Source organism: Citrus clementina, unplaced genomic scaffold (assembly GCF_000493195.1).
Source record: "Citrus clementina cultivar Clemenules unplaced genomic scaffold, Citrus_clementina_v1.0 scaffold_3, whole genome shotgun sequence".
Classification (NCBI taxonomy): Eukaryota; Viridiplantae; Streptophyta; class Magnoliopsida; order Sapindales; family Rutaceae; genus Citrus; species Citrus x clementina.
This window is the reverse complement of record NW_006262339.1, coordinates 7,259,725-7,399,525: the sequence shown is the minus strand read 5'-3', so window position 1 is coordinate 7,399,525 and position 139,801 is coordinate 7,259,725. Positions and strand designations below refer to the sequence as shown.

The 139,801-nt window shown below is 35.1% G+C and overlaps 19 protein-coding genes, 4 non-coding genes and 1 pseudogene across 27 annotated transcripts; 11 read left to right on the top strand and 13 right to left on the bottom strand.

The window, feature by feature from the left end:
• Positions 1–6,692: 6,692 nt before the first annotated feature.
• Positions 6,693–8,554, bottom strand: LOC18048446 (transcription factor MYB106). Its single transcript, XM_006440563.1, has 3 exons — positions 8,422–8,554; positions 8,170–8,299; positions 6,693–7,458 (listed from the first exon to the last, which is right to left on the bottom strand). The coding sequence occupies exons 1-3, from the start codon at positions 8,552–8,554 to the stop codon at positions 6,693–6,695; spliced, it is 1,029 nt and encodes a 342-aa protein (XP_006440626.1).
• Positions 8,555–18,581: 10,027 nt separating this feature from the next.
• On the bottom strand, positions 18,582–20,552 carry LOC18048445 (NAC domain-containing protein 100). Its single transcript, XM_006440561.2, has 3 exons — positions 20,029–20,552; positions 19,634–19,911; positions 18,582–19,534 (listed from the first exon to the last, which is right to left on the bottom strand). The coding sequence occupies exons 1-3, from the start codon at positions 20,213–20,215 to the stop codon at positions 18,902–18,904; spliced, it is 1,098 nt and encodes a 365-aa protein (XP_006440624.1). The 5' UTR covers positions 20,216–20,552; the 3' UTR covers positions 18,582–18,901.
• A 9,599-nt stretch (positions 20,553–30,151) lies between these two features.
• LOC18048444 (pentatricopeptide repeat-containing protein At4g21065) lies at positions 30,152–31,847 on the top strand. Its single transcript, XM_006440560.2, has one exon. It carries the CDS (start codon positions 30,269–30,271, stop codon positions 31,826–31,828), a length of 1,560 nt encoding a protein of 519 aa, XP_006440623.2. The 5' UTR covers positions 30,152–30,268; the 3' UTR covers positions 31,829–31,847.
• Positions 31,848–31,926: 79 nt separating this feature from the next.
• Positions 31,927–35,341, bottom strand: LOC18048443 (uncharacterized endoplasmic reticulum membrane protein YGL010W). The gene is made up of 4 exons (XM_006440559.2): positions 34,746–35,341; positions 32,450–32,512; positions 32,288–32,359; positions 31,927–32,195 (listed from the first exon to the last, which is right to left on the bottom strand). Exons 1-4 carry the CDS (start codon positions 35,106–35,108, stop codon positions 32,082–32,084), a joined length of 612 nt encoding a protein of 203 aa, XP_006440622.1. The 5' UTR covers positions 35,109–35,341; the 3' UTR covers positions 31,927–32,081.
• Positions 35,342–36,046: 705 nt separating this feature from the next.
• On the bottom strand, positions 36,047–36,120 carry TRNAI-AAU. The gene has a single exon. It is a non-coding gene; the product is annotated as a tRNA-Ile (tRNA).
• Positions 36,121–36,479: 359 nt separating this feature from the next.
• LOC18048442 (photosynthetic NDH subunit of subcomplex B 4, chloroplastic) lies at positions 36,480–38,141 on the top strand. 2 transcript variants are annotated; one of them, XM_024189090.1, is made up of 6 exons: positions 36,480–36,734; positions 36,820–36,864; positions 36,980–37,139; positions 37,239–37,294; positions 37,560–37,638; positions 37,795–38,141. In XM_024189090.1, exons 1-6 carry the CDS (start codon positions 36,654–36,656, stop codon positions 37,848–37,850), a joined length of 477 nt encoding a protein of 158 aa, XP_024044858.1. In that variant the 5' UTR covers positions 36,480–36,653; the 3' UTR covers positions 37,851–38,141. The 2 variants fall into 2 exon arrangements, with proteins under 2 accessions (XP_024044858.1, XP_024044859.1); XM_024189091.1 differs by having other exon boundaries at positions 37,239–37,312; positions 37,580–37,640; positions 37,803–38,141.
• A 4,808-nt stretch (positions 38,142–42,949) lies between these two features.
• On the top strand, positions 42,950–44,573 carry LOC18048441 (thioredoxin-like 1-2, chloroplastic). The gene is made up of 4 exons (XM_006440556.2): positions 42,950–43,316; positions 43,418–43,600; positions 43,739–43,903; positions 44,005–44,573. Exons 1-4 carry the CDS (start codon positions 43,056–43,058, stop codon positions 44,257–44,259), a joined length of 864 nt encoding a protein of 287 aa, XP_006440619.1. The 5' UTR covers positions 42,950–43,055; the 3' UTR covers positions 44,260–44,573.
• A 5,979-nt stretch (positions 44,574–50,552) lies between these two features.
• LOC112100606 lies at positions 50,553–50,630 on the bottom strand. Its single transcript, XR_002906974.1, has one exon. It is a non-coding gene; the product is annotated as a small nucleolar RNA snoR122 (small nucleolar RNA).
• A 647-nt stretch (positions 50,631–51,277) lies between these two features.
• LOC112100596 lies at positions 51,278–51,366 on the bottom strand. The gene has a single exon (XR_002906964.1). It is a non-coding gene; the product is annotated as a small nucleolar RNA R44/J54/Z268 family (small nucleolar RNA).
• Positions 51,367–51,496: 130 nt separating this feature from the next.
• Positions 51,497–51,568, bottom strand: LOC112100595. Its single transcript, XR_002906963.1, has one exon. It is a non-coding gene; the product is annotated as a small nucleolar RNA Z267 (small nucleolar RNA).
• Positions 51,569–60,527: 8,959 nt separating this feature from the next.
• On the top strand, positions 60,528–62,210 carry LOC18045786 (expansin-A1). The gene is made up of 3 exons (XM_006440554.2): positions 60,528–60,740; positions 60,832–61,144; positions 61,620–62,210. The coding sequence occupies exons 1-3, from the start codon at positions 60,620–60,622 to the stop codon at positions 61,924–61,926; spliced, it is 741 nt and encodes a 246-aa protein (XP_006440617.1). The 5' UTR covers positions 60,528–60,619; the 3' UTR covers positions 61,927–62,210.
• A 1,851-nt stretch (positions 62,211–64,061) lies between these two features.
• On the top strand, positions 64,062–71,046 carry LOC18048439 (agamous-like MADS-box protein AGL65). 4 transcript variants are annotated; one of them, XM_024188338.1, is made up of 14 exons: positions 64,062–64,226; positions 64,490–64,555; positions 64,686–64,747; positions 64,895–65,080; positions 66,286–66,345; positions 66,439–66,457; positions 66,591–66,655; positions 66,740–66,755; positions 66,857–66,918; positions 68,098–68,194; positions 68,919–68,966; positions 69,083–69,204; positions 69,450–69,837; positions 70,514–71,046. In XM_024188338.1, the coding sequence occupies exons 4-14, from the start codon at positions 64,896–64,898 to the stop codon at positions 70,532–70,534; spliced, it is 1,083 nt and encodes a 360-aa protein (XP_024044106.1). In that variant the 5' UTR covers positions 64,062–64,226; positions 64,490–64,555; positions 64,686–64,747; position 64,895; the 3' UTR covers positions 70,535–71,046. The 4 variants fall into 4 exon arrangements, with proteins under 4 accessions (XP_024044106.1, XP_006440615.1, XP_024044107.1 ...); XM_006440552.2 differs by lacking the exon at positions 64,490–64,555; XM_024188339.1 differs by lacking the exon at positions 64,490–64,555 and having other exon boundaries at positions 64,671–64,747.
• On the bottom strand, positions 71,004–72,289 carry LOC18045785 (chlorophyll a-b binding protein P4, chloroplastic). Its single transcript, XM_006440553.2, has 3 exons — positions 72,013–72,289; positions 71,383–71,798; positions 71,004–71,291 (listed from the first exon to the last, which is right to left on the bottom strand). The coding sequence occupies exons 1-3, from the start codon at positions 72,207–72,209 to the stop codon at positions 71,155–71,157; spliced, it is 750 nt and encodes a 249-aa protein (XP_006440616.1). The 5' UTR covers positions 72,210–72,289; the 3' UTR covers positions 71,004–71,154.
• An 8,430-nt stretch (positions 72,290–80,719) lies between these two features.
• LOC18045784 (probable calcium-binding protein CML47) lies at positions 80,720–81,286 on the bottom strand. Its single transcript, XM_006440550.2, has one exon. The coding sequence runs from the start codon at positions 81,284–81,286 to the stop codon at positions 80,720–80,722; it is 567 nt and encodes a 188-aa protein (XP_006440613.1).
• Positions 81,287–85,048: 3,762 nt separating this feature from the next.
• LOC18045782 lies at positions 85,049–88,140 on the top strand. The gene is made up of 4 exons (XM_006440548.2): positions 85,049–85,490; positions 87,062–87,100; positions 87,637–87,721; positions 87,819–88,140. Exons 1-4 carry the CDS (start codon positions 85,122–85,124, stop codon positions 87,899–87,901), a joined length of 576 nt encoding a protein of 191 aa, XP_006440611.1. The 5' UTR covers positions 85,049–85,121; the 3' UTR covers positions 87,902–88,140.
• Positions 88,141–88,579: 439 nt separating this feature from the next.
• On the top strand, positions 88,580–91,058 carry LOC18045781 (annotated as a pseudogene).
• A 1,558-nt stretch (positions 91,059–92,616) lies between these two features.
• Positions 92,617–93,804, top strand: LOC112099540. Its single transcript, XM_024186942.1, has 2 exons — positions 92,617–93,196; positions 93,551–93,804. The coding sequence occupies exons 1-2, from the start codon at positions 92,617–92,619 to the stop codon at positions 93,802–93,804; spliced, it is 834 nt and encodes a 277-aa protein (XP_024042710.1).
• Positions 93,805–109,551: 15,747 nt separating this feature from the next.
• LOC18045780 (cyclic dof factor 3) lies at positions 109,552–113,073 on the bottom strand. The gene is made up of 2 exons (XM_006440546.2): positions 112,713–113,073; positions 109,552–111,162 (listed from the first exon to the last, which is right to left on the bottom strand). Exons 1-2 carry the CDS (start codon positions 112,869–112,871, stop codon positions 109,885–109,887), a joined length of 1,437 nt encoding a protein of 478 aa, XP_006440609.1. The 5' UTR covers positions 112,872–113,073; the 3' UTR covers positions 109,552–109,884.
• Positions 113,074–121,452: 8,379 nt separating this feature from the next.
• Positions 121,453–122,069, top strand: LOC18045779. The gene is made up of 2 exons (XM_006440545.2): positions 121,453–121,636; positions 121,714–122,069. The coding sequence occupies exons 1-2, from the start codon at positions 121,471–121,473 to the stop codon at positions 121,917–121,919; spliced, it is 372 nt and encodes a 123-aa protein (XP_006440608.2). The 5' UTR covers positions 121,453–121,470; the 3' UTR covers positions 121,920–122,069.
• Positions 122,070–125,281: 3,212 nt separating this feature from the next.
• LOC18045778 (GDSL esterase/lipase At1g74460) lies at positions 125,282–127,046 on the bottom strand. Its single transcript, XM_006440544.2, has 5 exons — positions 126,800–127,046; positions 126,588–126,718; positions 126,244–126,483; positions 125,898–126,147; positions 125,282–125,797 (listed from the first exon to the last, which is right to left on the bottom strand). Exons 1-5 carry the CDS (start codon positions 127,035–127,037, stop codon positions 125,547–125,549), a joined length of 1,110 nt encoding a protein of 369 aa, XP_006440607.1. The 5' UTR covers positions 127,038–127,046; the 3' UTR covers positions 125,282–125,546.
• Positions 127,047–129,176: 2,130 nt separating this feature from the next.
• On the top strand, positions 129,177–131,187 carry LOC18045777 (geranylgeranyl diphosphate reductase, chloroplastic). The gene is made up of 2 exons (XM_006440543.2): positions 129,177–129,956; positions 130,322–131,187. The coding sequence occupies exons 1-2, from the start codon at positions 129,270–129,272 to the stop codon at positions 131,021–131,023; spliced, it is 1,389 nt and encodes a 462-aa protein (XP_006440606.1). The 5' UTR covers positions 129,177–129,269; the 3' UTR covers positions 131,024–131,187.
• A 626-nt stretch (positions 131,188–131,813) lies between these two features.
• On the top strand, positions 131,814–134,489 carry LOC18045776 (malate dehydrogenase, chloroplastic). The gene is made up of 2 exons (XM_006440542.2): positions 131,814–132,155; positions 133,010–134,489. The coding sequence occupies exon 2, from the start codon at positions 133,024–133,026 to the stop codon at positions 134,260–134,262; it is 1,239 nt and encodes a 412-aa protein (XP_006440605.1). The 5' UTR covers positions 131,814–132,155; positions 133,010–133,023; the 3' UTR covers positions 134,263–134,489.
• Positions 134,490–135,068: 579 nt separating this feature from the next.
• LOC18045775 (pentatricopeptide repeat-containing protein At3g47530) lies at positions 135,069–137,385 on the bottom strand. Its single transcript, XM_024187817.1, has one exon. The coding sequence runs from the start codon at positions 137,199–137,201 to the stop codon at positions 135,459–135,461; it is 1,743 nt and encodes a 580-aa protein (XP_024043585.1). The 5' UTR covers positions 137,202–137,385; the 3' UTR covers positions 135,069–135,458.
• Positions 137,386–138,362: 977 nt separating this feature from the next.
• LOC112099539 (protein RKD1-like) lies at positions 138,363–139,600 on the bottom strand. Its single transcript, XM_024186941.1, has 4 exons — positions 139,521–139,600; positions 139,267–139,412; positions 138,806–139,176; positions 138,363–138,710 (listed from the first exon to the last, which is right to left on the bottom strand). The coding sequence occupies exons 1-4, from the start codon at positions 139,598–139,600 to the stop codon at positions 138,363–138,365; spliced, it is 945 nt and encodes a 314-aa protein (XP_024042709.1).
• Between the last annotated feature and the right edge of the window lie 201 nt (positions 139,601–139,801).

The following is a 139,801-nucleotide window of genomic DNA, read 5'->3' as shown; positions in this document are numbered from 1 at the left end:
AGCTTGGGCGTGAGTAGGGGTGGGCATATTTTAACCGAACCGATTCAAATCGATTCAAACCGACTATTTGGATCGGTTTCATTGGTAAAAAAATTAGTTTCGGTTTATTAGATTGCAAACTGACATCACTCGGTTTGGATTTCCTTCCAAACCGATTCAAATCGATCCAATCCAGAAATATTATATAATTATATTATATTCTAAGTTAAGCAATCTAACTAATTATATTTATCATTTTATTCAGATTTTGACAAATCAAAAGTAATTGGGGCATAAATTTTGACGGACAAGATGCACAATATTTTAATTGTCAAATGTTGTTCAAGTTTATTTTAATTTTGTGAGTTTGTTTTGAATGAACATGTTAAGAACTTGTTTATTAGGATGTATTATGCTGTAAACTTGTATGGATGTATCTTTGAATTGTTATGTAGATATCAAAGTAGATATGAATAATATAAAAGAGGTATCAATTTGGATTACAGACACAAAAAAATAACAAATAATTTAGGTAAAATAATATAAAAGAAGTGAAATTTTAGCTAATAAGTTCAAACCGGATCCAAACCGATCCAGTCGGTTTGAATCGGTTCGGTTTGAAAAAATTTTAGGTTGATATCAGTTTGGAAATATTTCAAACTGATTAGTTTTGATCAGTTTGAGAATATGTCCCAAACCGATCCAAACCGAATTTGTCCACCCCTAGGCGTGAGGCTCCCGACATGAGCCAAAAATTTTTAAAACGGTTAAGGTTTATGGAAAAAGTTCGATTTTATCATTTATAAATTAAAAAAAAAATCAGATTAAAGCTAGGGAAGAAAACAAAATACTAAATTTCACAAATTGTACAACAATCCAGACATAAAATTAATGGAAATTTGGATTTGACCTCGGCCCAGTCCATCTGAGCTTGGACATACTTTTGGAAGGCCTAAACTTGTTACCAATAACATGGGGTTTGAACTTAGAACTCAAAAAAAAATTCCGCCTAAGTCTGCAATTTATTATTCTTGAAAAAACTTTCTTTGACACTGAGAAATTGAGATTTGATGGCACTGATAGAAGGTTTTGGTATTTATTACGCATTATTGGCTTTTATTTGTAATTACCGTTTTTTTAACATTAAATTTTGACTTAAAAACAATATTTACTTAAAATTTGTTTGTTACTAACTAGTAATAGTTTGTACTCGACTAGATAAGATAGTTTTGAAGTACCCCTAGTGTAATCTCTTTACAATGGCGAAGAGAGTCGGCAAGAGAGTTGCAAGATTCGTCATTGACCATGTAGCTGGCCCAGCAACTTCTTGTACAACAAACAGCCCATGAATTGGAGTCATGAAGAATTGGGCCCGTCATGTCTTTACTTTGGTTGACCAGATGACAACGCATTTGAAACAATTAAGTGATTAACTCGGCGTCGGTTAATTTTGTCCATAAGTTTTATTGTTAAAATAACATATTTAGGCTTGGAATTTCATCTACGAACAATCACAAAAAAGAAGACTTTTAAAATTTTTATTATTTTATATGATATGTGAATGAGAAATATGAAATATTTAGCTTTATAATTTGCATACTGTCTAATTTCTTCATTTTATATCGAAATTTTGTTTGAACTTATACTGAATCGAATTTGCCTTGCTGGGTAGCATTGTATTATAAAGCAATTAATCCAGTGTTTAAGGCCATATTTTCCTTAGAAATCTGTAAAATGAAAAAATATATTATCCATGCGGGGAAGGTGAACTTTGCCACATGTTTAATAACAAAACTTATTTATTAATTTACTAATACTTAGTACTTTATTTAATGTATAGCAACCGCTCCTTTTCTTTTCTTTTCTTTTTTTTTTTATTACATGAAACTATTATTTAAGATACAACATATTGCATATTACTATAACTAGTATTTACAATTACGGAAACTAATTTACATCAACTCTTATATAATATTGCCCAAATTCTAATATTCGAGAGACTTCAATTTTTACTCAAGAAATAAGAAAGGAAATTTAAATTAAACATCCACAATACTCCTGTAGGGGTTCGAACCACTTCCCTCACACTCGTAAAAAAGTGGCTCTAGTCACTGGGTTAAAGCCCAATGGTTTAGCAACCGCTTCTTTAGTGTATACAACTCGAGCCAATTATTTATTTAATACTTATATCACTCACAACATGTGAAAATGAAAATAAATAAATTTTAACAAAAATAGATATATAATAGAAACTTCTCCATGAAATGAATAATGATTAAATGAATAAGTAGAAATACTTCAGTAACACCAAACACTTTTTCTTTTATAAAATATATAGATTAATTAGATAATTATTTTAAACCATAAACAACTATCCGTTATAGTTATTAGGATTAAGTTAGGTTGATGTTGCTGTATATTTTCAACTGTCCCCTAAGCATACGGTGTATGGTACAAATGCTATAAATGCGTCCAATTAATCCTTACTCTTTACTTTGCAAAAAAATGCCAGAGAATTTTCTTCTCCACAATCCACATAATTCCGTTGCTTCTTATACTTTTCATGGCCAATTAATTAACTCCGTTGTCTGTATCATCATCATTATTTCGAACCATTATCAGGAAACCCTAGTTACTAAGAAACGACACATGCAGCCATCGTCACTTCGTTTGCTCTTCCTTCCTGCTCATTGAGAATAAAAGCTAAAGATGTGATTGTATTTATGATGCACTTATCAGTTGGATATCCATCATTGATTATAGAAAATTTATACTCAGCTTACGCATAAGAGAATGACTCTTTAACATTACACACACGTACACATGTATATAAATTTCAGTTTACCTAGTTATATTTATCCATATATTATATTATATGTACGCATTTAGAAATGTCCATTACACATAAATAATTGATATTTGATTTGTTGGATTATGATTCTTTCATGACATGAGTTTCTCTCTTGTAAAATTTTAAGCTGGTGATTGGTGCAAGGTTAATAGATAAAAATAATAAAGTAGTTAAATTTGGGAAAAATTCTCAGGTGTTTCTACAACACTACTCATTTTTTATTAAGGGCTATTTTTAGAAATCTCCCCTAAGGTTTGATATAATTTCACTTAGATGGCGAGATTGATTGTATTCTTACTTACCTCTCCTGTCGTTAGTATACATACATGTATATCATTAGTATTTGAGGGCAAAAATGTAAAAGATAAGCTGAAATTCTAAAAAAAATAAATAACAATAAAAAAATGGTTTAAAATTTATTGGATAATTGTATTATCCGACTACACACAATATCCATTTTGTAAAAGAGTGCATTTCTCTTTTCCCACCACAAAAAATTAGTGGAGATAAATACCATTTCCACTCACAATTTTCACTCCACTCCCCTACTCTCATTTGCTGAAACAAAAAGAAATAAACACCAAGAGCATATATAACCCATGAAGAAGAAAAACATGGGTGGTTAGAGAAGGCCACCGACCGGTAACGATCGACGGCGGGGGGAATATGCCACTAGTATTGGAGTTTGTAAGAGATTTGTTACTTTATCAAAGTCTAAAATTTTAAAATATCTTTGATTTTCTTGCTTTTGAAGATTTTACAAATGGTTGTTGGTTGTGTTTAATTTGTCTTGTTCATGGGTTGGTGGTGGAAAAATTGATTAAAAGGAGAATGGGTTCAGTCATATGTGGCCATGAGTTGAAAAAAATTAATTATTGATTATTTTATTTTTGTGATTTACACCATACATAGTATAATACGACATATAAAGCCAATAATTTGTTATTTTTATACAAATGGGTGTGTAAAATAGAAGCAGTCTTAGCTGTAATTTTTATTTTTTTGGCCAAAGTTTACTAAAGTTGATATGTTTATAAATTTGCATTGTTTGTGTGCACCTGTCGCACAAACATAGTTCCTTCATTTTTGGGCGACCAAGTTTGTCTCCCGTGTGACAAGCCATCGTCGCACGAACACAGTTTCTGTGTTTTTGAGTGACATTATTGTCGCACGTGCGACGAGCTTATGTTGCCCGAATTCAATTTCTTTTTTTTTAGGCAACAAAATTTTTTGTACGGGCGACAACTCATGTCGCCTAAAAACATTGTTTTTGTGTTTTGGGCGGCGACATGCTCTTGTCGCATATACAGACATTCTGTGTTTTTGGGCGACAAGTGTTGTCTCTCGTGCGACAGTTTTTGTCGCACTAACGTAGTTTCTTTTTTTTTAAGCGACATGCATGTCACATGAAAAACATTAAAATGTATTACTATTATTATTATTTTTCTTTGTTATTATAACTGTTGTTGTTGTTGTTTAGTAATGTCATTATTATTATTATTCATAGTTATTACTTTGCTTTCACTTATTAACGTGTGTTTATTGACATATGATAGGGACAAAAGGATAGTTGAATCGTCTGCTACTGTTCTACTGGAACCTGCTGCAAAAATGGACAATGTCATGTATAAAGTATAACTTAGCTATCATGCCACACTGTTAGTGTAGTTGTTCTTTTTGTTCTTTTTGTGTATATGAGTGACTGCTGGATGTATAGGCTAATGAAATTTAGTCAAATTGTGATTGTCATCAACTATAAGCTGAAATGCTCCTCTCACCACAAAATAAAATGTTTTTTATTTTTTATTTGTGTTGCCGGTTTGGTGACATACAACTTGATGGTTTCGAATTTAATTATTTCTTTAAACAAGTAAAATATCGGTGGTTTATTTGGTGGAGACTGGTATAGTCTAGTGCTAAGAGAACTAAATTATGTTTTAGTGGTTTTTTATTTCACCCTCCAACCCTACAAGCATTCTATAATTTTGGGAGACATGCACTTGTCGCTCGGGAGACGGCATTCGTCGCTTGAAATTATAGAAACAAGCATTCTGTAATTTGGGGAGACGCCAAAAAGTGGGGTTTGTTTAATTGGTTTGGATATTTTAGTCATTTCGCAAGTCAACTAACAGTCAACCCGTATATATACTAACGGCAGGGGAGGTAAGTGAGAATACAATCAATCCCGTCATCTAAGTGAAATTATATCAAACCTCAAGGGAGGTTTCTAAAAATAGCCCTTTCTATTAACTCTTTGTCATATGTTTGTTTCAGTCAATTCTGATGATATCCACACATGTGCCAAATAGTGAATAGATAAGGAACAATACTTCAGCAGCAATAAAAATATTACCCTACCATACCATGCATGTGGCACAAAATATTTTAAAGTGCAGAATAAGGGTAAATGCTCGTGTTGGTCCATATATTTTGACTTAAGTGTCAATTTGATTTCTGCATGTGGCACAAAATATTTTAAAGTGCAGAATAAGGGTAAATGCTCATTTTAGTCCATATATTTTGACTTAAGTGTCAATTTGATTTCTATATTTGAAAAAATACCTCAAAACACTCTTGTTGTTAAATATACTATACTTGTATAAACTTGCTTTTTCCTCTTCTTTTAGAATAATATCATTGAATAGTATTCTTGCTTTTTTGAGGATATTAATGAAAAGAAAAAAAAATTAATTTGTCAAATTAGCCTTAAAAATAACATAAACATTTCCACAAAAAATTATGTTATTTTAGTATTAATTTTATAAATTAAAACATAAAATAACTATTAATAAAATTATTGTAAGGATATTAAACATTGCCATAGGTCAATGGATATTAATTAATTTATAAATAAATTAGAGCAAGATTGTTGTACGGATATATATATATATATATATATATATATATATATATATAATTAAATTTTTACAGATAAATTAATTAATGTTAAAAATATTATTGTAAGGGGAAAAATATAATATATTTAATTATAATAATATTTTGAAAATATAAGAATTAAACGAGCATTTAAGTTAAAATATAATAACTAAATGATCATTTAGCCCTTGTAATAATTCAAAACAAGAAGATTCCAATTCTTTTTTGTTGTTGCATGAATGAGAGGAACGATGCAAATTTGGATCCCGAAGAATTATATATTGGAGAACGAAACTTAAGTGGGATGAACCTACTACAGTATGTATTCGCTTCTAACATAAACTTAATACACCTAACATGCACTCATTAGATACACAGTCTCATTGTGATTGCCTTAAATAAGTTTTTTACGCATACATTATCAATATTAACGAACATGAACTTGAAAATTTTTAAAATTTCTTAATAATTCGGCCAAAATAGAGAATTGAGGCATGTTCAATGGGACTGTATTATTTTAAATTTGATGCCAATTTTTTTTAATAACTTTTGCATAAATTCTTACTTTCTTTTTAGTGCTTGAAACTTTAATTTTTAAACATCTTATGTTTAGAAGAAATATATATTAAAAGAAAATATTCCCACGGAATGTAAGCCAAATGAAAAGTATATATATATATTATAAGTGACAACTCAATATCAGTCATGGCATGGGACAGCTTAATTTACTGCAATTTTTAGAAACCCCACTTCATTCATTAGTCATTACTGATTCAACTTACCAAGGTACAGATACACAACACTTGGGTGCAACAAGAAATATAGAGATACAAGGCATAAATATCTTGCCTTTTTTAGGAAGCAACATTATTATTATTATTACTATTTTTGTTCTTGTGGTAGCAGAGTACACAACCTGAACCCCATTTATTCATGTGTTAACTTTTCAATATTCACGTGGGGCATGCATTTGGAATCAGCCTAGCTAGCAGCCGCTAGTGTAAAACGGTGTCGTATTTGGCTGTCTACATTCTACAACACTGATAAGCTCATTCCAACAATAATTGTTGCTGCTCTCTTGATCACCGCCAATATTATTATTATTATTATTATTGTTCATATGATGATCACAAGAGAATCCTTCAATGAAATTCTCATCTCCTGCGTTATTAACACTGGAGCTTCCGACGATATTCCATGCGTCGCCGGCGCTGCCCCCGGCATCATAAACAAAGTCCAAATTCTTGTTCATGTTTTCCAAAGACGACATTGCAGCAGCTTGCTGTCTGTCCTCGGAAAATTGCAATATCGACGGGGGTGATTCAAGATAGCTACCATCGCCAAAACTAATGATGCTACCATTAATATTGCATATGGTACTTTCCCAGGCTTTAAGTATGTCCAGGCATCGTGGTCTAGTACTAGTATACGTAGTAGCCATTCTGTTGAGTTGCTTATTAGCTGATGCTGAAACAGGCCCTTCAGAGTTTTGTTGATCATTTTGCTTGGGCTTAGACTCTCTCACCAACCTAGCCTCGGCTTCGAGTCTAGCATTCTCCCACTGAGCCATGTGACTGAGGTTTGATGCTTTCTTGGGGTCACCATCGGCCGAGGCAAGACTGGGAATCTTCGGCCTGTGAGTCATCGGATCAATGCCCATCCGGGCTAGCCGTTTTTTAATGTGTGTGTTCCAATAATTCTTGATCTCGTTGTCCGTTCTCTTTGGTAAATGAGCAGCTATAGCAGACCACCTGACAATTTTTTTTACTTTTTTATTATTAAAATCACATAAAACAATGCACCCAATAATACGAGTGAAAAGACAAACGTCTCTTCATTTAGTCATGCTATGCTAAGGAACAAAATTTTTAGATATTCAAAATCTTGGGACAAAGACAAATATATATATATATACAGCGCTATTATATAGAGAAACAACTATGTATCACATATTTAAATCCAAATTTTATGCAACACTATATAGGATCCATATTTGAATCATTTAGACTACATGATAACCTAATAATCATCTGGTGAGATAATCAAGAAATTGAGGATATCATTACTTCCTAATAGAGTTCTTAATTTCGGGCAACTTGTGAACTTAAGAAGACAATAAGAGGAAGTTGATCAATATTGCAAATTGTGAACCGTTTCAAAAACCCATTTTGATTTTTCTTTGAAGCAGTTGATGGAGGCTTTGTTTGGGATTGTGGAGTGCTTCTGTAAAATTAGAAAGTGCTAGTGTTAAATGAAAGCGAAAAATTGTTTAGTAGTAATAGCTTACAGAGATGACTAAGTGTAATACAAGTGTTTCATCAACAAGTTCGATAAAATCAACTTAACTTTCTATGCAAAACTGAAAGTGGTATACTAAATGCTACTTTAACAGTTTTGTCTAAAATCCCAGCTGCTAGATAGCTGTAGAGCCTGAGTATTATACAAAAATAAAAAATCTTCACCTGTTGCCCAAAAGAGCGTGAAGCTGAATGATGGTTTGTTCTTCGTGAAGGCTGAACTTCCCTCTCTTGATATCAGGCCTCAGATAATTAGTCCATCTCAATCTGCAGCTCTTCCCACATCTCTGAAGATCTGTAAACACAAAGAAACTCAAGTCTTTTAAGAACGAAAGCTCCATCTTCCATTAATTGTTCAAAAGCTTGAAAATAGAGAAACCCTAAATTAGAGGAAATGTAGGGGCATTAGAACTTGACCAGCTTTCTCAGGCAAAGAACGCCAGCTTCCATGGCCATGTTTTTTAATATAATCCAAGAGTTTCTGATCCTCTTCAGGTGTCCAGGGACCTCTCTTCAAACCATTTGTGTCACTGCAAGGAGACCTCCCCATATTGATGCTAAATAAGGTAATGAATATTAACGATATGTTTTTGAAGCAATGGACGGGTGGGAGTGATAAAATAAGAAAAACACAGATACTGCAAAGCTCGTTAGTGAAACGCAAGTGCTATTTTCCTATTTATGGGGCAGCGAATTGGATCTTGCATTAAATTTGTGAAATTTGAAAAAGACCTCAACACCCTTTCATATTATATATATAACACAAATTTAGTAATATTCAGATTAATTATGCAATTTCGTATCTGTGGTTGTATGGTGTTGCAGCTTTTGATTAACTATATTTATTGTGGAATGAAAGCCATAATGAGTTAACTTAGTAATCAATTTTAAGGGTGCGTTTGGGATTGAGGTTGGGCGGTTGTAACTTAAAAGTTACAGTAAGTATTTGATAAACAGTAGCTGCTGTAACTTGTAAGTTATATTGATATGATTTTTCAATTGTATAATGAAAAATCTATTCTATATTTAATAATTTTGTTAAAATTATTATTTAAAATTTCTAGTTACTACATATTAATAACTTTTATTTGATAGTTACAACTTTTTTTCCACAATAGTTGTAGCTTAAAAGATATAACACCTCAATCCCAAACGGGACCTTTAGTTTCGATCAATTTAATTTATAAATTAAAATCTTATTTGTTTACCGAACAATCTAATAGCTTAGTTTTCATAGTTCAAATATCATACAATATAAAAAAGAATCATAATCACATAGTAGATATAATTAAAACAGTAAAATAATGGTGCATAGTAATAATAATCTATAATAATTTGGGAACCACTCAAAAGTCTAGTGGTAAATCATTTTGTTGATGAGAGACAAGGTTAGACTTTTTCCATGTAGATTAATTTAACTTAAAAATATATACGAATTATGTCATAACATCTACGATCTAGGATTTGGTAAGTAATTAAGGTAATTAATAAATTGAAGTTATCATGAGTTCGATTGACAAAGTCACTTGTGAATGAGGCTCTCCTGCTTGGTGATACTACGACATTTTAATTTTTAGATACGACGCTACTATGAGATAAATACATTTTTAACTTCTAAACTATATGGTGTATACAGTGATGCTGTAGCATATAAAATGTAAAAAATGACATGATATGATTTATGTATGTAAGCACGTATGGGATCAGAATAATAATACCAATCGATCAACAAAATCTCATCGTGATCTTGGCGATGATTGCAAATTAAATTAAGTACGAAAACTCAGCTCTACTGCTCATTGTGTCATCCTAATTCATTAACTTGAAGTAGTGGGTTTTTGTTGGGAACAGCGTAGAATTAATTATTCTCCATCTTATTGTATGGTTAAGGTAAGTAAGATTCACCAACTATGCTTTCATAAAGTTAAGGTCTGAATTTATGACATGAAATTTTAGAATATATTAAAAGTAATACGGTAATTATACAATAAGTAAATAATATTATGTTATGTGTTTATTTATAGTAAAAATATTAAATTTATCAATTTCATAGTTACTTAATTCTTAATACTCATTTTTGGATAGTGGGTTTGTTCCTATAAATTGAAGAAAGAGTAGTTATTATTATTAAGCTCCTGGTGGGATAGCTTTTGAATAAAATCAGTGAACCAAATGGTTTGCCGAGTTTGGTAATTCAGGCTCTAAAATTTCTAAGTGAAGCATGTAATCCCTTTGGTCTCGAGGGCCTTAGTCTTGAAGCAGTGAGGTACTAAGCGTTGATCTGATAATATTGCTTGCAGCCTATATGAAAATTACTTTCGATTTAACATTCATTTATAGACAAGAAAATCAAAAGAATTGGTCAGAGCTTATCAAGAATTGTGTGAAGGCAACATTCTCTCTCTCGAAATGAGAGTGGAATACACATCTCTCGAATATTTGAGAGGGTTAAAATATGAGCTCTTATCACAGTAATTGTTTGATTGTAAATATATCAGTAAATATTCTCATGTAATATGAGTTGTAATCATGGGTATTAGTCCCTTATAATAATAATAAAAAAAAAGAATAAAGAGAGGGAGAGGAAATAGAGTTAATTAGGTAATTTTATTAAAATTAATTTGATAATAAATATTTTAATTAAAAAATAAAGATGTACGTAGAGAGAAAATTAGTAGGTTCAAATTAATAGCTACACCCATATTTTATTTATGATTTAAGAAATTTTACATTTTCGACGAAGGACATCCACAAAAACCGCATTAATTTTCAGTCTGTTTATACTTACCCGAGATTTTGTGTCCCGCCGCTATTACTCTCCTCTGCAGAGTTAGCACAGAGTATTTATATAAGTTCACTGTACACGAATAGTCTACAGACGTAAGAGGATCAAGGTTATGAAAATGTGGCAATCTTTTGATCATTTGAGTGCAGCATTTGTTGTACTTCACTGGATCGATGGGAACTTTATCATAAAATTATTCTCACGATCTTCTTAATTAATTTGAAGGGTGGGTTTTTGCTCATGAGTTTGTAAGAAACGGTACTATTTCGATTGCAGGAGGAGCACTATCAGTAAAGGATGAATCTATGAAATCACTCCAAGTGGAAATGATGGCAGTCGTAGACACCTATTACTGAGCATGCTCGAAAATTTGCATTTACCAATAATATTGGAGAGAAATCCATTCTTATTTCAAAGTTTTAGTTTTTTTTTAAAAAAAAATCCATGAGGATTCGAATTAGTGCCCTCAATAATATGTATAATTTTACCATGTGTGCATATATAGAGAGAGAGAGAGAGAGAGAGAGAAAGCAATAAGGTATGGTGCTTGTTAATCGATTTTTATGCTAAGTTTAATTTATCTTTTATTTTTTTATGTATATTATGGTGACAACGAGACGGACGGCAATCTTGTCAAGAATTTATGTGGGAAAGAAATGCATGCGGAGGGGGGGGTTGTCCATAATTTATCACTCTCCTTTTATTCATCAATGGAGGATTGAAAGTACAGCAGCAGAGATTTAAAAGCCAGGAACCGGCGAACTTCAATGTTTGTGCAATAATCGAAACTTGTTAATTAATTTCTGCCAGCTAAAATCTTAAATTGCGTCATTAATTACACCCCGCAGCAGTTGCCAAAAAAAAAAAAAGGGATTATAATTTCGGTTGATCATGGGCCGGAGACTCTGTTGGCTTCGTTGAACAATCTCTCTTTGGGCTTTGAAGCAGTTTGAAATGATCCCATTCTCATTGATAAAAACGCTGAATCTTGAATATACCATGTCCATGTAAGGAGATTCGTTAAAAATGAGTTGGCAGCTTGCATTCTCTTTGACATGGACCAGGCAGAGTCAGAGACAACACAGATGCTTTTCAAAGGTGGAAGTTTTAAAAAATAAAACTCCCTTTTCGGATATTTTTATTTTATTTCTGAAAATATCCTCTCTCTCTCTCTTTTTTTTTAAATAAATTCTTTTTGTCTTTAATTTTATTTTTTTTTTTGGTTAAAACTCAAAAAAAATTTTGTTAATTTTCTTTTCTTTTGTAATTTTGTTGTTGCCCTATACACAACAAAAAACTTTTTTTCGGTGATGAATTTTTGAATGTCAATCATAGACTTAAATTAAAACATATTTTGAATTATAATTTGAAAGTTATCTTAAGCACCAAAATATTTAATGAAAAAGAAATAGGAAAAGAAGAGTATATTGTTTTAAATTTGTATAGTTTATTTAGTTATCGGAGGTGACTCGTAGAAAACCAAAAAAAAAAAAAAGGATTGGTTATAAATGCAAGTAATTTATTTGAAAAAAAAAGAGATCTAAGTGTTTACGATTCTTATTTGTCCTTAAATATAATTTTATGTAAAGTGAAATTTTATAAAGATAACGAAGGAGTGCCGGCCGATAGCTTCACTCTTAAAAAAGTATGGAAGGATAATCCAGTTGATCTAGAGATGATTTAGTTTAAATAGGGAGGACCGGAGGAGTGGGGTGCATTGTAATTAAAAAAAATTACTTTCGTATATGCATTTGACTTAAAAATAAAAGTGGTAAAATTAATGGACAACCTTTATATGGATGACCTTTATGAATCACATGGGAAATTGTTACACATTGTAAATTCAAAATGCACACGCAGGTGCATGTTACTTAGTTTAACTGTTGAAATCTCTTTGGTGGAATAAGAGATATGAGATCAAACACAACTCATAAAATTGAGTGAGATTTTAGTTTCCATTGAGGCTACGTTTTGAAAAAAAAATAAAATAAAAAATAAAAATAAATATCTACATGCACACATTGAGAAAGTATTGGATACGCTAAATACGCATCACCAAAATTACAAAACAATTATCACTAAATTTAAAAACCAAGATAAATAAAGTGTGTGAATGTGACAACACATGATGATATATATATATATAATTCTATACTAAACTACATTCGTGTTTGGTTCACCCGTATAAGGATGAACTCCTTTTCTTTTTCTTTTTCTTTTTCTTTATATTAATTAAGGTAAAAAGTGCAATCATATGAAATTGAAGTCAACTTTCATTAGTGATTCGTTGTTTCGAGTGGAAGTACAGGCTATGTTTCTGACACGATGAGAATCATATAGAGTATGGAACCTGCGTACTTGGTGGTGGGGCTTCGGAAAACGAACATCTCTCCAGCATTCGCAGGATCGAAAAGCCAGATCCATGCCATTTGCCAATACGTTCACAGCAGTCAAAAAGATTTAATAATTGAAAGGTAGATGAAAGGCTTTGGGATCAATCAATCGAGGATCCATACACCTCTCATATTGACAATATATGAACCCCACACATACATTATTTATGTGAGAAAAATGTATCTTATATTAATTGTAAGATGGAGATTGCCATCGATAGAGAATCGTAAGAATAAAAGCAATCGTAAAAATCTCAACACGTGTTCGTACAATTGCATCGTATTCGTCCAATCAATTCAACTAAAGCGACGAAGCAGACATCCGCAGATTATCCATTACTGGAAGAATTTGATTTGATAGGTACAAAAAAAATTTGTCTTCTCAATTTATGCCATGATTTTTTCGTTAATGACCTTCAAAATCAGCGTGCATGCTACGTGGCCGGTTTATGCATGCAGTCATATTTTCATATCTGGGGGTGATTGTCAACTCTGCTCTTACATCAATTCTTTTGATAGATACTGACGATGGCTATGCTTCATCTTTTCACTGTTTTTGTTTTCATTTTCATTTTCATTTTTTGAGTGGGAAGGCAAGAGAGTAAAACCTTCGGTTCTTGTTATTATTGCTTGGCTGCGGTCAAAGTTGTTTTGGGTTGACAGTTGACACCATCTGGTAAAAACCAAGGGCTATTCTGAAGGACCTGTCGGAGCTGGCTAAGTTACAGATTCTGTAACATACAGATCCAACTTAGCCAGCTCCTGATTGGTTAGCTAGCTACCAAACAAAAACAATTGCATTCTTTTTCTCCATATGCAGGACAGGTGTGGTGCATGCATTGGGTGTGTTTGTTACAGAATCTGAATTCTGACTTTCATATCCTGGGTTTCTTTTTTGATTTCGCCTTAATTGACTCGGGTAATTTTTAAAAATCTCCCATGAGATTTGGACTTATTGTAAATAGATGGCGAGAATTCGTTTATTTATAAAAAATCCTCTACCGTCAGTTAATTTTAACATTAACCATTAATTGACTGTGCAAAGACAATATTACCCTTAACAATAGTTTGTAAACTGACATAACTAAAAAAAAAAAAACTAAAATTACTGGCGCAAAAAGCACAAACCCTATTTTTTGACAATGTTATCCTTGTCAATTCCAAAGATTTACAATATCATAGTAAAGATTATGACTATTTCATTTTCAAGTTTTTAATTTTATCTTTCTTGTAGGAACTTTAAGGAAATATCAATAAATTTACAAGGGACATAAAATGTCATATAACCAAGTTTTAAGATATTTTTTTATTATAAAAACAAACAAGATGCCACTTCTATTCAGATATTTAAAAAAAAACATGTTATTCAAATTTTCGTATTCAGGCCCATTCAAACTTTAAAAAAATTCAAACTCATTTAAATTTCAGACAAAAAAACAAACAATACCTAAGTATCTAAACTCACAAAACTTCATCTCTACTTTCAAGTGTTTAAAAACTTGAGAAGTTGATACATATGACAAAAATAACTTGCCACGGTGGTTGAGTACCTTAATATAATAAAACTGAAGGAAGTTAAAATGACGTTTTATATGTGTGTGTGTGTGTATATATATATATATATATATATATATGATGACAATATCAAATATTGATTAGTTTAAAAAATAGGGATCCTTCTTATAAATAATTGTGTGGAGAAATTTAGAAATTCTCATTCACACCAAGGTCATAAATTGAGAATAAACAGAAAAAAAAATCAATTTTAAAAAAAGAAATGTAATTGACCTGCAATTGCTTCCCTAAACATTTTGGCTTAAAACACATTCCTTATTTCGAGTACTTCTTACTTAAATAACTTCAGTCATAAAAGCCACAAATTCTTTTACAAGACCCTTAATTGACTGCTTCATTTATGCCGAAGTGCGCAAGCAATGAGGTAAGACGACTGATATGGAAAAAAAAAAAAAATTATATATATGTATGTATGTATTGTTTTTTATATTTTAAAAAGGGGCAATTATGACCATCCAAATTGATCCTTGGAAGGAAAATTTTATGTAAAGTGGTAAGAATAATTATTCATAATCAATCTAACTAGGGAAACAGAATTAATGGCAAGTCTCTATCCTCTCTATGTACTCTTTCACGTAGGGTTGCAGAAAAAAAATATAGACTTTATATAATTAGAAACTAAAGATAAGCTTAATTCTCACACACCTTATCTTAACGAAATTAAGCGACAATAATTTCCAAATTCATTCATATTATTTACTTTACGAATTACCAGTCCATTTCCTAAGTACATAATAGACAATTTTACTATTTTAGGGCTGAGATTTTGGATTTTTTGATCATCAATGGCTGTTCACTGTCTATAATATCAATGCTATTCCTAATATCCTAAAGTTTTTCAAGTTTGAAATTGACAATGATTGACCCATCTAGCCATAATTTGTTTCTTCTTTAACCTGCCATCTCTTTCAGTTTCTTCTTTTGAAAATTCTGCTTTGTCAAAAAAAAAAAAAAATTCTTCACATACATCCGAAAATATCACACTCATATATACCTCCACATTCCCCATAATTTTATAAAATTCAAATAAAAACAAATAGTTGCTTCTTCCAATTAAAATTCAAAAAAAAAAAAAAAGTATCTTTAATTTAAGCGAAGATGTGAAATATCAAAACAAATATCGTTAGTGGGATTTTGCCCAACAAAAAGACACTGCTCTTGTCTTTTTCCACGTGGGCATGCCAGGCTGGTAACCGCGGTGCTTCCACGCGGCATCATCTGCGGCCAATCTCCTGGTGTTCGTTTTTGTCACGGTGGTGACGCAAGCCTAAACCTGCACCGCGTTTCTCATTGCAGCGCGACAATCGCCGTGGGGTCCATTTGCCGCCGTGTCGACCGTTAGAAAGGCCTAACTCTCTCTGACCTCACCATTGGGTGGGGACGCCCGACGAAACTTCGTTAACTTCCAACTTTATGGTGGGCCCCCCGCACGCTCGTAGGTTTCAGAAAAGGAAAATGATTATCTCCTTACTTAAATTTTTTATGAGTTTTTAAAAAAATTTTATTATTTATTTTTTAGTAATAGTGTATTAATAAAATTTAATTTAATTTATTTATTAATTATCAATCAGTAATTACATTATTTACTCACAATATGATCAAGAGAAAATTTTGATCCTTTAGAAAAATACGCTCACAATCACACAAATATCCTTCATGTATTTCATTTTGTTATTTTTCAATGTAATTACACAATAATGACCGATATTTTTTTCCTCTTTTTCAAGCAAAAAAGAGGGAAAGAAATAAAGATAGATAGTGAAAATCAAATGTTTTATCAAATGTAATTCAATAAGGCAAAGAGATGAGTCGAAATAAGTATAAATAAAATTTATACGCGTAACTCGTTTATCTGTCTATCAAATTAATACATAATTGCGAATTATTTTTTTTATATGAATAAAAACTTATACGTAAGCCTTACGACATATATGTTATACAGTTTTGTTTTGATTGTCAAATGTCAATGATTAGTTGATTATGTATAATGTAAATGCAAGCTGTGATCATATTGAGTTTATATATATATATATATGCTGTTCTTTTAGCTCTTTTTTTTTTATATCAGTAATGCTAAATTGCTAACTTTGAAAAAAAGAATATTATAAATTGTAATATTCATAGAAGTCATGGGAGCCTCTAAGTTACAATAATTGTAACATACATCCCTCATGTGAACCAAACAAAATTGTAGGACCCACAATTTGTGTGGTTCATATAAAGAATGTATGTTACAATTATTGTAACTTAGCATTTGCCTTCATAGAAAGCACTGGTTGAAACGAATAGAGCTATTTGATTGGTCGGTGACTTGGCTCAATACTGAAGGTCGGAGAAAAAATAAGAACAGTGGATGTAAAGAATTAATATTTTTGAAGGACAAAAATATTTATGATTAGGATATGGTTAAGGAACATTTCGTGGAGGACTGAGGTTGTTGCTGGAGTTGTAGATTGGGTTTTGATCACGTGCCAAAAACCAAAAGAGCACATGGTATTAACCAAAACATACGGAAAAATATATAACAACCTTAAAGAACATTCTTGCATCACAAGTTACACTTTCAAAACGGAATGCATGCATCATGAAATGAATGAGAGGGATAAAGTAGCGAATGGAAGAGTGAATGAATGAATGAGAGAAAAAGAAGAGATGATTTTGGCTTAATGTGACTCGAACAGAATAAGGGGAAAAGTTATATGATTTCACACTAAATAGTTAATGCATAAGCTAATTATCAACTTAAATAGCATATCTAGGTCATACTTATTTTCTGCCACACGAGTCATTCTCTCGGACAAACGTTCACACAAAATTATACTTAGATTAAACTATTTTGTCTTTAATTCATATTTTAAAATTTGTGCATGTCGGTGCTAAATATATATATATATATATATATTGTTTATAATGCTTCTATTTTGTGCTTTAAAGAAAAATTGAAGACTGAAGTGTAAAAATCGTAAGTCGATTTTTTTCCAATTACACACGTCATAGTGACTGGTAGGCATGTTAGAGATTGTGCAAAAGATAAAGAAACAGTGCAAAGATAGCGAAATTTTGATTTTGGACATTGGTTTCTACATGTGTTAAGAAAAATGCCATGGATTGATAAAGTCAATAGCACTTTAATAAGTCTTAAATTCAAAATATAAAATTAGGATTCGTTTCTGATTTAATTTACCTAAGTTTTAAAAGAACTTATGACACCTGAACATCATAATCCATGTATGGTATAGACTTTTTTTTTTTAAAAAAAAAAAAAAACGAATGTATAGTATAGACTTAAATATATAAATTTTTTTATATATATTTCGTCAAGTGCCCATCAAAAGTGCAGTATTTACTAAGATAAAAGTCAATATCAAGAATGAAATCTTGATCCAAAGATACAGAGAAAAGACTTTGTAAGAAAGGGTTAAAAGGAATTGGTGAATAATACAAAATACAAAAGCTATAAAATAATGCATCTTATTCTCAGTTCTTGTAATCTCCATCCAACACACATGAATTTGGTGTATTAAGAGAGAAGAGAGAGATATAGAGTTAGTTTACATTTTGGCTTATAATGTTTGGACTTTATTACATACGGTTACATTAGAGAATGTGTGAGTGATGAGAGAGAGATAGATTTATGAATAACATATTCAATTTGAGTCCCCACAACCTGAAATTATATCACTAAGCATGCAGAGTCCCCACAAGCTGATATTCAAAATCCAAATCTGAAGATTTAAGAATTCACAAGAATAAATCTCATGCTTTCAATGATGTAAGCAGTAGCATGCCACAGGCTAAAATGCAATAATTTTTTGAGAGAGATACAAAATAAGATCAGTTAGCCACCAACTGAATCTCATATATGACAAACTTCCTAGCCAAGCAATTTGACAATAATGAATTAATGATGCCAATATTGGAAGAAACCCCTAAACAAACATTAACAAGAAAACAAACCCAGTTCATAATCATACTTTCATACAACACTCAATATATGTTTCTTTGCTACATTTAATTTCTTTCAATCCTTCAATTTAGATTCAGAAAATCTATACACAGACCCACACTATCACTTTATCAAGATAAACGATAGTAGATAATAATAGGCTTCTTTTTTTTCTTTTTTTTTTTAATGATTTTACTGTCAGTAATTCCAAAAACAGTCAAAATCCACTGGTCCAGCTGAAGTTGAAGGAGCATCATGATCATTAAATGGCCTCTTCACCATTTCAAGGTTGGACACAACTGAGGAGATTTCAGGGTTCATGTCAGCAGTGAGGCCTGTGTCTTGTGAAACACTGATCATTTCCCTTTCTGTTTTGAAACTCTGGCTCATGTTTGATCCTTGGTTTTCAATTAAGGCCCTTAAGATTGAGTGGTCTTGCATGAAAACAGAGCCTGGGAATTGCGCGTGTGATGGAACCGGGACCGATAAAGGAGAATAGAATGAGTTTGAAGAGAGTGGGATTCTTGGAAAAACATCAGGACAGTTTGAAGACACAGAGATGGGAGGAGGATTGTTGAAAAAATTTTCAATGGTGGTGGTGGTTTTTTGATTTCTTTGAAGATCAATAGAATTGGAGAAGCAGGACACGTAAGCCGAATCGGCAACAGATTTGATGGTCTTGCTGCCATTATCAGGAGATGAATCCATTAATGGTGGCAAGCCAGGAGGACCCAATTCATTTCCAAAAGACCCTAATCCCGCTAGCCCTGAAATATGAGTCTTTTTCCCACCAGAACCCTTCTGAAACACCCGGCAAAGCACCCACTCATTCTGCATAACAAGAAAACACAAAAACAGAGTTAACAAAAACAGAGTTGACAAAAACAGAGGAAAAAAAACAGGGGAAAAAACAGCGGAAAAGGCACAAACTTTGGCAGTTTTGGGGAGACTATGAACAGAGAATTTGCCGTCCAATCTGTATTCGTGCATGACCCAGCTTGATTTCTCCCCTTTTGGGGCTCTTCCCCTGTAAAAAACAAGAGTCTTTTTCATTCCAACTAGAGATTTTCCTCTGTAAATCTCCTTGTCTTTCCCCGTGGCTTTCCAATAACCAGATACAGTCGCCCTGTTAGTCCTCAAACCAGTTGGATATTTCCTATCCCTCATGCAGAAAAAGTACCATTCTTTCTCTCCCATCTTTGCTTTCCCTACAACCAAACAACCCCAAGAAAAGAAGACAAACAAACAAGGTAAGATGAGATCTTCAAGACTGAAATTAAAAAACTCAAATGCAAATTCATAAAAAAAAAAATTAGAGAACCTACAAGGCAATTCCCAAGGTTCATTTTTGTTCAGATCAACATCTCCAATAGCTCTACAAGAGAAGCAAACATCAAGAACTTTCTTGTACAAATAGTGAGTGATAAGCTCTTCGTCAGTTGGATGGAATCTGAAACCAGGCGGCAAATCCATCTGGTCATCTTCCTTTCCAACTCCAGAAACGTTTTCCATAACCCTTCAATTCAATTAGCTAGTACCCTGTTTGTTTACTTGTCTGAAACTCTAAATGAAAAATATAGATGATTGAGAGAACAAAGAGAGAGGCGGCTTAATACATAAAGCTAAGAGAGATAAGATAGAAAGATGAGTAGGATTGTGTGGAAAACGAAAGAAGCCATGGAACTATAAATAAAATAACAAAAGTTGAAAAACCCGAAAGATGGAGGGATGTTTTTGTTGAGAGAAAAAGCGCTACGAGAAAACAAGATTGATGCTCACAGCGGGATAGAGAGGAAGAAACGTGGTATGTAAAGCAACTTGGTGGGCTGTTTTTTGCCCACTATTTTAACTTTTATTTTGCAATGATATTTGACGATATGCGATTACTTTTCCTCCATGCTTGCATGTAAATTTGACATTGTTTCGCTAATTAACATATTCATTACGTTTAGGGTTCTCAATATGATGACTTTTTTTTTAAATAATATTTCCACCCATTAGTCTAGTTTTAAACCACTTTCTTTCTAATACAGCATATGGGTAAGAGTTTAAGTTCCTTATGTGCACTGTAACAAAAAAGTTTCCTTCCAATTATTCGAAGGTAGATCTAATTACTTTTAGGTCCAAATATCCAAATCGTATCACAACATAGCTCTCTATGCAGGGGTCTTGACGGAAATTTTTTTTTTCTTTTAATTGTAAATATCAGTGTATTGTTAATATTAATAAGAGTTCTATTTTGGATCAACTTATAATGGGATGAATTTCTTAATAAATATTTGGGACAAGATCTTTCTCCACACGTGCAAAACTGAACTTAATCTCATTTATGTATGTGTATGAAGAGAAGTAATTTATTAATTATTCTGCTAACGAAGTGGGTGGTATTGGAAATTCATGTCATATATGTTTCAAGAACAGTATAAAAAAACCATATTTTTTTCTAATGACTCTTAGTTGGTTTCTAACATAGTATACAGTACTAACTCTTAAATTTCAACTTTATAATTTTCTAAATCATGTTTTTATTTTTCTAAATCAGACGAGCGGTGGACAAAATTTAAATTGATTTTTTAACCTCCTATCTATCCCAAGGTTTGAATTATGGGTAACCAACTAAGAAAACTTTTTGAAAGCTACTCAGTTTAACCCATGAAAGACATTAAATCATGCTCTTAATGATCTAACAGTGTCATATACACATGTATTCATAATACGTTGGTGTTATATCATTTTCACATGTTCCACGCCAACTTCACTTTTGTATTATTTTAAAAATATGAAAGATGTGATAATAATATAACAGTCTCACATCAATTTGTACATATAGAATTTGTAGGCGTTATATTAAAAATGATTTCATTTTCGAATACACTTTAATCTACATATTAAATTTTTATAATGAAATCATTTGTTACAAATGTTTGTTGTTTTGTTTGGCATAAATTGTCCAAAATGCAATGACTAGTTTAAAAGAGTAGAAAGTCATTAGGATATTAACTATTTTGTGATGTGAAGGAACGAGTTTCCTTCCCTAAAACGAAATACCTTTATCAAATAAGTGATACCAGCTGCGTAAATACATGGAAGGTTACAGAAGTTTTGCATTCCAGCTTTTAAAATTTTTGCTAAAATTGTTTGTTCAAGTCCAAATTATCCATATGCCCCCATCGAAATTCCCTTTGAAGAACGAAAGAGAGAGAGAGAGAGAGAAACAAAATATTTGAAAATAGTTTCAAACTGTTGCCTGGATTTTCATGTTAAAATCATTAAGAGAAGGCAAAGCTTTCATTTGAAAATGAAATTGGAAAAAGAACGTGGTGATCTAATTTTTGTAGTTTTATTTGATAACATCAAGAAGGATTCTAAAAACTAAAAGGAATGGGACAAATGTTAGGAGACTCAAAATCAATATATGCGGAGACAAAATTATATATAATTTCTATTAACCGTATGTTCATTCAAGGGGGCTTAATAAATTAATTAAACATTGGCGTTATTAGAAGGGTACAACGAATTTAATTCTTATATATTTTTTTAATTAATGTTATTTAGATTAATAATGTGAAATGTTGAGCAGATTTTTGAATTTTGTGATAGTCAAATTCGGCATGCAAAGTTACAGTGTATATTTTAAGAATTTCGGTCCTCTGTTAATCCGAGATTAGTGCATTTTAAAGAATACTGTAAATTGTGGCTGCTATTTATTATGTATGAAGTTTTTTTTTTAAATACATTTGTATGAATATTAAATTACAATTACTGATTTTTTTTTATATTAAATCTCCGAAAACTATATTGCACCCCAATTAATCCATATTGAAACCGGGTATGACTAATAGGGCAATAAAGCTTTCCCAATAAGTATATTAACGCAGCTGCATTATCAAACCTCGAACTGATGACAACTATTGATTTTAGTATAAAAAATTTATGAAGAAATTGTCTAAATAGTTTTATTATAACAAAGTTTAGAATTATGAGACTCTTAACTTAAAACAAAGCAAATCTTTCCCTCTCTCTCTCTCTCTCTCTCTCTCTCTCTCTCTATATATATATATATATATATATATATGTATATATGTATAATCTTTCCCAGATTACATACGGAGAAAAGTATTAACAAAATAAATAAATAAAGAATATTATGCAGGTCTCTATCTTAGTTACAAATCATTATCTAACATTTGTTTCAGATTTCCACTTTTGAATGATAAGTTAATTATATGTATATATAAATCTTTAAAGTTCCTGTAGCGCATGATTTAGGTTTGATCTAAGCCTATGAACAAAAAGCCAATTTCCAAATGTCTGGTTTGTTTCCAATTTGTCAACCGAAAAGCAAGACCAGCTAATATCCACTTGCTAGTTGGTGTGATGCAAACTGAAAAATAATAATAATGTTTGGGCCCCCCCAAAAATAAATAAATTTTTTTTTATAAAAAAAAATGACTAATTACACTAGCTTTTTATAAAATTTAATAGTTTAGAGGGCAATTTAGGGATATAATTTAAAATCGCAATGCCCGTGGCCTCGAATAATTATAAATTTCCGATTACAGAAAGTATTTCCATTTCGAAAAAAATATAGCAACAGTAACATCTCTCCGTCAGTACACTAATCGTATAAAGATCCGACGCGTGTCATCCAGGGACGTATGAGGAATTTCAATCGTACTTGAAACCTCAGAGCAGTCAACGTTTATTAATGCCACGTAAGCACAATTAAAGAAAAGGGCGATTTTCCACAAAAAAAAAAAAATCGACAGTGCCATCAGTTGGCCAATCAGGAGATATTTTGCTACTACCACGTGGTTGGTTTCGAATGATTAAACTAATAACGCCAAAAGAAACTCTGATTAGTGTAATTAACCGGAGGGTTGACTGGGTTAACCCAAGGGGTAAGGGGGAAGGGGTGGTGATGACGTGGCACTTGTGGGCCTGCTTCTTCTGTTCCGACATGTGGGCATGAGAGGGAAACACACATTGTCGTACAACACTAAAACGAATGGTCGGTCGTCAAGCTGAAACAATTTTGGAAATTTATAAAAAAAAAAAATGAAATTAAAATTAGGCAAAGGTCAGCTTGTTTGAATAAAAGGATTTGCAAATGTTCTTTCAAATCTTCATAAGCATTTTTAAATGGCAATTTATTGGGAGGGGATAGTTGACTAAATCAAGCCTTCATGGGTGCCTAACTTTGGGATAATGATATGGGTGATATGCCCCCATATATATATATATATAATAAAAAATAAAAAAGTTGCAAATTAAAGGGAATGATTAAATTGATAATTTTATTGAGGGTCTTTAAGGATGTGGCTTCTTTGGTATCACATGGTTAAAGTCAAGCAAATCTCTGGTTTAAAAATGAGCCACATTTTGTTGATTGTGAGTTTCTTTTAAAAGTTTGACTTGGGGATTAAAGCCAAGTTCTGTGAGCTGTCTTCTTTCTTACATTACCATTTCAAAAATGTATGGCAATTAGCTTCAGTTATTTAATTAATTAGGGGGGGGTGGTTCTATTTTATTTGTTCTTCTATGGATTCTAGTAGCTACTGTCACATTTAATTCATTCTTGCCGATTAGGCCTACACATAGACTTTAGTTGTTTTTCTTTTCTTAAGGTGTCTTCTTTACTTTGTTACTGTTATATATAATATTAATGGATAGTTGACAATGTAGTTAATGTGATACTGTAACTAGGGCTACTATGATTAATTTCCTCTACTTTTATTATTTTAATTTTTATCTTCGGTGGCATTTCAAGCCATTTTAAACTCAATCCTCTCACGGCACCTAATGCTTTTGCTTTTAATTTATCCTCTCTCTCTCTCTCTCTGCATATTTAGGATTAAAAAAATGTAAAGAAATGTGTTGTTCATATGTTTGGATTGGGATCTGCTTCCGATTGATACCCATAAGTAGGGATGACAATTTGATCCATTTAAATTGGATATCCATACATCCAATCCAATTGGATTGGATAATATCCATCCAAAACTTTTTGGATATGGATATGGATATTTTTAAAAAATATCCAAGTAAAATTTGGATGGGTATGGATATCCAATATCCAATTAATATCTTATTTGAAATTAAAAAAATAAAATCCTAAAACTAAAATGAAATAAACAAAAACAAATGTCTAGATAGCAAAACCTAAGATTATCACATCGCTTGCCGGCCGGTCTTCGCTTACTGACGCTCTTCCCAGACTCCGACGCCGCTGTCCGGGGGTTCCGTTTAGGTGCGCCGGTGCTGTACCAATGGTTGATCAGCCGTAACTGCAGCTTCCAACTGTTCTTGAGCGCTTTTCTGCCTCGTTCTAGCTGCCATCGTCTCTGTTGTCGCTGCCACCGCCGTCGTCCGTCCGCCTGTTCGTTGTCTCCCGCGCAAGGTAAGTTTTTTCTGTCATTTTCTCATTTACTTCTTGTTATCAGTTGGTTGCAGTTCGAAAAATTCCTTGGGCAAAGGCAAACCTGAATTATACTGGTCAGGCACTCATCATATCCGCAGGTAACTGTCACAACTGGCTGAACTTACACTATTAAGCTTCTTTCATTTTTCATTTGGCTCATTGTGCATTTAATATTATCTGTGTTTTGCTTGAATTTGCAGATTAATGATGATGATCTAGTTGGAGATTAATGATGTGTTAGAAGATTGGAGATTAATGATGCGTTAGAAGAATGAACTTTTTGTATTTAATTTGAAATTAATTTGTAATTTCATATTATAATTCTTTTAATTCATAGTTTTGATATTTGTTATGTTTATTATTTTTTATTTGATATTAGAATCTAATACTGATTTTAATTATTTTTTATCTAATAAAAATAAAATATTCATGGATATCCATATCTTTATGGATAAAATCCATATCCATGTCCAATATTAAATACTGGATATGGATATGGATATATCCATCATGGATAATTATGGATTTGTATTTGGATAGATATTATCCATCCATAATTGGATATTCGCCATCCCTACCCATAAGTATGTAAAGAAATGTGTGTATTTCTTACTAGTATATTGCCACTCAGCTAACAGCTAGTCTCCAAATGAATTATTTGATATATTTTTCTTCTTCTTTTTCTCCTCAGTTTCATTCTACAAGTTATTTGCTACACATTTTAACGATTGAAGAAATTAGAATCGATTAATTTTACGCTGTCAAACAAAGAGAATGCAGTGTCGATCATCCACGTAACATGCCCGAGCTTTACCGATGACGTCCATGCGCTTTTTCAAATTTTAAATTTTCTTCCATCATCTGATTAGGATTTTTCAACCAATGCATGCACAGTTCGTTGAATGGGGAGAGAAATCTCAATTAAGACGTTTTTTTAGACGTTGAATTTCAATTAGTTATCAAGTGAAAGTTGCAACCATATGTATATTTCAGTGTCCGGATTAGAATCGTGTCAGTGTTCGGATTGGAAGAGTATGCTCGTATCAAAGCTGTTGAGAGCTTTAATAAACCTGGGGCGAGATGTTGACGGCCTGGGATTGGGGTTCATTGATATGGAGACTTTCTGGTGAATCATGGGGGTGGTTTTTGTTGTGGTTTTGTGATCTTATTATTGCCTGTTTGTATTCTATGGTTAGAGTTTGTGTCGTATTACCAAGACACTATGAATTTTCTTTTCTCAATTGGAAAGTGATTGATTTCACCTACAGGCTACAGTAGTAGAGGTGGGTTCATATGGTGTTCTATTAGATTTTTAAGCTGTGAAATCATTTAGTTTTCTCTGGATTCTTAGAAATTTATTAGTGTTTGAAGTTATGTATTATTGTTACGCATTATCTTAATTTTAACTTAAATCTTAGATATTATCGTATAATTGTACTTAAACTTGATCTAATCTTGTATTTGTGTCTACGCGACATTATATTTTAAATTATTATTGGTCTTTTAATGAAACACATACTTTCTTTCTTTTTTTTTTTTTAAAAAAAACCTTTAATTACTTATCATCGTAATTAATTTATTATTTTATGAAAATCTATGGCATAAATTAAATGCAAGAGGTCAAATGTACAGCCCATTTTCATATTTCTTCGATAGAATTGAAATTATAATATTTTAATGTAGGGCACGTTATAAAATATGCGTTCAAGAGGGAGTGCACACTCAGTCCCTGGCTGAGTAAAAGTTCTATAATTCTTTCATATACGACAAGACTTGAACAACTCCCATAATTTAATTGCCAAAATGTTATAAACTAAGCTTCGAAGTCGTTACAAACTTCTACCAAGAATAAGAATATCCTTATCTATGCTATTTGCTTCCAAAATTAATCAGTACTTAACAAGTCAAACTTGGGTAGCGATTATTTTTTCTTTTCTGAAATCTAAATGAGTTTGAATTGTTCTAAAGCCTAAATGGGTTTAATTACGAAGATATGAATGACATGTTTATTTTATTTTTTAAAATATCTGAATATAAGTGGCATCTTGTTTGTTTTCGCAATAAAAAACATCTTAAATTTGGTGATTTAACATTTATGTCCTTGTAAATTAAAACCAAAAAAAGAGGATTATATTTTATAGTTTAGGAAATAAATTATTTTACAGAGATATTTTTATAATATAATATTTACTTGTCATTCAGACCTTTTTCCATCCAGATAAAAGTCACAAAAGTTTACTTTTTCTATTCATATGTAAATGTTTAAAAATCAAACATAAGTTTCAAAAAACAAACAAGCATATTTTAGAAAATATCTGAAATTAATAAAATTTCAAACTTCAGACATTTAACAAACAACCTCTTAGTCTTTAATCTCAATTTCCTTAAGAGGATGGTTGTTGTGATCCTTTTAAGTGATGGTACAAGCCTTCTCTTGAAAAATAAAATTCCATTCGTTAATGTAACATCTTTTTATAAGTACAATTTTTGTTGATATTTTTAATAAATTAATCTTTCATTTTTGATTAATTTCAAGGAGGCCATTTTGCTATCAGAAATTGTCTAAATTTAATTTTTTTCTCCGTTACTATAACTTTACTCTCGGTATTACTATTATATTTTTATTGAGAACTGTTGTTAGAGTATATAATTTATTGTTTTAAGCTTATACCACTAGTTGTTTTAAACGTTTTCTGATATAGTTTCAGAATCAAAGTGTCACGTCTGATTTCTATCTAATTCCTATTTGAATTTTAATTTCTTAGCTCCCTCTAGAAGCTTATTGAACTATCTTCAAGCTCTCTTCTCAATTTACATTGTAGATGAGGAGTCAGGTTGAAATTTATTTAACCTTCTAAGTCAAATGGGTTTTTTTTTTTTTTTTTTTCAAATGTCAAGAATTTAGAAGAGCGGCAAGTACACCAATAAGCCTTTTGAAACCTAAAATTAGAATCGGTCTATATGTTTGTCTCCATGTGGGTGTCTGCAAGTATGAATTTGCAATAATTTTAAGTGGGGGGGGGAACAATGACATCGAACCTATTTCATCTCCCCCACAACAAAGAATAATTGGGTCATTGTCTATAACAATGATTAATTGTTAATCCACCAATCAATTCTACTATTAAGTCATTATGTTGCAATGAGAATAATATGTTAATAATATTTCAAAGATTTAATTAGAGTGGGGACCTTATAACTAAGATCCAAATTATATTATGCCTCGAAATATTGATTAAATCTCACTTTACTTTAGCATATCAAGGGACTTTCAATATTTTCATTACAATAATTGCTAGAGATGCAAGGCACGTAGAGTATGTGTGTACTAGAGAAGCTGATCTCACTAAAGATACAGAGTGATAATGATGCGTTTTCTTCTTCCAATTTTTAAAATTTTTTTTCCTAAAGCATGACAATGAAGTAACAACTAATCATTAATCATATGGGAGCAATATGGACTCGTATCTCATCTTGGGCCCTCTTAAACTTTTCTGGCCCAAATTCACCAATTATTTTCCCAAACCGTTTGCACCTTTTTAATAGTGCTTCTTTTCGAACGCATTGGTTCTTCTTATTAAATATTTAAATTTGGATTAGCTAGACATTAGTAAAAGGTTTAGATACTAGTAATTTGTTATCTAATAGAAAATGGTGAATGGTCATAATTTTGAGTGAGCATCTACCACACCAAAAGAATTTATAATAACACAGTAACTTTTTATGACATGGAACTTAAAATTTAAAATAAAATGGATACAAAATTAATTATGTTTTAATTAAATTTCATGTCAAAAATCAGATGTGTATATATATATATCAGCTCAAGCCCATAGCTTGCTCCCACTAAGTTTCTTTAGTAAATCCAAAATACCAACTCTGACATATCTAGGGATGGCAACCAAATCCGGACCCGGATCGGACCCGGACTGAATCCGGAAAATCCGATCCGGGTTCAATCCGCACCGGATCAATTTTTATGCGGAATCCAGATCGGTTTTTCAGAACCCACATGCTTCCGGGTCCGAATCCGGTTTGAGGTGAACCCGCAAATCCGGAACCCGGATCCGGATATTACTTATTTTAATATTAATTTTTTTAATTATTAAATATAAATAGAAAAAAAAGAAACCTAGCTCTCTCAAATCTCAATCTCTCTCACTCGTTCCTCTCTCGATCTCTCACTCTCTTCAACTTCTCCTCTCAATCTCAATCTCTCTCACCCGTTCGACTGTTCCTCTCTCAATCTCTCTCACCCGTTTCTCACTCAATCTCTCTCACTCTCTCTTCAACTCTCTTGTAATTTCTCTTCTTCAAATCAAATTCTTTGCGGCGTGGCTGTCATCTCCTTCACGGTGTGCTTGCGTTTGTTTCATCACTCATCAGCATCACTTGTTTCATCTCTCACTCTATCACGGCCAGCAAAAGGGGGTGGATTTCGCGGCTGTGTTTCACGGCCTGTGGTGGTGGATTTCGCGGCCTGTGGGGGTGGATTTCGCAGTTGTGGGGGTGGCCCGTGGGGGTGGATTTCTCGGCTGTTGTATTTGTTTTAAAACCTAGATTTGAAATTATATGTTTTGTATTTGAAATTTTGTTGAACTAAACTAAAGCAATCCGGATTCTGGAAGCAATTTGGTTCTGGTTTGTGTAACTGTATTATTTTTTTTTTCATTTTTCCAGCAACTTAAGGAAAGCAATCCGGGTTCAAAACCCGGAATCCGGAAAACCGGATTTTTCCGGGTTGAACCCGGACCGGACACGGATCGAAAAAACCGGGTTTAATACAGCTCCGGTAATGAGAATTTGGTGTCCGGTTCCGGATCCGGAATGACTAAACCCGGACCCGGACCCGGAAATTGCCATCCCTAGACATATCTATTAAATAAGAGATCAAAATTTTCGGATGAATTAACATTTCCAGTAAATTTAATTTTACCATTAAAAGGAACTCATACATATTCGGATCTAAGAAAAGATCCAAAATTTTAGATAACAATTAATCTAATTGGAACCCTATACGAACATGTCATACTCGCAATGCGTAAAAGCTACTCTTTTATAAGAAGTACAAATTTCGTTCAAGTTTCGACTTACGTAATCCGAAAGTTAGTTACTATTACCATCAACGACCTAAGTTAGTTACTATGACCATCAACTACCTTTGCCGCCCAAAATCTAATATGAAAATTCCTTTTTGTTCTCTTGCCAAGTCAAAGTTTAATCCCTATTCATTCTCTTCCAATCTAGCAACCAAAGCAACAACTCCCAAAGAGAAATCTAAAATCACATTAAAGGAATCAGACCTTATGTACCTTTTCAAGAAATGTTCGAACGCGAGGGATGTAACCCAACTCCATGCGCAGATAATCCGATCTGGGCAAAATCAAACACTGTTTGTAATCGGCAAAATCATCGTTTTTTGTGCCGTTTCAGATCAGGGAGACATGGGCTACGCCGCCTCAGTTTTCGCGAACATTGAAAGCCCCGATGGGTTTTTATGGAATACCATGATTAGAGGGTTTAGCAAGAACTGTAAGCCTGTAAAAGCTTTTGAGTACTATAAGATTATGCAAGAGAATGGCTTTTTGTCTGATAATTTCACTCTCTCGTTCTTGCTCAAGGCATGTGGGCAGCTGGGGTCAGTTGTTTTAGGGCAACAAATGCACTGCAGTGCCCTGAAACATGGGTTGCACTCTCATGAGTTTGTTAGGAGTGCCCTCATTCACATGTATGGCATGGTTACGGACATTGAAACAGCTAGCCAGCTGTTTGAGGAAATTCCTGAACCAGAATTAGTGGCTTGGAATATCATTATAGATTGTCATGTCGGCTGTGGCAAGTACAAAGAAGCACTTAATTTGTTCTTGAGAATGTTCACCAGTGGCATAGAGCCTGATGAGGCTACAATTCTCGTGACCCTCTCGGCTTGTTCTGCTTTGGGTGCTTTGGATTCTGGGAGATGGGTTCATTCTTGTGTTGATGGAACTCGTCTCAATGGCATTACTACGGTTTCCAATTCACTAATTAATATGTATGCAAAGTGTGGAGCTGTGGAAGAAGCGTTCGAGCTCTTCAATAAGATGAAGGGGAAGAACATAATATCTTGGAACACGATGATTCTTGCCCTAGCAACACATGGACACGCCAAGGAGGCATTGGCGCTCTTTGAGAAAATGTTTCGAGACAATCTTGAGAGACCCGATGATGTCACTTTCTTGGGGGTTTTGTGCGCCTGCAGCCATGGAGGAATGGTTGACGAAGGGAGGAGATACTTTGATATAATGTGCAAAGAGTATCATATTAAACCAACCATAAGGCACTACGGATGCATGGTTGATATTCTGAGTCGAGCAGGGTTTGTGGAGGAGGCTTATCAACTGATAAGAAGCATGCCAATGGAAAGTAATGCCATCGTATGGAGGACACAGTTGGCTGCCTGTCAACTGCATGGAAAAGTTGAACTCGGGGAGAAGGCGTGGAGGTATCTTTCGGAGTTGGAGCCAGATCACAGCAGTGATTACGTTGTTCTTGCAAACATGTATGCAAGCGCGGGACAATGGAATGAAGTACAGAGAGTGCGGAAGTCGATGCAGGACATGGGAATTCAGAAATCAGAGCCTGGTAAAAGCTTCATTGGCACCGACCTTGATAAGATGTCAGATTTGGGGTATGTTAAAACTTGTCCTCATCAAGGCCGCCAATGATGCTCGAGTTCGATGTGAGTTGTTGGATTTAAATGATTCTTTCAAGATTGCGTTACCTTTTTCGATTGTTTGAAAAGCCGGCATAGATATGTAGTATATGGCTTCAAGTGTGGGTCTCTGATTAAGAGTCCAGCATACATTACATAGGTACATACAAATGTTCACATCAGATTCACAGTATTCGGTGGATCTTTCATACTTTGTTTACAAAGAGTTTTCGAAACTGATCTTAGGTGACTGGGCCCGGATTAATCTATGAAATTTTCTTTTGTTTTTTGTCTTGCCATTCCTTGATTTCAGCTCGTATCTTTGCTTCAACATTTGCATGAAATCCTGGATATGGTTCATACCCGAAGACTTGGAGGACCTGCACCCAGGGAATTATGTGCATAACCAAATAATTCTTCGAAACCCATTAACTACTGATCAGATATTACAGAAGAACTGAAAGAAACTTGCCTCGAGCAGCACGAAGAAAGGAGCCATCAACAAGGCTTGAATGAGGTTATCCAGAAGAGCTGGTGCCCTTTTCTACAAGAAAAGTAAATTGACGAGATGCATAAACAAGAGGGGCGGAAAAAGTTGCGGTACCTCATCTTCAAATCTTAAAAAATTACTCACCTCAAAAATACCATGACCAAGAAACTGTCCGGTCCAACAGATTAACTGTGCTGCCACTGCAACCTGAATTGTATGGATGCCAAAAGCAATGATTGTGAACAATCAGAAGTAAGAATTCACATTGAACAAAATAAGTTAAATCAACAAAACTAACCTACTAAGAACACAATAAAATTTGCTGTTCCTTGTACTTGGTGACTTATGGAGGCCCTAAAGTACATACGCTTACTAAACATATTTTATTTCACTTCCTTTAAACCTAGTGCAACATGTATGCAAATAAAAGGCATATGGTCACGCATGTGCAGGAGTAGTTTAAAACAAAAATCACACAGGCCTTGTGATGCAGAAATGGGACTTCTATCTCGTTGAAGCACTACTCTAGGAAAGACCAAGTGCATATAAGGATAGCATATGCTATATTAGTAACTTTGCGAAGCAATTTAAACTTTATGAATCAGATAAGATACAGAGCTACAAAAGCATGAGACATTCTAGTGATCCCTATAATCTGTGGCAGTAGTAACTTCATAAGAAACCTCTGTATTGAGTCCAGCCACCAGGCTTACATCTAATGTAAGTAATGGTGGCACAGTTTTACAGGTAAAATGGGTATTCCCAAAAACGTTTCTGAACTTTATGAAACAGATTAGGGACGATAAGCATTTAATGAAATATAAAGCCACAGGAGAGTGGGACATTTCAGGGAATCCCAACTGTAAAGGAACCTCCCTAATTGCTCAACCAACCAAACTTTCAGGATGGTCCCTCAGTTATAAATACCAACTACCCCATCTTGCAGATAATATGGTTCCGTTAAGATTTTAATAGAGCAGATGTGCATTTCAGAGAGAAAAGTCAGAACAAAACACTCAAAACAGCTAGGGGATAAATTTGTCTTATTTCCCAACATTTGACAACAATTTTACCAACTTGAACCAGCTAAACAAAAGAAACCTCTTGAAGAAGTTGAATATCAAAATAATAAAATAAAGGCCAGAATGCCACATTCACATCAATCATTGCAGACCTAAAACTTCTAGCATTTTTTTCTTTTTTTAACAATTACATAAATGTGAACCGATCCCCTCTCCAACCCCGGTGTTAGTGGAGTTCCAACCTAAACATCTTGTGCCACCCCAAGAGCATTACTAGTGGAAACAACCAGCATCCACAATTTAATTATATTACTAGTTTGATGTATCAGTTGAAAAAGAAAACATTCTGCTAACTTACTATCAGCTAGAAATGTAAGCATAGAGTATACAAGTAGTAGTTATCACTTGATGAAACATGATGGCAAGCATCGGTGAAATTCTTGAAAGACGCAGAAGGAAAAAAAGAAAAAAAAATCCAAAAGGTATGAAACAGATCAGCACTTATGCCCTACCAATCAGAAAATGATTTTTTTTTCCCACTCATTATGTGAACAATTATTCTTTAATCTGATATAAAAGCAGAAAACAGATTAAGATGAGAGATAGAGCACAAAAATTTATTGGGAATTTCCTAATGCTATCACTGCAACTAATCTCATTCAGTTTAAATATTTTATAAACTGTTAAGAGTTCCACTTTTTCTGATCACTTGTTCTTGCATTGACCCAACACAATATGAATTTGAAGCTAAAAACCCAAACTCAAATCAAGTATTTGCAAGGGACGTAAAAACATGACAGGAGATTGTAACCCATAAAGGCACTAAGCCACCAATTTACTGAAAAGGTTCATTCAAATCCCTTTGATCTCTATATATCCAGAAAAGCCATAAGGTACAGCCACATGTTTAGCTTCCTATCAACATAACCTAGAATGTTTCAGCTCCATATTAACAAACTGTTCCTGGAAAAACCAGAATTTATTGCAACCTTAAAAGTTTACCGGAAAGAACACTCACAGATGGTCAACCTAAATAACATGCCAGTTCCACAATACTCTCAACTCATCAAGAACACATATTTATTTTTCAACAATATACATTAAATGGTATTGTGAAAAGTTACAGATTTTGCAGACAAGAGTATATTATTTTAACAGTCACATTATGTTGTTCTTTAATCAGGCCCAACAGACAAATTACAACATGAATTAATTGCTAAGAGGGTGTGGCAAAATAAATAACATTTAAAAAAAAATGTAACCCTACCTGTCCAAATTTACTATGGTTTCTTCAACCAGACCAATTAACAGCCAATTGAAAAAATATATATATAAATACCCAGAAGGCCAATTTCTTCCCTTTTCCCACAATTTTCCCCCCCAAGCAAACAGGCAATAAATTTAAAAAAACAAATTACCTTCCAAGCAAGAGAGAAACCAAGTCTATTAGACAGCAGACTGGCGCCAACCCAACAGGCAAAACAAAGCAAAGCAGCCAAAGAACCAGCTTTTTTATCCAAACAATAATAGAACGAAGCATAGATCAGCGTAAACAAGAATCCAAGGTTGAAAACCAGGGCATGACCAAACAACCCACATGGCAGGAATGAAACTTTATCAGAAAAATCACACACGGAGGGTGTGAAGTGCAAGAAAATAAGCGTAGAAAAGAGAATCGGCCACACAAACAAAGTGTGTATCAATACGTTAATTTTGTTGCTGTGATATGCCCCGTAGAAAGCAAAGTGCTTTTCAAGATCAAGCAGTCCGGATTTTCCCATTGGATTTACTCAAGAAACAAACGAATTGAAAACTTATTCTTTTTTTTTTTCCCCGGGAAAAGCTAAGAAAAATAGGCGAGTCAGGTGGGTTGTCAGATTATAGTTGACGGTCCCTGTAATATCTCTTTTTGAGGTTATTTAAGGGAAACTTGTACTGAATTTTTCGGGGCGTAGAAGTAGAAGACAAGAAGTAGTTGTTTCCGATAAAATCCATGGTATACTTTTATAATTTATCTTCTAGATTATTTCCCTCATTATTATTATATCTTTAAAAGACCCATTAGGGAACTTTAAAAAGAGATTTGATTTCACACGGCATGTTTGGTATTTTAGATTTATCGTTTGTTTTAAAAATAAGACCATTGCCTAGAAGTCTAAACAAGCGAAGAAATCAAACAAGCCATCAACATCATTATACACGCCAAGGCATTCATTTTCGCTGAGTGCTTTACTGCTTTAGGCTCCAAAAGCAAAATGGATGGATGGATACACAACACATGCATCATCATGCATGATTCAATGGAAATCTTTTTAGCACCTCCGTCTGGGTACCATCACATGATAAAAATAAACTAATAAAAATACTCAAATTGTGTTTATGATATCTAAAAATACCATACCCACTCATCAATGTCTTCAAAAGCAAAATGAAATGCCACGTATTGACTTGTGTCAACTATTCAAAATAGATTGTTTCGGCTTCCCAAATGCGTGTTTGATTGAATCAATTTCACACTCCATGGGCAATTGGCCGTCTTAATTGCGTTCAGTCAAATCAAGCCAAAATTAAAATATAAATAAACATAGAATAGAAGTCAAATTCATAAAGTCGCATTAATTTGGGCTAAAGCCGCCTGTTTCGGGACTTTGTTGGTTGGCTAATATCCAATGGGCTTATAAAAACAGGAGGGGAAAAAAAAAAGAGGACACTTTTGAATTGGCCCATGCAGGTCTCGAACCTGCGACCTTCGCGTTATTAGCACGACGCTCTAACCAACTGAGCTAATAGGCCAGTTGCCAAGAGGCCTCGCTTATATGCTAAGTATTGATATCTAGGCAAGCTCAGAAGGAGGACTACAAGGGGATTATTGATTATTCTAACAGAAATCGAAATATTAGTAATAACAAATTGTGGGTATCAATATTCAATACAGCACAAATGCTGGTACGGTTATACAATTGTGTGCGCTCTGTTCACTAAGATGTAATTGAAAGAATGATAAAAAGGACCGAGGCTTTGAACTTTTTTATAATCAAAGTATCCAATGTTTTGGTGAGTTCCCATTTGTCCTTTTAGGTTACTTGACCGTAACTTATAAACATTGATCTGTTGGTCATTCAAAGAGCATTAGGGGTTGTAATTCATCCATATCCAACTAGTTTTATGCGTTTTAGAAAGGGTGGACAACAATGATTTCCTTATCCACTTTCCCTCCTCTCTCATAAGTCATAACAAACAATCAAAAGTCAAAACTACCCACATTTCTCATCGCACCAAGTACCGCTCCCTATTCAAAAAAGAAAGAAAAACTGGCCGAGGCTATAATGAGTTTCACCATTACAACCCCAAATGTTCAGAGCTCTTTACAATCAACTAAATTTGACACGTACCCATGTTCAAAATCAGTAAATTCTAAGCTTCCATCGACTGTAATTCAAATTATATATATGCTGCTAATTAGCAAATTGATTTTATCCTGCTTTTTTGCAGCTTAAGCAGGGTTCAAGAACCAAACTTTTTAATGGGTGGCAGCAGGTCAGTACTCTTTTAAGAAGTTAAACATTTCTTGGCAAAGCAAACTTGAGAGTCAGTACAAAATCTTTTATAAATGGCATCATGGAGTATATTTTGGATTTTGTGACATGGTTAGCTTGAGGGCAGCAAGAAAAGAAGGGGATGTTTAAGTAGAGTGAATGCTTTCCCAGATTGGCCTCTAATTGCAATTCTAGTTGAGCATGCAGAAGGCCAAAGAGACCTTATCACTGAAAAATCCATTTGGCATCTCAGTGACCAAGCCATAAAGAACGTTTGTGAGTGCTCTCTCTCTTTTCCATTTTGTCAAATTCATGGCTGTGCTTTTACTTTCAACTAGACTAATCTTTAATTCATTCTCCTTTATGTTTGTTTAGATCTTTTCTACATCATGTTCACTTGTTGGGGATGTATGTTCTTTAGTGCCACAAAAGTAAGCATACACCCCTTCCTTGGCATTTAATTATTCACAAGAATAATAATTCTCATGTACGGATGTCCGCGTTTTGTAAAATAAGATACTATTGGTAACTAGCAAGCGTTCGAACTCTCGATTTTTTTTTTAACATTTGTACCTAGTTACCAGTAACTATCTGAAATTTTAATCATACAAAATGTGAACACCTGCCCTAGAGAAAGACTCTTCACGAAAAAAAACTTAATTTTGTTTGTTTTGAGTTTGATTTCTGATTCAACAGAAAAAATTTTTAGGATCATATATGACTCAGACGCGTACAGGAGAAGATGGAGGAGATGTACTGGACACTGGTTCTATGAAGGTAACTAATATTTCAACAGAACATGCAAAACTATGGACATAACTAAAAATCATAATAACTCAATTTGAACATGATCCGAACTACTTAGACAATGGCTATTAAGAAACTATTTCATTGAATGATGGGGTATATCTTATGGAATGGTGGTGGTATTGCAGCAAGAAGAAATTGAGGAAGCTGCGAGAGCAGAGCTGTGGCGTGAGGAGCTAATCGAGGAGATTGAGCAGAAGGTTGGGGGACTGCAAGAGTTAGAAGAAGCTGGCAGGAAGTAGGAGCTTGTTGACATTTGATTTTGCTAATGTCTATGCATTCCATTTTAGATCATTATGGAAACATAACTGAAATGTATATACATATACTGTTGAGCATATTAATGCTCCTCGTGTTGTATGATTGGCAAAAATCCAGCTCCTGATGTTATTCTGTGGAGCAGTACTACTGTATTCAATCACAAAATCAAAAACCTTTCATGGGAGAGGAGTTTTAGTTAAAAGATCATACCTCGACCAAAAATAAGTTTTGCTATCATCTTTACTTCCTAATCTGGTGAACATTTCATTTGCTAAAATTCTACTTCAACAAAGACTATTTAACATCAACAATCTTGTTACACTAATCAATTGATGACACATCAAATGAAAAACAGAACCATACATCTCATTCGCAACTTCGTAATTACTGATTTGACATTCAAAATTATAAGAAACAATTTGTGCTATAAAACGTAAAAGGAATAAATAGTTTGCTTTTGTAAGGTCATGTGATGTGCCTTGATCAGTTCTATACTTTGTCTAGAGACTATGGTATAGAAAATTAATGTCTTGTACTAACATATTCACCCCAATTGTCCAAATAGAACCCGTACAAGAGCTTGAGCATATTCTTGGTGGCGCCTTAATTCGTTGTGTGGATATTATGTAGAGGTACCTTCAAGGATATCTTAATGTGCAGCTTTTAACTATTGAGAATGAAATGAAACGTCCTGTTCTCAAAAGGGGAAAAAAAAATGCCAAAGTCTAGCTGATGCTTGAACTCTTGCTTTTCAGATAAATGGTGAAATCCCATATCCATTTTTCCTAGGCAGGTGCACATTTTAAGGACACAAAACACAAAAGCTTAGAGCGGAGGCCCGTCTCCGGCTCTGTATACATTTTTTTCAATTGATTCAATCATCCAGTCTGGCAATTATCGTTAAAAGAGTATTCTATTACAACTCTCAGTGGCAGTGCCAACGCTATCTTGCATCATCCATTCATCCTTAAAGAAACATCTTACAGCTTACAAGACTCTCACATTTAGGAGATGTGCCACACTAACATGTGCTGTGCTGAGTCAAATGATTGTGAATTTGTAGGGCTTTCAATTAGAGCTGGTAAAATGGGTCATTAGGTCGTGTTTGTGTCTTGTCAAATTTAGGTCGACCTAAACACGACCCATTTATATATTCGTGTCAAAATATTAAAACCCAAACCCGGCACAGAAAATAAACGGGTTACTTAATAACTTGCTTAATATCTATATGTTTAATAAAATTTACATTAAACACACATGTAGAGATATATAATTTATTGATATTATAAATTATACATATCTATCAAATATATTACACATTTTATACTATTGAACCTTTAATTATACATATGTAAATAGTATAATATATCAATGTTATAAAATATAAATGTCTACTAACATTTTTACATATTTATACTATTAGAGTTTTAAAAATAAATAAAATTTTATGAATGAAATACTGTATATATGTTCATTCTTTAAAAAATAAAAAGATAATCATGTCCAAATTTTGAGTTTTGATGATAAGAATCTATAAATTAATTTAAAATAACAAATTTAATTGTATTATTGATCGAGTAAATAAGCTAAGAACTTTAACTATAAACCGACACAAAAAAAAATTATGTCGTTCTCATTTATTGTAATCAAGTTGTGGTAAATTTTGTAAGCTCTACTTTTAATAATGAATTGATCCATTCTAAATCCATGACATCATCATACACGTAAGGGGCATCAGACTCTTCCCCACACGAACAAAAATGAAAATGATTTGCTGTCCTATTATTACTGAAGTATGGTTCCCAGACTTTCTAATCTATTGGAACAAAGATTTTGACGCCATAGTTTGAAATTCACTTATTGGAACAACCAATGTCAATTACAAAAATCAATTAGTAGCTTAAAAAATTTGACCAAAGTAGACAAAATAATGGTTTTTGTTTTGTTTTGTTTCTATATTATATATAATCTAGGACTCTGGGTTCACGCATACACAGGGATTCATATAGTTCCATTTGAATATATATAAATATAAATATGGGGAGTCGTTGGGGGACCAATGTGGCTGTCTTAAACTGGCCCTGCTGTCCAATAATTAAAAGGCTAGTAAATGAACTTTTAACAGCATCCAAAATCCTGTAACTGGAGTGAAAAACTGGAAATAGATACCTTAGCCCCTTGGTTTTATCAAAACTAAAGTTTCAAAACAATGGGTTGCTTTTCCAAATCCTGTGGGCTTCCTCTGCATTATTATTTGTCTATTATTTATGTATGTATGCATCACTCATCGAAATAAATATCCAAAATATGGGTTCAAAGTGAAATGAACTCAAATTATGAGAATGGGTTGATTTTGTTTTGAATGAAATAAATATTTATATCTGCCTTCGATTGTTATCTTATTGCAACTACTCTTTTGATCTTGAATGTTGATAACTGAAATCTAATGGACCTCACAATTCATCCCAATACGGTGCGGTTTGCCATTTATCATATTGACCCATTTCACCATTAATCCAGTTGTTGTCTCTCAATTTTGATAAATAGTTTTTTTTTAAAAAAAAAAACAAAACAAAAAATCATCCAATTCATTTTTCTTTATTTGCTTCACGCCTTCACGGACTCCGCATTGTTTAAAGTAATGTATTCATATGCAATCACAACAAAAAGGTGCAAAGATGTTAATAACAAAAGGTGTCAAGAGTTGTAAAGGTTCCAACAAATTTTTTTTTTAAAATTATTGTGGGACTATTAAATTGAAATGTAATACTTCAGATATTAAAAAAAAAAAAAGAAGAAGAAGAAAGAAATAAACAGTTCAGAAAAAAAAAATAAACAGTTCAGAAATAGGGGATAAGTAGTCCTCAGTAATTCTGTAAAAAAGTAGTTGTAATTTATACATGATTAATCTCAAGTGAGAGTAATTTCAAATTTAATTCATATATTTTGAGTTTTATTCGTATAAAATATAAGAAAAATTATATCAAAATTATAGTAATGTCATATTTCTGCAATGGAGATCTATAAATATCTTACAATTATCTTAAGAGTGGGACTATTGACACCCTTCCAAATACCTCTTAACACCTATTTTTTTTATTAATCCCATTAAAATATTTATAAATATTATAAAATTCTTTTAACACCCCTTAAATGATAAAATTACCCTTAATTAAAACTTATTAGCGTAAACATTATTATTTAATTATTTTTTATCTTTATTATTAAACCTCATTTCAACAATGGAGTTTTTTCTCTCCATTGCAGCCGCCAGTATTAAAAATTTTCGCTTGAAAATAAAAGAAAATTAATCTTTTTAATTTCCAAAATATTGGATTTTAATGGCAGGTACCACCTTCACTAAAGGTCGCTAGAAATCACTGTCCTGATCTCATCTTTCTCGTTTTGTGTCTTGTTCAGTCTATTATTCACTTTATTGTGAGTTTCAAAATCACCAGCTTCACCCTCAATTTGATTCATCACATTCTTCTTATTCTCTCATGTGGCATAAAATTCATCCCCGTCATCATTGCTGCTCATGTAATAATGATTTGTCTTTGCCCTTGATGCTCTTGGATCATATTCTTCCTTAGATTTAGATTTCCACATTGCATTTTCAAGATCACTAACATGTTTCCCGACTCAAAATCTTTGTTTGTCATTTTTCTATTAAAACCAACTTCCACATTTCCCTTCCGACATTCATATTCTCGAGCTCTTCCAAATTTGTCTTGCTTTCCTTTTAAAATAAAAATCTACAGCATAAAGAATTTTTAAGAAAAAAATTATTGACATTTGAGTGTAAGTTTAATTAGAAATTGTCCTATTATATAATTTGAGTAAAGATTAAAATTGTAAAATAATTATAGGGATTTTAATAGATATTTGGAGGGGTGTCAATAGTCCCACTCTTATCTAAATATCAATAAAATAAAATTATTGATGGATAATTTATATAGTCAAATGTTTCTTTACCACAAATGACCTTTTTTAAAAAAATATTTTTCCTACACTCGTATATTTTATAGTCAACAAATAATCAAGATAAAAGTTATTTTCGTAATAGTAAATTGTCACAAATTTGACAAATGAAACCAATTGATTCGGTTCAAGCAAAATGCCAGCCTATTGTATAAATTTTTACATTAAGAAAAACATAACTGACTCTATTATTATTATTTGTTGAATTGTCCTTAACAGGAAAATAGATGGCTCAAAGCCACCAAAAAAGAAAAAAGACAGCGAGATAATAAGCAGAGGTGGGCTGTTTTGTCTCCCAAATTATCAAACCTTATCCATGTTTTATAATTTTGACGAGGCAGAGTGGCAAAAAGAGCCGCATCAAAATTCAAAACCACGGCTATTTAGGCGTTTAATGAGACAGCAAAAAAAAAAAAAAAAAAAAGAAGAAGTTAATTTTCTAATTTTAGTCACCGGAAATTTAGAATTATTTTTTTTTAATAATGAATTTAATTCACAGCTCAAACTCACTTCCTATAAACATGCCCTTCTATTCTAATTAGCTTCCCTGTTATTTAATTTTATCCTCAAAATCCAGTCAACTTCCACACTCGCTCATTTGCGGTGTCGATTTTTATCCATATCACACAAATCTCCATTTCTTGTATACTATTTTTGTAGTTATTTGTGGATAATGTTAAAATTAAATCAATTTCTTTGGATAAAGACCCCACCTCACCTACTATCTCTCTCTCCATTTTTTTTTACAAACACATTTAATATGCATATATATATAAATATATATTCCCCTACATTCACATTGCCTTCTTCCTTGTTCCTCTTCTGCTTTCATGCTTTGATATAAAAAAGATTGTGCTCTAATACCAGTCAGAACCCAGAAAAATCAATTTTTTTTAGCTCAAGTTTGCATTTTGATTGATAAAATAAGTGTGTTCTAGTTCAAGTTGCCTTTGTTGTTTGAAGATTTTTTTTTTCCTCTCCTGGGGTTTGTTTTGTTTTTGTTTTTTTTGTTCAAGATCCAAAAAAGAGAAAAGAAAAGTGGGTTTGTAGGTTTTGTTTTCTTTCATGCTTTAAGCTTTCTGAAAAACAAACCAAAAAAAAAAAAAAAAAGTTTTGTGCTTTGTGACATCATAATTAATAACCATGGCTTGTTCATTGAAATGTGGGATCTCTGTTTCTGTTTCTGTGATGAATGAGACTTTTCCGAGCTCAAAAGACAAAAGTATTGTTGGGTTTTGCTCCTCTCGTGCTCCTCCCTCACAAGTTAGAGTACTAACCTCAAAATCAATCTCCAAAATTTTACCTGCTTTCAGCATTCATTTCAAGGGCCAATCCCTTGCCGTCTCAGATCACAAAAGCTTAACTCTCTGGCATCTCAAGGCTCCCAACAAGTTCTCCATTAATGTAAGTGGAACAATTTTTTTTTCTTACCCTTTTTTCATGGTTTAATTTTACATCATGGGTATTTATTCTTGTGATGATGAATCTTTCCCTTTTGATTTCAGGCACAAGCATCGATTTGTGTTAGTAGAGCTATGAGATGGTGGGAAAAAACCCTTAAACCAAACATGATTGAGATTCAATCAGCACAAGAGCTTGTTGATGCCTTGCGAAACGGTGGTGATAGATTGGTTATTCTTGACTTCTATTCACCTGTTTGTGGTGGATGCAAATCTCTACATCCTAAGGTATTATTACTGTTGGTTTTTTTTTAATTGTTTTTATTATTATTATTATTATTTTGGTTGTTTAAGCTATGTTTTATAGATAAGCTTATTTGATTAATTATAGCTTCTCAAGGTTATATTTTGGGTTTAATTTATCAGATCTGTCAGCTGGCTGAATTGAATCCAAATGCGATTTTCCTGAAAGTTAACTATGAAGAGCTCAAAACCATGTGTCACAATCTCCACATTCATGTGCTGCCGTTCTTCAAATTCTACAGAGGATCTGAGGGCCATCTGTGTAGCTTCAGCTGCACCAATGCAACTGTAAGTTTCTTTTTTTAATCGTTTCAATTAAATCAAAGGCTCAATGAACGAACTTGTTCAATATTCATCAAATTCTAAGTGTAAAAGTTCATGTGTTGCAGATAAAAAAATTCAAGGATGCATTGGCAAAACATGGTACCGACCGATGTAGTCTTGGACCTGCCAAAGGTCTAGATGAATCAGAACTACTAAAACTAGCATCAATCAATGAATTATCAATCAATTTACCATTACCATCCGCTGTAGGAGAAGAGGTGGAGGATTTGGTGATGCAGAGTAGCATTGATTTGTCTGGTATTTTGAGCAAAGCAGGAGAGAACAAGACGGCACTTCAAGGAGAGGGTGTTTTATTGTAGTATTTGTAATAATCATAATAATAAGGTACTATAGTTTTTTTTTTTTCCTTAATTTTGTTTTTAGGTTTATGGGTTTGCAAATTGTGTATAGGCAATTGGCTTTTTCCATAAAGAGGGCTTGTGAGTTTTTTTCGATCAAGCCCTCGTGCCTAATAATACCTAGTAACCCAGATTGATTGATCGATTAATCTTGGTGTAATTTTGTTCCGAAAATTCATCTAGGATTCTGCTGTTGTTGTTGTACCCATTATCATTATGAATGGCTTCTATAATGGAAGCTCGCAATTGCTATAATACATACATAATTATCTTTTGATCTTTTCTTTTAAGGAGAATTTGGATTTGTTTGGGAGTGGGGTGTTGTAATGTTTAAGTGGAGTAAAAACTATCGTAAATGTTATAAAATATTTTAATAGTTGAGTTTTGACGGTCCAACTAACTTATTACATATTTAAATAAATTATTTATATCAAAATATATCTAGATGGTAAATAATTAAAAGATAGTATTTTTTTTTTTAAAAAAAACATTTTGTCTCATTAACTGGGTCAAGGTTTATTTTTTTCGATAATTTAAGGAAGAGGGTTAACACGTTTCCGTCATTTTTAGTGATCACGGGCAATATAGAGCAGCCACGTGAGTTATAAATAATAACTAAGAAATTTGCTTCAATACATCAATTAGTAGACAGAGATATTGTCGCCTTGCCGTCTAATTTTCTTAATATATTATTTCACCATCAATTTTTTTTTATAACTATTTTTTACAGAAATATTTCAAAAGATTTTAGTATATTAAGTGAAAAATATTATAATATTTAAAATTTTATCAATTATTTACTTTAGATATTTGAAGTAATCAATTTATAAATCTTTAAATAATTAATTTTATATTTTATTTTGATTCAAAGAATTAAAAATTGTACTTAACAATTTAGAGATAAAACAGACTTTCAATAATTGTGAAAATATTTTTAAAAATAAGAAATTTAAGTGATAAAATGATAATATCTTTAAAAAAAAACAACAACAAATGTTTACAAAAGCTTTGTAATTATCCCAACAGCTAGGCTAGCTAGTATTGAGAAGGCGACCCACCGATAACAGCAACAGCCACCGCCACCATGAACTGTATAATAAGAGAAACGCGGGCCCAAATGTAGGCATAAAAAGGGGTCAAATGAGTCAGATGCTCTCGGAACTGACGTGGATGGCTCAGAATTCCTAGTCAGATAGACCCCACCAAACCCCCCAAAAAAAAAAAAGAAGATTAACGCGGAGTCACTATGCAAGACGTGCAACTTGGACATTTACAAAAGTTTTATTTATTTTAATTTAAAGCCACAACAAAATATCACAATTATCAAGCGTTCGTTTTCTACTGTCAAAGCAAACGCCTTCCATCATTTTATTAAAGAAAAAGTTCAATTTACAACGCCAAAGCGCAGCCACCCCAAACGCACAATAAAGAAAAATAAAAATGGTCAATTTAGTTTCGCCTAAATAATAAATAAATAAATAAATTTATGTAAGCAAGTAAAACAACTGTTAATTATCATCAAATGTGTTTAAACAAATAAAAATGGTCAATTTACTTGATTGATGTAATTATCAAAAGTATTTAAACAAATAAAAAAAATGGGTCAATTTACTTTAATGATGTACATTTGACTAACAATCTTACATCTATTATTGTTGACCTTCAATGTTTATCCGGAATAGAGTTGTTTATGGCCCAAATGCACCTGGGCTTTCGGTGGGCCTCTGCTTGTTTAAGAGGGCCCTAAACCGCACCATATGATAATTCCTGCCTAAATTGATGCAACAATTTCAAATCCAACATAGATTTATTTATTAACATGAATAAATTTCTTTGTTAACTAATCCATAGGATCACATTTCATTTTGCACAAACATTGCAATCCCTATGAATTTCTTTATTAGCTCAATTCTTTAAACGAAAAATTCATGTTTGCTATGATTAGAGACATGAGTGAAGGTATCATCATGTGAGAAATCAAAAAACTATCATCAATCTCATATATGTAAATTGTAATCGGCTCTACAGAACCTAAGAACAATAGATCCCTAGTACAAATTTCAAGGCCATATATTATTATGGTGGCCATTAACCCATGAAACTTGTCAGAATATAATTAGTTAAAAAGTTACTTTCAATATAAAATTGAGACTTCATAGCTGCACATGGCTCCATACAAAATGAGATCTCTGACCTAAAATCAAATAGGGTATTATATTAACCAATTGGGTCTTGTCCCAGTGGTCAGGACCCTGCACTCACAACTGTGAGCGCAGCGATTCGAGCCCCCGCGACGCATGTAAGGGTTTATTTTCTTCCTTAATTATTAAGTGAAGGCAGTATTCTCCCTTTCAAAATATGAATGAAGTAGACATCCTTCGAATATTAGAGAGGGTAAAATCTGGACAGTGTTATATAAGAATTAATCTAAATTAGACCTAGTAATTGTCTGATTGTAAATATCAGTTGTAAATCTCATATAATATGAGTTGTAATATGAGCATTAGTCTCATGTAATTAAAAAAAAAAAAAGTACGGTATTAGACATATATCATGTTCTTGAATCTTTAGTTGGAGCCGCCTATGTTGCAACAGTTGCAACATACCACTACTTTTGTCATTTTATAATTTAACCATTGGATCCAAGGGCAAGAATGGTAAAAGCAAATCCAACGGCAGGGTGTATTTATTTTGGTTTTTTTCATTGCAATCCCTCTTATGTTTTGAAATGCCAGGAAAAAATATAATAATAATTATTTTATTTATTAGATTAGTTGTTAAATGATATGAATAAGGAATAAGTATGAAATTTAAGAGGACTTTTATTATTGATATTAGCCAATTACAATGCATGGTTTAATACTCGTTTATTTATTCCACAAATTCATAAATATTTCGTAATTTATTAATTATTACTATCATTTCTAGATCTACTCTCATTATTTAAATTTATTAATAATTATATATTAATTATTATTTTTATATTAATTATTAATATATAAATATAATATAATATAATATATTTTTAATATTATAATTATCATAGTAAAAATAAAAATATAATTTAAATATATTTAATGTTTCAATTAAGACAAAAGTTAGCACACTGTAGTGAATTATATAATTGGCTACAATCTAACTTTTAAAACTTCCAAACATAGGTAAGTAATAAATTAATGTGAATAATATTATAACAATATACAATATTATGTTCTAAATACATTCTAATGGTGCGTTTATTAAATAAGAATTGAAATGAGCTAGAATTGTAATAAGGAATTTGAATTAAAATAAGTTATTTACTTGAGCTATAGGAATAGGAATCGGAATGAACAACATTCTCATTTATGTGTTTACTTTATTTTATAATTGGAATAGACTATTATAAGTTATTAAAATGTCATTTGTTAATTGTGTCCCTAATATTATTTGTATATATTATAATTAAACAATAATAATAATAAAACTAAAAATAATAATTATGACAATAATGTTAATTAAAACAAAAAATTAAAAAATTTAACAATAACAATAATAACAACAAAATTAATTGAAATAATAATAATAATAATGATAATAATAAAAATTATTAATAAGTTTTAATAATAATAGTAATAACAACAATAATTAATAATAATTAAAATAATAAAGTTAATATATTTTAATAAAAATAATTTTAATAATAACAAGATAAATATTAATATTAATGAATTAATTACAGTATAATAACAATTAAAATAATAAAAGAAATAAATTTTAATAATAATAATGACAGTAATAATCATAAATAATAATAATTAAAATAAATAAAAATAATAAAATTTAATAGAAATAATCTTATATAATAATAATGATAATAATAATAATAATAATAATAAAAATAAATTAAAATTCTTTTCAAATGTCATTTTATTCCAAAAATGAACTTATATGTAAAATTTTGTTACGTTTAGTGGCTATTGAATTTTGCAAAAAATATAAGGTAGTGTAGTGTAATCAAACACAAAATGACAAAAGTTGTTGTATGTTGCAACTGTTGCAACATAGGCAGACCCTCTTTAGTTAGTAGGAATGGTAAATTAGTCCATCCAAATTGGATATTCATATATCCAATCTAATTGAATTGGATAATATCCACCCAAAATCTTTTTGAATACAGATACGGATATTTTAAAAAAATATCTAATTAAATATTAGATGGATATTCAAAATCCAAATAATTTATCTAATTTTAAGTTAAAAAAATCTATATAGTAAATACTAAAATGAAAAAAATAAAAACAAATATTATATGTTATCAATTTAGCAAATTAATGCTTTGCTTTAATTTGCAGATTAACGATGATGGTCTAATTGAAAATTAATGATGCGTTAGAAGAATGAATTTTTTGTATTTAATTTGAAATTAATTTGTTTTTTCATATTATAATTTCTTTTTGTTAATTCATAGTTTTGATTTTTATTATTTGAGATGTTTCGTAATTTCATATTATGATTTGATATTGGAATGTAGTACTAGTTTTACCTATTCTATATTATTATTTTTTATTTCATTTTTTAATTATTTTTTATATAATAAAAAACAAATATTCATGAATAACCATATTTATAAGGATGAAATCCATATCCATGTTCAATATTAAATGTTAGATATGAATATATTCATCATAGATAATTATAAATTTATACTTGGATAATTAGATATTTGCCATCCATATTAGTTAACATCGGTACCATAAATGTCTAAAAGAAACAATTTTAAAAGAAATTGAAATATTAATACAAATGCCAGTAACAATCCTAAAGCATTATTCAAGGGTCCATCCGTCCAGCTCCGGCTATGATGCAACAGCTGTATCAATACTATCACATCACCTTGTTATGGCACAATATGAATTTTCATATAAACCCTTGCACCCCTTTTTATTTATGAACAAATTAAATGTAAGATAGAGTTGGATGCTAAATAAAATGTGGCTGAATGCATGAAAAAATTAGCTTAATACTTACAAAATAAGAAAGGGAGTGCAAAAAACCATATGAAAATTTACAGCTCCGCTTGACACACAAGAGGGGGGGACAAAGCGCTAAATCACTAAAAATGGCCAATATTCAATTAGCTCAAATCATTAAAAATTTACCAAAGACTAAGAAAAAGGATATAATTACCAAACTCTTCCTGTTAGTTAAAACTTTCATGTTAGCTCAGCATCATGAACAAGAACAAAATAAGCTGAAGATTTCAATGTAGACTCTTCACCTCATTCTTGAGGTTTAAGGCTCCAATTATTCCCATCTCATGCTTAGTAGGTTCATCTCTGATTGTTAAATGTGAACACTAAAAAAGAACCAGGAAATAACAAACTAAATTATACAGATCAAAAACAAAAAAAGAAATTAAACAAGTTGGTCCACCAGGGTTTTGAAACCACAAAAATTAATAATCGAAAATAATATTTACCTGGCCTTCATATTTCAAATAGAAATGTTTATTACATAACATGTTCATGGAGCCCGATTTATGGGATCAGGCTGCAACATGAACATGATTCAAATCTCCGTTCTTGTTCAACAATCATCAGGCCTTTGCAACACCAATTCACTTATACTGGCAAGATAATTTAAAAGGCATATAGAATTAACTTGAATAGTCTCAAAGGGAAACGGGATAGAGGTTTACAAAATTCTTATTCACCAATCACCCATTACCCAAGGAACAAGCAATAACTAGTACCAAATCAGTTTAATCAAATTCTCGAGCAGGTGCAATGCCAGGTACAGATTAGGTTTCCCTCAGATTAACTTCTGTTCACAACATATATGCTCTTAAAGAGAGAGAGAGAGAGAGAGAGAGAAATAACAAATGAGAAGACAAATAAAAATGCATTGACTATAGTTATTACCAAAATGGCAACCAAAAACACACACATAGCTAAAGAGAATTCATGTATCATTTAACAGAAACAAATTAAGCAAAACTGCCAGATAATTGATAAGTTGCCTCAGATTATGTTCTGTTCTTAGCATGTACTCACAGTATATTTAAGACCATTATTGAGATCATAATTCATGATGCACCCAAAGAATAAAGCATTAGAAATTGTAATTTTGCAAGTTTGACAAGAAAAGATTGATTTTCCACCCCCCTATAAACTCTAACCAAATTGTTATTTAAAAAGAAAAAAAATTATAAAATAACTTGATGCTGGCTCAACTTAGTTTGGTTACATAATCAAAAAAGAAAATTCTCAATATGCCTCAGAGGTAGTGACAATTAGATTTCATCAGAATTTATATCTGATAATACGTACATTTGAGATGCATCATGGGCAAGTTGAGAACTTTAAAGAGATAACATATCATTCACAAAAACCACAAAAATTCAAAACATGTGCATGTGTCACGTGCATTAGCTGCTTCTACAAAATCATTGAAGTGAGAAATTTGAGTCTTTTTCTGAGAATATAAATGAGTGCCCAAAAGCATAAATCCACATGGCCTAGCATTGGCAACCCAATAGTGTCCCAGGAACAAATTTTGTTCTAAACAACAAGTACAGCATAATGTCATACAGCCATTGAAGTTAATAGTATTCAACAGTTATTATCAATTAAATTTTAACTAATGTGCAACAATGCAAACAAGCTAACAAATTTTAATAGATTGAGAAAAACACAACATGTAAAAGAGAACTCAGGTACCCCAGCCTGTCGCAGAAATCACTCATAGTAATTCTAGATAAAACCATCTTTGGCACCAGTGGAAGCACTGGAACAGATAAGCGTGTGTCTCAAATAAAACCTAAAACATGAAACCCAAGCCACATTGACAAATATAAAAGATTACTGTTAACCCAAATGTATAAAAGTCCATAAATTTTCATCAATGCAAGCAAAAAACAAATTGTGAAACCACCAAGAGATAAATTTTGAATCGAAGCAACAAAACAAACAACAAAATCAAAGAAATCAACATCATATATGCATCAGAGAGATTCCCATTAGACTAAGTCATCATTCTCCCTCGGGAGTAACTGATGTCCCTGTCTGTTTTATCATCAGTTGCATATTTTACAATACATGAATCCATTTTTCTTGAATGACGATCTTTCAAAGCATGTGAAGGATCCCTAAAAAGATTGCGTTGGAAAAAAAATAATGGTTAAAAAAAATAAAGCTTTGTTGACGTTAAAGACGGCCAAGTGCCTCAGATTAAATTCGTTTCATAGATGTAACTCTCAAAGTATATTTAACACCATCATAGGCACATACAAAATCATCTTTGACTAAAAACATTGAACAAAATCAAAACGCATGAACAAGGAGAAGGGGAAAAAGAATTCGAACTTTACCATGAGAGAGAGGTTTCAGGTAATGGGTATTAAATAAGGCCTGAGATTTATAAAGGTGAAGGAACGCTCAGGCGGTGAGAAGAAGGGATTTTTGAGATTGAGAGAGGCGGCAAATATTAGGGTTTTGTGAACTTATTATTTATATATGACGGGACAACTATTAGGGCAACGAAAGACATTAATGGAAATGGTTTATGATATTTTCACCAGTGCCCCTAAATTATTAATTATTTCAGAAATTTTGATTTTTCTTGTTGTTTTCCTGTTAAGTCCTCACAGTCCCAGCTTGAACTTGATGGGACTGAATATTGATCATGAATTAGCCATCGAGGTTTATAAAACCCCACTTTCAATTTTATTACACTTGAGGAGAAAATAAGTTTAGTGAAACTCTTTTTTATTCACTTCGCTCTAAATTCTTCAACCCGCAGCTGAATTCCTTTTTTTTTTTTTTTTTGCCTTCAATTTCTTCCTGGTTCAACAACCCACCACTTCTGCGAATCATTTTTTTGGGTATCTAACTCTTTCATTTTTCTAATTAGCCCCCTATAAATTTAAAATAATCTCTTTTTCTTTCTCCTCCTTGCAGTTTAATTATTTCAATACAAGAATACATCTTTTAAATTGTAAATCTAAAATGTATTTAATTTAAATTACTTATTGGCATTCAAAAATTTATCACTTGAGAGATTTTATTTGCCAATAAGATAGGCACGATTGCGTACGCCGAGTTTTGAACTGAGGAAGTACAGAATGAAATTCTGAAAAAATAAAAATCACAATTAGAAAAGTATTTATTTGAAGAAGGGTATATTTGGTATTAAATAAATGTAATTAATGGGGGTTTTAATAAAGATAAAACTGGGGTGTCAAAAGGAATACTCTTAGCCGACCTCTCAGCCTTTTTGTACTGTACTGGGCCTAGCTAGGTTTCGTTTCAGCCCAGGTGTTTACTGGGTTTAATCCACTCCTCCTTTAAAAAACAAAGGAGTGATGACACTTGACCCCGCAATATGTATTAGCAGCCCTCCTTTTCAATCTAATCTAATCTAATCTAATCTAATCTATATACATAGACCCATTAAAAAAATTAAAATTAAAATTTATGTTTTATCTGCACTCTCTCTTTTTCAACAATCCCAACTAAGTCCATCAACAAATTAAACAATATTTATTTATTATTATTTTTTTTTGAGTAAAACACAGTGAACAAATTGGGTTATCTAATATTGAATCGGATTCACGACCAAGCAAGTACAGATCATCGGCCACCAGAAATATATCTTCTTTGATTTGGAATTTAATTTAGCGATGAGCTGACTTTGTTGTTAACTTTTAAAAGAATATACAATTAGCTGTTATTGAATATGAAAAAAATCTTCAACTAGTTTGATAATAATGTTCATTTTCAAAGGAAACAAACGCCTTAGACGAGATGTAAAATTTATAATTTATCAAGTTTGATTTATAAACCAATTTGTTAACTGTGTTTTAAAAAGAAGAAAATTGAAAAATAAATGTTGTGTTAATAATTGTGATGGACTTGACAGTGATGGAGATTGGTTTAGTGGTGACTCCTGAAACGTAGAGGGCGTAGATGAGAGAGAAAAGAAAAAGTTCAGACGACAGGCATTTGAATGAGACGTCATGAGTGTATTTTGTTTTCTCATTAGTTTCGGGTATATATGGGGTTTTCTCCTTGGTAAAATTGAATTATGGTGCTTTGTTTTTTCACCCTTAGTTCTTATATATTCAATGAGTTTTTATGAATTTGTATGCTATTAGAATTAGTTGAAACATACACGTAATAAGAAACGAATGGAAAAAAAATATATATATATTTAAGAAGCGTCTAATTTTTTTTAAGTTAAAATTATAAAAAAAAATATATTTAAAAGTTCGAATATATTAAAATTGTTTTAAAATAAAAAATACTTTCGTAATCACATTATTAAAGTTATAATTTTTTTTTTATCATTTATCGTTTTATGTATGTGATTATAATTCACACTCTACACCTTAAAACACGTCTAAAATAACCACGGTTTATATTCAAAATGTAAAATTATGGAGTTATTTAAAGGTGGTGAACTGTCCTAAACAATTGTACAATCTGTATGTGTCAAGACATTTTTTTTTTTCCATTTGGACAGATTGAAAAGCCCCAATACGGAACGAAGAAAAACGGACAAGCTAACAAATGAGATTTGTAATCACATAATTGTCGCAGAGGTTGATTTTCGATTAAAAAATAAGTTGAGAATCCAGCATCGATTCTCTTTAGATTTGATGGCAGCGACGGCTCGGCCATTAAGCAAATAACACCTGGTTTCGGCTTTTTAAGTGGGTGGTTAAACTGAAAAGAATGAAAGATATATGCTTCAATCGCACCTGGTAACGTGGAACTTGGTCTGATCGAGTGCTGGAGAAGCCGAAATCATCTGGGGACGTTTCTGGTCATTTTCTGCTGCGGCGGTGCTTATGTTATGTCATGGAGATTGCAAAGATCTATATTTAGCAGTATTGAATGCGACATTCTTTGATATCGTTGCCAGTTGCCACCACCACCATATCTCCCTATGTTGCAGTACTGATTTATCGATTTGTTATCAACAGTTGTTTTGAAGTTACTCATTGAACCTTCCTTGCGTCCGCCCGGAGGACTTAAAGCCAATTTATTTTATACATATATATATATATATATATATATATATATATTAATTAATGCTAATATAAAAATTTAACATGTATCATACTAGATAAAATAAAGTTAGTTTAAATTGAGATTCAAATATTAAAATTTTAACATCTTTTATTTTCATTTTAAATAACTTTTTTAAAATTATAAATGATTTATTGTAAAATGACTTTGTGAAAACAATTAGCCCCTCTTTCTTATTATTGATGTTGAATAGTTATAATTTAAAAGTTACAACACTAATATATTTGGTAAATATTAATTACTGTGACTTATAAGTATATTAATATAATTTTGTCAAAATTATTATTTGAAAAATTATAATTATTACATATCATTAACTTTTATTTTATAATTAAAGTTTTTTTTTTTCACAATAGTTTTAGCTTAAAAGCAATAGCACAAACAGAGTCTTAATATTCTATAATACATGCCTAACTTCCAAGAAAAAATGATTATCTACAACATGAAGAGATAAATTAGAACCATTAGTTAATGAATTTAATTTAGTGAGAGTTGATTTTTATTAATTTTTTTAAAATATACAATTAGTAATTATTGAATAAAAATGCAAAATTAATTAAATCTTTAACTTTATATTACATGAACGTGTAATAAAAAAATTATAAATAAAGAATTCAGCACTGATCAACTTAATATTGAATCGAAATCCTTCTTAAGTTTAAACTTTCGGAAGTTCCTTTCTTCTCTGCAGAGAAAAAGGAAAGAAACTTAAAGCGGAAGGCTGCCAGAGAGTGGAAAATATTCCTCATCTTTAACTTCGACCTTAACCTACTTCACTTACGTAAACAATGATAAATAATTTTTAACAATCGTATTCGACGTCCAAGTCAGCCCATGCATGGAGCCAAATCATATTTATAACCAAATCTTAATTTCTAATTTCAAATGCTTTTGGTGAGTATCTTGTCCGGAAAAGACGGTGTCGACTTTTGTGGTTTACGGCTGCCATTCCAGAAAGAAAATTGCTTTACAACTCTCGGACTCAACGGATGATAAAGATCGATGCACATGGGCTCGGTCCCCTAATTTACAAAATATATTTGCATGCGTAAACAGTCGGGTTTCCGTATATGTCAGTAGTCACTACTTTTGATATGTTGATTAGTGAAGGAGATAACAAATAAAGTGGCAGTTAGTTTCAATTTAGCGAATGTGAAAAGCTTGGCGTCTGGTTCACGGCACTATCGTAATCATGCCATAATATGAACACTTCTAAGCAATTCTGACGAGTGCATGATATCTCGACATGTCGATTGATTCTTTCTTTTTCTTTTTTTTTTTGGGGGGGGCGGGGGGCGGCTATACGTATGTTATGAGAAAAGAGTAAAAAATAAAAAGCTATCTCTTAAGTTCTCGATTTCACACAAGAAGAGTAAACAAAAATTAAAATATTTTTGATAGATACTCTTAAAATTAAATTATAAACTTGTCCAAAAAAATTATCTTCGTGAGATAGAAGTCAACAGGTTCATTGATGTGTACTTGGGTGCATATATATAGGACCTAATTTTTCTTTAACAAAATCCTCAATTGAGGATTCTATGAATTCTATCTATATGATGGTGTTTGTATATGGTCCAATTTTTCTGCGTTTGTCAAGTAAATTGATATGAAAATTATTTTTAAGATTCGTTATGGCCAGTAAATTGTGAGGGGATGTAGTCTCAGCATCTCCATTTTACCGATGATTGATTCATAACATCGTCAAGTACAGAGCAAAAAGACACGAAGGGGACCACTTGAAATTTACACAATCCATAGAGAGGTAAAAAATAAGATTGGCTGTGGCGATCAGTTTGTTCAGCAAACTCCGGTTTCTTCAGTGTTGAAACCAAGCTAGGAAAATGATGCATGGATTATGAGACAAGTGCATCACTACGTGCAATCCTATAACCCACTTGACATTGCCTTCATCAACCTAAATGCCTGCACCTGATTTCGCCATCTGCCCCATCTAAATTCTCCGTATCCAAAACCTTTAGTGCACTAGTTTGACAACTTGTTTTTGTAGGCTCGCAATTTCGATGATAATGATTTCATATTTGAGATTGATTTGTTTTTACTGATTAAATGTGCAAGGTTGCAGAAACTCTGAAAAGAACAGGCAGATGAGAAAAATTATTCTTATCATCTGCTAAGTTTCTCTGTAGAAGTTGACGCAGAAATTAAAGAGAATGAAAAACACTGCATGTACCTGAGCATTTTTAAATATGATGTCAAGTACTCATCATAAATAGAACTCAACCCAGAAATTAACCTGGTTAATTTGTAAGAAAAGGGTACCATTGGTTCATGGTATGTTTATTCCATGTGGGATTAGGATAATAACAATTCACCATCCTCTGCAACCCTCGACAGGTCGCCCTATTAATTTGTAATTGGTGTCAGCGCAAAACACAGAGCAGGCCGCCGGTGTATGCATGTAATCAGAGTATATATATATGTGTGTGTGTGTGGGGCTTCATGATTGTAGCAGCTCTCGCCCCATCTATAACAACAGTCGCGAAGCCACACCTATATTGATCCCGTACTATCTATGCGGTGCCTTCTCTAATACCAATTGAGTTGTGAACACATATCACTTTTTGTACGTACACATCTCTATAGATTATGTATGTTGATATTTGTTTACTCTTACATGACCACCGCGTACCCCCAGCTAAATTCCACCAACAGAATGGTCCAACCAATTTATAATTGTCATATGGTAATTCTTTTCTTGTTAAGTTTTTGAACGTACTGTTCGAGAGATTGTACAAAACATATACAAAAGCTATTTATTAGACATCATGCTTTTGTTCGGAGCCTATTTTTTACCGTAGTTATGGTTTTACTACAGCTAGTTATGTGTAATGATTGTACGTATACAAAAGCAAGAATTTGATAATTTCGTGTTGCACTATAATTTAATAATGTATTAATGGGATGAATAAGGCATAAGAAACAAGAAAGCTGTGAAAGAAGCTGCTGAAGATATATATTGCAGAAAAAAGAACGCTGAAAAAGCAACTAATTAAAGAGAAAGATATTACAGACTAGACTAGGTACAGAATTATTCGAGTGGGCGGAAAGCATGGGGAGGGAAAAAAAAAAATCCTTCGTGGACCGTATAGTTAGCAAGGCTTCTTCTATTCCATCTTTCTATTATTTAATTACTACCTTGGAGAAATTGTAGAATATTTCTGATGTACTACAATCAATTGATGTACGCATGTCATATGTAGTTGAATTTAACCAAACTACTACTTGCATGATGGTTTTTCAAATTAAATACACACATATCATAGCAACATTTACTTGTTACATGAGTGACATAGTACCTCTGATGTATTTTAAAATTTCTCACCATTATGGCCAGGCAAGGAAAAATTTTAGAATACCTCTGATGTATTATAACCAATTGATGCATGCATGACATGTATAATTGAATTTAATATAATCACCACTTGCAGTGGCGAAACTAAGGGTTGGCTAACCCTGGCTGCAGGCCGGATTAGCTTTTTGAAAAAAAATAATAATTAATTATAATTTATGAATTTTTCTTTATTAATACTTATAAAAAAATAAAAGAGTAAAAGCTTATTTAGTTCCTATATTTTAATATTAGTGTCTATTTAGTCCATATATTTTTTAAAATACCTCAAAACATCCATACCGTTAAAGTATTAATGCCTCTACCGTTACTTTTTATTAGTTTTTGGCTTACTTTTATAATATTACCCTTTTATAATATTTTTTTTGTTTGGACATTAATAAAAAGAAAATAATTAAATTACTAATTTAACTCTAAAAATAAAAATAAATTTATATTAATTTTTAATTATTAAAAATTAAATTTTCAAAAATTGTATGCAAACTACCAAGTGTTCAAATGGTGCTTACAAAAAAATTAATATAATTTTTTTAATTTTCTAAGGTTAAATTGATAATTTAATTATTTTCTTTTTATTAATGTCCAAACAAAAAAATTATTATAAAAGGGTAATATTATAAAAGTAAGTAAAAAACTAATAAAAAGTAACGATAGGGGTATCGATACTTTAATGACAGTGATGTTTTGAGACATTTTAAAAAATGCAGAGACTAAATAAACACTGATCTTAAAATACAATAATTAAATGAGTTTTTACCCAAAATAAAAAATAAATTTAATAACTCACCCCAAAATACGGTGCTAGCTTCGCTACTGACCACTTGCATGATGATTTTTCAAAATAAATACACATATATTATAACATCATTTACTTATTATATGACTAACATATCTCTAATGTATTTTAAAATTTCTCCCATCCGAGATTTTGCTTGTCAGCTTCTGAGGAAGCTGCAGCAAATTGGCAATAAATGTCGTTTAGTATAGTAAATGATGTTGAGCTGTTTCTTTGGTCCTATCAATGTAACAAGTTGTTACATCAAACGCACATGCATACATCATCTACAACATCACCCATGTGTTACCTCCGTTTAATCTGCGTGCAGCATTTAATGAAACCACTATCCATATTCATATGATAAACGGGTCAAATTTGGCATCACCATTTTCATACTTCATGGTTCTGTAGATAGTAAGGATCATTTAACATGAAGTGTTTTATTTGAAATTTGGTCGGTTTTAAGCATGCTATTTGGACTAAGCTGGTCTGCTCATTTATATGGGAAATTAAATGCAAGCAATACTGGTCTTCAACAAATTTTTGGTGCCTTGATTTGGCTAGGGCCTGTGGTTGATGCCATGTCATTTTCCAAAGAACAAGGCCGGTGCTCTCCGAGCATTAAGATAGTAAGCTTCATTAAAAGAGGTTGAATTGGTGAATATTTCCTCGAGAATTTTCCATAGATGCTTTGATTTTTTGAAAGAGAAATTGTAATGTATCTTTTTTGACTATCTGGCTAACAGTCGTGGTGTCGGGCTATTAAAAATTGATTCTCATACTGTACGCAAATAATTGCTTTAATAATCTTGTCATTTTCTTGTTTTTAGCTGTTAACAAAGGCATTTTCCTTGCATAATATTGCAAATCATTAGCTAAAAAAATGTAAGCATAGTTGCGTACTTTACACTTCTTATCTTCTTTGTCTTATCCATGCTTTTCACTGGTGCTAAAGTAAAAGCCAAAAGAACTAATAGGAACAAATGACGAAGGACTTATGGTGAACTAACTAGCTCATCGTGTATCCGCCGCTAATTTTTTCTGTTGTCCGTAATACAAGTGTTTTGTCAATGGTAATAAATTTGTGCAATTTACATAGCACAAAAACGTTACTCGTTATACATACAACAAAAAGGAAGAAAATCTTCTTTATGATAAGAAACCGTCTTAGATGTTCTTCTTCTTCTTCTTCATATATATATATTTTTTTTGAACTGATTAAACATCAGGTTACTGTATTACACAGATATTTACAACAACTGCTATTATAGCAGATATATTACACTGATAATTACAATCAGATATACATGATTGTGACTTATATCATTACATTGAATTCTGTGAAGTACATGTCCAGTACAAATAACCCCTCACAGAAAGGAGATGTCTATACTCCACTCGCATTTCGCAAGGGAGAATAATTTTTACATATTGAAAACATTTAGCCTCTACAATGCTTTTGTGGGGGCTAGAACCGCTGCCCTAAGCAGCCCACCACTTCAGCCAAGGCCGAAGTGGCCTTCTTCATATATTTTAGATACTCTTTTAAATTAAATTTTATGGTGCGTGTATTTACTCTTGTCTAGTTAATTGGGAGAAAGGACGTGCTGCAAAAATCTGTAAGGTACATGGATAGTTGCCTTCTTGTTGGCCTGGCAGTTTTTACCTGCAGAGGCAGGGAGGGGAAGTGGAGAACAAAATCACCTTAAAATTTATTATGACCTTAAATTGGAATCTTTATGTAATCTTGACGGTAGTAGTGTTATTATTATCATTTACCAGCCTGAGCCTCTGTACGTATAAACAAGAGAAGTTCGAAACGCACGTGGTTTCAAGAAAAGTGGCCTTGTTTGCAGTGCCAAAAAAACCGCTTGCACACCTGGCGGTTTAATGTCCCCACACCTCAATTGGCTTAGCATTTTTTCTTAGCCGTAGTGTCACTGTGTGTGTGACGTTGGTTGCTTTCCTCAAGCAAACCCTCCTTCAAATGCTTTCTATAAATTCCCCCCACTCAGCGCCTTCCCATTTCCATCACTCACAGCAAGAACCTCTCTTTCTCTCTTAAAAAAGATACGCAAGCAAAAGGGTTTCAGGAACATGGCATTTCTTGGGCTGCTGTTGTTGGGGATTCTTTCTTTAGTCTCATCTGTTTATGGCCAGGGATGGACTGATGCTCATGCCACTTTTTATGGTGGGGGTGATGCCTCTGGTACAATGGGTACGTCGTATGCCTGTCATAAACCTTTTTCGTTTCATGTTATTTTGATCAACATTAAAACCAAATTGCTGATGATTAATTAATTATTCAGGTGGCGCTTGTGGGTATGGAAACTTATACAGCGAGGGATATGGGACAAACACAGCAGCTCTGAGCACTGCGCTTTTCAACAATGGCATGAGCTGTGGGGCTTGTTTTGAGATCAAGTGTGTTAATGACCCAAGATGGTGCCGTCCGGGCTCCATTTTTGTTACTGCCACAAATTTTTGCCCTCCAAATAATGCTCTCCCAAACAATGCCGGTGGCTGGTGCAATCCTCCCCAGCAACATTTTGACCTCTCTCAGCCTGTGTTTGAACAAATTGCTCAGTACAAAGCTGGGATAGTACCTGTGTCTTACAGAAGGTGACCCGTTTGAATCCTACAAATATTCATATTGTTTTTTATTCGGGCACTATTTGGTCCTGTGTTTAACTAGCAAGCAGTTAAAATGATTATTCAAATCTTCTGACCTTGTTTTGGGGATTAATTCAATTTTACTCCCGATGGAAAATCTATTACATTTATTACTTTACCCTGAGCCATTGTTCGGTAAGTTCAAGAGCACAATAACAAAAAAGTGTTTGGTAAACAAAAAAAAAAAAATCAAACTAAAAGACAGGAAAACACATATATTCTATTACATGTTTTTGGACTTTAGCTATTTAGTCGAAACATTCAATAGAAATTAGAAGACAGCTGATTTTATCCTACGGCTGTTCGATGCATGCATCGGTATACTTTCACTCGATAGCTAGTGGTTCCAATTTCACGACAACGGAGCCTTAAATAGTTTATTTGGTTAGCTTCTGATCCTGTGTTATGTGTTGGCAATGCCCAGGGTTCCATGCAGTAGGAAGGGAGGCATCAGATTCACGATCAACGGCCATTCTTACTTCAACTTAGTCCTAATCACAAACGTCGGAGGCGCTGGTGATGTGCGTGCTGTTTCAATCAAAGGGTCAAGAACTGATTGGCAACCCATGTCAAGGAACTGGGGTCAAAACTGGCAAAGTAACAGTTACCTCAATGGCCAAAGCCTCTCATTTAAGGTCACCACAAGTGATGGCCACACTGTTGTCTCTAACAATGTTGCCCCAGCTGGCTGGTCCTTTGGCCAAACCTTCAGTGGCCTGCAAGTTCCCTGAAGTTGAAACTCAGCCTCCAAAATCCAGCAGTTTTTTTTTTTTTTTTTTTTTTCACATTTTCAAGTATAAAATAATGAGTGTAATAGCGTTAGTTGAATCTGGTATCAAAATGACAAAGGGCTTATTTTGAAATGGCCCTTTGGCGTTTTATATTTTGATCATGTATTCTAGTACGGTGGTTTCTGCTCTGCTCTAATTTTGAAATTGGCAGAGACAGAAATTGGCTGGCAGTGGAGGGCATGTACCACCCGCCATCTCTATATATATATATATTTTCAATTGTATTGTTGTGTCTTTTCTTGTCAAGGAGCAACTGTGCTTATAATATTATTAGCCTTTTGGTGGATGTGTCTTTAATTTTTGTAGAATGATCAATGTTATGTCTTGTGACTTTGGTGAATAAAATTATGTATCAGTTTCTCTTCATCTAAATGCTCTGTTTCTGTGCCTCCACAGTGGGGGCTTATTTTTATATATTTGTTCTGTTCAAGTTCATCTAAGATATTTGTTTAAATTATTCACTGTTGTAGCTGTTATTGGTCAATCAATCATCATCGTACTGCAAATCATTGACAATACTAAAAGAGATTGTTGGCAACGAGACACTATGAATTATCAAGCAATTTGGATTTAAGTTTTAAGATATTAGTATTTATATTTGAATGGATTCATTCTGAACACTGTGTTCACAAGCAATATGCATGCTTTAAAGTCTAAATGAAGATAACTACTAATATGGCATAATTTATACCGTAACACTTCGAAAAATGATTCAGAATGGGCAACATGTAACCCATTTTCCTCTCCTCCTCATGTGAGAGCATAATTCGAATAAATGTATTCATTGAAAAAAATATTACATCAAAAATATATTAATGGAACAGCAATGAGAATCCGAATGGAGGAATCGGAATGAAGGAGTTTATTTGCTTGATTGAAAAAGGGAATGGGAATAAGATGGACAAGTCCCACACGAAATAAGGAATCAATAAGGAGCTTGTGGTTCCAATTTGGGGGGGGGGGGGGGGGGGTGAGATGAAGGGGAATCACAATACCATTCCCAGCCATGACGAAAATGTTCCCATTATTTTATTTGTTTTCTAAAAAATACCTTCTTTGTCATTGAAAATTATAAATTAAAAAAAAAGAAAACAAAAATCGAAATCCCTAATCTAATAGCTATTCATCTCTCTCGCTTAGAAACGATATGCACTCTCTCTCGCATCACTCAGTACTGCCGCTCGTCACTGATCTCGCATTAGTCATTGATTGAATTCGTCGTTGATTGCAACCCATTATCGTTCGATTCTATCACGTGCGCGCGATCTCAAATCAACAACTCATCACCGTTCGGCATCTCAGCGATCTCCATTATTATTATTAATTCATAATATTATTATTATTAAATAGTATTAAGGACTATAATCAACAAAGGGAATTTTAGTAAATTAAAATAGTTTATTCTAATTACAGGATAAAGTAAACATATCAATATAAATGAATTACATTCTGATTTCGATTCTTATAGTTCAAATAAATAATTTATTCTGGTTCTTATTCTTGATTGTCATTCATTCTCATTCTGATCACTGATTAGTAAATACACTGTAATAGTACACACAAAAATTTGTTGGAACTCATCTTATTGTAATATAATTAAAGCCCTAGTACCTTAAAGTTTACTCTGAACAAAGAAGAAGAGTTACACCCGTAACATATAGATACTCGAACATTTAAAATATATGAGCTTGAAATAGAATTAATTTATTTAGAAATATTTAAAAAATATATATCAAAATACAAATTAAACCAACTCTTTGTTGGATGTTAAGTTTATTTTAAAATTGAAAATATATCACATTTGAGCATAAATGAAGTATCGAGGATTCAAATTTCAAGTAAAAGCTTAATTCCCCTCCTAATGAATTTAGGTAGGAGTAAAATTGTCTCTCTATATTTTGGAGTAGAATAAATATCTTTCGTATTATGTGAGAGTATAAATTATAATTGTGGACAATAAAATTATTTAAAACAATATAATAAATTTTTTTATTGTGAATATTAACAGAATTCTGATTTTAATACATATCAAAACAATTTCAAGCAAAAGCACATTAAAAGAGAGGGAGGGGGTGGAAAAAAATTAACCGTCCATTCGACACACTAAACTATAGCAGAAACACAAACAGAACAGGGGGGTGTCTGTCTGTGTTGTAATATGCACATACACAAATTTGCCGTTGGTTGGTCCCGCTCAATTTAACGACCGAAATCGCAGCTCGGCCCTTCGTCACAATTCTGTGAGCTATTACTCCATTCTCTACCTCCCCTCGTTTTCCTTTTCATTTTAGTCCCTTAATATCTAATTCATCACTGTTATAACTAAATTTTCCGTAAATTTGTTCTGCTTTTCTCATTCTCTCTTTGGTTTTATTATCTCGGTATTCTTTCTTATTATTTATAATTTTTTTTTTTCTGTTCTTAAGTGTGTTTTTTTTCCTAGTGGGTGTCAAGAATTTTGCTTGTTTTGTAACCCCAGTGATGTCTTTTTCTGTTTTTTAAGCTCAACGGCTTATTCGCATAGTCGGTCTGTTTTTATAAACAAAAGCAAACGAAAATATTATCAAAGGTCTGTATCAATTTTTTATTTCTTTTGACGTTCGAGGTTAGATATGTTAGCAATTTTAATTTTTCTTTTAGTTTTTCATCTTTGCGAATTTTTGGTATGAATTTTTGGTGAAAAGCAATTTGTTATCCAGTGGTACTGCCTGGGATGAGAGCTTCAGTTGGAGAAGGAGAAGTCTATATTTGCACAAATAAAGTGAGTAAATTTGTATCTAGGAGAAAAAGGAATGATTTTTGGATGAATTCATTTGATTTTTGATATTGGAAAATTCAAGACACTTGTTGGGTCATAGGAGTAGTAAGGGTTTTATTCCTATTAATTTTTTTTTCTTGTTTTCGGTAGGATGGGAAGGGTTAAGTTAAAGATAAAGAGGTTAGAGAGCACTAGCAATCGGCAAGTGACTTATTCGAAACGAAGAAATGGGATCTTAAAGAAAGCTAGGGAATTGTCGATATTGTGTGACATTGATATTGTCCTTCTTATGTTTTCTCCAACTGGACGGTCTACATTATTCCATGGACAGCGCAGGTACTTTAAATTTGTTCAATTCAAAATTAATATGCATGATTTTAGTAATATGTTTTTCTTGGAAAGATCTTGCATAATGCTTGAGTTTGTTGGTCGACATCTTCTCCTCTAGCTAATTGGTGCTTTTCACTAGTGTTTCCGCAATCTGTTTGTTTTCTCAGGCTGCTTCTCATCTTCGATAGTTTAAAAGTTTTTCCTTCACTTGATGCAAAATGTACTGTCCATTCTGCAACTCTGATTGTTGTTGCTGAAATTCGATATGGTTATTGCATTATTCATTATTCTTTTCGTTGTGGCTCCTTGACACAAATAATTGGGTGTGAGGTGATGGATGAAGATGTTGATAGAAAGTTTAAGACACGTTCTTAGTTCAAATTTTGGGGATTGTTGGCTGCGCATGTCTTTGTCAACACCCTGCAACCATAAATGCATCCTTAAGCTATAAGTTTAGTTGGATGAAGAAAGCCATATCATATAGTGAGAATCGTACAATATCTTATGAGAAAACAAAGGATTCTTATTCTTGTGTCCCCTAAAAGACATGTGCCATTAACAAAGGATTCTTACTCTTGTATCCCCTAAAAGACATGTGCTATTCTTGTTTGGCACTTATAATGAGAAGTGTGGCGAAAGTTTATGTGAAAAGGAAGTTATTTTCTCTTTTTGCCAGTCTTCCAATTTGCTAGTCATTCTTGTTATGAGTGTCTTTCTGGTTAAATCATTCTTGTTAGTCATGTCAGAAATGTTATGTTCAGAGAATGCCATTTGTCGTACGATTAAAGATTAGGTATTTTACATGCTGGTAAGTTCCCCCCCCCCCCCCCCCAAAAAAAAAAAAAAAAAAAGAGAGCCATTACAGAAAACATTTCATAACTAACAATTAAGTGAACAGCATCTGCAGTTAAGGCAATTAGACATATTTGAGAAGGTTTTAATTGTGCATCTTGTCGTCTATGTACGATGGGAGTTTATAAGTTTTTTTTTTTATTTTCTCGTGTCGAAAAGATTTAACAATTCTTGTTTAATTTGGGGCAATATGGATAAGATCTTTTGATGGTTCTTTCTATTTCTTATTTTTATTATTTCTTTAATAATAATTCTAAAAGAAAATATTCTTTGAAACCAAATTTGAATTTGACATTTATGGGGCACTTCAAATATTCTCCCTAATATATTGTAATTTGGTGTATCTCTTACTCTTTCAGCAATATTGAAGAGGTTATTGCAAGGTTTGCTCAATTAACTCCACAGGAAAGGGCAAAAAGGTATTACTAAACTTATATATTCTTATAGTTCACTTGGTTAAAGTTGGTACTCATAACATCTAACTTATAATTTTGGAAATTTTACTGTAACAGGAAGTTGGAGAGCCTCGAAGTAAGATTGATTGCAACCCATTTTTTAAAAATTTAATTTTTATTCTATTGCCTTTATTGCATTAAGTGTAGGTTGAACCCTCAATACTTTGTTCAATTGATGCGGACATTTGATGTTCTTCTTGAGAGTATAGGCACTGAAGAAAACCTTCAAGAAGTTGGACCATGATGTAAACATACAAGACTTTTTGGGTGCAAGGTATTTAGTTGTTTTGTTAAGTTGTTAATATTTGTTTGAGAAAATTTTGAAGTATATGAATAGCTCTTCTATTTGTTCTTGCAGCACTCAAACGGTGGAGGTACACATTTTTACCAGCATCACCATCATTTATGATGATTTAAGATCCTAATTTACTATATGTGTCAGTAAAGTATTTTTTTTGTAAATTGTGATGGGTAGGAGTTGACTCATCAAGTAAGGATATTGCAAGCTCAACTTACGGAAGTACACCAGAGACTGAGGTGAACCTTTGGTGTTTTCGTTATTAAAGAGTTCTTTGTGTCTAGTCATGGAGATCATTTTTGTGTGAATTTGTATTTTCTGTTCTTTTTGGATTTTTGACACTGCAAAATTTAGTGATAAGGGCTGTAACAGCTCCATTATTTCAGTTCATTCCTTTTTTGTAGTATAAAAAATATCGGTTAAATGAAATGCCATGCAACAACCTTTTGTTCCTTGCATTTGATGTGGTCAGTTGCTGCATCTTTTAAAAACTTTAGTATACGAAAACGCATTTTTATCTGCATGACCATGTCTCTGTCTGTTATTGGCACTCTTGCTTGGTTGTTTTTAAAATTTTTTTCTATATCTAATCTGATTAAGGGTATGTTTGGGATTGAGGTACTCTGTGGCTTTTAATCCAAAGCTGTTGTGGAATGGAGCACCAATTCTTGAATATAAGTGTGTGTGGGGTTGATTAATATTAGCTTTCAAGTAAAAGTGGGTGTTTACCAACACTTTAGTTGGAAACATACCCCAGTCTTTTAGAGGACATTAAGCGTACCATGGGACCTGCTTGACCATATTTGACTGAAAAGATAACTGCATATTTTTTATTGTCCATTTTTGTCATCAGTCAATATTATCTGCAATTAAAATTGCAGACAGAAACACTTACCATGTGAGTGTGCGAATCAAGGGGCCGATGAAGGTTTCAAAAGATCATATCGAGCCTGGTTTGTGGGCCTCTTGTTATTTAATTTGTTAGCAATTTCATTGTTTAGTAGAAATCAAACTCCAGAGCCATCTGCAGTAGCTGAGCTCTTTTGCAGCTGGCTATCTAAATTAAGCATAAAATCTTACACTGGTGGACAGGTCAGCTTTTTCTTGTCTGACATTTTTCTGATTTCGTAGGCCATCCCCCTAAAAATTTTCTCAAAATTTAAAGCAGGTCAGCAAATAAAAGTATGATAATAATTTTCTCAAAATTTCCCCTAAATATTTAAAGTATTATTTCAAGAATAACTGAACGTCGTTTGTTTTTTCACTTTTCCTTTAATACAACCATGCTTTCTTCTAACAACTTATACATCCTATATCATGTGTAAGTAGGCACACTTGAATAAACATGAACGTGTGCGTGTGCGAGTAATGTGTATTGATTTTTTGTTAATCTAATTTTGTTTCTTTTGTCCATTCAGCTATTGGAGCAATCCTGGTAACATTGAAAGCATCGAACATCTTAGGCAGATGGAGAACTCACTAAGAGAATCAATTAACCAAATTTGTCTACATAAGGTATGATATTGGTTCATTTCATTGTAGCCACATGACAATGTTTCCTCTTATTAAGCTAGTTATTTTTTAATTTTATCTACATCTAAATTTATGTTTTTCATATTCCGTGGAAGGCAGGCTGAAATTCTGCCCCAACCACAACTTTAATATTTATATTTATAATGTCATTGCTACACACACACACACACACAGAATAATTCTCTAATGACGACATCATCATTTTAACAAAGTGAATATATCACTAACAGACAAATATATATATATATATATATATTTTCCCCCAGCTCAATACTACTGCTGCAGTAAGTTTGATGGTATTTATATCTACGCCATGTCAGAATAAGCTGATGTTGGAAACTGCTAATTGATCACAATATGACAAAACAATTTTTTTGGGACCTGCGAAATGCAATTATTTATGTATTTTATTATTCCTAATTCTTAACCATGAGGATTTAATTCAATTTTTATTTGTGCTGGGAAGGCTGGGAAGGTTGTTGTTCTATCTGTGGTTTAGAAAAGTTCTTAATCTCATCTTGGTAACTAAATGTTTGCAACTTGGCAGTTGAAAATGTACTTTTCAAGTATTTAGATATCATTCATTGGATGAAATGGCATAACTTATGTCATAATTTCTCTCTCTGAGAGATTCTGAAAATTGGTGCAAATTAACAGTGAGTTACAAGTATCTTGATATACTTAATCTAGCTTCTTCTGTTGGCAGGAAAATTTCGGGAAGCAACAGCTTATGTCACTGGAATTTGCGGGCCAGGTAACAAACTCTTCAACTAATGCAGAATCCCTCCCTCTGTCTTTCACACACAGTGATACAGACACACAAAAGTGTCAGAAATTTTTTTGTATGCACTAATCTTGCTTTAACTTCAGAGTGGGATGCATTTACCTTTGATGATGAATGGTATGCAAGAAAACCAATCTCTATCATGGCTTCCCAATAATGACAATCAACATATGTTAGTTCCCAATGACCCAAGCTTCCTGCCTCAAAGGTGCGTGTACTGCTGACATGTGTTTGGCTTAAAATTCAATTGCCCACTACCTTATTTCAATTCATAACTGGATGCCATCTTCATGAAGCTACTACATTGGATGGTACTAGGAATAGTAATTGTAATTATAACTCATGTTGGCAACCCTGCTTTTTCTTTGTTAAAATTTTAGTTTAACTGATGAAGTGGATAAACTGCCGTGTGGTTTTTCTCTCTCTTGTTACCATTGCTTGTTTTTATTACAGAGATATGGGATGTTCAGAAGATGCCCACATTTCAAGCTATTCTGGTTTCTTGGGCGCTGGTAAAGAGATAGAGGTTGGTAATTCAGGGCAGGCTGAAAATATGGAACATGGAGGTGGCAACTTGAATGAGTTGAGTAACAGTGCATGCATAAGTCTACAACTTGGAGAGCAATATTCATACCCTCCATATAGTAGCTTGAATTTGCCTTCAGATGATAAGAAGTTGAAGCCTGATGCTGAGATGAACTTGCAAGGAAATCCTGCAGTTTTTCAAGTCAATAGCAACTTTGAACTTTCTGGACCCATGTACGGCAATGGGCATCATGATTGGGTTTCTGCTTCTGGCCCTTGTGGCATTGCCATGTTTGATGAGAATTCCTACCACCAGGTAAGGATCCTATTCCATGTACTTTATGTAATACCAATTTTCTTTGTTTAATTGCAATTTACAAATACCAACTGCAGAGAGTCGTTTAATTCTTTGACTTTTTTATTTAATAAATTCAAACCTTGGGCTATAAACTTGATGTATTTCAGTTATCATCTGGGCTGGGTTGAGCCTTGCTGGGAAATGGACGACTTGTCAAGTGGCATTGAGTCCATTTCTGGTGTCATCTAAAGTTCATAGCTCAATTGTATGTAAAATAAAAAGGGGGGGTGGGGGTGTTGATTTTTTTCTATCAGTTCGTGGAAAATATACCTTAATATCATAGACATTGTCATCCTTCTTTATTTAAGACTAGGCTACTATCTTCATGTGATAGTAATCATTGTGGTGTTTCTAGGACAAATAGCCCTCTATGTCACAGAGTATAAACCATCTGTTTATATCAATTTCACAACTGAGTTCTCTCTTTTGCATCTTTCTGTAATAGGGTTCGGCACTAGATCAAAACAAAGTATAAGTTGTTCTTATCAAGATAAAATACAACTGTTCAGATCAACATGTATGACATGAGCCTTTCTTGTTCATATTTCTGTTTATTTTCTTAATTTCTAATCCCCAGTTTTCTTAAACCTATCTGCAGTTGAAAATTATTTTATCATTGTCATTGTTCTTGCAGCAAACAAATAGACTTTCCTGAGTCAACATGGCTTTGATCCGATGCGAAGACTGGTAGCACAGAAGTGAACGTGCATTATGGTAAAATACTTCTGTGGACATACATTTTGTTCTGGTGTTGCTTGTCAAATTTTTAGATGAGGTTTCTGATATATAAAGAGGATTCAAAGAGATGGGCGAAGGCCATCAGGTAATTTTGGGTAATATATATGTTAGCTTTTAATAGGATATAAATCATACAAGTTGATATACCATCTGTATGTATATAAATACGATCTCCTTTGGAGTTCCCTGTAAAACTGGGATGGCTTTGTCTTAACACATCGAGTCACCCAAGCTGTACATTATACACATGTAGAAAAATGATCATAGTTTTAGTAGAAATGGGGATTCGAATTAGATTGTTGTTTTTAGAGCAATTGATGGCATTTCTTTGTATTCATCATTCTTGCTTTAGTAAAGTAAATTTTTCTATTTGTAAGCAGGACAAGTGGTGTAAAATGATAATATAAATTCCATCATAGTTCCCCTGTACATTGAGGGTTTCCATGTTTACATTGATGCTCAAATCTCACTCAAAAACTACAGATTCATGGTTACAAAAGAAAGAAACAGGATCCCGAATTGCCAATCCATCTTTGATTAATTACCACTAAGTGTCTGGACGATGGTGTTGTGCCATGGGTCAGAGATATGTTGCAGGAGGTTTTCAAATGGCCCTTTGCCTGTCACATTGTGCTGAACAATAAATCCCAAGAATGCCAACATTGCCAATCTCCCTGCGCATTCAAAATTCTCAAAACATTAGTCCGAATCAAAATAAAGCAAATATTTATCAATAGAAATAAGCCAATTTGGCCGAGTTATTACCATTGGCAAGCTCCTTCTCCTTTGCCTCATCAGTGGGTGCAAAGTTGAGTGGGTTGAAGATGCCACCGGGGTACCCAACTTCGTTTGGAGGCAAGCTGTACTGCTTGAAAATGGGGTCTTGGTTGACACTTCCTGGGTTCTTTATGTCTTGCCATCTTCTTATCTCCACATAGTGGAACAAGATGAACTCGATCACGAAAAGGGTCGATGATGATGCAAAGTACTCAGCCTTCCCAGCATCATACCATTGAGGAACATTAATAATTCCAATCTTTGTGAAAACTTCGGGCAACAACATTCCAACAACACCCAACATGGCCCAGCGCGAATTCACAAGCTCGGCTTGCACATACCACTTCAAGTTCTCAGGATCCTCGGCAAGCCCCAAGGGGTCAAATCCATTGTCACCGGGGAGGCTAAAACCATCAAGAGATTTTGTAAATGTTAGATTTTTAGTAGCATGAAATGATAGCAACACTTTGTTTACAAAATCAGGAGGATATAGAGAATTTGGTATTAGAAGTAATGTAAAATATGACGTGACATTGTTCTAAACTGATCGCATATATGCATGTGACATCAGTTGTTGACATGACTTTGAGGGGGTTTTGTTTGAGTTAAGTTTTGTACCTGCCGTTGAGGTAAGTTGGCGAGGCCAAGCCCGGTAACCACTCCCCCTTGGCTTCAACTTTGAAAGAAGCGCTTGAGCTCACTGGTTTCAAGGCCACTTCCCTATTTAATTTACCCGAAGACCCAGTAAGGAACCTGGATTTGGATGCGCATGGCCGGAACACAGCGGCCGAGGCTTGTGTTGTGACGGTTGCCATGTTTCCCGACGAGAGTTATGAGCCTCGTAGTGCAGGAGTGGTGGTGGTGGAAGAAGGGTAGCTAATGAAAAAATATGAAAATTTGATGTTGTGTGCATGCCTTTGTAGCTGTCATTTGTGGCCTCTGTTTAACGTGGGTCTGGTTTCTTTGATTTTGTTGATCCAACGGCTAAGATGCGTTTGTGGATTTTAGATTGGCCAATGAGAAGTTAGTGACCTTATCACGTTATCTTGAGACAATATCCATAGATCTATTTCTTTGTTGTTGTTGGTTTTGAAAGATACTCTGGGCCCGTTTTTGGCCACGTAGGAAGATCTTTGTAATGCCGGGATATGATGGTTTGATGATCTTGCCACGTCGGATTTGTGTCCAATGAAAGGATGACAATTGGTCGATGCATTATATCTTAGCGAAAGATATCCCCCAAAGTTGTTGGGTTCATCTCATTTAAATGGTCCAAAAGTCCAAAGTTTAAAAGGCTCGTTTGACATACAATTACTATTAAATTTTGGATTTGGAAGAAATTAGTTAAAGAAAAAATATATAAAATAAAAAGAAAAGAAAGTGGCAACATAGATATCTACTGGTTTTAATTTTTATTTTATCTCTCATAGGTTATTATTTGATATTCTTGACGTTGTCAACATCTACTGTTATCTGGAGAAAAATTTATATTGTAATCCCATTATTAATATAGCGGAAGGTTAGATCATACTACGGTCCCACAATTGTTTTCGATTTGGATTTTCACGTAAAAATTTGTATTTATTGTAGTTGATTTATTATTTTAGATTATATTGATTTATTTTAAGCTTATTTATTTATAGTATGCATCTCATTTTATTTGTGATACACTTCTCGTTTTTTTTTTTTTTTTGAAATGAAAGTATAACTTTCAATCATTCAACTCTGTGAATAGATACAAAAGATGGGTTGAAAGATTGTCCTCCCAAATTACACAATCAGTGTAGTCTAAAGCTAGCTTAGCAAGTGTGTGAGCAAAACCATTACAAGTTCTTGGTGAGTGCTGTAACTTGACATGCTTTAGCCTTTTCATCGTATCTTGAATCTCAGAAACAATCCAAAAAATCTCAGCTTTTGTGCTTTTTCTAGTTGAAACTAAATCTGTGACTTCCTTTGAATCTGTCTCAACAATTAAGGGTAGACACCCTGCACTTTCAACTACTTCCAGCCCGAATCTTGTTGCTTCGGCTTCTGCATAATCCACTATGTCAAGCCATTTTGATGGCTTTATGGCTGTTGTGATGAACTTGCCCTCTGAATTTCTAATTACAATGCCCAACCCCACTCTCTGATTTTCTAGCTTTATAGCAACATCAACATTCACCTTGAACCAACCTGCAGGGGGGCACTTCCAATGTTTATGGGATACCAAATCTTGATTTGAAAATGCTTGTAATTGTGGCATTTGGATTCTTTTATAGGACTGAACTATTGCTTCTGCTTCAGCTCCAGCTACAGATAGTTGGAAATCTTCCTTTTTGTTCTGGAAAATAAAAAGATTTCTCGAGTGCCATATACTCCAACACACAGCAACTATCAGCTCCATTTCAGTCTTGCTTCTTCGATCAGCCAAAGCCAACAACAAGCTTAGGACATCCTTACACTTCAGGGCTTTCACTTCCTCTTCAAAGGTTGTAAGCTTCCAAATTTTTCGCGAGGCTTTACAGTCAAACAACGAGTGAAAGATAGTCTCTTTATGATTCCTGCATCTCTAACACCAGGGGGTTTGTAAAATCCTTCTCTTCCATAAATTCTCTGATGTGGGCAGCAAGTCATTTGTTGCCCTCCACATAAAAATCTTCACTTTCTTCGGAATTTGCAGATACCAAATTGAGTTCCATGAATTTTTGTCTTCCTTTGAGCTGCTAGGCCTGTTTGGGAACTTCATTTGTAAAGCTAGTTGATAACCACTCTTGACTGAATAATTACCCTTCTTGTCATAATGCCACAAAACTTGGTCTGGACTTAGTTGTCTTGGCAGAGGGATTTTTAGAATTTGTGTAGCATCTTCTTGATGGAAATGTTGTCTTATTACATCATCTCTCCAGCAATGATCTTCATCAATCAAAACTAATACGGTTGTATCCAGGGGAAGGCTTGGAGGTGATATTGGTTTGAACGTTTCTGGTCTTGGTAACCAGCCACTTTGGTACACTTTCACTAGCTTTCCATCTCCAATTCTCCATTTAAGGCCCTTGCGAATAACCTCTCTTCCCCACAATATGCTCCTCCATATATAAGAGGGGTTTGAACCAATTTGTGCTTCCATAAAACCTGAATGCCTGAAATATTTTTCCTTCATCACCTTAGCTACAAGCGATTCTGGTGCTTGGATGATCCTCCAGCTCTGCTTTGCTACTAGCGCTTGGTTAAAACTGGACAAATCTCGGAAGCCCAATCCCCCTCTCTTTTTAGCTTGACACAATCTTTCCCACTTGGACCAGTGAATAGATCTTTTCTCCCTTTTTTTCCCCACCAAAAACCAGCAATGGCCCTCTGCATATCCTCACATAGTCCTAGGGGGAGCTTAAAAACGCTCATGGCATAGGCAGGCATTGCTTGAGCTACTGCTTTTATAAGAATCTCCTTCCCTCCACTCGAGAAAAAATTTGCTTGCCAATTGGAGATTTTGTTTATAATTCTGAGCTTGATTTCGTTGAAGAAGCTGGTTTTTTTCCTCCCCACCATTGAGGGAAGCCCTAGATACTTTTCATGTCTTGAGGCCACCTGAAGCTGAAAGATATCCTTAATTGTCGATATCTGCCCTTGCTTGGCATTTTCACTGAAGAACATGGAGGACTTTTCAAAATTGAAGATTTGCCCTGAGGCAGCAGCATAGCAATCAAAAAGCTGCTTCAGATTCGTACAATCCTCTTTAGTGGCTCTTGTGAAAACCAAGCTATCATCTGCAAATAGAAGGTGAGTAATAGACAAGTTCCCGCTGAATTTTAAACCATGAATCAGCTGATTTGATTCAACTTGGTGCAAAAGATTTGTGAAAACCTCAGCACAGATAATGAACAAATATGGCGAGAGAGGGCAGCCTTGTCTTAAGCCTCTTTGAGGCTGGATAAGGCCTTTTGCTACCCCATTGATTAGCACAGAGAAAGATGTTGTAGAAATACATCTCATGACCAGTTCTACCAATTTGTGAGAGAAACCCAACCTTACCAAAGTGCATCTTAAGAATTCCCACTCCACCCTATCATATGCTTTGCTAATGTCTAATTTCAAAGCCACTAGACCATACTTTTTATTCTTGCTATGCCTAATCTTATGAAGACACTCATACCCAACAATTATATTATCGGTTATGAGCCTATTTGGTACAAAGGCACTTTGAGTTGGTGAAATTACAGAATCTAGGATTAACTTCAGCCTATTCGCTATAGTTTTTGCAATGATCCTATAGATAACATTACAAAGACTGATCGGTCTATACTCCATCACTGTCTTAGGCATTGTAATTTTTGGAATTAAGCAAATGAAGGTATGGTTCAGAGGAGCTATATTACCTCCATCATTGAGGATGTGCAGACATGTGGCTATCACTCCTTCGCTGACTGATGCCCAATGCTTCTGGAAAAAAACCGCTGGGAGGCCATCTGGGCCAGGGGCTTTCGTTGGATGCATCTGACTCAGAGCTTCTAGAATTTCTGCTTCTGTGAAAGGCTGGTCCAGATGGGAATTCATTTCTGCTGTGACTTTGCGAGGCATGTTTCTGAGGGCTAGCTCCAGATGCTGTTGGGAGGGATTTGTTGATGTGAAGAGGTTATGATAATATTCGCATAACATTCTCTCGATATCCTCTGCTTCCTCAGACCATCTGTTATTTTCATCAACAATTCCACTGATCCAATTTTTCCTTTTCCGAGCTGAAGCTTTGGAATGGAAAAACTTGGTGTTTTTATCCCCTTCTTGTAGCCAAACTGCTCTAGACCTCTGTCTCCAATAGATCTCTTCATCCAAGAGCAAATCATCTATTTGTCTTTCCAAGAGCTTTACTTGATCGCCACTACTATAATGATTGTTGTTGTCCTTATAGTTTTTCAGTTCAGCCAATAACTTCTTTAGCTTCTTCTCTCTCCCTCCAAAGGCTTGTTTACTCCAAAGTTTCAGCTCAGCCAAAGACTCCTTAGTTGCTTTTTTAAAAACAGAAACAGGGTCTGTATCTTTCCACATTCTCTTGCACTGCCATTCAGAAAGCACAATTTCTTTACATTTCTCATATGGACTCCACATGTCTTCATAGTGAGTTCTTGAGAAAACTCGTTTACTGAGCTTTGTGCTTTTTCCTTTCTCTTCTACCAAAAACAAAATTGGGTTATGATCAGAAGTCCAAGTCTCCTGAGTCTCAGCTGCTGGTTCCTGAAAAAAACTTCCCCAACTCTTACAGCAAAAGAACCTATCTAATCTTTCCTCTACCAAGTGAGTTCCAAATCTCCTGTTTGACCAGGTAAAAGGCCGGCCTTTGCTCCCTAAATCTATCAACCCACAGAACTTTACAGCCTCTCTAAACTCATTTACAGCAAGCACACTCCTTTTTTGCTTGCAAGTCTTCTCCTTCAGGTGTAATATCTCATTAAAATCTCCAAAACAAAGCCACGGCAGAGAGGATAGACCAGCTAACCTTCGCATCAATGTCCAAGTATGTTGTTTTTTTATCTGATTCAGGGTGCCCATATATTCCTGGACATCTCCAGTAGCTACCATTATCAACATGAACCACTGCATCTATATGGTGTCTACTGTAGGATTTAATATCCACTACAACCTCCGAATTCCATAACAAAGCCAGCCCACCACTCAAACCATCTCTACTAACAGCTAAACAATTCTCAAACTTTAAAGCTTTACCTTTTTCTTGCATTTGCCCAGACCACAGCTTTGTTTCATTGAGAAACATAATCTGTGGCCTGTGCAACTGGAGAATTTTTTGAGCTTTACAAAATGCTCGGTCATTCCCCATCCCCCGAGCATTCCAAGATATAATCCTCATAGCTGTCGGCGGGGCTGGCACCCAGCCTCCGCCGTTAATTCCTCCATGTTTGTGACTATCATCTCCACTTCTCTTGTTTGCTGAATTTCCAGTTCCCACTTGCCCTTAGCTTCTGACGCGCAGCTTTCAGTTTGAAACTCACTGCTTTGCCTTCTCCTTTTTGCCTCTGGGCTGTCCCCGTTAAATTCTCCATTAAACCTTTTAAGATTTTTTACTCTCTCAACATTCACTGGAGTTCGCTCGATAGCTCTTGCTTGCAGCTTCCATTTACGCTTTTTTATTTTTTTCTGTGTTGCATAAGTTCTAGCAGTTTCTCCTAGGCCTGATTCAGCATGAGGTTCATTTGGGCTTTCCTTAACTTGGGCCTGGCTTCCTTGAGAGTACTGAAACTCTTTTTCTTTTTCTTTTTCATTTTTATTTGGTGCATTTCCGTCTCTGAATTCCCGCTCATTTGCATTTTTGATTTCTGCTGCACTGCCCCATGCTTCTGTTACATGTTCAGATGCAGCTGAGCACACCAGCTTTTGGCCACTTTTTTCTGACACTTTTGAGAAAACCACCTCAACCCCCTTTGGACTGCTTGCATCTGAATCGGGTTGGTGTCGGGTTGACCCACCTTTGCTGTTTTCTTCACTGCTTTTGTTCACCAGTTGCAGCTCCCTCCCTGAGTTTTCCTGAGCTTTTGGCTGGGATTGCACATTACGCCTTTGGTTATCATCATCCATCTTCCATCGTTCTTTCCCTTTATTCAACTTTAGTTTTTCTGCATTTGTAAGTGCTTTCAACCATGGTCCATAAGCCATCTCATCTCTAGTTTGACCTTTATACTGGTTACACTCCCTAAATTGATGCCCAACACAGCCACATACATAGCAAAAATCCGGCAGCTTTTCGTATAGTACCGGCATAAAGATTTCTTTCTTTTTTCCATCCCCTTGTTCGGCCTCACAACTTTCCTTTTCCATGTCTCCAATCTCCACTACTCTTTCATCCTCCTCTGGTTCCAAACTTAAAATCTTTACTAGGGGTTTTGTTACATCAACCGAGACTCTTAGCCTTGCATACTTGCCTATGCACTCTCCTTCGGCATTGGTACCCACTTCCTCTACCTTTCCAATTTCTTTCCCAAATTCTCTAATTGTTTTCTCATTCATACACATAATGGGAACATTATGTATTTGAACCCAAAAAGATGCATGAGAAAAGGACTGCTTTGTTACCTCACCCAGGCCAGTTGGTTCAATCAAAACCATTAGAGCTCTATTGAAGTGCCATGGACCCCCTGTTAAGATCCGTTTCTTGTTCGCTTCAGTTGCAAACTTGAACATGAAAATGTTATCCCCCAGCTCCTCAATCCTTACTTCTCTCACTGTTCTCCACACCTGAGACATGGCTGACCTTAGCCCTTCTAAGTTTACTTCTCTATTATGTAGCACATTTCCCATTAAGCATCCGGCAACAATTTTTTCTCCCTTCAGCTTCATATTTCCTCTGAAGGTCACTTTTCCCCTTGTTTCTCCATTCAAAGAGATTCCTTTACATCTTCGGATCAACTCTTCTGTATCCATTTTTTGGCTTCCGCAGCTAGGAGCGGAAAAGGCCTCTCACCCAGGCTAAACAGAGCTCCTAAGTTGAGGTTGACTGAAAGACTTTGCTATTTCAGAGACTTTTGAAGAAAACCCATAGAGCAGAAAAAACAGCTCCCTGAGATTGAACTTGAGAAAGGGCAGCAAAATAAAGATAAATGTTAATAAAAACAAGAAATTTGAAGATAAGAAACCCAACTTTATGCGGGTGACAACAAGAGCCACGAGGGCTCACTTTTTAACACCCATTTTGTTCTTCAGAGAAGAAAGAGGGAGAGATGAATCGCAGCGAAATTTTACATCAACTCTGATACACATCTCGTTTTTATCACATAAAAAAGGAAATAGTTTGTTTCTGCTTTATTCACAGCTGTTTGTGTGAGTTATTTTCCTAATAAAAATTAAGCTTAGAACGAGATTGTATTGTCTATAAGACTGCTGATCTACCTTAACAATACTCGTTTACCTCTATTTATTAATAATATTGACTATTATGAGTACCAAAGTGTTGTATGCGATGAGATTTAAGTTAAAATTTAAATATTAAGTTCTTGGTATTTCTTAGACAATTTCATATTTAATTTTCAGGCATGATGTTTTTAATTAAAGTACAATTTTATTTATGTTAACGTTGTAACAATATGAAATTGTTTATTTATGTGATAAGATTATATCTGACGTGCCATTGCTACACCGTCTAAGATTAGAACGATTTTGCTTGTTTTTATCTTTTCCTTTGTTAATTCTCTCAGAGCATTTAAAAGTAGGTTCTGGCTAAGTTACGTTAAATGTAACTTACGCCAGACACAGCAACAATGTACAGTGATCGGACCCACAATTATTGATGTGCCTGACGTAAGTTACGTTTAACGTAACTTAGCCGGCTCCTTAAAAGTAATAACAAAATTCGACTCCCAAATACGCGTCTTTAATTTATTCGGATTGTCCAGAAAACGGGGAACAATGTGAACAGCTTGAAGTAAATTGCAACTCCCTATCTTCTACTGTGCTAATGGATTATTATAATAATAGTCGTAACTTTTGTAGAAAAATGTCATCAAATAATCAAATAATTATCTACTTTTTCAAGTGATTTAGTTACAAATAATTCCTCTTTGTAACACTTCCAAGGAGAAACGATATATTAAAATAAAGTTATTGTCCACTCTTGTTTTCAATATTATTGTTGCATTCTTTGGTAACTAGTTTAGGTTTGGCAGTTTTTCTAACATTTAACTCTCCGGAGTAAACTTATTTGGATCTAAAAATACTAAACGTCAAGAAAATTGAGAGAAAATTAAGAGAAGAAAAAATTTACTAAGAGAAGAGAGAGAGAGAGAAAGTTGAGAAAATAGTGAGAGGAAAAAAAAAGGTATCGTGTCCGTTTCTCTCAGTTTTTTCTCATTTTTCTAGCCATCTAGCGACACTCTTTGGATTTCGTCAATCTTTATTACATTCACAATTTTATATGAGAGGACCAATAAAAGAAGATAAGCATCCTCTCTTTTTTACTTTTTCTTTTTTCTCTTTTTTTCCCTTCTACTATTGTCTTGTTAAAGGAATGAGCAAACAATATATCACTAATTATTAATTACTTGATATATGTTAAGTGTGTGTTGGCGTAATTTTTCTATCACTAATATGATAGTATACACCACATATTAAATAACGACGCATCATATGATGCAAAGTATGTACTCGTAAGATTACTCATAAAAAAATCTCAAAAAAAAAAATTACTCATAAAAAGAAAAAAAAATTGTTTTTAATTATATTGCAATTCCGGTAGTAATTTGCGGTTTGGAAGTACATGGAAACCATAATAGTAGTAAACGCATGATATTATAAATATGATATGCCAAATTGAGAAGATACTAATTAACGTTAACAAATTAATTAGTTAGGAGGAGAAACTTCGATCCAAAAGTTTGACGAATTCACAAAAATCTATCCGCCCATCTTTGTCATCATCAAATGAGGTAATCATGTTTGTGCATTCAGCTTCTGACGCTTCTGCTAGACTTAACCCACAAAGAACATTCCTCAGCTCGGATGCATCAATGAACCCATCTTCGTTCTTATCGAACAGGGCAAACGCTGCTTTCACTTCCTCCAGGCTCGGCTCCCCTTCCTCGAACAGCCCATCAATCTTCTCTTCCAGCCCCGCCAGTTCCTCCATCGTCATTCTCACTTCTTCAACCGTCATCATCTTCTCCCTCCCTGAATCTTCTGCATTGATGGCCGACTCTGCAGCTTCGGGTTCCTTATTTACAATATTTTTGTCAGCACAAAGTTGTATCTTCTTTATATTAGAAAATATGCCACTGAAGACTCGAAAGACACAATGGAAACTCGAGGAGATGTCTCGGAGAATAATGAGACAGTTAAGAATGATCAAGACTAACAGAATTTCAACGGGAGAAAAGTGGCTGCAGGCTGGTATGCTATCAAGATTCGTAATCTCCATATCAAGAAGTGGAAAAGGATGGATCGAGAAATGTTATACTACAATTGGCAAATGGCAAACAGGCAAAGGCAAAGAATTGAAATATAACTTACTCAGACGCGAAGTGGTTGCATGCATGCATCTGTCCTTTATATTGAAGAGTTGACTAAGGGTCAAGTCTGAAGGAAAAGAAGGTGAAAAAGAGCAATGCAAAATTAGCCAAATACAGGGTCGGTCGGTCTTCCTTCATTGCAACTTCCTTTACCCATTTCACATGGCAGTTGAATGGGGCAACCCCTTTAAAATGGGGTAACCCTTTTAAAAGTCCTGGTAAGTATGCTGGATGTTTCCTTGATGTTCCAATTTCATAGCACGAATAAAATGGTGAATCTAAGATTTGATAATAATGTGAAATATTCATTTAAATATGCTATCAATATGATGAGTCGTCGTCGGGCCAATTTCCACAAACAGCTTGTGAATTTACATCATTGTATATACAGGGACCTTTAGACTTTGGAGTGGTTGACGGAATTAATATTTAACTACGTATGGTGGTAACGCATCATCGCGTGACGCAAGAGACAAATTAGAAATTGACGCAAAATGATTTAAAAGATTGATTGGGTTTACTCCTCGTCGTGTCGCCAATCGCGATGCATTTTATGAGTAGTTTTATTGTTCTCACTCGATTCTTGAACCATCGTTCGTGGACTTGCTACGAAACTCCACAGGTAGATGCAAGTGAAATTCTCATTGCCTTTTGGGAAATTAGAGGTAAAAGGGAGCCAAAGCGGTGGTAAGCATCAACGTTTTGAAAAGCTCATCGTGGGGACACCGGACATGTTTCACAAAAGAGGCATCGACGACTTACTTGTAGCAGGAGCTTTCTGTTTCACCTCCGACTTTGTTGAATTTATGGAAACAAAGAAAAAATATATATTTTGAAAATAAATTAAAGAAATAAATGATTTCTATTTAGTTTTCGTAGAGACTTTTTTTAATTTATTTTTTTAATGGTTTCATAGACACGTTTATCTCAAAAGTTATACAAGTCTTCTCTCACAAAATTCTCATTAAACAAATACTTCGTAATAATTCAAACTACTTACGAAAGTGAGAGGCTTTTAAGAGCATCACCAAAAGTCATACATTTTTTTCCTCTTTTATTTTAATTTTAATGGTTTCATAGACAAGTTAATCTCAAAAGTCATACAAGTCTTCTCTCACAAATATCCCATTAAATAAATACTTCGTAATAATTCTAAAGACCTATGAAAGTGAGAGACTTTTAAGAGCATCACCAAAGATTTTTCAAATGAGATTGAAAAATAAAAGCTAACGAATTTTTATCAGGAGAAAAAATTGTTAAGCCTGTTGAGGTGATAAGATCAACTACTCACTCAAGTTTTGTTATTTGATAGAGTAAGTGGGTCTCATTCTCTCTGACCCATTATTTTTTAAAATTTTAATTTTAATTAGGGGTGGTAAAAAAGAATTGATTAATCAAAAACTGAACCGAACCGTTCAGTTCGGTTCATTTTTTTTGACCCAAAAAACCAAATTAGTAATATAGAAAAAGTAGTAAAATCAATGGGTTCGGTTTTCGTTTAAAAAAAAAAACCGTAAAACCGAACTGAATATCAAATAAACCGAATAATAATTCGAAATCGCTAAACCTAAACCTAAAGTAAGTAAACTGTAAAGTGACTCTAATTCAGCCACTGAACTCGTGACCTTCAGGCCCTGAACTCGCCGTTGCTGCTGCTGCTGCCGCTGCTCGTCGCTGCTGCTGCTGCTGTCGCTGCTCGTCGCTGCCGCTGCTGCTGTCGCTGCTGCTGCCGCTGCTGCTGTCGCTGCGCTGCTGTTTGTCGCCGCTGGTAGCCGCTGCTGCTTGTGAGTGTTTGCTTAAACGTTTATCTTGCTATAGTAGTTCTTAAAATGGCATCAAAGTCAAGTTGTGTATATATATATATATAATATCAAACTTATTAGTCAAACCATTGATTATTGCGGGTATACACATGCAAAGATAGGACGTGCAGCAAATGTGTTGTCTCTTCTTCAGGATCGATTTTGCTGGAGCTAATCTGTATTGCTTCCCACCAACAACAACAACAACAACAACAACAACAACAACAACAACAACAACAACAACAACAACAACAACAACAACAACAACAACAACAACAACAACAACAACAACAACAACAACAACAACAACAACAACAACAACAACAACAACAACAACAACAACAACAACAACAACAACAACAACAACAACGACAACAACAACAACAACAACAACAACAACAACAACAACAACAACAACAACAACAACAACAACAACAACAATAACAATAATAATAATAATAATAATAATAATAATAATAATAATAATAATAATAATAATAATAATAATAATAATAATAATAATAATAATAATAATAATAATAATAATAATAATAATAATAATAATAATAATAATAATAATAATAATAATAATAATAATAATAATAATAATAATAATAATAATAATAATAATAATAATAATAATAATAATAATAATAAGTGGGTTTGTTTTGAACTTTTAAAAACAAGTTATTTTCTGGGCATTAATTTTGAGACGTTGATCCTTAACCTTAACTAATCAATTTACAGATTGCTAATGCATTGCCTGATTTAATTTAATCTTTTTAATTAGCGTTGTTCCTTTGACTAATATTGAGTTTGAAATTGAAAACCATATAACCTGAGGAGTAATTGGGATTATGATTTATTTTGATTGGAACTTGTTATTTGAACATGTTATGTGTTATTGAACATTGTTTGAGACATATTTTGATTTTTTGTTTGTTAATTTTTTATGTTTGTTGTAGATTTATTAATTTAAGGTTTTAAATTTAAAAAAGCCGAAAATAGGCCCATAATCGAAATAATCGAACCGAATCGAATCGAATTATTTCAATTAATCGAGTATTTGATTATTTCGATAATTTAATTTAATCACGATTATGATTTTAAAATAATCGTAATCGAACGATTATGAAAAATATAATAAAAAACCGAACCGAACCGAACCGCGCCCACCCCTAGTTTTAATGGTTCCTAAGGCGGGGCTTACTTAAAGTTCTAATCCACTATTCTGCCAGCCAAATGATAGAGCGTAAGTAGCTGGCTGGTACCTACCAACTCAGTTTAGTAGAATAACAATAACTAGCACAAATAAACAAGTTTTTCATGGACAATACCAAAATAGAGGACAATTTTTTTATGGGATGAGCGTACCACATCAACCAAAACCAAATCGCTGATGGGGTATGCTGCCCACTTAACAAGCAGGTTTTGTCTATTTCAAGTCCATACACTCAATGAGTATAAAGATTTTTTAAAAAAAAATATTAATCTAGATTATAATTTGTATTTATTAATATATATATATATATTTGAAACGATCGAATTTAAAAATTATCGTATTCTTTCTTTTTAATGTAAATGGAGGCACATCAACAAGGATCAAACTTAGTCTTCTATATCCTTAGAAGTTTTTATCTCACCACCATTGGCTCTAGGTATTGCCCCCATAATTAGTAGACTTCCAATTATAATATATATAATATATCAATATAAAATTTTTTGTTATGGATAATATGTATTAATTTTGATCAGTAGCTAAATAAAATAAAATTTAGATAATTACAAATTTCATTTGAATTAATCAGAATAAATAAAACAATTGCATTGAAAAATAATAATAAAAGTAAAATCTAACGATAAATAAAATTCAGTTTAAAGAGTTTATCCGCCATACAAATTCTCAATCTCAACAATCGGCAAACCATTACTATCTTCAGAAATGAGACCAAACGGAGAGCCAAAACGAAGAAAATCAACAGCAACGCGGGCTTCTTCTCCTTCTCCGTCGAGAAGAAGAGGCGAAACAACAGTTCGCTCAGCGACTCTTCTCGACAATGAACTGGCGACGGAAGAAGAAATTTCAACTCTCTTTACGGACCTTCGAATATCATCTGCGGATTCAACCGCAAATCCTCGGGGTTTCCCGTACAGCGTGAAGCAGCAGTGCTGGGAAAAGGCGGAGAAGGTGAGAGGACGAGACCCAGATCGTTGGCGGAAAGACGCGCTCGGTAACGTTGTCTTTAGGAAGCTTGTTGGCTGCCCTGGTTGCTTGTGCCATGATTATGACCACATTCTGCCTTACTCCAAGGTCACTTCTTCTTTTTCCTTTTTTTCTTTTTTCAGTTTTTATGATGTGGGTGTTGTTATATTTGGGGATGAACTGGGTTTGGTTTTGTTTTGTTTATTGTGCAAAATTTTGATCAATTTGCTTGTTTTGTCTGCTTCCATTTTGCAAATAAAGGTGCTACTTTTAGTTAATATTTTTTTTTTTCCGTAGGTACATGGTTGTGAATGCGTTTATGTTGGTCCCTTAGGATAGATTTAAGTTCACTTAGATGTTAAACTTAATGATTGAGGGGGTTTAGTAAGTTTTGAGTTAAATATGAGTTGAGTGATTGATCTTTGTATGTCCTACAGTTTCAAGTCGAGGAAACTGATGATGTACGAATGTGTGCCAATATGATGCTACGAATTAAGTGTATGTCAATTCTGGAAATGTGCATATGCAGCAGTAGGAATTTATTTCCTATTCTGATCATCTTGCTTGCACTGGACGATGAACTGTTATCAGGGGCTTTTCTGCTTTCTAACTCTAGGGATTTTTTTGAAATGCTTGTATTCTTGTTTTTTGGTTGCATCAGATATTCCTTTGGGTATATTCTTTTCACTGTGAAGATTTTAGCTGTGGGATGGAAACAGTGGGAGTCCTGTGATAATAGAGGGGGAGTGCACAAACTAACTATCTTTCTTTATGAAATTAAGCTAGTAGTAGACTGAGGAATGTATTGCATGAGTGCATATGAAGCGATGAAAACAATGTTAGATGATTGAACTGATAGTGCGTGTCACAGTTGTATGTGAAGAGTAATCATGAAATAGAATTGCTAAGCCTTTTTTTAAATTGAATTTACTCTTTAGCCTTAGGATAGATTGTTTCAATTCCAAAAAAAAAAAAAAAAAAAACAAAGATTGGAAATGCACTTTTCAGTTAATCAACGAACTTCTGTTTGAAGCCTAAAATTTTGTGTTTTGAGGCCTAGAGAAGATGTAGGGTGTTGCTATTCCTTTGGGAGAGGAATTGTTGCTAGGGAACCCTTCAAAGAAAGATTGTGCTGAACATGTATATTGAACTTTTATCTCCTACTATCTTATCGAGTTCCATATTTATAAACTAAATTGTGCCAATTTCATGTTTTCCTACATTCACTCTCAGTTGTAGTAGTAATAGTTACTCTTTTTACGCATGCGTGTTCCCAGTTCTTTGTTTGATAAATTTGGTTTCTTATTGTTATTTGATTTTTAGCAATATAAACTTAGATGTCAATCCAAGGAAATGATCTGATGAACTGAATTTTTTGTTTGTCGTTTGTTTTTGGGGCAGATACTGATAGTAGTCTTTTGTAGAGTCACTACATTATTCATTTCTAGAATTTAATTTGGATTGTTTGTTTGATTATAATTTTTTGGCGGATTACAGGAGATGCTTGTCTTCCCTCTGTGAAAATTTTCTCCTTGAATACCAACTACATTGTCTTTTCTATTTTTATCCCCATATATTTTGTGTCTGTATTTGTCTTGTGATAGTAGATATCTTACGCTTCTTTGCTTCTGTCTACTAATGCTGCCATGGACTTAAACTTTTGCATTACTGAATTTCAGGGGGGAAAAAGCACGCTGGAAAACTGTCAGGTTCTACAGGTGTGAGCTCTGTTTCCTCCTGTATTTTCGATATCATTCATTTTTTTTCTCTTGTATGTTATCATCTACCTTTCTGTTCCAATTCCTATTATCTATTAAAAGTTGACTGTCCATCCATAAAAAATTTGCCTTCAGCACATGCAGGGCTCTATAGTTTGTGGTCACTTTGTACTTGCCTAAAATACTCTGAAGTTGCTTCTCTAATTATTCCACCAGGAGAAATGTTTAAATTATCATCTCCTCTCCCCTTTCCACTAATCTAAAATTTGAACTGTATCAAGATTTATTTTCTGACCGGTGTATCCTCATATGAGCAACTCAGTCTTTCAATTCTTTCCAGGTTTACTGTATTGCTATAGATAATTCAATTTACAGAATTCTTGCTCTGTTATCAAATAATTAACTGATGGACTGTAACTTATTTGTATCAAAGTGAGATTTGAACTTGGGAATTGTTTAAATTTTCTTGACATTGTAGACCTCATGTTAGTGAAAAAAAAAAGATGGTTAATTGACTTTTGTCTCATTTCTTACAGGCAACAGTAAATAGATCAAAGGGAAATAGGACTGAACTATCCAGATCTGATCTGATTCAAAAGAGTTCCTATTGTCGGGTTTCAGGTACTTCAAGCCTTAAAATATACAGCATGGAGTCCTTAAAGAAAATCTAACACTCTAAAAAGTGTCTAACTCGCTCAATTGTTTTTCCTAAATTCAGGTCGCGACCTGGACCTTCTCGAACTGTCAGCCTATGGCAATGTCCGTCGTGGACAAGATTCTGGAGGATGTAGAATTCAATGACTATTACCAATTTTACATGTAGCTACTCTTAAAATTTATTTTAAGATGGTCAGTTGATTGTTGTTATCCAGCTCACTGGTTAACAACTCCTGTATTCTTCACCCAATGTAATTTTGTTGCTCAAAGCAGTGCTTTACGGATTATATTTAGTGGGTGCTTTCTTGTGGGGTAAAGAAGTGCTTTTGCCGTTATATTGAGTGGTCCTTTCTTGTTGAGGAAGGAAGTGCTTTTGCCGTTATATTTGGTGCTCCTTTCTTGTAGATGAAGGAAGTGCTTTACCTATTAAATTTATTGGGTACTTTCTTGCGGAGGAAGGAAGTGCTTCTAATGAGAATTTGTTGTTAATTGGGAAACCAAAAAAAAAAAAAATCGTCTGGATTTTTTTTTTCCCCTCTAATTCCTTTTTACTTTTACTAGATGAAGTTTTCCAGACACAAATATAACACTTAGTATCAAATTAAGAATCCTTCCCAATTGTTTTCCCAAGTTGAATCGGTTTACCTAGTTGATTTTTGTTTCTAACAAACCATTACTTACAACTATTTGAGGTGCCTGTTATTGGTTTCATTTTCATTTTTTTTCCCTTGTTTCTTTCTTTGCCCGCGTCTTCTGGCTTTTCTTCAGTTGTTTGCTTCAGTGCTTTTATTTGGCTGCCGTCACCAATAAGAGCAAAAGATAATGGAGGGCATCAGAAGACGTTCAAGACAAGTATATTTAGAGAAAAGGAAACCAAAGAAACTGGAGGAAATAAGAGATTATATAGAAGATGAGCAATTTTTACTTGACGGTATTAAGGTTACTGAAGCTGAAACTCGGGCATTTAGGTATAAGAAGAGGATCTATGAACTTGTTAACAAGCCTCCAATAGAAATTGATAACTTGATTGAGTACAGGATGCCTGAGGCATATGATGAGAAAGGTTGCGTGAGTCAGAAGAAAAGATTTGCAGTAAACACGCAGCCGTCTAGCAATCAAACTTGTGATGAGAGAATGAGCCAAGTGACATGGGAGGAGAGTCGCCTGAGAAATGCAACGTGGGAGTATGGTTCTAAAAATAAAAGGCAAAGATCACATGATTACAAGTTTGTGTTTGAGGATCCCCACCGGCAGCTTGACTTCATCAAGACATCTATTATCAACGGGGACAAGGTTGATGATTCTCCCAGAAAGTTACCTGGCGGGTATAGGGACAAACCAATTTTGAAGATGCTTCAAAAGGAGAGGAAAACTTTGCCAATCTATAATTATCGGGAGCAAGTGCTTCGAGCTGTTCAGGAGAATCAGGTCGTTGTTATAGTTGGAGAGACAGGTTCAGGGAAGACTACAGAGATACCCCAGTATCTTCATGAGGCTGGTTACACCAAGCATGGGAAGGTTGGTTGCACACAGCCGAGATGAGTTGCTGCAATAAGTGTTGCTGCTAGGGTTTCTAGAGAAATGGGTGTCAAACTTGGGCATGAGGTTGGTTACTCCATCCGTTTTGAGGATTGCACATCAGAAAAGACAGTTCTTAAGTATATGACCGATGGAATGGTGTTGCGTGAGATGCTATCTGATCCGAAGCTTGAAAGTTATAGTGTGCTGATGGTGGATGAGGCACATGAAAGAACTTTGTCAACAGATATTTTACTAGGAATATTTAAGGATTTGGTTAGGTTAAGGTCTGATCTTAAGTTGCTTATCTCAAGTGCAACTCTTGATGCAGAGAAGTTCAGTGCTTATTTTAATTTTGCTCCCATTCTCAGAGTTCCTGGAAGGAGGTATCCTGTTGAAATTCATTACACAAAAGCTCCGGAGTCAAATTATATAGATGCAGCAATTGTAACCACACTGGAAATCCATGCAACACAAGCATCCGGGGACATTTTGGTTTTTCTCACAGGCCAGGAGGAGATTGAAACTGTTGAGGAAATATTGAAAGAAAGAATCAGGAAACTGGGGACAAAAATAGGCGAGTTGATTGTCTGTCCTGTATATGCAAACCTGCCAACTGAGCTTCAGGCTAAGATATTTGTGCCAACTCCTGACGGGGCTCGAAAAGTTGTTCTTGCCACTAATATTGCTGAAACTTCATTGACAATAGACGGGATTAAGTATGTTGTAGATTCAGGGTATTCCAAGATGAAATGGTACAATCCAAAGACTGGAATGGAGTCTTTGCTTGTCTATCCTATCTCGAAAGCTTCAGCCATGCAGCGTGCTGGAAGGTCTGGACGAACAGGTCCGGGAAAATGTTTTCGGTTGTACACTATCAACAGTTATCAAGAGGACATGGAGGACAATACAGTACCAGAAATTCAACGAACTAATCTCGCAAATGTTATTCTAATTCTGAAAAACCTAGGAATTGATGACCTGTTGAATTTTGATTTTCTAGACTCCCCACCACAGGAATTATTACGCAAAGCTCTTGAACTGCTGTATGCTCTCGGTGCATTAAACCAAGTTGGTGAGTTAACTAAGGTTGGTAGGCAGATGGCAGAGTTCCCACTAGATCCTATGCTGTCCAAAATGATAGTTGCTTCTGATAAGTTCAAGTGTTCAAATGAAATCATAACAATTGCTGCTTTGCTTTCGGTTGGAAATTCAGTCTTCTACCGTCCAAAGAACAAAAAATTTCTGGCAGACAATGCACGAATGAACTTCTACCAGGGAGATGCGGGCGATCACATTGCTCTGCTAAATGTCTACAATTGCTGGAAGGAAAATGATTACTCGAAGCAATGGTGTTATGATAATTTTATTCAATTCAGGAGTATGAAACATGCCAGAGACATTCGAGATCAGCTAACATGCCTAGTTGAGAGGGTTGGTATTGAATTAACATCCAGTCTCTGCAATTTAGAAGCAATGAAGAAGGCCATAATATCTGGTTTTTTCCTTCACAGCCAGGCTGCAGAAAAATGGATCATACTGGACAGTAAAACATCCACAGAAAGTTCATGTACATCCGAGTTCAGGGTTAGCACAGGTTCCTAAAAGATGGGTAATTTACCATGAATTAGTTCTAACAACTAAGGAGTACATGAGACAGGTAACCGAACTAAAGCCAGAGTGGCTGTTCGAAATAGCCCCCCACTATTACATGCTGAAAGATGTTGAAGATCTGCGCAAGAAAATGCCACGAGTTGCAGGACGTCCATGGTTGAAGACTTGAAGTGGCAATAAGTTGTAGATATCTGGAAAAGAAAATGAGATTGTTGATGGTGGTTGGAAGTAAAAGCCGGGTGGATACTAGAAATTTGATTTGACCGACAAAAGAACAGAATTCTTATAAAGGTAATTTGCCACACCTACTTTTATTGATAATAGGTTGATTAGAAGGATAATGTGAACTTTTATGTAATGCTGAGCTACTGTCTTAGCAAAATCTCTACTCTAATGAAATTTTTTTCATCAATTGATTGCAGTAAAAGTGCCTCATATTTATACTACCTTCAAAGTTTCAGTGGCTGGTAGTACCAGAAGAAAAGATCTTGATAGTTCGTTGCTGCAGCATCTACCGTTCCTTGAGTATTACCAAACCTGATTGTGTGAACATTCTGGATTTGTTTGTCCACCAACCCACATTTGCTTGTGTTGATGCGAGATTCTGGTTGTCCTCGTTCTACGACCAGGGTCTCTGCTCGATCAACTTCACCACGACCAGGATCTCTCCTCGTAAAGCTTCTTCTCCAAAGGTTCCTGCGCACACAGACAGGTCAGAGTACGCCGGTTGTTTTCCCGGCGCAAACCCTCCGACGCTCAAGTCAGAAATAGGGGTTCTGGGAATGTTTGCCACGAATCTTATGGCTTCTTTTTAATCTCCGTTCTCGGAACTTTCTTTTCTTAGTTCTAATAGCAAAAAATCTCAAAATTGCTAACCCTTTTACCTTCGTTGGCTACCTTTTTATAGGCTTCCTCTGAGTCCCGGTCTTCCGCAGTTTACGCCCGTTGTTCTCCCCACGCTCAGATGTGGATGTCCCATTATCGTCATGATGGGCGAATGGAGATGGACCTCGTGCCTTGATTCTCGGATAGGAAGGCACGTCTCGCCAACTGCCGTTGACCGGGTCTCCTCGCCTCGAACCCTAGCGGGAGTGACCCTATGCCTCTAGCAAGGGTTCGGCCTCGCGAATGGCATATTCGTGGACGAGCAGAATATTCCTGCTCCTGTTCCCTTGCTACCTGGCTCTTACAGGAGACACCTGCTCGCAGAATTCTGCCACCAAACATCTGCTCATCATGTCTGGTCTCACCGAAGTATTTCCCTCAAACACCGGTCCTCCAGTTTCTGGTGTTGGGTAATGTAATGGACCAACAGTAGAAACTCAGTGGTTCTTGGTCGCGTGGGACTGGAAAAGGCTGCCAAGAGTCGTGTCGCATTTAATTGCGGATGAAGTGATGTGGCGGGAATCAGCCCCTCTATTTGAATTTCAAATCTACGGTTGCAAGATTCTCGGGATATGTGTCATTAAATGCTGGCAATCCAAAAATTTGCTCCTCAGTAAGAAAACCCAAAGTCCTTAGACGCGAACTCGTCATTTTCTCCCTTCTTGTCTCTCCGGCGAATGAACCTCGACATTGAAGCTTTCATCCTCGCCTCTCTCTAACCGAGTCCCTGCCTCAGGTATTTCTTCTATTTTCTCGGTCTTAGTTAGTTGTAGATAATTTCTTTTCTCTCTGCTTTGCTTGAGGTTGTAGTTGGCGGTGGTGTTTTGGTTAGAACTTAGGATATGTCGAAGGGTAAGGAGAAAGTCGTTGAGATTGGTGACGACGAACTAGGTTTCTTACCTAGTCTGCTTGCTGATTCTGCTTTTGACCCCTGGGTCCCCTTAGAACCCACTAGGTCTAGTGTCGGGACTAGCGCTAGGAGGATGTCCCCCCAAACGACCTCCACGAGCGGAAGTAGTAGTGAAGAGGGACCTTCTGGCTCGGAAGACACCTTAAGTGAGGATCAAGGAGGTGATTCTGGTGAAGGATCTTCACCAGGAGCGCCGCGACCAGAGGGGCGTAGTACAGTAGGAGGTAGAGCCTCGTCGCGGGATTACGCTATTGATTACATGACCTGCACGACCACATTCAATGAGCTGGATGACCTCCGGCTCAGGTATAGCATTCCTGGTGAAATTCCTCTCAAGATCCCAGGAAAGAATGATACACCTAGCCGGCCTCCTAGGGGATACGTTACCCTGTTTCTGGAAAGCTTTAAGTTTGGGCTAAGGTGTTCCTTACAACCCTACTTTGCCCGTATACTTAACGGGCTAAATCTGGCTACTGGTCAACTGAACCCCAACGGGTGGAGAGTGCTCTCTGGTCTGTTCATATTGTGGGACAGATGTTGCCAAAGCGAACCCACGGTTGATGAGGTGAAGCACCTGTACCAACTGAAGAGTAGCCCTAAAGATGCCGGCTGGTACTACTTCCAATCTAGTACCAAGAGCAGGAAACCCATAACTGATCTTCCAACTGGTGGTGGTGGGACTTGGAAGAGGAAATTCTTTTTTGCTGGGGGTCCTTGGGGTCAAGTTGCACAAATAGACGGGAAGGATTGTCGCGTCCCACCCCGTTTCACGGTCCCAGGTTGCCTGCTCGCTTTAGATGTCTTGTATCCATAATTGTTCTTGCTGTATTGGTTTGTCTCTAACCAAGTGTCTGTTTGTGCTGTAGTTTCTTGGGGTGTTCATTTCCCGCTCAAGCCTGACCAGCTCAAACGGGTCGAGGCCGTATTGTTTAATTCCTGCCCGAGTCGAGAGCTGTTAACCACCTACAACCTGCTCGAGTCTCGTTTGGTGCCCCCTGGCCATAAAATGGAGGACACAGTGATTGGAGCTCTCACCAGGAAACGTTCTCGGCCTCCGACAACCAAGCGGGACCAGAACAAAGATGCTCCTGCTACGAAGCGAAAGAACATCGTGCAGTAGGTTCCTCCCTTCCAGGCTCTTCCTCCTGCTCCTGCTAAAGTCGGGGAATCTAGTGGAGCAGCCACTGATCCTGCTTCCTCTTCTCCACCTGTCGCACATCGGTCTCGCTTACCTGACAGCCGAGCAGAACACTTGGTCCCCTATCTCAATGAGTTGTCTAAACTCGTGAGCAAGAAGGACCTGAAGGACTTTGACGGTTGTACCTTGGGCGAGTGGTGGAAGCCATGCAGTATAGCGCTTTCCATCTCAGCTGCATGACCACCTACTATAAGGCCAATGTTGGCCGTTACGACAGGAAGATGAAGGAGGACATTCAATCGGCGACGACCAGAGCTGACGTTGCCGAGAAGAAAGCAGTGGAGCTGAATGTTGAGAACCTCAAGCTGATAGAGCAAGAATCTCTTGCTCAAGCAAAAGCCATTACCCTCGAGGAAGAGCTGACCAAGGTCAAGGAGGATCTTCAAAGGCAGAAAGCTGCGTATGAGGCTCAGCTCGAATCTCTCCGCGATTCCCAGCGAGCTCAGGTCGAGAGTTTGGAGAAGAAGGCTAACAACCAGTACGACCAGGGGCTTCGGCATTCCTATCGTTGCATCATGGCCGTCCTCGGGAAGCAGCACCCTGACCTGAAGATGGACGACCTTGCAGTTGGTGTTGCCCAACATATGGACGAGGAGGCTGCAAAGGAAGATGCCGAAGGGTTGGACCTATCATAGTTGAGGAAAATTCCCCTCCTCGTGCCACTCCTGTTGCTGTAGGTGAGGCGAGCACCCCCCCGGACGCGACTGGTGATACTCCCCCAGCGCCTGAGGTGGACCAACCGACTGAGGCTGCTCGGCTTACGGACCCACCGTCCTCTTAGTCTATTTCTTGTATTGTAATGAACAACGTTTGGAAATTATCTGCTTTGTTAATTACTAACAAATTAATACAAATGTTTTTTATTCACTTTCCTGCGTTGTAATCATGAGTTATTTTTCCTTTCGAGAATCTGCTCGTCTGCGTCTGGTCGAGCAGGTTCTGTCTTGGCATATGGTTTTGCCACATGCCTTAGAAAAGTCTTCAGTGCTTGGGATTCTGCTCGCTTTCTCGCAGTCGAGCAAACCCTGGCACGCTTGGCTTCTGGTCTCGCCATAAACAGGCTTTGAGATTTGGAGAGCCTTCGCATGCCTTACAAAATATTCCGATGCTTGGGGATTCTGCTCGCCTTCGCCGGGTCGAGCAGATCCTGGCACGCGTGGCTTCTGTCTCGCCATAAATCAGGCTTTGAGACTTGGTGAGCCTTTGCATGCCTTATAAATTTATCTCGAATGCTTTCGAGTCTGCTGGCCTTCGCGTGGTCGAGCAGATCCTGGCACGCTTGGCTTCTGTCTCGCCATAACACAGGCTTTGAGACTTGGTGAGCCTTTGCATGCCTTGGAGGATATCTCGAATGCTTTGGAGTCTGCTCGCCTTCGCGTGGTAGAGCAGATCCTGGCACGCTTGGCTTCTGTCTCACCATAACACAGGCTTTGAGACTTGACGAGCCTTTGCATGCCTCAGATGATTTCTTCAAAGCTTGGGATTCTGCTAGCCTTCTCGTGGCCGAGCAGATCCTGGCATGCTTGGCTTCTGTCTCGCCATAAAACAGGCTTTGAGACTTGTCGAGCCTTTGCATGCCTTAGATGATTTCTTCAAAGCTTGGGATTCTGCTAGCCTTCTCGTGGCCGAGCAGATCCTGGCATGCTTGGCTTCTGTCTCGCCATAAAACAGGCTTTGAGACTTGGTGAGCCTTTGCATGCCTTAGATGATTTCTTCAATGCTTGAGGATTCTGCTCGCCTTCACGTGGTCGAGCAGATCCTGGCATGCTTGGCTTCTGTCTCGCCATAAGACAGGCTTTGAGACTTGGTGAGCCTTTGCATGCCTTGGATGATTTCTTCAAAGCTTGGGATTCTGCTAGCCTTCTCGTGGCCGAGCAGATCCTGACATGTTTGGCTTCTGTCTCGCCATAAACAGGCTTTGAGACTTGACGAGCCTTTGCATGCCTTCGGTAATTTCTTCACAGCTTGGGATTCTGCTAGCCTTCTCGTGGCCGAGCAGATCCTGGCATGCTTGGCTTCTGTCTCGCCATAAAACAAGCTTTGAGACTTGGTGAGCCTTTGCATGCCTTAGTGATTTCGTCGATGCTTGAGGATTCTGCTCGCCTTCACGTGGTCGAGCAGATCCTGGCATGCTTGGCTTCTGTCTCGCCATAAGACAGACTTTGAGACTTGACGAGCCTTTGCATGCTTTAGAAATTTTTTCGGTTCCCAGTGACTGAATTTCCTCTACATTCTATCAAATGCAGGATTCAACTTACATGGAATTGTTTTTTCATAAAATATAAAATAAAAGATAAAGAGCACGAGCAGAAATTGCTTTAAAATGTGAACAAGTCTTACTGGAAGTATTTTCAGAGGTGTGCTGCGTTCCATGGGCGTTTCACCTCGTGGCCGTCCGTGTAAACCAGCTTGTAAGCTCCGGGTCCCACCATCTGCTTGACTCTATATGGCCCTTCTAGTTTTTTACTCGGGTATCGAGGGATGTTATCTGCATTGCTTCCCTTGCTGCCGAGGAGTAGCAGCTTCTTGCGATCCTTTGGTCTCCTCGTACCACTCCAACTATCTCATTCACCCGGTACTTCAGAGCCAGATAATGGTTGGACAGCACCGCTTTGCTCATCCTCAGAAATGGCCGACCTAGGATCATCTGGTATGGACCTTCTTCATCCACCACCACAAAGTCTAGTATCATAGTTCTTTCTGTCGGGGAGCTCCCAATTGTGATAGGCAGCTCGACCACACCCAGTGGGACCAGCTTTCCTCCTCCGAATCCCTTCACGGAGGTATTGGTGTATTCCAACTTCAGGTCTGCTATTCCCATTTCCTCCAGGGTTGACTTAAACAACATGTCAACTGAGCTCCCTGTGTCAACCAGTATCCTGTCAAACTTCTTGCTAGCGATAGTGGCCTTGATGACCAAAGCATCCTCGTGGGGGTACAGAATTCCTTCTTCATCCTCATCTGTCCACATAATTGGCACTTGCCTGACTCTGGCACGTTTGGCTGCTGGGGTGTTGAAGAATACCTCTTTGCTGGTCATGGCGTATCTAGCATAGTTCTTCCTCGATCTGTTGGAATCTCCGGTCAATGTTGGGCCCCCAGCTATCACCCTAACTGCAGGCTACTCGCGCCTCAAGTTCCTGTCTCTCTGCTCCTCTTCACTTGTCGAGGCTACCATTGGGAAGGTCCCATCTATAAACTCGTCCAGGTACCGATTTCTCACCAAATCTTCTACTTGGGTCTTGAGATCTCTACACTCTGTTGTGGTATGGCCATGAGTGCCATGGAACTTACAATAGCGTCCCCTATCTCTCCTGCCGGGTAGCTTTGTTATTGGGGCAGGGAGGTACAGCAATCCTCGGTCCTTTATGGCCTCGTACATCTCGTCCAGGGACATCTTCAATGAAGTATACCGCCCGTAGTCCAGGTTCTGGTCGATCAGGTGTACTGCCCTTTCTCTATTTGCTCCGTTTTGAGTTGGGGGTAGTGGCAGCACTTCTGGTCTGCTCCCTCTACTGCCGTGGGAGTGTTGATGAAGACCACCATATGTCGAATCATGCCTTCTCCAAGGCTCCCTAGCTGGGGAACGAGGAGGCTGCGCCCTGCTGCGCTGATATTGTAGTGGTCTCTGATGAGGCTAGTAAGCTGTTACCCGACCTCCTGCTCCACTACCTGAGGCCTGGTGGTCCCTCCTCCTGATCGGCCCATTCCCTGGTGGTGCCCTCTTCTCTTTCTTTTCCAACCCCTCTAGTTGGTCAGTCTTAATCCGAGCCGCCTTTTCTTCCTCGATCTCTATGTCTCTTTTAGCCTGCTCGTATGCGGCCGCATATGATTGAATAACTGGGCTTCTCAAGTTGTACCACAACCTTCCTATCTTCACTCCCTCTTTCAATCCCCTTAACGCCTGAGGGTGGTTGAAGGCTCCCAAGTCGAGGACAGCACGATGAAACCTCTTGATGAATTCCCGAAGGGTTTCTTACTCTCCCTGTTTCATGCTTTTCAGCTCCATCATGTCATCTTCTAGTGTCATTGCCCCACTAAACTGCTCCGCAAATTCCTGGCACATCTACTCGAAGGTTTTAATGCTGCCCCAAGGAAGTTTCCTGTACCACTCTCGTGCACATCCCTCAAGGGATAGTGGGAACACCCTGCACCTTTGGGATTGAGATAATCCTTGTACCCCAGTTATGTCGTTGAAGCGCTCTATGTGCACCAGCGGATCAGTTCTTCCCGCGTATCTAAGGTCTGGGAGGCGGAAATCCCTTGGAATAATTGCCCTCATGATCTCTGCTGCGAGCGGTGATTCTCCGTCCAGCATTATCCTCCAACCAGGAGCTATGCTCCTTCCTTGCATGTCGTCAATTATCTGCGCTAGTCTGCGCACTTCCTCCTCCAGCTGCACTGCACGACCAGGGTCACGTGCAGCAACTTGATCCCGCTCTTGCTCTACATCATGCAAATGTTGCCTCAACTCTGTTTCCTCAGCATTCGCCACCCCGTCGTCCTCGTCAAAAATCTGTCTTGCTGGGGACTGCTCTTCCTCTCTATAAAATTCTCCCCGCAGAGGTATGTCATCTCTCTCACCACAAAATCTCCCGGTGGTTTGACTTCTCGTCGCACTATCAGGACCTGGTGCTACTCCACCACCTCTCACTAGGGATGGCAATGGGCACCGCCCGCAGCGGGTTTGCCATTACCAAACCCAAACCCGCACAAAATTTAAATTACCAAACCCACCCGCAACCCGCAGCGGGTTTTAATTTTTTTGAGAAAACCCACCCGCAGCGGGTTTTGACAATTACCAAACCCGCAATGGTACCCGGCGGATTTTTTGCGGGTTTATACATTTAAAATCACCAATATTTAATATATAAATTTATAATAATAACCTCAATTTCTACATAACATACTCAATTTTACATTTAACCAATGCAAATGAAAAATTAAAATTTCGACATCAATCCAACACATTCTCAAATTTAAGTATAAGTTATACAAATTCATTTAAAACATACAAATTAGTATCTAAAAATAACAATTACATTTCATCTCATCATTTAAAACAAACTCCAAGAGAATATACTTTATTTCATTCACCGCAACAAGCACCCATCCAACACGATGCCTACAATAATAATTAATATTAATATTTTCAAATACTAATTCGGAGAAAAAAATTATATCAATGAAATAATCCATGTATTAAGTTAAAGAAAAATAATACATAATACATACAAAATTATAATAGGTATATAACAATCCATGAATTAAGTTAAAGAAACTTAATTCTTTACCTCATCAACAATATCTTCATCTTCGGAGAATTTGCTATTTCCTACTTTATTAGAAAAATCAGCATCTACAAGTAACAAGTATATCAAGAAAAAAAATATAGATGATTATAAATTTGTAAATTGTAACGTATAATAGATATTATACTGTATTGAAGTTAAAATACATTTTCATACCATTAAATTCAGTGCACAACCAATTTTGAGCACACATTAAAGCTTCCAATGTCTTTGGATGAAGTCTACTACGATGTGGAGAGACAAATCTACCACCAGTACTAAATGCCGACTCGGATGCAACGGTGGATACCGGAATGGCTAAAACATCTCTTGCAATTGCTTGCAAAGTTGGATATTTTGATCCATTTGTTTTCCACCAACAAAGTATATCAAAATTTTCAGATCTTGGAATAACAGATTCTTCCAAATAATAGTCCAATTCTGATTTAACATGGGTTGTACCACCACTTTGATCTACAAAAGCATCAAAATTAGCCAAACGTTTCCCAAGTTTTGAATGAGCTACCACAGCTCGAGATGATGAAGCAGCTGAAGCTTGAATTGGAACTTGTGAATTTTCTTTTGACTTACACCTAGCTTGATAATCTTTCAACATATCATAACAAAAGCTTCGAACATTCTCAATCTCTTTTTGAGCACCATCTCCATACAAGAAGTCAAAATAATACTCAATTAATTTCATCTTAAATCTAGGGTCCAAAACAGCTGCCATAGCCATGAATCCATGAACAACACTCCAATATTTTTCAAACTTTCCAATCATTGAGTCAGCCATTGCTCGGATTTTTTCACAATTAGAATACATCCACTCATAAATTGACAATTTAATCTCACAAATGCTTGAAAAGTAAATATTAGCTGTTGGATATCTAGTCCCAGAAAACAATGTAGTCACTTCATAAAATGATTCAAGTCTATCCCAAATTTCTTTGGCAAAAACCCAATCTTCTTCGGTGGGTAAAAATTTGTACAACGATTCTCGTTGTTTCAAACGAGAAAATACTTCTTTGAAAACCAAAGCTCTATCAAGCATTAAGTATGTAGAGTTCCATCTAGTCTTACAGTCCTGAACTAAATTTCTATTACAAGAAATATTAAATTTACGAGCAGTCCCATAAAATGTTTCTTGTCTTTTAGGTGTGGCTGACCAAAATAGAACACTATTACGAATTCTCTCAATACTATCACTAATCACACTCATCCCCTCCTTCACAATTAAATTCAATATATGAGCAGCACAACGCATGTGAAATAAATCCCCATTCAAAGAAAGCGAACTACTAGAAATCTTTTCCAGCAAGATATCAATCATGGCATCATTTGTGGTGCAATTATCGACAGTCAAAGTAGACAACTTACTGTCAATGTTCCACTCAAGCAAACACGACACCAAAGCTTCAGAGAGTACCTCAGCAGTATGTGGACATGGCACGTATAAGAACCTAAATTTAAAAAAAATTATTAGTATCATGCAATAAGTATAAAATTTAAAAATAAAATAGACTTAGTAATTTAGTGTAGAAACTACCTAATGATACGACTTTGCAGCTCCCAATTATCATCAATAAAATGTGATGTTATAGCCATAAATCCCTTTTGCTGGTTGCTAGCAGTCCACATATCGGTAGTAATCGCAATTCTACTCCGATTTGAGTCCAACAAGCTCATTGTTTTAGCTCTCTCGTAGTCATAAATTTTCAATATGTCACTTTTTATTGTGTTACGAGAGACAAACCTAAACATTGGCTGGAGAGAACCAACAAATTTTTTAAAAGCCCAATGTTCAACCATATTCAGCGGATACTCATGAATAATTATCATGTTTGCAAGCTCTTTCCTTGAAGTTTCTTGATTAAAAGAAAATGTGGATACTTTACATTTTCCACTCTCTTTCTTAGCTTGCAGCTGCTTTTGAGTTGACTCAACTGTGTGGTTTGACCGCATAAAACACAACCCCATATGAGTGCGTAAATGGCTGGTGCCATTTTTACGCTTCGCACTTAATCTCTTATGACAGTAGTTGCAAACAGCTATGTATTCTAAATTCCCACCAACTTTCAGTCTTTTAAAGTGTTCCCAAACATCACTAGTTAATTTATTATTTTCAGTATCACCAGAAGCAATTTCTTTTTCATGTACTGAAATTGGAGTTTGGGTTGAAGCTACCTCAATGTCTGCAAGTTCTTCACATGTTATTGGAGATTGGTTTGAAGCTTTCTGAACTTCTGTTCTTGTTGTAAGCGAGTTATTGTCGCTGAGATCAAAGGCTTGCTCCATTTTTTACCTTAAAAATTTCAACAAATTTTAAATCAATATACAAGAATTAGCAAGTGAATTCAGCAAAGATAAGATAAAAAATTAGCAGGCGAATTCAACAATTTACACTAGCCTGACTATTTACATTATCAACTCAAAAGCAACAAAATTAATAGATTGTTGACGTTTTGAGTTTCAAATTTTTTAACTAAATTGATGGAGTTAAATAAAATACTACATCATGCATCATCTCATTTAATTCAATAAACGTTTTTAAGTCTGAATATCTACTTAAAATTAAAAGTTACAAAGAGATGAAAATTAAAATTAAAATTTACAAAGGACAAAAATTAAAATTAAAAAATTATTGTTCTAAAATAATCTACGTTCGCACTATAGATAAATACTTAAAATTTTGTTACTTAAACCACACGACATCAGCAATCACGGGATCAAAAACTTGCACTTGGCACTATTACTAGTCAAGATAGAAAAATAATTGAAATTAAATTCTCGGGGCCCTCAGTCACAACTTGATGAAAGCCCCCTGTTTTAGAATCCATTGGCTATTGCGTGTACTTTCCAGGACTTTCCCTTAATAATTCTTGGCTTTATCCCACAAAAAAACCAATCTAAATTCGTACCTTTCACGACTGCAAAATTGGTTGCAACAGCAACAGTACCCAGGCAGCTGTAACAGCACGACGCGTCTTTGTTGGCAGTGAAGAGAGCTGGCTGCAAGGGGCTAGCTCACTGTCACAACTCACACGATCGGGTTGAAGAAGAAAAGAATGTTGAATGAAGAATTGAAGATAGAGATGACGAAGATGGTCAACTCGGTTTGAAGAAGATGGTCAGCTCATTTGCGGCTAAGTCAAAGACTCAAAAGGGAAAATGCCTTTATTTGCTTTAGGTTATCACTTATCAGTTTATCACTTTAGAATGGTTGAACGGGAGATGGGCAGATGGGCCACATATACTGCACACATACAAAATTTTGGCTTCGGCCTTTGGGCCTTTGACCAATTTCCTTTATACATTTTGAATAATTGTATAATTTTCTTTATACATGTTTTAAATTAAAATTTTTTAATTAAAATTAAATTAAAAATATTTAGAAAAAAATATTGCGAGTTTGACGGATATCCATGCGGGTATCCATCGGATTTAAGGTCACTACCAAACCCACCCGCATCCATGTGCGGGTTTTAATTTATATTATTAAACCCACCCGCAACGGATAAAATTACCCGCAGCGGGCGGGTTTTAGCGGGCGGGTTTGGGCGGGTTTGCGGGTACAATTGCCATCCCTACCTCTCACCCTTTGCTCCTGGGTTACCTGTGTTCACTCCGCAGCTTATGCAGGATGGTTGTCAGGGTCTCCATCTGCTTTTCCATCCGGTCGAACATGGCTTTTTCCCGTGCTTCACTGGCTATCTCCCTCAGCGTCACGGAATCGTTAAGCCTCAAATCACCCCCTTGTGCACTACTTCCTCCTGTCTCCATTGCTTTTCACTTGCTTCACTCCTCTTCTTGCTATCAACAGAAGCTTTTTGCTCAGCTCCCCACAGACGGCGCCAAAATGTTGATGCGAGATTCTGGTTGTCCTCGTTCTACGACCAGGATCTCTGCTCGATCAACTTCACCACGACCAGGATCTCTCCTCGTAAAGCTTCTTCTCCAGAGGTTCCTACGCACACAGACAGGTCAGAGTACGCCGGTTGTATGGTGTTTGAGGGAAATACTTCGGTGAGACTAGACGTGATGAGCAGATGTTTGGTGGCAGAATTCTGCGAGCAGGTGTCTCCTGTAAGAGCCAGGTAGCAAGGGAACAGGAGCAGGAATATTCTGCTTGTCCACGAATATGCCATTCGCGAGGCCGAACCCTTGCTAGAGGCATAGGGTCACTCCCGCTAGGGTTCGAGGCGAGGAGACCCGGTCAACGGCAGTTGGCGAGACGTGCCTTCCTATCCGAGAATCAAGGCACGAGGTCCATCTCCATTCGCCCATCATGACGATAATGGGACATCCACATCCGAGCGTGGGGAGAACAACGGGCGTAAACTGCGGAAGATCGGGACTCAGAGGAAGCCTATAAAAATGTAGCCAACGAAGGTAAAAAGGTTAGCAATTTTGAGATTTTTTGCTATTAGAACTAAGAAAAGAAAGTTCCGAGAACGGAGATTAAAAAGAAGCCATAAGATTCGTGGCAAACATTCCCAGAACCCCTATTTCTGACTTGAGCGTCGGAGAGTTTGCGCCGGGAAAACAACCGGCGTACTCTGACATGTCTGTGTGCGCAGGAACCTCTGGAGAAGAAGCTTTACGAGGAGAGATCCTGGTCGTGGTGAAGTTGATCGAGCAGAGACCCTGGTCGTAGAACGAGGACAACCAGAATCTCGCATCAACAGCTTGTTTGCCTCAGTTTGCTCTTCATGTTTGGGTATGAAATACCATCTTGTTTCCTCACTTCGGTTTGCCTTTTCTTATTCGAACATCACAGATTAGTTTCTTTGTCGTTGCATAATTTTGGATAAATTGTCAAACTTTTATGTAATTTTTTTTTTTTTTGGTTCAAAATGAAAACCTGTTAAGAATTCTTTCCAAAATGAAAACCTGTAAGAATTCTTCTCAATTGTTTCACAAGCAGAATAAATTACTCAATAATATTTTGCCTCTGCTAAAGAATACGACCTCTAACACTCGCTTCTTTGAACTCCATACAATCATATTTGAATTAAAGACAAATAGAAAACAATCAGACATAGCCTGAGGTACTGCTTCAAATCATCTAGCGATCATGTTCTTATTATTAATATCCAACCGGCTTGCAAATACTTTTAATACCTAATATGGAAAACACCCCAATATCCTCTTTGTTGCTGTAACACGTCTTTTACTTGGATCAGAAGAGATTATTTGAATACATGCATAAGGATATTTTAAATTTTGATATGGCTTATAATTCCCAAAAAGAACTAGTGAACAATGTACTTCTTCATTCATGGAGATGTTTTCTTGTTGCTGTTTTTCTGTTGTCAGGAGAATCAACAAAATTGACAGAGTTTACACTGCTGAAACAAGCTTTTTATTATGATTTCTTGCTCTTTCTTGTATCCCCCTGCTCAAGTAACCTATCCCTTCATGCTCAGTCAAGCTATAGTGCGAGGGTAAGGGGGTTTTTCCGTATTTCAAGCATTCAATGTTCTAACTTGAGTTTACGTATTATGTTCCAACAGTTCAAATAAAGTTTGTAAATTTTGCGCCCGAAGTTGACATTAATACATATTTCTGTCTGTTACTTCTTCAGGATCCTCAAAATTGAACAAGGGATTAGAAGAAATCATTGTATCTTATAGAAAAAGTATCCATGCTCTGTATCTTGTAATGCAGGTGTAAGCGGGATAATCACACTCCAGTATAAGAAGCTGACTAAGCAAGCCAATACCACTTCTTTTTCTCTAAAGCTTGATGTTCTCATTCAGTCCCCACCATATCAGAGTTAAAAAGAAGAAAAAGCTGGACCTTTAATTAGTCTTTTTCCTTCTTTTTGCTAAAAAGAAAAGCTTCATGTCCACACTTTCTTGATTCTTCTTTTAGATGCTTTTATTCTGAAGAACATATATACTCTTATCTTCCTTTTTTCAGGCACTTTATTCAAATGTTACAAAGGAAACTTGGGTGAATAGTTTTGATTTTGGTAATCCTCCTTGGAACCTATGCTTGTTGGACATTGCCATACACCTATTGAGCCCAGATGAAGTTTATCGAAGATATGATACATTATGCAGTTTCTTAGACGAAAATATTTTAAATATCAATTTGGAAGGTTCCTTTTTTAATTTATTTCTCCTTTCCTGACGCTTTTGCTTGACCAATGGGCCAAATTGAACAACAAATGAAAGGGTTGCGAGTGATGTGATTTTGAAGTTGGATGCTGCATCAGAAAGGTCATTTTAGAACCAACAGTAGAAGTAGTTGGTTGATAAGCCATATTAATCAACATGAGAAACTGCTTTTAGAAAAAAAAAATGTGCTTTTTAATCTCCACTTGATGTCTATTTTCAATTGGAGCAATATTATTTAAAAAGCACTAGACTAAGGGATAAGTGATAGTGGGAGGTTGACTCTCAGCTCAAATGACTTTAGTGAGACTTTTCTCAACAAAGTCAACGTTGATTAATGAAAAAGTGGAAATAATTTCTTACAAGAAGTGCTTATAACATTAATTTATCATATGGAGATACTGGAATTACAAGAATCAAATAACTGACCAAACTCACAAAAGTTAATTAATAAAAGGAAAATGTGTCTTCTCCAACCGTAAAAGCCATGGGCATCTTTAGCCACTGAAAGCTGGACTAACTACAGATGAAATATCATGTGCTTGGATATAGCCAAACACAAGAATAAGGGTGTTCGGTTAACTTGCACAATTGTGCATTGTTAAGAAATTGAGTTTCCTCCTAAGATCATTCCAAACAATTTGTCAAATAATAAATCAATAGAAAAATTAAATTGAGAATAATATCAATTCCACAACACAAGATTTACGTGAAAAAATTCAAATTCGGAGAAAAACCACGGCCGTTGTAAAAAAGACAACCCAAAAAATATTCACTATATGAAAAATTATTACAACCACACTTTCATAAAATAATTTCTCTCACCCAATCACATATACACCCAAAACTCTCAATTTAAGAGTAATTATTTTTAACTCTCAAACTCTCTCTAAATACAAGAGGAAATGAATTCTTTGAGATGATAAAACTTATGAAATGCTCTCTTATTTATCACCAAACGGATAGAACTGTTCAAACCACGTGGTCAAACCGTGTTACTGTACACCACATGGTCAAATCATTTTTTAATAATTCTCCCACTTGGAGATTAGATTGAGAATCAATCAATCTCCACACCATCCTTACGGTCTTCACGTTAGTCATAATCCTCAACATAGACAATTATCATACTCTACCATAAAGAGTATATCACTTAGAATTAATTATTAATTCTAAAAATTTTACATCGGCACATGTCAAAATATCCTACTGAAATTTATAGTGCAACTTCCATCTTGGCTTACCTAGAAGTTCGTTAGCCATCAACATAAATTCCACCACACACCCTGCATCAATACCAACCATACCTTGTGTACAAATCTTGTGGACCCGTTAGAAGTAACACATCTCCTTTCATGGTACTAGCGGTATACCATGAGGATGTCATCATCATCCATGTTACAAGGGACCATTGTCTCCCACGATGATGAGAGACTTACCACTAGCAATGCTATCAGTATTTGATCTGGAGCTACTTGCCGATCTTGCTCCATTTCTCCCAAGACAATCTATTTTTAGGTGCTCCGATTGTCCACACCCTCAACAGACTCCCTTTTTTTTAGAATTATTTTTCTTTTAATTCCCTACAACTGCCAAAGCTGAGACATCTGTAGTTTCAGTACTTTTACCATTTAGTTTTCTTTCTTCTAAGAGTAAAGCACTAGCAACTTCTTCAAGATTTATTGTCTCATTCCCATACATCAAAGTAGGTAACATATGTTTGTAGGAGGTTGAAAGTGACCACAGCAACCTAAGCACCTTATCATCATCTTCAATTTTAACTCCAATGGCTTCTAGTTCTGACACAATACCATTGAGAAAACTAAGATGATCATAAATTTGTGTACCTTCAGCCATTCACAGCGTGCGAAATCGCTCCTTCAAGTACAATCGATTTGAGATACTCTTTATCTGATATAACTTTTCTAGCCTCTCCCAAAGATCTTTCGTTATAAGAATATTTCCTACATTGGCAAGAACATTATTTGCTAGATACAGTCGTATGGCACTTGTAGTTCTATCATCCAACTCTTCCCAATCTTTATCGCTTATACTAGCTTTTCCAGAACCACTACTGGAAGTAGAGGGTGGCTTCCCCTTCAATGCCTTGTGTAACCCATATTGAATCAACACATCCTTAACTTGAATTTACCACAAGCCAAAGTTATTTTTTCCATCAAATTTTTTTATTTCAAATTTCATCGGACTTGAAAATTTCGATCCTAACATATTTGTTTTGTAGATCAGCCTTTACTATTCACCACAGACTATTTGGATTGGCTCCCACTGCTTCACATGAACAATTCTGTATACGTGAACAATATCATATACGTGAACAGTATCGTATACGTGAACAATGCCTCCAACATCAAAACTTCAATAAATGGCTTTGATACCACTGTTAGGAATTTGAGTTTCCTCCCAAGATCACTCCAAGCAAATTGTCAAGTAACAAATCAATAAAAAAATTAAATTGAGAATAATATCAATCCCACAATACAAGATTTACGTGGAAAACTACAAATTTAGAGAAAAACCACGACTATTGTCAAAAAGACAACTAGAGAAAAATATTTATTATGTGAAAAATTATTACAACCACACTCTCAGAAATAATTTCTCTCACCTAAGCCCCAAATACACCTAAAACTCTCAATTTAAGAGTAATTATTTTTAATTCTCAAATTCTCTCTAAATACAAGAGAAAATGAATTCTTTGGGATAATAAAACTTATAAAATGCTCTCTTATTTATAACCAAACAGATAATACTGTTCAAACCGCGTGGTCAAACTGTGTTACTGTTCATCACGTGATCAAACCCTATTTTTAACATGCATTGGTTTGTTATTATCCCACCACTTAAAAATATCCCATACATGTTCCACTTGTGGAGAGCCTTTCGCCGCATTGAATCTTGTTCAATCTTTGTTTTCCTGAACCAATTTGTGGCAGTTCTGTTAGGTTAATGAGGCTGTCTGTGCAGTAAAAGAGAGAGAAGATGAAAATTCATATGGAATTACATGTGTTTCAAGCTTTCTCGTCCTAAATGAGAAAAGGGCTAGTCCCCAAAATGTCAATTCTTCTCCTCGTTTAGACAAACATTATCTATTACTCTCCCATTTCATTTTATAAATAGGAAAATTGCCGGTGTTCATCACTTTGAACAAGATCACACATATGAATACAGGTTACAATCAATCTGCTTTTTCCAAATAATGGAATTAGTAGAAGGCAATTCTGCTATTAATATTGTAGGTGCCCACGAGTCTGAAATTGGGTTCATGGATCAAAAGAAGTGGACAAGTGCTTCCCACTAAAAAATAAAAAGAGCAAAAAAAGGGGAATAAAAAGCAGAAACAAGAGTGAACACCAAAAAGGATTCATGTCAGTATCTTAAAATATGGGTCCCAAAAACAACTCAACTTGTGCATAAAATGTGGACTGTATTTGCTGCTGGAAACAAAATATCTAACGAGCTTTTTGCGACTGATGGACCAGGGACACACATTTGCCAGATTTTGAGGTACCAGCTAAATGCTGTATAAATAAACTTTGGTGGATACGTACTGCTTTCATCACCCATGCTCCATAATTTATCTTATCCGTAGAAAATCCAATCCCGTGTTTATGCCACTAGTGAAGAGAAGCTGATCACTTTCTTAAAAGCACTTTTCTATCATCAACTGGTCTAATCCATGTACTCCTTTTTTCAACAATGTTATTCTAAGTACATTATAATCGCATATTCTAACTTCTCTATTTCGATAAAAGATTAAATAATGAACAGACAAGGGAAGAGGCCAATGGGAAGATATTGAAAACTTCAGTAGTGTATGATGTGTTTTCCTTTTTCTTTTTTTTCTTTCTTACTTCCTGCAAGTTGTGCAGATTCCTGGTGCTAGAAAATGAAAGATACTTGCCCTTGTATGAATTAAATTGAAGTTTATTTATCCAACTCATTAGGGAAAAAAATAAAAAGAAATTGATTTTCATGGAATTGATTCAATCTTAGCCCCCCAGTAAGGCAGCCCGCTACAGCATAGTTTACGCATATGCATAGTTTCAAGTTAAATTTTTTCTGCACTGGCAATTTGGCATCATCCACTTATTCAAATTTGCATGTTGAATCATATTATGATAAGAATATTTAAATCCTTCAGCTCCTGCTTGGTCTAGTTGTATTCTTGAATAATATGATTTTTCCTCTCTTTTTGCAACTTTAGTATGAAAGTTTTAGCTCAGTAAATGAGGATATGATGCACTGAAAGATCTTTCTCCATAAATCTCTCTCACTGTATTTCACATGTAGTAGAAAGATATGTACACAAGCACAATCTCAGCAAACCAAGCATATGAAAATGCAACTGTGCATAATGTTACAAGAAGAGAATTAGTTCCCTCTCGAGATTCCCTCTATCCTATTGGAAAACTAGAAAGTTATCCCTCTCTGCTCGTCCCTCCATCTCTACCTCCTTATTTGTGTATGTAATGAAGCCAGTGAATCAAATATGATTAAAAAAGGATGACAGATTAAATCCATCTTGCTCTTCTGGCCTCAAAGAACTGGTTACATAAAAATCCATATCTTCAAGTGCTTTCATGGAAGTTGAGTGATCTAGACAAAGCAGCAGGATTTGCCCGCAGTACAGGGGATGTTTCAGCCATGTGACTCTTTTCATCACTCTTCGATTGCAAGCCCTTAAACAGCCTTCCCCCAGCAAGGGATTCATTTTTAATCCCAAGTGTTGCCCATATTGAACTTTTTGCAGCTTCATTTGGATCATCAATTCTTAAGGTTTTTGGAACCAAGACACATCTATTCTTTTCTTTTGACAGCTCCTCCTTGTCCATGTTTTCTGATTTAATCATGTCTGCATCCCTCGAATGCTTCCCCAATGTTGGAGAATTAGGCCCAGAGCTTGGAGACTTCTGGTTTGGTGAAGATTGGGGAGATATCCAAGGCATGTTCCAAGTGCTTGGGATCCCACAATTCCAAAATGCGGCAGGATAGAATGACATGGGAAATCCTGAAGGACAGAAGGCTGGTGGAGGTACTGAAGCATTCCACGGATAAGGCCAAGGAACACCAGGAAGACATGGAATCGGTGAAGGGAAGCCATTAATGCTCCGCATTAATGGTTCCTGCATACCGTTTCTACCAACTTCTTCCATAGGATTTGAGACCGTTATAGAAGACCCACTTGAGCAGTCATCACCATTTTCCCCACCTCTGCAGGGAACTGGAATTTCTTGTTCTTGAAAACCATGAAAACCATTTTGGGTACCATTCAAAACCTTTTTCTCTGCAAGATTCAATACAGAAGCCATGGAGTCACAGATAGGAGCATCTAGGCCAAAGCTGAGGACTCTGCCATTGCTTTTCACACTGGGGTGGCTTATCCCATTTGGAGCATCAATTCTAGCTGCTTGCAGAGCCTCAGAGATGGTGATGTGACGATATTGTGAGGCACAGTTCTTGTTCTTGCGACGGCCAGCACCCACCGGCACATTTCTCATGGTACCCCCAGCAGTCCAATATCTTTGACAAGCTTTGCAAAAATGGCGGGGTTGGTTAATATTGTAATTGTTGTAATAGCAGAATTTGGTGTCCATGCTATTGCAACGAGGGCAGGGAAGGATTTTATCTGGCTTCTTGAGGGTCTTTTCTTGTGAGTTTGAATTTGAAGCATCATTCTGGGATTTCTCAGACTTAGCAGCCTTTGATTTTGCAGTTTCATCATCTATTGAAGGTGTTTTGGGGTTCACATTAGCCTCTGGCGATTCAGGAATTTTTGACTCATCTATATTTGGAGGTGTAGTATCATCTTGTTGTGTAGTCTCAGCGGCCTTTACTGCTGAAGAATCCTGAAATTCAACATGGTTGCTTTTCAAGTTAGACATAAAATTGTCACAAATTACTGTTGTATTAGAGCTATGAATCTAACTAACTAAATTCACATCTTAGTACATACGTTCATAATTGATATGACATAAAATTAATGGAACACGTCCAAAGAAAAAGATACTAGAAAATGAACAATTTTTTTTAAAATCCTTTTCAACTTGATGATTTCTCTGCAAAATCCTTGTTTTTCTTCTTTTAATATGCAATTCATTGACACATTCAATGCTATGCTAGTATGCGCTTAAGTTTCACTAACCGATTGAAGTTTCTAGAAACTTAGATGAAGTTCTCTGGTCGATTTCTTTCAACTATTTTCTAAATAAACTTTATTGTGTGAATAGACAACTTAGGATACAATCAAGGTTCTATAGTTTTTATTTTTTTTCAATTGCTACCAATCAACAGATCAAATACATAAATTTGTAGTGTCTCAAGGATATAGTTTTTTTTTTTTTTTTGAAAAGAAGTTTCTGGAATATTAGATAATTAGTTGCTAAGCTACTAAGGAATTTTTATACAGACTGATAAAAAGATTGTTTAATAAAATCTGTAAAGGCAGAATTAACAAATATGAAGCCTCAGTTTCAGGACTAGAGACTTTCAGAGGAAAAGATAAAAGACTGAAAGCAGAACCAGGTCACCAAGAATAAACAATTAAATATTTTTTAAAGTAACAAAATAATTACCACATTGGAAAAATTGAAGGGTATCAATATCTCAAAATTTTGAAGTGTGGAAGATCTTTATTGGCTAACAAAGCACAAAACTGAAAAATGCTTTGACAAAGGAATCGATAAATGAGAAAGAATCAACAGACATTTGGTAAAAAGCTGACTTTTGAAAAAAAAAAAAAAAGTCTTTCATGGCTGCTGAACTAAACAACGGTATGAATATGATCCACACAAACTATTCACTTTCACTTGTAAGCTAAATAGCCAAAAGCTTCAACACTTGAAAGAAAAAAGATTAAGTTGTTGGATGAAAATTAAAAAATTGAATCTTTATACCACCCAAAAACAAAATTTTTGAATTTAAAAAAAAAATTAAATTGCAGTAGACGTAAAAGATATCTAAACCAAGCAGTAAAATATTTGTGAAGATACCATCGGAGAGAAAACGATTTATTTGATGGATTACGGAAAAAGAAGAAAGAAGTAACACTGTAAATTTTGAAAATATTTCATTATACTGAACTCGGTGGAGATTTTTCTTTACTAAGTTCATTAAGATACATAGATTTCTTTTTTTTTTTTTTGCTTCCAACTTGAAATAAAAACTCGCAAAAAAAGAAATTCAGTTTAACACAGAAAATCAAAAATCAAAAATCAAAAATCCAAAAGGAAAAAAAGTAAAACAGGAAACTGTCAATGTTTAGCATGCCATGCCTATGAAAAAATTCAAAAGTAAAACCGACCCAATAATTCTTTTAGCATTTTAACAAATGGGTAGTCTTCAAATTCGAATATAAAGAACTCCGTATAAAGTTTCTGTAATTGTATTAAAACCATACCTCCTCTGTTTTTTCTTCCTCAGCTTCTATGCTACACTCTTCCTTGGCCGCCGGAGACGGCAACTCCTCGGAGAAGATCACCGGAACCTCTCCATCGGAAGGGAAGGCGATTTTCTTTCCGAAGAGTCTGATGGCAGGATCTTTACTTTCTTGCCGCATTTTCTCGGAGACCAAACAGTGGGAAAAAAACGCGCGAGAAAATTCACAGGGGTTTTAGTATTGGTGGTATTTTTAATTTTTTGGGTCTTTGTTGGCATGGAAACGTAGTATGTCGTTTGTGATTTTGATCCGTTTAAACGAGGAGGTGGATGCCACGTCAGGTCATCAGTTTAATTCTCAGCCACAAGTTTATGTGGCCTTGAGATTTTCTTCTCTCTCCCCTTCTCCGATTTTTTTATTCTTTTATTATATTTATACGGTAGCACGGAAAGCTGGTGCACCCCGAGAGTTGGCCCAAGACTCTGCTTTATTTATACGTGGCTTGATACTATTGCCGATAGAATGGATAGAATTGTCATAAATGATGGCACATTTTTCGTCTACTTAAACCGGTTCCGAAAATTTTAGGCTGAATCAATAATGAACTAAATAAATCGAAGGAATTTATGATTTGCGATAACTGGCCGGCTTTAGCAGCTTTTAGCATTTAGCGTGAACATTATGCCCTTCTAAGCCGACTGCAAAAAGACTTTGACCCTTTTTTTTTTTTTTTTTTTTGCATTTAGTATAATTTTTTGTTTTACTTTTTGTTCTTTCATCATATGGAATGAGGAAACAACTATTGCCATTTTTCTCCTCCATCCTCCACAAGTCTATGTTGTCATTGATGTCAATTAAAGGGGTGTATAAGAAGACTAAGTTTTAATCTAATGATTAGAATTCATGTCTTATAATTGTGAGGTTATGAGTTTGAACCCTTATAATATATTGTGAGATTTAATTTTCTTTTTCAATTTGAGTGAATGTAGTTTTTTTCTTTTCGAAATGTGAGTTCAGTAGACGTCCCTAGAATATTAAAGAGAGTAAAAATCTAGACGGGTTTCATAAGAATTTATGTAAACTAGTCACAGTAATAGTCTCATTTATAAATATCAGTTGTAATCTCGTGTAATATGAGTTGTACTCTTAAACAATAATCTCATGTAATTAAAAAAAAAGTGTACGAAGAGTTTACAATTCATTCATACTATACGGTCTTGGCAAGTAACAACCAATCATGACCCAACATTTTATATATATTTATTTATTATTTGTGTTGGATTGATTTAATTATTTATCTGATGGATTATACTTAAATTTAATTATTCGATATAAGTAATTTTTTAAATTATAACACTAATATTTATAAATGAAAGCCTACTTGAATCCAAGTTGAATTTACTCACAAATGTTTAAAAAAAATATCAATTATCAGAATACGTAAGGAATATTTAAATAACTTAATCTTTTAATTATGCACGTTGATAGGATTCAAAATCCAAATTTTGTACATAAATTCATATTTTATTAGTTAAACTAACCAATTTTTACAATAGTAAAGTAGTTTAGTAAACTCACTACAGTGTATTAAAGCTTTATAAAACATAATGATTCGATATGATACATCAAATTTTACCCATACAACTCTATGCAACATAGCTTACGTTTGAAGATCGAAAAAGTCCAAATAAAACTACCATAGAACCTTCGATAAACTCGAACTAATCATAATTATGGTCTAAAGCTTGTAGCAGGTGTAAAAACACAAAAAATTATTTTTGACTTTTGAAGTAAATACCACTCAATTGTCAATTAATTAAAAAAATTAATTATCGGACAAGATATCATATCAATTCTGCATTTAAGATGGCGTGTGGTGCGTATAAAATTCTCAACTTTCTTTTGGAATCGGGTCCAAATTTTATTGATTTTATATTTTAAAGTCAGACAGGTCCAATTATTTTAAAGAAAAAGAAAAGGAGTGGAAAGTGCCCTTAACTGAACCTATGTGCGAGATTAACGGTCAGTTCGCCCGTTTGCGTGTCAAAATGCTATTGGGTGAGCTCTATCAAGAGTTTTTGCTGCCGCAGAAGCAATCACTGTATGTCTGCAGCTGAGCAATGGGAGAACAGTTGATTATTATATCATCGAAGGCTTTTCGCCACGTCAGCTCCACCCATTTTTTTCCACGTGGGTCCCTACTCCGTAAAGATGAAATTGAAAGTCTCTATCACTTATATCATCACTCGACACGTGTCCGCCTGTCTTACACGTGCACTTCATCCGTCTCTCTCCCCTTTCCTCTATGCCCTTTTTGGAGAGGACGCGTGTCACGCTTAGTGGAAATTTTAATATCCTTGAAAAAAAAAATGGTACACGTAGAGATTAAAAGCAAACTATCCAACAATTATCTTTCGGTGCAAAAAGGTCAACCGAATGGCTTTATTTAATTAATAAAATTGTACCACCATATGTAATTAATTAGATACTTAGGTTGGAGATTAAAAAATGACCCAAATCTAATCTTCTTAGTTAACTTTATCTTAAATAAAAAGCAATCTTTTTTCTAATTTATGGACGGCCGCGTGGGCGGTTAAGAGTCCGAATGTAAATAATTTAAATTAATAACATAAAGACAGTTTTAATTTAAATAAATTGGACCGCACGTTCCAAGTTAATTTCAAGCTGAGCACAAACTGGACTTTTAGATAATTTCAAGGACTTTTTCTTAGCGTAGCCCAAAAATACACACCACTTTCTTTTTACTTTTTACAGTGTGATCCGAAAGCAGAGCAAAAAATATTTGTTGATTGTGTAAAGATAATGATATATATATATATATTTTTAATAGAGTAATGATACAGCCACAAACTCTTGTACAAATTTATTTTGTACAAACTGATGTGGCATTAATTCATTGGTTGAATGAAAATATAAATTAATAAAAACAAATCATGTGGGCCAAGTGATATTTAATTTAACCAATCTTATCATGCCACATCAGTTTGTACAAAATAAATTTGTACAAGAGTTTGTAGTTGTATCATTACTCTTTTTAATAAGAGTAAAGATAATGATTTTAGTAGCAAAGTCTTGAACCATTTTTTGTTACGTGTTGAGTTATCACATACGCTTTTAGAAAGCATTTGGGCCAATCCAAATTATGTGAAATATGGGCCGGAATGAAAATCACCTGGATAGAGCCACTTACCAACATCATAAGTTGCAATAATTTTAACATAAAATATTGTTGATTGTTGAGATTATCCTTGTGATGGTAAAAAAAGTCCGGGCCAGCCTAGGCACGGCCCATTTTCTCGAGTTTTGGCCCAAATATCATACATGAGGGTTTGGATAAGGATTTAGGAAAAAAGTTCGAGCTAGACTCTAGTCCTCTATTTAAAAATAATAATAATTAGAATAATAAATTTGAATTTGAAAATTAATAAAAAAGTAAGTTTAAATTCCTAATTTATATATCAATAATGAATGAAAAAATTTAAAATTATAATACTAAACTCTCTTTTAAGTGTTAATTAGTTAAAAGAGTGTTTAAATTAGAGAATTTAGTACTAAAAGAATTAAATCTCTAAACTTTTATTTACTTTATTTATTATTTTATTTTGAAATAATTATTTTTCTAATTCATTTTTTATTACAACAACTTAATTATTATTAACTCATTTCAAGTTTACAACAATTTTTTTTAAAGTAAAAGCCTAAGCTTAGCCCAAGCCCAGCCCAGACTTACAATGGACCCCGCCCAAGTCCAGCCCTTAATTTGCCAACCCTAGATTGTCCGGTCCAAAAAGTACATTTATAACAGTTATAATTGAAATTTACATTGTTATTAAAAGAAAAATACCTAAAAAATATACATTTTTTATTTGACATCTCATGAGTCAATCTAAATTTATAACATTATGGATTAAGAAGCACAAGTCAGGCACCTTAAACATGCCCTACAATGCTAGCAACACTATCGACTTGTCACAAATATTATATTGCTACTTAGGCCCTATTGTTGCAGCTACTATGAAAAATTTTGATAAAAAAGTTTAAGTCATAGATACTATGAAAAAAATTGATAATGTGTGTAAGAAATTTGGTATTTAAATAATAATTTTGATAAAAAAAATAATAAAGATATTATAGAATTTGTCATACAAGTGTAATTTCAAATTGTTTTAGTTTCTTGGTCACAGTAACAAGTTTTTATCAAATATTTTAATATTGTAATTTAAAAACTATAGCCACCTAATCTCAATTCAAACGAGGCCATAATTTAGATGAATAAATTATATTGTAGTCTACAAGACATGCTTATTATTTCTTCCTGTTGATAGCAAAGTAGGAAATGGAGGTCAACATTGACCACTCTGAACTTATAAGAGTGGTTATATGATAACAATCAACGTCAAAAATATTATGTACATCGAAAACATGTACAAACAAGCTAATAAAATTCATAATTATCTATATAAACATAGATACGTCATGACTCTATTGGTTAGTTTAGTTGCATGTGAAACAAGGGCCTTGAGAAATTTCCCTCACCCAGAGAACTCTTTGAAATGTTTGATGGTTTGTATTTACATTTCCAGCTTTTGGGCCCAAATTTGTTAAGCTAGGCTTTTCTGTCTTGGGCTAGAGCTAGTTCAGCGGAAACACGATGCCCAATGAGACAAGAAGAAACAGCTGGGTTGATTAGTGGATTGACTTTTAATGAGTTGACGTGGAAATTTTGTAAAGTGTTTTCGACAATTGACTGTTGTGCTTTTAGCCTTTTACTTTTCCATCTCTCTTTTCACTCCACCATCCGCGCAGCTAGCGCCTAGCAGCACATGAATTAATATTAGTAAAGCTTTTGGACTCATTCGGCTACAAGTTTAGACCTTCCATTGGTGGCTTTGTAAAGTTTGTCTGCCAAATCGCAAATCGTCTCTCTTCCCACCCCCCCCCCCCCCCCCTTTTTTTTTTTTTTAAATTTTACCCATGTATAATGACAATCGATAATGTTGAGTTATGTCCTGCGTTGATTAATAAAAGAACGATATTTAGATTTGTAAAGAAGTATTAAAGAAGTACGTCACTTTATCTAAAAGATTATTATTTTGATTTGGATATCTAAAAATTTTATGCTAAATTTTCTCAACAAATAGTATCAGAGGTAGACCCTAATAATAAGAATATGGAGGTGGAACAACTCAAGTATGTCAGATGAAAAAACTAAAGTCTGGCGGTATTTTTGTTTGAGGGGGGATTACTGAGTTATATTTCACATTGGTTAGTAAATGAAAGATACTTGAGCTTATAAGGAGGTAGGTCAATCCACTAAAAAAGTTAATTTTTTGAGTTAGAAACATAGAAATCTATGATAAGTTCCACAACAGTTAATTTATGTCTCAAAATAGCAAAAGCATTAATTTATCCTCATTTATTATTAAAAAATAAAAAATAAATTTATCAATTTGTCTCCTAATTGTCATCATCTTATGAACCAAAGCGAGAGTAAAATAATTATTTAATTAAAGATTGTTATTTTATTTGAGAATGAATTGAAGTTTATCTTTTCTTTTTTGTTATTAATTAAAATAATACAAATTAATAGAATAGGACAACGTAATTAAGTGTCAACAATCACATTAATAATTTTTGCATTTGCAAAAATTGAATGGCGAGAAGGATTGATAGTTCGGCTGAGCCGATCTTTTCAAGGATACTTTTGGAATTATTTTTGAGAGGTTCAAAAATAATTTTGAAAATTTAAACTAATTTTTGTATTTGATAAATTATTGAAAAATCACATTTTGCAAAATCATCTCATTTTATAGCGGATTTTGAAATGTAAAGAAAGAGTAACTTTTCAAAATATGATTTTGAGAATCAGTTTTACACATATTACAATTTCATACATATCCTTATATATATTATAAAAATCTAAAATTATCTTGATTCAATTGGGAAATAAAACCAAGAAATTAAAAGAAATTAATATTATTACCAATAATATAGAATAACAAAATAAAAAATAAAAACATTTATTTAGTTATCAATTGTTATATACACACAATACATACATATATGTATGTATGTATGTATGTATGTATGTATGTATGTATGAGTATGTAAATAAATTTTGTTCCATTTTATGTCTATCTTAATCATTTGTATTTTAACAGAAATTTAACAATAAGATTCACCAAACACATACAACTACTTTTAAAACTCACAATACTTTTTAAAACAAATTTTAATGAATAAATTTTCACAGTTGATTATTTCTACAACACAACTAACATAAATTATTTTATCAGTATTGCCAAATTGACACTGAAATCAATACTTATCATCATCATCATCATCCAACTAAAAAAAAAGATAAAATCATGGTATAGTGTGAAATCATAGGTGTCCATATAGAAATTATCAGTGTAAAACCTGCCTTGGCTTTCTCCATCGCCATCATTATTATAACTTTTAAAAAGAAGAACGTAAGATGCTTCTTTTAATTTGTAGTAAATTATTCCCATCCGGACCTTATAAGTTAAATAAAATTTTCCATTATCATATACACAATCTTTTAAAATGTAAATTTGTTGTATATATTAGTTTTTTTTTTTTATCATTTTTTGTTTCATTGACAACATCATATGATATATAGAGTGATTTGACATTTTAAAAACTACGGACATCCGCAATTAAGAGTGATTATTCGTACACATAACAAATAAAGTTACCAAAGCACTTTTAAATATTTGAAACTTTGGAGCATCATAGTGCATGAGATGATATTTAATATGAAAATATATATATATTTTTTCATTTGTCTTATACTTTGATATTGATGGAATACTTGATTTAAGGTTATGGTATATACAATGAATCTGTATTTTAAAAAATACAGACATTTGCAACTGAGAATGATTATTCACATATCGATATAAATATCGAAAAACTTACCAAAATGCGTTTGAACATTTGAAACTTGATCTAGGGCTACATGTCAAGTGTGTGCAGCCCTAATATGGTTTCTGTTCGTTTTTCTACATAAAATGAAAGTCGCGAGACAAATTCTAGTTTATACTGATGAAATATCTTCTCTAGTGCTTGCTTGTCTTCTGTCTTTCCTTAACAAACAATTGTTTTTTGTCTTTTGGAGACATATGGTAGAATTGAGATGGAGAAATATAAAGCAGAAATTTGATTAGTACAATCCCCTGGTGATTTATTTTGTTACCAATAAAACTGACAAATTCTAAAGTACATGTTGCACGACTACATTGAATTATAAGATTAAAATTAATATACCCAAGACAGCAAAGCACCACACTTACAAAGTCGCATAAGGATAGATCGAGATGGTAATGACATTTGTCTGTTTAGCTGCTGCTTAAAATAAGAATGTTAGTTGGTGCCCTAGCAGTCCTTGATTTGGATTAACACACGTATCGATTCGAGACCTCAATTTTGATTTGGTATTAGACAAAATTAATCCAATCCGAAAACCTAATGAACTTTACAAGTGATGATTCTGTCATGAGTTAAGTGGTCATATTATTTATTTATATATGCAGTGCACTTGATCGGAATCAGATTTTCCAACTAGCTATCATAAAACTGTCACCACATTTAGTAGCCATGTTATATTGTGCCTTTATTTTTCAGGTCCGATGCCACTAAAAGGGAGTCACAATTATGTCAGTGCCGCAGCATTGTAGTGACTAGTGAGTTTCTTTAATTAATTGATAACGACGTGTCTTCCCCTAGCTATTCTAAGTTTATACATTCAATGAAACACACAAATACGGCTCATGATCAGCAATAAATTGTATTAACTACAATTGTTGATAAACCCTCTGATTTAAAACGTAAAATTGAAGACCAAAAATAGACTAAAACTGAACTACGACATTGAAATAAAAATTATTAAAAATAGAATTTACACAGAGAAAGAATCAAACATCAGATTTTGCCTATATTATCTTATTTATTAAAAAAAAAAAGACTTGGTTCAAAAACTTAAGCTGGTAAATAAGGGTCCAATAATAAATAGCATTATAGACAATTGGTCTCAACCGTCAAAATAAAAAATATATCTTCAAGCATATCATTGATAATTATCATGTGTAAGAAGATCCTTTAAAATTCAATGATTAAATAAATATACTAAAATGATCTAATGTAGAAATTTGTGTGTTTTAAAATGTGAATTTGAGTTGAACAATTGTAATTTGTCGTAACATTCCTGTAGATAATTAAATTATGATAACTAATTACGACTTATATTAATCTAAATTCATATTTTGTAATGTACAATCAGTTGTAAAGGTCAGTATTAGTCAGTGTATATAAATAATTAAATAGCAGAAAATACTATGCCAATTCCCTTAATTGATTGAAAGTTCTCAAAATCTAATGATAATATCCACTAGAGCCCTTGACTTCAATTAGTGCATGAGCATGATCATGATCATGGATGTCAAATGTACCCACGCCATCATCCTTGCGTCACATTCCACTAGCACAGTGTGCTCCATCTTTTTCACTTGCCATGTTTTGCTTAAATAAATAAATAAAATAATTTTCATAATATCAAATAACCCCCAAATTAATTAATGGTTCATATTGCAGAAATAAGATTAAGAAAACGCGTTAAGCCCCCACAAAAATTAATGTGGTGTGTGTTACGTGTTGCTATCACCTTTTTGACTTTGGAAAAATTAATATGATGAATTTTGTTCCCCTCCAACATCATAAACCTCCAGAAAAATCTACCATGTCAATGTATAAATTGAGTGCCCTATTGCGTGCTGTATCACAAACAATAACAACTACAACAACAACAACAATGGCAGCAGCAGGCTCTCTATTTCGGCTACTACTTGTGGCATCACTTGTGTTTTCTCACCTTGTTATCTTCTTGAATGCTGTCCCAGTTACGAGTAAGTTTTTTGATAATACACGTCTTCTTGATCTTTTATTCATCATCATTTGGTTATATTGATTTCGGTATGTGCAGGAATCGGAAGCATAATGAATGGAGTTCAAGTTCCTCAACTTTTGGAGAACGGGAACATCGAAGTTAATGATGTTACAAAGCTGATGAAGAAGAGTTCAAACGTGAATGAGAGGATGGCTTTGGAGCTAAACGATTATCCGGGATCCGGGGCCAACAACCGCCACACTCCGAGGCCTCAATTTGGGCGAGACTGTGTTGCTTGTTAGCTACTCTAAATATATAGCTTATAAATGTTAATTCGTATTAATTAGTAGTAGGTGTGTTCCTCGTGTTATATATGATATAAAAGCTAGATACTGACAGTTTGTGTAGCATGATTTTGATTTTGGCTACTCATTGAAGATGTTTAGGATGTTCTTTATTTAAAAACTTTTTATTATAGGAGGAGGAGGAGGAGGAGGAGGAGTTGATAAGTCCTATGGAGAGCTTACGAGTTAGGGCTGAGTGGTAAGTGAATTGTACGCAGGATCTGTTGAGCTTTTATGGATCTATATGTACGGGTTTAATTTTCAATTCTACCATATGTGCTTGAAATTTCCCATTCCATAATTATAAACAGATCGTGTTCTGTTCGTCCAAGATTATGTTTATGCATCTGATTCTTCCTTAGTGTTAAAACTCTCTTTCTTTCGTGGGGATGTTCTTATTCATGGTAATTTTTGCAGTAAAGGTTGGCTTGCTAAATAGTTAAGATTTGCATGTTTGTGTCAACTGTCCCCCACCATCCTTCTGTTGGGAAAATATACTCTTTAAAAGTATTTGTGTTTATTTAATTATAATAAATATTTTTTCTGATTAATAAAATTAATGGGTATTTTATTCAAATATCTTAATTACATTAATATTTTTATTAAAGTCCATTTAATCATATTATATGTATTTATGTGATCACCATGTGGATTCACAGAAAACATAAATACAAGTTATCTTATGATTAAATAAATTTAGTTTGCAGTTGATAAATAAAGTTGGGCACTTTATTTAAGTATAGACTGCAATAAATTTATTGAATGATTTGTCTTAATCATGTATGAATTTATTGATGTAGTACGACTACATTGAACAGGATCACATATGAGATTTAATTAACTTTGTAATAACTGTCAGACTTATTAAATCTCATAGGCATTGATTTTACTGTAATCTTAATCTTGAGTTAATTATGATTTCATGATTGTAATTGTTAATCCATTTGAGTTACCAATAGGCATGACACATACTTGTAGTCTAGATTACCCGGTATTTTGGTGGGAGCATTTATGAGTATTGGAGTTATAGATTAACAATATAGAATTTGTACAACACATCTCTTGATGAGTTTTCGGCACTTGATCATAGAATTCTCTGGCCAGAGTGTGTCAACATATTTAGTATGTTGAAAATGATCATTGGAGAAAACCAACAAGTATCAAGGAATAAGATGTTATTAAATTGATTGGACAGTTGAGATATCAATTTAATTAACGATGTGGTACAAAGGATTATGCAGTAAAGAAATCAATGTGGCTTGAGATAAATTATTATTCGAGCATATAATTATGGAAGTCAGTTCCAATTTTTTAGTGGAGTAGATTTGGAATTAAATAATTGGGCTAGTTTAATTACATGCTTAATTATTGTAGCCACTATTGTATGTTCCCAAATGATCTCCGGGTTAGCTCATTTAATTGACTGCACCACTACTGGATTAATAAGCAAGATAACTAGTTATTTAAGTCAAAAGCCTAAATATATTATTTAATGGGAGGCTCCATTTAATTAACTTGTGTGTAAGGGGCCTTATGTTATTTTCCAAAGTGAGTCCCCTATAGAAAAAACAAGTAACGTGAGCTTTATTTTTTGATTATTTAGAGCCTAGGGTTTTCACTAAAGAGAGATATAAAAGGCTTATTTTCTCTAAAGAAAAATGAGAACAGCCACTTTATACAAATCAGAGAAAAATATTTTTCTCTCCATTGTTGAGAGAAAAATTTTCTCGTGCTAGTTGGCGCTCACACGTCAAGTGTAGATCAAACTTGAGTCATAACCTGGAAGATCATTGGTGACGGATCGTGATCTAACAGGCGTGGTGGTGACGGATCGTGATCTGGGAGCCTAAATCACTTCAGCGGAAAAATTTAAATCAGATTTTTAAGGTACGATTTCTAGATTACAAATTCTTATATATTATATGAGAGCGATCTTAAAAAGGTTTTATAAAAAAATTTAAAAACTAATCTTTCCCCAACACCTTCAACTTCAAGATATCATTTTTCTCTTGTTATTTCTTGCGTGCATGGCTCATTGTGTGATGTAATATGTGTGAAAATACTTGAAGCTTGTCAAAATCATTTTAAATCAGTAAAATTATTTGTGAATATATATATATTATGGTTCAGCATATATAAAAGATAAAAAATGTATAAAATGAATAATAATAATAATAATAATAAAGAAGAAAAGGACACCATGCTTCCTTTCACCTTGCTTGATAATGTTTCCGTAGGTTTGATTTATGTCCCTCCTTTTCTATTTAGGCTTAATCCACATAATAAACTCATTTGATATTGATCTTAATTCTTACACGTGAGGGCGGCCATGGATCTTTTTTTTTTTTGAATTACATGAGATTAATGCTTAGATTACAACTCATATTATATGAGATTTACAACTGATATTTACAATCAGACAATTACTGAGTCTAATTTAGATTAATTCTTATATAGCACTGCCCAGATTTTACCCTCTCTAATATTCGAAGGGTGTCTACTCCACTCACATTTCAAAAGGGCGGCCAGGGATCTTAGAGCATAATACTATCACTGTATTTGTCTTTATTTCTTTGGTTTTTCTCAACGTGGGCTTTAGTCTGCTTGTTGGAATCACCTTAGAGGGTCTGAGAGACATTGATACTATTGTTTGGATCCTTACTTATTGACCTATTTTTATGTCAAATACTACAATATAGAATGGAATTAATTACAATGGCCTGTGCAATTAGCAATCCAATTCGGGTTGGCCCACCGGAATTGCCGCCACCTTTACCGTTGAAATTGCTTATCTTTGCAATGAACTTTACCAATATTCGGGCAAAAAGGCAAATTTCAATTAACATATACAATGCTTTTCATGGTTTTTTTTTTTATTGGACAACCAAGTTTCCCAGAAAATCGATTGCTTGCAGCTATGTTGCACTTTTTTTTAAAAAAACATAAACCAAGTTAGGTGAGCCACTCAACGCCCTCCTTGTAAACATCTAAAGCCATTTTAACATGTAGTATGCGCTGGGTGGAGATATTTAAGTGGATTATGAGGTGGTATGCATTTCACTTTGTCACCACTATAATTCTACTGTACATTGTGCTTTTTGATTGCCTCCTTATGATAACCATCTTTTATTTGCTTTTCAAGGCAGAAAGTATTGTTTATGAATGTGGAAACACACATTGTATCTTGTGAATTAAAAAATTTGCGGATGAAAAGCAGGAGTGCAAAAGTGCCTCGTGCAAAACAAAAGCAGATGGACGAGGTATTAGCCATTGGTAACAAAGGTCATATAAGAATAAGATAATGATTTGCACATCCCCATTATTTTGTAAAAGTGACCATGACACTGGCTTTTAATTGCCTAAAAGAGCTGCAATTGAAATATGTATAGAGTGCTAATCTAAAGGAATTTGAGGTGGTACCCCTTTTAAGTACAGATAGGAAAGTAAAGGAAATCAAGTAGTTTGTATATTCCTCAAATCATGATGATGCATGCCAAATGTTAGACAAGTGCAAAAACACAAATGGAATTACCATTGCCATCAAAAGTTAGGGTATACAGATTTTTGAAGCATTGGCACTACAACTTAGCCCTCTGGGTCTGGGGTTGGTTCAGAAGCAGGTGCAGGGGAAGGGGAATTTGTTGGATCAACTTGCAGAAACCCAAGTTTCTTGATGAGTTCATTGGCAACCAACTCGTTCGCAGCATCTGATGGGTGGTATTCATCCCAGAACACGTATTTGCTCCTGTCTTTACACAATATTGATGCAGGTATACATGTGAGTGCAGGCCTAATACGCCCGAATGAGCAACATGGGGAGTCAGAGTTCTCAAATCCTGAAAACAATTGAATTTCAAAGAACCTTTAGTCTGCATGAAAAAATTGAATATGAATACAAGAATATTAAGAAAAATGAATTAGAGCATGTTAATGTACCAAATTTGCTTGGATTGGTGATCACATCATTGACAACATCATAATTATCCCCAAATGTGTAGCTGGCATTTGCAAGTGTTGATGACATCTTGTCCAATAACTTGCTTGCAGCAGCATTGAAGCTGACGGCTAGTTTGTTGGTTTTTTCCTGACAGCCACCACTTGTGCTTAGAACCCTTTGGAGGGGAATGCAACCCATCGGTGCTAGCCCGAAAACCATCAGCTGCCGTGCTCCCATGCCATGCAGCATCTGTACAAAACAAAATGCGTTTGGTCAGAAACATGATTAGTTCCAAAAAAAAAAAATGACACAAGGATGATTATAGTCTTTGATTGATGAAATTACCTTCAGTTGGTCCTCAAGTGTTTCCATTAAGTAGTCAATGAAGGTTGCATCATTATACTTCCATGAATCACTGTAAACCCCGGTTAAGTAATTGTTAATGAAGTCATTGCTGCCCAAGGCAACCACATAACGGGCTTCTTGAAAGAACTTCTCTGCTGCTTCGTTGTCAATTTTGCTTTTTATCAGGTCTTGAGTCCCTCTAAACAGGTCAATTTGCTTATACAGAGAGAACCTCTGAATCTGCAAAGAGGTCGTGGAATTTGATCAATATTTCGCTAATGCTAAGAGTTTAAAAAATATATATACAGGTACTATGAATGTTCATGCATATGGTTGCAGCTTACAAAGTAACCACCAGTTTCATTCAAAATTCCTCCACCACCTGAGGCATAATTGACTCCATTCTCCAATATTACATCTTCTGTTAAAGATGGATCTAGAAAAGCCGGCGGCCTTGGGAGACCCATCTTGTCACCTGAGAAAATGACACTGTTAATACATTAGCAGGAAAATAACACTTGTTTTGATGCAATAACTTAATGTAAAAAGGGATTACCTATTATATCAGCAACGGTGCGGCCATTAGTGAACCTCCCATTAGGCATTCCATTGCCAAAATCAATACCATACCATGGCAGGTTTGCATTAGCAAGACTCCTGGTAAGGTACCTGTTGTTACCAACATCAGACAGCGAGTCCCCGAAAATGAACTGCACAACTTTGCAATGATACCCATCAGTGGCAATCCCCAAAAGGATCAAGATTATTATCAATTGTCTCGATGAAAGCTTCATGTTAGCCAGGGAAAGAGAGTAGAATATTTTCCAGGGTTGTAGTTAATGTTGTTTCTGTGCGGAATGTGTTTGGATTTTAAGCATTTGAAAGTTGGTAGTGTGTCAAAAGAAATGTCGCACAAGTTTAGAAACCGTGACTGAGAGAGAGCAGGGGATTTTTCTCATGGAGGTAAACATATCTGATGACCCAACTGCTACAGATTCAAACCTACTGCAACTACTTCATGGTTTTTGTTTCAATGATCCGTCCCAACTATCCCAAATGTGTAGAGACTAGAGAACTGTCACAAATATCATATGTTGATTCTGTGAGTTGTTATGGTGTGTTCACCAACCGAGTCATTGCTTATGAGTGGAAGTTTCCGCAATTTGTTTCCAATTTTAGGACAACAACATATGGATATACCGAAAATTCGAATGAAAAATCTTCAGAAATTATTCAAATTCGTGCTACAAGGTTAAATTAAAAGACCGTTTGTGAGAAAGTTAATTTGTTCAACGCCCACAAACAGCTTGTTCCATACGTTACAACAATGTTTTTCTAGCAGATTATGAGAGAATTAAGATGGAATGAGATAATTAGTGGGTCTTATGTCCATGTAATTAGTGGGTTTATGTCCGTGTAAAAAAATTGGCTGTTCAAATTTATCCTATCTTGAGATGATTTTATTTTTAGTTTTTTTTTTGGTTTAAATAAACTATATATTGATAAAATACGAATAGTCCTTTACTCCTTTATTTCAATTGATTTTGATTTTTTTAATTAATATTATGATTAAAAATGATTATAAGTGCATCTTAAAAATAGCTATGCAATTAAAAGAATTTGCTCCAAAATATGTTTGGGATAAAATTGGGAGAATTTGTTCCCCCACCCCAACAACATGAATAGAGGAAAAAAGCAAGAGCCACCCAATTCTAGTAACGTTGCATAAGAATTGTGCTAACACGTTACATTTAATTTAATGACCTTAAAAGTTAGAAGCTTCCAATTATTTTAATTTTACATATTTTCCAAAATATATTTTACATCCTGCCTAATTCATATAAGCCAGCAATTGTACTGTTCACAGTCTTAATAAATTGTAGGGAAAATATTCACCGTCCACCTATTTTTTTTAATTTTTTTAAAAATACACAATTTTTTTTTTGCTAGAATCCATCTAAAGTTATATTTTGTTTCACTTTTCCACTACCATTTGGAATCCGTTAAGAAAACTAACGGAAACTTAAAAAAATAACAATTTTACCCCCAAAACGAAAATTATAATTTCACCTTAAAAAATATAAAAAATAATCAGATTTAATGATAAATATTATTATTGGTACGTTAATGAAGTCTTAAAAAATCTTAACTATTAGAGATTATAATTCAATAAATAATAAAACTCTACTTATTTTAAATTCAATTGATGGTTTGTGAGATTGAACTATTTTTAATACTACTATTATAATTTAGTATTCTAATTACATACATATTTTTAAAAAAACCTGTATTTGATGGTTGTGGAATTAATTTCTTTATTAAGCGATGAGAAAAATATTTAGATTTAATTTGATTATTTTTGATAATTTTTAGGGTGAAATTATTATTTTTATTTTGGGGAGTAAAATGATCATTTTTTTAAGTTTCTGTTAGTTTTCTTAACAGATTCCAAGCGGAAATAAAAAAGTGAAATAAGAAATAACTTTAGGTAGATTCTAAATTAAAAAAAAAAGAATTATATATTTTTTAAAAATTTAAAAAAATAGATGAACGGTAGATATGTTTCCTAAATTGTACTCCAAGATCGTAATGTCACCATCTCCGTTAGTTTATTCATTCTCCCTTGACATCTTCTTAGCCAATGAAAAATCTAGATTCTTGTTATAAGCAAATGATTGTAATCAACTGTACCAATAAAATTTTTGACCTTTACTTTGCCTTGAGTGGAACTCAAATATCTTACGTGGCACGGCATGAACCACTGAATCTAATTAAGATTAAGACAAAACTACTTTCATGAGAAGGTACACAACATTGCCAAAACTCTCACTAAAACCCATCTCAAAAAATCTATCCCGTTATCCACATCTAATCTCCACCCTCCATTTCCCCAATCCAACGGTCAATAAAACCCGAAAATCACAAACCATATCAACCAAAACAAATTGAAAAAAAGAAATGGAAATACAAAAACAAAAGCATAAACCCGCGGTGCTCCACACTCACCCCTGACTGAAGCTCCCACAATGGCATCAATGGCTCTCAAATCCTTCACTGGCCTCCGCCAATCACCGCAAGAACAACAGCACCCCCACTTCATCGCTCAAGCCCTCCCACGTCAGCAAAAATTCCGAGTCTCCGCGGCAAAAACCAGTCCAAAACTCACCAACCGCAACCTCCGAGTGGCGGTCATCGGGGGCGGCCCAGCAGGCGGAGCTGCCGCCGAGACGCTCGCACAAAATGGCGTCGAAACGTTCCTGATCGAGCGTAAGCTCGACAACTGCAAGCCCTGCGGCGGGGCCATCCCTCTCTGCATGGTGGGGGAGTTTGACCTGCCGCTGGACATAATCGACCGGAAGGTGACGAAGATGAAGATGATATCGCCGTCGAACGTGGCGGTGGACATCGGGCAGACGCTGAAGCCGCACGAGTATATCGGGATGGTGAGGCGGGAGGTTCTGGACGCGTATTTGAGGGAGAGGGCGGAGAAGAACGGGGCGAGCGTGATTAACGGGTTATTCATGAAGATGGATTTGCCGAGGAACTTTGAGCAGCCGTACGTTTTGTATTATACGGAGTACGATGGGACAAAGGGCGGCGTCGGTGAGAAGAGGACGCTGGAGGTTGATGCTGTTATCGGAGCTGATGGTGCTAACTCCAGAGTTGCCAAGTCCATCAATGCTGGTGATTATGATTACGCCATTGCATTTCAGGTAACTCATCACGTGAGGACCATACTGGATAAATCATAAACTAGAGTAGCTGTAACATAATACCTTTGAACATTAGTGGGCCAATCTTAAAAATATGCATAGAAATTGCCAAATTTTCAACCTTTATTTGTGGCAAATTTTAGAGCTATACTCAAAAGATTCCCTAGCTGTCTGCTGAACTTCTAATAGTAATGTGAATACATTGTAAATCGAAAGTCGAAAGGAAAACTTATTAGGACGCTGATGGGAAGATTTAGCAAATTTAGTTGTGCAGGTCAATCATTATGTAGATAAGATGTAGCTCACTGTGAGGATGATATGAACGTTGATCCTTAAGTTTTAATTTGTTAATTGTGTTACTCCAGGAAAGAGTCAAAATCCCTGACGAGAAAATGGTGTACTATGAGAACTTGGCGGAGATGTACGTTGGTGATGATGTGTCGCCGGACTTTTATGGGTGGGTGTTCCCCAAGTGTGATCATGTGGCAGTTGGTACAGGCACAGTGACACACAAAGGTGATATCAAGAAGTTCCAACTTGCAACTAGAAACCGGGCCAAGGACAAAATCCTTGGTGGCAAGATCATTCGAGTGGAGGCACACCCGATTCCTGAACACCCCCGCCCGCGGAGGCTATCGGGGAGAGTGGCATTAGTCGGAGATGCAGCCGGGTACGTCACGAAATGCTCTGGCGAAGGCATTTACTTTGCGGCAAAGAGTGGAAGAATGTGTGCGGAGGCCATCATTGAAGGGTCAGAGAATGGAACCAGGATGATCGATGAAGGGGACTTGAGGAAGTATTTGGAGAAGTGGGATAAGACTTACTGGCCAACTTATAAGGTACTGGATGTATTGCAGAAGGTGTTTTACCGATCGAATCCAGCGAGGGAAGCATTTGTGGAGATGTGTGCCGATGAGTATGTGCAGAAGATGACATTTGATAGCTATTTGTATAAAAGAGTGGTGCCCGGAAACCCATTGGAGGATTTGAAGTTGGCTGTGAATACTATTGGGAGCTTGGTGAGAGCTAATGCACTTAGGAGGGAGATGGATAAGCTGACCATCTGAATATAAGGAGAGGGAAAAAGAGTTTGATTCTTTTATTTATGTTTCTTTTGAGCATGTTGTAAGAGAAAAAGATCAAACTTGATCCTATGGCTCCCCCCCACCCTTCAGTCTAATTATGTAAGAGAATAGTTTTATGCATTTATAGATTAATTTGCATTAATGCATCCTATGATACAGTATAAATGTGAAATTGGGTATCCATAACAAATCTTAGAAGAGACGTCAAACGGATTCCTCTTTTGTAACTTTAGTTTGATGAATGATTTAGTTGGATACTTGTATTTTCTTAAGAAACTGAGTAAAAAAAAATTGAAGAAACAAGAGGTCTACAAGTGATGGATGATGGTTCAATTTATTATGGGCGTGTATTAGGTTATATTTGAAAGTAAATATGCATTGTTTGATTTGTTTATGTTTAACTTTAGATGCGCGGTCGTGCGACACCTCTAACCTCTCCTAATTTTTTGTTGTATTGATTCACGACATCTATTAAACTCGAACTCGAAACTGGGCCCTTTAGTTGGTCAAAAAGTAAAGAGCGAGCAGAGCAGCCAGGTAGGTTTGGACAATTGGACTTTGAACTGGACAATTGGACTTCGGACCAGACGGCTCTTCTAACAAAAAAATCACTGCTGAACACGTGACGAAGAAGTAAATATGGTTTTTGTCCAAACAAAAATAAGTTTAAATCCTGGCCGTCGATAAAACAAGTGGCGAGGATTTGAATTAGAGGGTAAAGGTAACAAAAAGGGTGCATCCTTCCAACACTTGACGGTGTGTATTGGGTACACGCAATTGACGCCCAGCTTCCAGAGAAGAGAAAAAAAATTATATATATATTTTATTAAATTAGGTGGGGTTTTGGTTTTTTGATTTGGCTTCGGCAGGTGAATACTGATACCCCGAAAATAATATTACAATCATTTTAAAAGTCATATCAGAGTTGGTGGTGACGCCTGCTTGATTCTTGACGCTTTCGAAAAAGCGTAGATTCGTTCAAGGCCCATTCGGCGGAGGAAGAGACACCCAGTTTACAATAACCCTTTCGAAAATCTTCTTCTTCTTCTTCTCTCTTTCCCCCCAACGCCAGCAGCAACACCGCCATCTCTTCCAGCTTCACGCAAATCTCAAGGTTTCATTTATTTCTTTGTTGATGCATTTTTTACTTTCGAGCTCCTTTATCGCTAGCGTTAGATCTGATGCTGATGGTTTAAGATTCATTGAGTTTGTTATCTGATTTCGATTAATTTTATTGAATTCTTTTGCTGCTGGAATTTATTACTAATGGATTTGCTATCTGGCCTATAGAGGGTGTTGATATTTGTTAATCTTTTATTAGGATTGTGTTATTTATACAGGTAAATATCATAGTGGATTTAACTTCTGTTTGATTTTCCCGTGAGTTCATATTGTTTGTGATTGATTGATTCTTGCTGGTTTAGTTTTGTCATTGAGACTAGTGTAGCCATTAGTGACAAGATCGATGTAATCTATATTCAAGATTACAATTTGCAGTAAACCAGTGGCTGTGACACTTAAATGATATGGAGAATCTCTTACTTGTTGGGCTGTGGCTGTGTTTGTGGACATTTTTTTGACTATTTGAAAGGCTTCTAGATAAACCTAATGCATTTCTTTGACTATAACATAGTGTTTTGCTGAAGTAAAATTTTTGCATCCTGGAGATAACTATATTATCGGGGTTTTTTTTTTATTATTATTTTTTCTTTTTTATACTTCTTATTCCTCCCTTTCGGTGGTTCCTCATATTAAGGTTAGTATTGCAAGCAGTGCTGCAGTGTTTTAATCATATCAAGGGGATAGAAAGTTTGTATTTTCCAGTTAGGTTGAGTGTTCAACACCAGTGGGTTGGGTATATATCATCATACTGTCCTTCATGCATTTGATATGCTTTGGGAATACTTTGTGAAATTTCCAGGTTGTAGCTCCAAACAAGGTCCTGATACTTCCCCTTTTTATTTTTAGTGTCAGAGTGTGAAATGGCCGCTACATCAGCTACAACCTTTTCAATTACATCAACTATTGCCTTTGGCCCCAAGGCAGGCCAACTTCCACAGTCAAAACCCTCTGGTGTGAGGTTCAACTCCAAGAAATCACTTGTGAGTTTCAGTGGCCTCAAGGCAGTGACATCAGTTATCTGTGAATCAGATACCTCTTTCTTGAACAAGGAGAGTTGTTCAGCTCTTCGAAGCACTTTTGCAAGAAAAGCCCAAAGTTCAGAGCAGAGGCCTCAGAATGCCCTACAGCCTCAGGCTTCTTTTAAAGTAGCAGTTCTTGGAGCTGCTGGTGGAATAGGTCAACCCTTAGCACTTCTAATCAAGATGTCCCCACTAGTATCAGCCCTTCACCTCTATGATGTAATGAATGTCAAGGGAGTTGCTGCTGACCTCAGTCACTGCAACACTCCCTCTCAAGTTCTGGATTTCACAGGACCTGAAGAATTAGCCAGTGCTTTGAAAGGGGTGAATGTCGTCGTCATACCTGCTGGAGTTCCAAGAAAGCCTGGGATGACCCGTGATGACCTCTTCAACATCAACGCCAATATAGTAAAGACCTTGGTTGAGGCTGTTGCTGATAACTGCCCTGATGCCTTCATCCATATTATCAGCAATCCAGTTAATTCAACAGTGCCAATTGCTGCAGAAGTTCTGAAGCAGAAGGGTGTTTATGATCCGAAGAAGCTTTTTGGTGTTACCACACTGGATGTCGTGAGAGCAAACACCTTTGTTGCTCAAAAGAAGAACCTTAAACTAATTGATGTGGATGTCCCTGTTGTTGGAGGACATGCTGGCATTACCATTTTACCCCTGCTGTCGAAGACAATGCCCTCTGTTAGTTTTACTGATGAAGAAGTGGGAGACCTAACTGTTAGAATCCAAAATGCTGGTACAGAAGTTGTGGAGGCAAAGGCAGGTGCAGGATCTGCTACCCTCTCAATGGCATATGCAGCAGCAAGATTTGTCGAGTCTTCACTTCGTGCTCTTGATGGAGATGGGGACGTGTACGAATGCGTTTTCGTGGAGTCCAATCTGACTGAGCTTCCGTTCTTTGCATCGAGGGTTAAGCTTGGAAGGAATGGTGTTGAATCTTTGATTTCATCTGATCTCCAAGGGTTGACTGAGTATGAACAAAAGGCTTTGGAAGCCCTTAAACCCGAGCTGAAGGCCAGTATTGAAAAGGGGGTTGCATTTGCGCAGAAGCAAGCAGTAGCTGCATAGGGTTGAAAGTTATTTGAAACCCTAACCTCATGAAATTAACATCCCCTAGAGAAGAATGGATGAGTCTGGTTTTTTCAAATTGTGGAATTTTCTTTGCATCAGTACTTTCATTTTTGTAGAACGGGAGGTTTTCATCTCATTTTTTAAGTTTTAAAGCGCAAAATATGGAGTCTTGAGTGGGTACATCGCTGTTGTAGACCGGAAGAAATATAAGCATTCTTATTGGAGCTTTGTAGTAGTCAGACAATTTTGAATAACATGGATGGTGGTGGTATAAATTTCTTAAAAATTGTGGCAATTGAAAGCCACATTTGGAATAACGGTGAATCTCATTTCATGTTTTTATACATCTGAATTCTGAGCTGAGGTGTTAAACTCCAGTATCCTTGTTCAAATGAATTTTCCGCAGGATCTCAGGCCCTTAACGGCTTAACCTTTCAATTTTGGTTACAAATCTGTGTGCTTGTTCTGGGTTATTATTTTATTACCTCTGATTGAGATAGATGTTACCCAGCACCGCAGGGGGATGAATAGATCAACATGCCACCGACAGGGATTTGGGAACAAAATCTTGAGCATCCTTGCACTATATCTTCAGTCTCAAAGAATTTCGTATTTATTTTTGGACCAATAATTTTAACCACCAACCTCAATTCCTGAAGAATTACCAGTGATAATAGATAATTAGGTTTGTTTTGTACTGTGGCATACAAGAAAATCTTCCTCTGCTCCTGCAAAAAAATGATTTTCTTTTTGGCTTTGATCATCAAAAGGTAGTTAAATAATTAAACAATTAAATCGTGGGACATTTAAAAATATTCCCCTTTTTAAGAAATGGCACCGGAAATCTTTTCGCTGTCCTGCTGTAGTGTAGCTTTTGCATCAAGTAATTCCACGCAGATCCTTACCCACATTTGAACGATGGAACTGTATCCTTGCCCCACGTTCGAACAATGGAACTGTACTTGCCACATTTGCTGCTAATGCATTTCTCCTCTAACTCAGCCTGGGAAGAGGGTGGATTTTTTTCAATTTTCTTAAAGATACAGAACTTGTGTTACAACCATTACATTCATCTCCATGTCTTTCAGCTTCAGTTAAAATAAGTTTCTCCACTACTCCCGAGTACTTATCAGTCGAACTCTGGGACGTTTCCAATGCTGCCCACCTTTCATTCATCATGAGTATGTGCCATTCTACCAATAGTCGTTGCAGGAACACCGTCCTTCCCGGAAATGATGAAACCGCAAACGATCTCTAATAATTACTTCCCGATTATAAACCCCTGAAAGAACCTTTGCAAAATTGTGGCAATCAACACAGATGCGGAGATTCTTGGCGACTCGGATTGTTGTGCCAGGTGGAGTTGCAAGAACCCCAAAAGCAATAGCCAACTTCTCACTGTGATAAGAGAGTGCATTCCCCTTTTCTTCTGCACCTAGATTATGCAATTCAGATGTTATTTCAGCAACATAACCAGCAATTTTCAGCTGCTTATTAATCTCGTCCAGCATCTGATAGATCTCATTTATGCGTGGATGTGAAACATCATCCACAACAAACTCATGTACTACTCCTTTCAGTCCGATTGTACTACAACCAGGAGTAGTTTGGAGTCCCTTCTCATTCATAAACTCCCTCAATTCCTTCACCTTCTCCCAGTCTCCAACTGAAGAATATAGGTTCAACAACAAAACATAATCCCCAGATTCTTGAGCCTTAAGTTCAATCAAATGTTCAATCACACGTTCACCAAGAGTGACATGTTTATGAATTCTGCAAGCTCCAAGTAAAGTCCTCCATATTGTTGAATCTGGCTTGACCCCCATTGATGTTATAAGCTGATAGGCTTGATCAAGCAAACCAGCACGACCCAATAGGTCAACCACGCATCCATAATGGTGAATGTTAGGCAGTATCCCAAAATCTTTGCTCATCCTATCCAAAAACATCATTCCTTCATCAACTAACCCACAATGACTACAAGCAGAAAGAACCCCTGTAAAAGTCTGATCATCTGGCAAAACCCCTGCTCTTTGCATAGCACCAAATGATTCAATAGCATCTCTCCCATGACCGTTCATTGCCAAACCAGAAATCATAGCACTCCATGAAACCACGTCCTTCTCCGGCATGCCCTTAAACACCTCAAAAGCCATATCCAAACTACCACATTTAGAATACGTTGCTATTAGAGAATTACAAAGATTCATTTTACTGCCATACCCATGTTCCGAAATATACCTATGAATTTTCTCGCCAAATTCTAACGCGCCCAAATGTGCGCAGGCTTGAAGCACAAGCAAACAAGTAACATCATCCGGTTTACACCCGCTTTCCTCTCTATTTAAATTATCAAACAAGCACAACGCATCGCGGGTACGTTGATTACGTATGTAACAAGAAATCAATACATTCCATGCAACAGTATCTCTCCGAGGAATTTCATCAAACAGTTTACAAGCTTCAAAACTCTTCTCGAAAGTCGAGTACAAGTCCATCAAAGTAGTCATCAATTGACTATCCAATTGATACCCATCTCTCAAAACCCTCGCATGAATTTGTAAACCACCCATTAACGAACAAAATTTCATGCAACACTTAATAGCAAAGGAACAGGCAAATGGGTTCGTAGGAATGCGTTTTTGTCTCATTTTCTCAAACAGATAAAAGCCTTCTTCAGGAGAGCTGCTCATAGAGTAAGCTCTAACCATTGTGTTGTAATGAGACACGTTTGGGCGTGGGATATGATCCAATATTTGGCGGGAATAGGGGGTCTCTCGGAATGGAGGGAGTGCAAAACGTGACAGAATGTGGAGAGAAACTGTGGGGTCTTGAATGAGCGATGTGACGATTATGTGAGCTTGAATTTGGAGCAAATGGGGCCTTTTGGTACATAATTTTATGAGCGAAATCAACGGTTTTTGTGTTTGTTTCATTGTTTGAGGTGGGTTTTACTTTTGTATCATTTTGTTGCTGATGCTTGATTTAATTTCTCCACGTCTAATTTTTCAGGAATCTTGATTACGCAATTTTCAGTCCCATTCCTTGAACACGCACATCAAAAGCTCCATACACATAATCACTCTCGGTGAACGTCAGTTGCTATGACTATGAGACTCGTTGCGCTCAATTTCTCAATTTCCCAATTCCCGCAGCTAAAATGTAGCGGCAAAAGGGGAAATGAACGCAAGGCAATTTGGGCCTCCATAGCAAGCAGCCCAGTACATCTCCAATCAAACGGGCTGTTAAATCCGGCCCATAAGGGTCTACTGAAAATAACCATAAGACTTTGCCTAAAAGGGCAAGTGCCTGCGGCTTTCAGCCATGCTGACAAACCAACCTTGCATGGCCAGGACTGGAAATATGAAAAACATCTGAAAAAGGTGTGCTGACGGGCAGCCGAAGGACAGGTACAAACGATACTTTGAGACAACAAGCAGAGAGCAAGGAGACCAGAAGGTACGTACACCGGACCAACAGGCAACATCACCAGACATGGGCTCAGGGGGCCAGCCACCCAACTGACACTAGCAGTTAAGAGAATACAGCCAAGGCATGCACGAAGGGATAAATATAAAACCACTGCCAACTTTTGCTGAAACAAATAAAGGTAGGATGAGATCCTGGCCATGGTAAAATGGGTCTCCAATGTTTGTCTTGCACTAGTGCTTCTTGACAAGTTGAAATGAACACATAAATGGAAATAATGCTCAAATACTTAATAAACAAAGTTATCTTGATTAGTTTACAAGTTAACCCAACTCAAATAATAGTTAGTTATATTTCCTTTCCATCTTTAAAGCAAATAATTTGGATATAAATTAAAGGTCCAAGTTCTTGATTTTATTTTGCATAAGTAGGTGGTGATCAAGAGATTGTCCTTTTATCCCCATTTCAACCGTACAATGAGGAAACATGCATTCATCACTGGACAGCAAGAATAATTATTCAAAAGACTAGGCCACTCATTGTAAAACCATCCAAACAGCTGATATACATCCATCTTAATCCCTAATTGACTATACCCATCTGTGTAACTAAAGAGAAAGAAGAAACAAGCACGAGAGTTAATAAAGTTTAGCCCTAACTAGCTGTCATCATATCATCATAATGCTGTTTGAAGAGGAGCATGAAAATAGAGATCCCATTTCCTCTAAATCTTCATTACCGGTAATCTGATATTCATCATAAGCAATGTCAGCATCTAATAACACTTGATGATGATGACGACTGCTACAGCTTGAAGTGGACACCATTGGACCCATCATAGTACCCATGAACTTCCTCTTCTTGTAATTGGCCTTGAAACAAGCCTGCCTCAGCCTCTTGGTGGTGTCTTCCATTTCCAAATCAGGCCTCTCTTCAATTAACTTCCTCTCTCTCTCCAGGATCCCTAGTGCTTCCCTTAACCTCTCCTCACTCCCCTCTCCTTCTGTCTGCAATTCCTGCGGTACGTACAGCCCACTTCATTATTATAAAGCTTCGTTAGCACAACATAAACATCCACGTGACACACAGAGAATCATTAGAAATTAATTACCTGAACATTCTTGATAAGGGTTTGCAGGCTCATCAGTTTCCTATGTGGCCACCTTCTAATGTTCAATTCCCTACACCTTTTCTTCAAAAGTGTCAATCCAACATTAAGCTCCTTGGCTGCCTTTGTAATTGGCATGTAGAAATATTGAGAAATAGTTTCTCTAGATAAAAATTTTGAACTGCGAAGCTTTTCTTCTAACTTGTATCTTCTAGTCACTTTCCTTTGTTGCTTGGTTTCTTGTAAAGGTGCTTGGTCTTCACACAACAACAAGGGTGCCTTTGCCTGCGCCAGTTTCTCAGTTGGCTGCTCTATTAAAGGACCCAACTCACTCCAAATCCCAGTCCCGTAGTCACAAGCACAGAACAGATCACCTGGAGCAACAATCAATAATTTAAAAATAAAAATAAACCAAGAGAATAATTTGCTGATAATTATAGAAAAATCCATATTAAAACACTCACCTTGAGTCATTTTAGGAACTGGAACAATGTCCTGAGAAGCACACAAAGGGTCAGGGACACTCCCCATCAACGGAATAGCATCAAAGTAGCTCTCTTGCTGAATGGCCATTTCACTTGGCCAATCCATTGAACCATACCCATTTTCACTGCAAATATTTATTTCAAACACACAACGAACATTAATTAGATATGAACAAAGTGATGAGGAGAAATATTTGAGAGTATTAAAGAAAACCCTAGAGAATTAATCTTACCCAAAATCAATTGGAGGAAGCTGATGTAAAAATGAAAATGGGCCTTCTTCTTTTGCAACAATGAAAGAATTACTAGCCATGTTATGAACTTTTTGTCAATGTAACAGTACTCACTGACACAGCAGCACTAGTGCTTTTTTGTTTTTTTGAACTGAAGAAGTGTAAGAGCGAAGAAGATGAATCATATATAAGAGATACATGAAGATACGTACGTATTGAATGTAACGAGTAAGTAATAGTAATAATAATGTCTAGAAGATCGTGCGCCGTCTCATGGATAA

Excerpts from the sequence above, each read along its gene's own strand:
- LOC18048444 (XM_006440560.2), top strand. The coding sequence starts at position 30,269 with ATGACCATCAACTACCTTTGCCGCCCAAAATCTAATATGAAAATTCCT.
- LOC18045779 (XM_006440545.2), top strand. The coding sequence starts at position 121,471 with ATGTCAATGTATAAATTGAGTGCCCTATTGCGTGCTGTATCACAAACA. Across the intron at positions 121,637-121,713 it reads GAATGCTGTCCCAGTTACGA|GAATCGGAAGCATAATGAAT; the intron begins GTAAGTTTTTTG and ends CGGTATGTGCAG.
- LOC18048445 (XM_006440561.2), bottom strand. The coding sequence starts at position 20,215 with ATGGAAAACGTTTCTGGAGTTGGAAAGGAAGATGACCAGATGGATTTG. Across the intron at positions 19,912-20,028 it reads TGAACCTTGGGAATTGCCTT|GGAAAGCAAAGATGGGAGAG; the intron begins GTAGGTTCTCTA and ends GTTTGGTTGTAG. Across the intron at positions 19,535-19,633 it reads GTCTCCCCAAAACTGCCAAA|AATGAGTGGGTGCTTTGCCG; the intron begins GTTTGTGCCTTT and ends CTTGTTATGCAG.
- LOC18048441 (XM_006440556.2), top strand. The coding sequence starts at position 43,056 with ATGGCTTGTTCATTGAAATGTGGGATCTCTGTTTCTGTTTCTGTGATG. Across the intron at positions 43,317-43,417 it reads CCAACAAGTTCTCCATTAAT|GCACAAGCATCGATTTGTGT; the intron begins GTAAGTGGAACA and ends TTTTGATTTCAG. Across the intron at positions 43,601-43,738 it reads GCAAATCTCTACATCCTAAG|ATCTGTCAGCTGGCTGAATT; the intron begins GTATTATTACTG and ends TTAATTTATCAG.
- LOC18045778 (XM_006440544.2), bottom strand. The coding sequence starts at position 127,037 with ATGAAGCTTTCATCGAGACAATTGATAATAATCTTGATCCTTTTGGGG. Across the intron at positions 126,484-126,587 it reads ATGAAACTGGTGGTTACTTT|ATTCAGAGGTTCTCTCTGTA; the intron begins GTAAGCTGCAAC and ends ACCTCTTTGCAG. Across the intron at positions 126,148-126,243 it reads CACTTGAGGACCAACTGAAG|ATGCTGCATGGCATGGGAGC; the intron begins GTAATTTCATCA and ends TGTTTTGTACAG.
- LOC18045785 (XM_006440553.2), bottom strand. The coding sequence starts at position 72,209 with ATGGCAACCGTCACAACACAAGCCTCGGCCGCTGTGTTCCGGCCATGC. Across the intron at positions 71,799-72,012 it reads CCAACTTACCTCAACGGCAG|CCTCCCCGGTGACAATGGAT; the intron begins GTACAAAACTTA and ends TGATGGTTTTAG. Across the intron at positions 71,292-71,382 it reads GGAGAAGGAGCTTGCCAATG|GGAGATTGGCAATGTTGGCA; the intron begins GTAATAACTCGG and ends TTGAATGCGCAG.
- LOC18045780 (XM_006440546.2), bottom strand. The coding sequence starts at position 112,871 with ATGCGGCAAGAAAGTAAAGATCCTGCCATCAGACTCTTCGGAAAGAAA. Across the intron at positions 111,163-112,712 it reads AGGAAGAAAAAACAGAGGAG|GATTCTTCAGCAGTAAAGGC; the intron begins GTATGGTTTTAA and ends GTTGAATTTCAG.
- LOC112099539 (XM_024186941.1), bottom strand. The coding sequence starts at position 139,600 with ATGGCTAGTAATTCTTTCATTGTTGCAAAAGAAGAAGGCCCATTTTCA. Across the intron at positions 139,413-139,520 it reads CTTCCTCCAATTGATTTTGG|TGAAAATGGGTATGGTTCAA; the intron begins GTAAGATTAATT and ends AAATATTTGCAG. Across the intron at positions 139,177-139,266 it reads AGTTCCTAAAATGACTCAAG|GTGATCTGTTCTGTGCTTGT; the intron begins GTGAGTGTTTTA and ends TTGTTGCTCCAG.
- LOC112099540 (XM_024186942.1), top strand. The coding sequence starts at position 92,617 with ATGTCGAAGGGTAAGGAGAAAGTCGTTGAGATTGGTGACGACGAACTA. Across the intron at positions 93,197-93,550 it reads CGGGTGGAGAGTGCTCTCTG|TTTCTTGGGGTGTTCATTTC; the intron begins GTCTGTTCATAT and ends TTTGTGCTGTAG.
- LOC18048439 (XM_024188340.1), top strand. The coding sequence starts at position 64,896 with ATGGGAAGGGTTAAGTTAAAGATAAAGAGGTTAGAGAGCACTAGCAAT. Across the intron at positions 65,081-66,285 it reads TTATTCCATGGACAGCGCAG|CAATATTGAAGAGGTTATTG; the intron begins GTACTTTAAATT and ends TTACTCTTTCAG. Across the intron at positions 68,195-68,918 it reads ACCAAATTTGTCTACATAAG|GAAAATTTCGGGAAGCAACA; the intron begins GTATGATATTGG and ends TTCTGTTGGCAG.
- LOC18048443 (XM_006440559.2), bottom strand. The coding sequence starts at position 35,108 with ATGGGAAAATCCGGACTGCTTGATCTTGAAAAGCACTTTGCTTTCTAC. Across the intron at positions 32,360-32,449 it reads TTGGTCATGGTATTTTTGAG|AAAAGGGCACCAGCTCTTCT; the intron begins GTGAGTAATTTT and ends CTTTTCTTGTAG. Across the intron at positions 32,196-32,287 it reads CTTTCTTCGTGCTGCTCGAG|GTCCTCCAAGTCTTCGGGTA; the intron begins GCAAGTTTCTTT and ends CCCTGGGTGCAG.
- LOC18045776 (XM_006440542.2), top strand. The coding sequence starts at position 133,024 with ATGGCCGCTACATCAGCTACAACCTTTTCAATTACATCAACTATTGCC.
- LOC18048446 (XM_006440563.1), bottom strand. The coding sequence starts at position 8,554 with ATGGGGAGGTCTCCTTGCAGTGACACAAATGGTTTGAAGAGAGGTCCC. Across the intron at positions 8,300-8,421 it reads TTCTTTGCCTGAGAAAGCTG|ATCTTCAGAGATGTGGGAAG; the intron begins GTCAAGTTCTAA and ends TTGTGTTTACAG. Across the intron at positions 7,459-8,169 it reads CACGCTCTTTTGGGCAACAG|GTGGTCTGCTATAGCTGCTC; the intron begins GTGAAGATTTTT and ends AAAAATTGTCAG.
- LOC18048442 (XM_024189091.1), top strand. The coding sequence starts at position 36,654 with ATGAGTTTCACCATTACAACCCCAAATGTTCAGAGCTCTTTACAATCA. Across the intron at positions 36,735-36,819 it reads CGTACCCATGTTCAAAATCA|CTTAAGCAGGGTTCAAGAAC; the intron begins GTAAATTCTAAG and ends GCTTTTTTGCAG. Across the intron at positions 36,865-36,979 it reads TTTTTAATGGGTGGCAGCAG|CTTGAGGGCAGCAAGAAAAG; the intron begins GTCAGTACTCTT and ends TGACATGGTTAG.
- LOC18045777 (XM_006440543.2), top strand. The coding sequence starts at position 129,270 with ATGGCATCAATGGCTCTCAAATCCTTCACTGGCCTCCGCCAATCACCG. Across the intron at positions 129,957-130,321 it reads ATTACGCCATTGCATTTCAG|GAAAGAGTCAAAATCCCTGA; the intron begins GTAACTCATCAC and ends GTGTTACTCCAG.
- LOC18045786 (XM_006440554.2), top strand. The coding sequence starts at position 60,620 with ATGGCATTTCTTGGGCTGCTGTTGTTGGGGATTCTTTCTTTAGTCTCA. Across the intron at positions 60,741-60,831 it reads TGATGCCTCTGGTACAATGG|GTGGCGCTTGTGGGTATGGA; the intron begins GTACGTCGTATG and ends TTAATTATTCAG. Across the intron at positions 61,145-61,619 it reads GTACCTGTGTCTTACAGAAG|GGTTCCATGCAGTAGGAAGG; the intron begins GTGACCCGTTTG and ends GGCAATGCCCAG.
- LOC18045782 (XM_006440548.2), top strand. The coding sequence starts at position 85,122 with ATGAGACCAAACGGAGAGCCAAAACGAAGAAAATCAACAGCAACGCGG. Across the intron at positions 85,491-87,061 it reads ACATTCTGCCTTACTCCAAG|GGGGGAAAAAGCACGCTGGA; the intron begins GTCACTTCTTCT and ends ACTGAATTTCAG. Across the intron at positions 87,101-87,636 it reads AAAACTGTCAGGTTCTACAG|GCAACAGTAAATAGATCAAA; the intron begins GTGTGAGCTCTG and ends CATTTCTTACAG.
- LOC18045784 (XM_006440550.2), bottom strand. The coding sequence starts at position 81,286 with ATGGAGATTACGAATCTTGATAGCATACCAGCCTGCAGCCACTTTTCT.
- LOC18045775 (XM_024187817.1), bottom strand. The coding sequence starts at position 137,201 with ATGAAACAAACACAAAAACCGTTGATTTCGCTCATAAAATTATGTACC.